Consider the following 144179-nt stretch of genomic DNA (forward strand, 5'->3'; position numbering starts at 1 on the left):
TGGTGAGAGGTGTAAGATATTTTCTGATCATAAGAGCTTAAAATACATCTTTACACAGAAAGAGTTGAATATGTGGTAGAAGAGGTGGTTGGAACTCATTAAAGATTACGACTGCACCATCAGTTACCACCTAGGTAAAACAAATTTGGTGGCTGATGCTTTAAGCCGTAAATCAGGAGACACAGCATAGTTAGCAGCGATAGTTCAGCATCCGATTCAAATGGACTTAGAAAGACTCGGTGTAGAATTAGTGAAGGATGAACCTAAGGCGCTTATTGCCAGTTTGGTTATACAGCCCACATTGTATGAAAAGATTAAAGCTGTTTAGAGAGATGATCTAGAGTTAGTGGAGGTGATAGCCAGAGTTCAGGACGGTCAGGGGGAAGAGTTCAGTATTTCTGATGATGGAGCTCTGAGATTTCACACCAGATTGTGTGTGCCTGCAGATGATAGTATCAGGAGGACGATTCTAGAGGAGGCACACAAGTCTCTATACACTGTTCATCTTGGCAGTATGAAAATGTATAGGGATCTACGAGATTATTTCTGGTGGAGTGACATGAAGAGGGAGATAGCAGAATTTGTGCAGCAGTGTTTGACGTGCCAGCAAGTTAAGGCTAAGCACCAGAAGCCGGCTGGTCAGTTGCAGCCACTTTTCATTCCCGAGTGGAAATGGGACCATGTATCCATGGATTTTGTTACTGGGCTGCACCAGCGACGCATGGTCAGAATGCCATCTAGGTGATAGTTGATAGATTGACGAAGACAACGCATTTTCTGCCTATTAAAATCAGCTACCCTATGAACAGGTTAGTAGAGATTTACATACAAGAGATTGTTCGATCCCATGGAGTGCCGGTATCCATAGTCTCGGACCGTGATCCACGTTTTACATCACGGTTCTGGAGGAGTTTACAGGAGGCACTAGGGACTCAACTAGCATTCAGCACAGCTTTCCACCCTCAGACCGATGGTCAGAATGAGAGAACCATCCAGGTAATGGAAGATATGCTTCGTGCTTGTGTGCTAGACTTTGGAGGTAGTTAGATTCAGTTTTTGCCACAAGTTAAATTTGCTTATAATAACAGTTATCAAGCTAGCATCGACATGGCATCCTATGAGGCATTATAGAGTAGGAGATGTAGATCTCCTCTTTTCTGGGATGAAGTAGGAGAAAGGCGAGTTTTGGGTCCAGAGATAATTCAGCAAGCATGTGATAAAGTCCGACTTATTCAAGATAGGGTCAGTACAGCACAAAGTAGGCAGAAAAGCTATGCGGATACTCGCCGCCGAGAACCTGCATTTGAAGTGGGTGATCATGTTTTTCTGAAGATAACTCCACTAAAGGGGATTTGGAGATTCGGGAAGAAGGGTAAGTTGAGCCCTAGGTTTATTGGCCTCTTTGAGATACTTGAGAAGATTGGGTCAGTAGCCTATCGACTGGCTTTACCACCATCTCTATTTCGAGTTCATGACGTATTTCATGTTTCTATGTTAAGGAAATACGTTCCAAATCGCTCCCATATCATCAGCCACGTGGAATTGGAAGTCAGTGAGACTTTAGCATATGAAGAAACTCCAGTACATATCTTAGATAGGAAAGAACAAGAATTGCGCAACAAGAAGATACCACTAGTGAAAGTTTTATAGAGAAACCACGCAATTGAAGAAGCCTCATGGGAGCTTGAAGATGAAATTAGACAGAAATATCTCTATTTGTTTGATGAATTATTGTGATGCCCTGACCCGCCAAGTGGGGTCCAAGTGTCACGTGTTCCAATCACCTGTATCTGATACCATAATTAACATACACGCAACGGCACATGAATAAATAACCTCAAATAAATACCAAAGTTCTATATAACAACCAAAAACCAACACTACAACATCCAAATATCTGTATCCACAAGCAGCATTTAAAACGTAATTCCGTACAAATATATCTATACATATATCAGTATCTCACAATACCCTAAAAAGAAACTATCACAAACAGTCCCAACCTAGGCCTTCAAACCCGGTCTCCAAAAGAACCTGAAAAATTGTTAATCCACTAGGGTGAGACAGTTCTCAGTAAGGGTGGAATAAATTATAACAGTGTGTGACAAATGAGTTTTAATATTTATATCTCAAAATAAACTGCTTCTCATATAACATCAATAACAACTGAGAAAATGTACCATTAATAACATTCCCGACATCCAATATCACACACACATTCAATATGCACAAGTACATAATTTTTATGCAAGCAAAAGTTCCCAAGGATAGGGAAGATTACCCGCCCATACAAGTAGCTTCCCTCTGCTCTAGTACTAAAAACTACCTACCAAAGCACTCACCTTACTCAGTAAGCCCTTAGGTGAAGTATTACTTTGCCGCCAGTACACACATCTTTATTATTTTAAAGGTAAAGATTTCCGAGGATCGAGATGTCTACCCGCCCATACAAATAGCATCATTTTGCACTGATACCAAGAAACTACCTAACAGAGCACTCGCCTTTCTCAGCAAGCCCTCGGTGGTATGTTTACCTCGCCGCATGCACACACATGCATTCACAATATGCTATACCATTATTTTTATGCTATAATTAAATTCACATGCACACAACACATCCACATAGGAATCATGCATCTCATACTTCATCTTCCAATATCCTCAGTACGTGGCCCACACAGAGCAACTGCGTACATGTCAGTACGTGGCCCACACAGGCACCTACGTACTTCTTATCTACACGTGACCCACACAGGTACCACTAACCACACAGGGTACATAACATGGCCCACACAGGCGCCATTATCCACATAGGATATAACGTGGCCCACACAGGCACCACTACCCACACAGGGTATATAACATGGCTCGCACAGACGCCATTATCTACACAGGATATAACGTGGTCCACACAGGCACCACTACCCACACAGGGTATATAACATGCCCCACACAGGCACCATTATTCACTAGTACCCAATCCCCATGACCTACCCGTCATACATCAGTAGAACAAACTCCTCGACCTGCCAGTGTCCTACCCTATATAAATAACAATACGACGAGCTCCTCGACCTGCCAACGTCGCATCATCATTTATATATAGGCAATATAACAACCTCCTCATGCCAACATTATATTGAGATGCATACAAATAACCACACCAGTTAGTTCACACAGATGCATCAAATCATATCCACACAGGAATCCAACTGATTAGTACATTCTCACACAGTAATCCAACAGATCAATACATTTCCACATAGGAGTCAAACATAACAACTCATTCATCATGCCATAATCATTTCAAACACCCCCACATGCAAACCCAAATACCACAGTAATTCATATTCAATTTATTAGGAAAAATTACTCCCATGTCACACGAATTTCATATCATAAACAATTATCCCAAATATAACCTTAAACCAAATAATTATTTTTTTTTCCAGTAATCAGACTATTCTGAAAATCATATAGATAAATAATAAATTTCGTATGCTCGTAAATAATTTGTTCACTTTAATAAAATACTGATATAATTTTATTCCCCCTTACCTGATTTCCTGAATTACGCTTGCAGGGCTCCCAAACTTATACCCGCGACGCTCACCCGAACCTTGATTCAATCAAATCAACCCCAATAAAATATTATTTTAACATTTCCTAATTTATAATAATTAAATAATAATTAATTTCTAAATAACACATTTATCCTAATTTTGGACTATTTCTACAATAACCCCACGAGAATTTCACTCCGCTAAACTTGTAGAGAATCATCCCTAGATTCTCGTGGTGGTGTCCGATCTCCTATTTGGCTTAAAATTTAGGAAAAATTGAGATAAGAAGAGAATTTGACTTACCCCACGAGATATGCCCACGTTACTCCTACAACAAATCCACTTCGGTAGATATGTCGGTGGCGAAGAATGGAGTTCGGTGGTATCTTCGTATTTTCAATTGGACGAGAATCGACCGCGAAATCGTAAAAAGAAGAGGAGTGGAGAGTGAGAGAATATATTTAATTTTTTCTTTCTCTTTCTTTCTTTCCTTTCTTATCTGTGCGTGAGAAGGAACTTTTATTTTTCTTCTTTCTTACTATTTTGTTACAGCAGGAAAACTTACGCACTAAGTTTTTTTTTTTTCTTTCCTTTATCCTTTCTTTAACCTTATCATATACTTATATATATATATATCCACAATTCTCATATTCTTAATTTAATTAATTTTCTTAATAATAATAAATTAATTAATAATAATTTTTTGAATAAATAATTTATTATTATTTTTTTTTTTTTTGGGTTGTTACAATTATAGTATTGATGTATATGCTTAGATGGTAATTTTATTTTGTTGAGTCCAATGTAATTGTAATGTTAGGTTAGGTAGTATTTTGGTTTTGGGGGAAATTTTCTTTTAAGTTAGTAATCTCCCAGAACTACCCATGTAACCACGGTATTCCTCCACCATAAGTGAGGGCAGGTAATAAAATGAGTATACCCTTTTCTTTTACTAAATGATGGAGAGTATGGGTAAAGATACATAGAGTAAATTTCGAGGACGGAATTTTATAAGGAGGGGAGAATGTAGTGACCTGAAGAATAATAGCATTTAAAAAATAAAGAGGGAGAGAAAATGGAAATAGGAACAGAAGGACGCCGTGAACTTTGTCAACGAATGCTCCGCGTTCGTCGATGATATCGCATTTTGGAGATAATAAAAATTTCAAGAAATTTCCAGATTTTGTTGACAAACACAAGGTTTCGTCGACGAAGGTCTTAAGCATTTCGTCGACAAACACAGGGTTTCGTCGATGAAAAAAAACCGAGAGACGGTTCAGGTTGCTCTGAATTTCGTCGACGAATACAGGATTTTGTCGACGAATTTACTAAAGGATTCGTCGACGAATCTGACCCTATATATAGCTAAAAATCCGATTTTTATTCACTTTCAGCGCACCTCTCTCTCTCTCTCTCTCTCTCTCTCTCTCTACGTCACTCTCTCCCTTCTATCTTCGATTTCGGCCCCTCCAGTCGCCTGATCAAAGATTGAGGCTACCACGACGCTCCTGGCGAAGTTCTCTACAAGTCTGCCAGAGCGGATCGTTGGGGAAACGAAGTTAGAAATCATCCCTAAGTTGAGGTAAGACTTTTTAAGCCAAATTTGATCTAATGGTAGTTATAAGAAATGATGTATACGTAGAAATACTGAAGTTTAGTACTATGAGTTTTTAGTTTCAGGGTATTGATCAGGAAATCTTACGGGGGTTAGGCCAGAATATTTTAGGGGTTTTTCAGTAGTTAGGTAAGGGAAATATGCTATGCTAAGTATTTTTTAAAAATATTATATAGTTTATTACATGACTAAAATTATGTATTAAATCGTGTGGCTTGTGAATATGATTATAGTACGAAGATATATTTTACGATATTTCAGTATCTTGATTTTACGATATTTCAGTACCATGATTTTATGAATCTCAGTACCATGATTATACGAATATCAGTATTATGATTATGCAGCTTCAGTGTTATGATTATACAGTTTTCAGTATTACGATGTATGAATTACAATACAGTTATGCAGTAACATGGTTATTACAGTTATTTCAGAATCATGGTAAATCAGATACTTGTATATAGAAATACATTATATGGTATCAGACCCTGTTGGATTATGCAGTTATAGAGCACGATACCGTTGCTACAGATATTATGTTACGTTATGAGTGTAACCACCTATTTAGATAATATGTGGTAGTAGGTCGATCACCTAGGCCCTTGACGAGGACAGACTCCCCATCAGATATGGGTTAAGGTGGGCAGATTGACCGATGGAGTATAGTGATTTATTCCTGGTTGGCCAGCCAGGGTAAATCCTGCCTACGGGCCGCACAACCATGTCATGAGGGGGTAAGTCATGACACACAAATATCCACAGGGAACATTTTCAGCTACTATTACGTACGTACAGATTTACAGAAACAGGGATTATACTTACGTATAATAAAAGTATTTTGAATAGTAACCTACGATACTGTTATGTTAAGTAACATGGAAAGTGGGGGGGGGGGGAGGGATTTTATTACTTATACTGTGCTTACATATTCAGCTATGCATGTTTATATGAATACGAATTTTCTTTATATTGTAGCTCATTTGCCACACATTAGTAATAACATATTTCGTTTTACTCAGCGTTGGCTCATCCCAGTAGTGAATCGTTTTTTAGGTGATCTAGGTAGGCGAGCAGACTAAGCTTGTATATAGAAGGGCCGCAGTACTGCCCTGTCAGTAGAGAGTGAGTACATTTTGGGAGTTTTTTTGTATATCCCAGCATAGTTGAGGGAAATTTTGGGGAAACAGATATATGTGTATATTTTGGGAAACATGTAGTACTCTAGTATTGGTTTTGTATTGTGTATATATTTTCATATGGTTATGTCTATGTGATTTATGCTTCTCGCTGCTTAGGTTTATGGTTAGGTTTACCCCAGTATGGTATCAGAGCATGTAGATTATCATAGTAATAAAAAAAAAAAAAAAAACCCATTTATTAAGCAGGTCGTAACTTATCATACGAGAACCAAGTATATAGATGTAAGATTTGACAGGATATGGGAGTTGGTTTTTTCAGGTGAACTTATGCTTGAGAAAGTTCACACTTATGAGAATGCGGCAGATGTATTGACGAAGCCAGTTATCCTAAAAATACCATACGTACCCTAATTTTGGAGTGGTGCCTAGAAAGCCCAGATTAAAAATTCGCTCCGTTAGACTTGTAGATAAACACCCCTAGATCCTTGTGGCGGCTTCCAATCGTATATTTAGGCGACGAACGACGAGAAATCGAAGAGAGAGGAAGTGGGGGCACGGGTTAGAGAGAGAGAGAGAGAGAGAGAGAGAGAGAGAGAGAGAGAGAGAGAGAGAGAAATTAAGTTTACTTAATGAAGAAGAAACAAAAATTCTATTTATAAACCCTTTGACCCGACATAATTCGTCGATGAAATGGAGCCTTCGTTGATGAACTGCAGAAGGACGTTCGTCGATGAAAGAAGGGGTTCGTCGCCGAACTGTATGCTTTAAATTCCTCTTAGTATCTCTTTGTCGACGACACCTTAATTTCGTCGACGAACTACAGAAGGACATTCGTCAACGAATCTCCTTATTTTTCGGGTTCGAGTTTCTACACATTTCTTACCCCACACATTATATTTTTTATCTTGAGTTCGTCACTCTTTGAGTTAAGGTAGTTTAGACCCCCTTCTGTGGTACCATGTATGTTTACATTGACTATTATTATTAAAAAAAAAAGAATTTAAAACATGTGAAAACGACGTCATTTTATTATATTATAGGAAGAATAAACATAAATGAGAAGAAAAACCTAAATAAATAGGGAGGAGGACATCTTGACTTCCTGCAATGACAAGAACTCCTTAAGCTGTTTTGGCCTACAAAAAATTGGTAAAAAAGGGTAAAAGTATCACAAAAATAACAAAGCAAAAATAGGGTAAAAGATAAAACATGATTTTAGATCAGTGTACTTTTGGCATCATGTTTACTAATTCAAACAAAATTCAATGTTGACACTATGAATTTTTGCAAATAATAGACAAATAATATTTTTGATCAATTGAAAGTCTAGATATGAACTACATAATTAGCATTGCCCTTTTTCTATATCATATTTTTATTTACTCCTTATAGGATTTGAGTTTGACCTCTAAAATAAAAGTAGGATAAGCATATTTTTTTGCAAAGAAGGGTATGATTTCTAGTTTTCACAAACAGTTCAATCCATCAATTAGATAATCAAAGATGATGATTTTAAGTATAAAGAAAGATCTAAGGTAATTTTTTCTAGAAAAATAAATAAATAATAGGGATCAAAAGTGATGCGTTGAAACTTTTTTATATTAATATTTTTCTGGTAAATTGAGGAAGATTCGGTGTTCCATAGGAGCAAATTTTAATAAAGTAACGGGTTGTAGTAGTTGGGTTGGTAGGGATGAGTTATCTGTAATAGTGAGGCCTTTTTCCCCTTCATATAATACTGTCTTTAAATCAATTATATATATTATATATATATATATATATATATACATATATGCATTCAATTTTCAAAACATTCACAAGATTAAAGATTACTTTATTCAGGGTTGCTTTATTATAGGCAGCACGTCTTATTTATTTAGACAGCGGAACATTGAATTAAATGGCGACATGACGTCTGCCGGCCAGCCGCAACCTGTAGAAATTATGAAAGAAGTAATTGACATGATAAGCATAGCAAAGGTAATGTTGCATCGTCTACGAAGAAATTATGTCACCTAGCCTACGAATATCTCAGCTTGCCCGTTCAAATCTCATTTCGCTGTCCTGTCCTTTCGGTGGCACTGGTACGTAAATCATTCACTCTGATCTCGTCCTTCTTCTTCCTCCCCGCCTTGTGCCTCCTGCCCTGTCGACTGATCTGATGACACCCCGGAATAAGAATCCACCATTGAAGCTCACGAAACTTTCAAAGGCGCTACCGACATCCGAGTCCCTCCCTTGAACAAAACAAAGGGATCTTTTGTTTTTTATTTTTTTAAAAATATTTAAATTTAATCCCCTTACCCACTCGTCAAGCAATCTGACAAGACTGTAATTTCATTTCCAAACAGGGTTCCCGTGACAGCCCACACGGCCACCACCGAAATCATGTGAGAGAGAGAGAGAGAGAGGGAGAGGATTTTCTTCGTTTTTCATGTTTATGGAATTCAACCCAGTTCATCGTATAGAGCGAAAACTGGGGAGGAGGGAGTAGAGAGTAGAGAGAGAAGCAGAGTTGTAAGCATTAGAATAGAGGGAAACGCGCAGAACAGAGTGAGCGATAAAGTGAACCCCCAATTAACCAACAACAATGCAGAACCAGTCCCAATCCCCAGTTGCCACCATTCCCAAAGACAACAAAACCCTCTACATCCTGCTAGCCACCTCTCTCTGCTCTCTCCTCTTCATTTTCTCTCTCTCCACCACGACTTCGCAGCCTTCCTCTGCAACTTCTGCGCCCGACCCATTTCTCTTCCCGAACCGCCAGGCCCATCGGACCCTCTTCCTCAACCCCAACCCCTCTCCAGATCCACATGCTCCATCAATTGCCTACCTCATCTCCGGCTCCAATGGCGACTCGGATCGGATCCTCCGGATTCTCCTCGCCGCCTACCATCCCAGAAACTTCTACCTCCTCCACCTCGACCTCTCCGCCTCTCAATCAGAACGCGACACTCTCGCGTTTGCAGTTCAATCGGTACCCATATTTCGAGCTGCCAAGAACGTCAATGTCATTGGCAAGGCCGATTACGCGTACCCGAAAGGGTCGTCTCCGATTTCTTCAATGCTGCACGGCGCTTCGATACTTCTTCGGTTGTCTTCTGCTTGGGATTGGTTCATCAACCTCTCTTCTAGAGATTATCCACTTGTCACTCAAGATGGTATTGTGTCCCCTTTGGTGTGTCATATTGTTTGGTGGCCTTGTTGTGAGATGATATGTGAAAATTCCGCTATGAATTTAAAAAGAAACAAATCCCGCGGTGTGTGTGTGTGTGTGTGTTATTTTATTTATTTATTTCTGGATTTACATTGATTTCTTGGTCTGGGGTTCTTGTGGGATTTCAGATCTTCTTCACATATTATCATTTCTACCCAAGGATGTCAACTTCTTGAATCACACAAGTAATATTGGCTGGAAAGAGTACGATAATTTACTTCGTGAAGTAAATGTTTGTCGTAGCACTGTTATTTGTGCTATTTACCAGAGCTAACAACCTTGCGGTGTTTGTTGGTTTAGATCTCGGAAATTGAGACCAATAATTGTTGATCCTGGGTTATATCTCTTGGAGGAGAGTGAAATGTTTTTTGCCACTCAAAAGCGGGAACTGCCAAACGCTTATAGATTGTACACAGGTGAGTTTTTTTGTAACATTATTTCCCGGAATCCTATTGTAAATGTCAAATGTTGCTCATTAGTTTCAACATAAATTCTGAGTATGTATATGCTATGATGCTGGTTATAATAGTATAACTTGAATAGTGTTTTAGGAACTTGCTGTGGGCATGGAAAAAAAATATTTGAATTGTTTTGCATGGATTTCTTAGAAATGCTGTCATTTAGTATGCTCCTTTTTTATTTTTGGTCAGATAGAGACATAGGTCTTTCCAGTGGCATCAGATTTTCCTAGAAAAAGTCCCCAAGTTAAATTAGTTCTGCACGCAGAGTTGACGTGACAAAATTTGTCTTTGGAGAGGATATTAGTTATTTCTTTTGTTCAGAAGTTGTTCATTGGAGTATTAATTATGAATGGCCTATATAAGGATGTCTGTAGTTTGCCTAAGCATCTATTGTTGTAATCTTCTCTTTTATGAATAAATTAGTGACCGTTGCTCCTATTTCCTTCTCGTTCTCCTTTTCTTTGTTGTGTCCTTGAATTTTCTATTACTATCTTCTTCTACTTATTCTGTCGCACATTATTTGGTATCAGCATTAGCGCTGTGCTCATGGCTAGTTTTCTCCATCTTCTTCCACGGTGACAGTAAGAGCTAGTGTTTGGTGGCAATTTAATTATGGGTGATGTAAGAGGTCTCTAGATGAATAAATTCAAGGGCTTCGATGACAAGTCGAGCAATTTGAGAATTTCCATGCTTGTCCAAAATGCATGGCGGCGATATGAGGTATTCCATTGCCACTATTTTTTTGTGTAAGCACACCAAGTCTCTGTGAAGAGCATTGCACAAATCGCTGCCTTCTATTGGGCCTATGACAGCTTTGACAGGGTTTGTAAGGTGACAGTGATGCCAGGTTAAAGGCAATAAGAACTTCAAGTTGTGAAACCTAATGCATATTTGAGGGAAAATGGGTATTTCTGGGATGAAAATGAAACTGATTACTGTGGCAATCATGCTTCCCGTAATGATTAAAGGACTTAATTTGTAGTTGGATTCATTTAGATGGAGTTATTTCTACCGCCAGCAACCTCCTGACTTCAGTGCTATTGCTAGATTTGGTTGCATAACTTGATTTTTGCTGCCAAGTGCCTAGGTACCTAACTCTATTATTTTAGAAAGGGAAAAGAGATAGGATTGGGTAGTGAGATGTCTTTTTTTTCAGCAGGAATGGAGTTTTAATGACTGCAATTATTATCTGTTAGGTTTTGTTCAACTGTTCCGTAATTTGCATTTGACAAAGCTGAGGGTCTTTAGTTTCTTTCTTTTGCACTATCTGGAAGTGGAACAGTTGGGTATGTGCTATAGCAAGGTACCTGTCATGGAATTGGTTGGTAGAGAGGAGAGAGGAAAAGAGTAAAGTATCAAAGTCATGAACTGGTTCTAGGAGAAAGGTCAATTTTTTGAGTGCCTAATGCCTATTACAAATGATAGAGAAAGCAAGTTTTACTGGCATTGATAAGATGACTGTAGTTGTAATTTTTTCTGGCCCCATGTGGCAAGTTTTGAAGTTCTATGGCAAGAATTTCTGGGTCATTGTTGGTTCATTTTGCAGCCTGAGAGGTGAATGAATTGGATTGATGTTTAATTTTAATTCAAAAAATTAAATTTAACCAGTACACACAAATTTAATTACATAGTCACAGAGATAATGCAAAAATTTAAAGATAGGGATGAGAGAGAGGCAACTGGTTCCTAGTGGTTAGCCCAAACGTGGCACCTATTTACTTATGAAGGTACCCTCATCAAGAATTCCGGTAGCACTGAAAACATGTTGAAGATCGGATGAAAAGAATACTAGTTCTCCATGAACCTTTGAGGAATCACTCCTCACACATAGAAGCTATCCTTGCGTAGCACAAGGACCATCTGTCCTCACCTCTTCCCTCGCCCGTGAACAGTGTTCATTTACGTCGCACAAGAAATTGTTAGCTCAAAAAGGTCCCTGTTACGAGAATTAACTTTTCAATAAGGTTTTGTTTGCAACTGGAAGCACGAAACTGAAAACTGAGCAAACTTCAAATTGAAAGTCTTCAGGTGTGAACAGCTTTCTGTTGTAACTCTTCAATTTGAACATGTCTTCTTTTATTAATTCTGAGCTGCAAAAAATATTTAGCAATGAATACAAGATTCAAGAAATTAAAAATATTTCCAGAATTAAAAAATAACATTACAATGAATAATCAACTTTGGCCACAAGGATTGACATGTTTATCTCATCAAGATAAAATCTCCATTCTAGTTGGCAAAAATAATAATATGACGAGTAAAGCGGAAAATGCCATATCTTTTAGACAATCATCCAGGAGATAAAATACCTAATCAATATAACTGGCCAATTTAAATAAATCTATGGAATTCAATGTTAGAAGGAGTTCAATTTTGGGGAGAGTCCAAGGCCATCATAATTTGAATTTGAGCTTGGGCAGAATTTGAAAATGGAGTTGCTCAAGAAATATTCTTTCTCCAATATATATAATAAAGAGTTTTTTCAACAAACCAAAGTCAATCTTATTCTTTAATAAATTTAACCAACTAAAATGTCTAATATAATACTTTCAAAAATTGTGACTAAGGTAATCAAGTTAAAAAATCCAACAAGCTTCCGTAATAGAGTCACATGAAATTAAATTCTTTACAGGATTATAATTATGTCCATATTACCCTAATTTTTTGATAATGAAATTTCTAACAAGCGATAACTAAAATAATAATGCCTAGACCATTCCAATTTAATTTTCAAGAACAACAAAAAATCATGCCTTGACTTTTAATAGATGTATAGATCCTGTAGTTGATCTCCTAGACATAAAATCAAACTAATTTTTTTATTTATTTATAAAAAACCCTAGTTTTAAGCTTAGATCTTTGCTCAACTACTCTTTTCCAAAGTCTCATTGTGTGACTCGTAAGTTTAATTCCACGATAGTTACTACAATTTTAAGCATTTTTTTATTTTTGTATGTAGGTATTAAAGTGCTTTTCCTTCATTCATATGACATTTTCATAATTTTTATAATTGTGTCAAATAAATTGGTTAGCCAAATAATTTTGTTATCACTTAGGCATTTCCAAACTTCAATTGGGATGTTATCTAGTCTAATAGCTTTTCCATTCATTTTTTTTGATGCAAACTTAACTTCATTAACTTTAATTTTGTGACTAAATCTCAAATTTTTAGCCTTTTCCTTATTTTTCAATTCTAAGTATATAGCCTTATACTTGGTTTTCATTTAATAGCATAATAAAGTAACTTCACCATTTTCTTTTATGTCTTCTTCTTTAATCAAAACACTACAATCCTCATTTTTTTTTTTTATTTTTATACATTTGATAAAAATAAATCTATGGAATTCAATGTTAGAAAGAGTTCAATTTTAGGGAGAGTCCAAGGCCATCATAATTTGAATTTGAGCTTGGGCAGAATTTGAAAATAGAGTTGCTCAAGAAATATTCTTTCTCCAATCTATATAATATAAAATTTTTTCAACAAACCAAATTCTATATTATTTGTTATTAAATGTAACCAACTAAAATTTCTAATATAACACTTTCAATAAATGTGACTAAGGTAATCAAGTTAAAAAATCGAATCAAGCTTCACATAATCACATGAAATTAATTTAATTATAGAATTATAATTATGTCCATATTACCCTAATTTTCTAATAATGAAATTTCTAACCCATGATAACTAAAATAATAATACTTAGGCCATACCAATTTAATTTTCAAGAACAACAACAAACCAAGCCTTAATTTTTAACAGATATATAGATTCTGTAGTTGATCTTCTAGACATAAAATCAAACTAGTTTTTTCAAAAAACCCTAGTTTTAAGCTTAGATCTTTGCTCAACTACTCTTTTCCAAAGTCTCATTGTATGACTCATAAGTTTAATTCCATGATAGTTACTATAGTTTTAAACATCCTTTTTACTTTTGTATGTAGGTGTTAAAGTGCTTTTCCGTCATTCATCTAACATTTTCTTTATTTTTATAATTGTGTTAAATAAATTAGTGAGCCAAATAATTTTGTTATCACCTAGGCATTTCCAAACTTCTATTGGGATGTCCTAGCCTGATAGCTTTTCCATTCATCTTTTCTAATGCAAACTTAACTTCATTCATTTAATTTTGCGACTAAATCTCAAAATTTTAGCCTTTTCCTCATTTGTCAATTCTAAGTATATAGCCTTATACTTGGTTTTCATTTAATAGCGTAAAGTACTTCAACATCTTTCTTTTATGGCTTCTTCTTTAACCAAAACACTACTATCCTCATTTTTTTTTAATACATTTGATGTTGCATAAGTATTTGCTCTTTCTTTCTTTAGATCTAGCAAGTTTAAAAATGTCTCTTTCCCCTTCTTCTATATCTTGTTTGGTTTATAAATTATTATTTGCAGTATGCTCTGTGTTTAGCTTCACTAACAACTTTTTTTCTTTTTTTTTCACCTTTTCTTACCTTTTTATGTTTTTCAAAGTTTTTCATGTTTCTATATTTTTGTCATGTCTTAAACCATTTTTGCCCCCTTCACAGCTTGTTGGACATCTTGATCCCACCACCAACTCTCATTACTATTAGAGAATCTTACTAGACTCAACTAGATCTCTTTTGCTATCGTTTTAATAGAGCTAGCTATCCTACTCAAAGGAATGTTTGTGTCTATGCTATCCCATTTTTTCCAATCATCTTTGATCATTTTATCCTTAATTTTTATATATATATATATATATATATATATATATATATATATATATATGTCAACGAAACAGCAAATAGCAAAGCAAAAGATTTCTTTCCTTACTTCAGCCCACAATTATTTCCTTATTTCTCAATTCATTATTTTGTATAGTTAGCATATATTTAGTTTACATGTATAGGGCTTGACAAATTATAGTTTACATGCATAGGGGCTAGAATCATGCTAGAACTTATTTACTTTCCATGTATAGCATTCTTGTAAAGTCTATATATAATATACAAAACTCAAGGCCAAACCATTCGGCCATTCACACAATACTTTGACATGGTATCAAAGCCAGCCGACTGCTAAGTTTTTTTTCCCCTTCGAATTTTTTTATCTTCTCGGTTTCAGAGGTGTCTCTCGTTTCTATGGTTGTTGTGGTTTTTTTTTTTTTTTCTCTTCTAGAATTTTTTTCTCTGTTCTTTCTGTATTTCTGTGGTTGAGTGGCTGTTGGCAAAGCAGGTTTTCTGGTTTGCCATTTATTTTAGTGTAGGCAACAACTTTTTGTTGCAATTTCTGTCCTTGTGATTCTCTGCATAGTAGGTTTCTTGGTTCAAGATTTACTTTTTAGCGGCTTGTCCTTTATGGGCTGTGCTTGATGCTCATATTATGTCTTGGCTCGGTTGAGCCACGTATTGTCCCTAACTTGCGACCTTGTCGCACCGTCAATCCATGTGGACTTATTTAAAAACAGTATATCATCAAGATAACGATGCCCGTCATTTTTTAGTTTGAGCATGTGATTGCCATGTTTCAACATGACAATCGTTCCATCCTAGACTATTATTCGGGGTTTCTGACTCTTTGGAACGAATATTCTGATCTGGTTACTGCGGATGTTCCTGTTGCCTCTCTTCCCATTATTCAACGTCTTCATGAGACTAGTCGTCATGATCAGTTTCTTATAAACTCCACCTCGTGTATGAATTTGTTCGCTCGTCTCTGTTGAATCGCTCTCCTGTTCCTTCTTTTGATGTTTGTTTTGGTGAGTTACGTGAAGAACAACAACTTAGTACTCAAGTTACTCTGGCCCAATCTCATGGTAGTTAAGGGTTTGTCCCCGTGGCTTATGCTGCTCAACGACGAGGACAGTCTGCGCATTCTAGCACCTTGCAGTGTTTTTGTTGCAAAGAATTTGGGCATATCACTGCTAATTGTTCCAAGAAATTCTGTTCTTATTGCAAGAAGAAGGGTCACATTATCAAAGATTGTTGTATCCACCCGTAGAATCGTTAGGCCCAGGCATTATAGACTTTTGTTATTGTACCCTCCACTAGGACTTTCGTGGCCCTTGGCTCTTCTTTAGGTGACTTTTCTGTTCTTGCACCTCCTACAGCGAATTACTGCACACCCGAAATGGCACAACAGATGCTAATTTTGGCATTATCAGCAATGAGGCTCCAAGGTAACAATTCTACTAAACTTTGGTATGTGGACTTGGGTGTCTCTAATCACATGACAAATAATCATACCACCCTGTGTCATGTTCAGCCCTACGCTGGTCAATTTGCTATTCAGACTGCCAATGACAGTTCTTTGCCAATAGCTGCTGTCGGAGATGCCTCTTCTAAGTTACTGATGTGTTTCTTGCTCCTCAGCTTTCGATGAATCTTATATCTGTTGGTCAATTAGTTGATAACAATTGTGCTGCTAATTTTTCTAGTAATGGTTGTGTTGTGCAGGACCAGGTAACGAGGGAGCCGATCGCGAAGAGACCTAAAGTGGGGCGCTTGTTTCCATTACTTTTGCTTGTTCCAGCACATTCTCCAACTTCCTCTATTAAGTCTTTTGCTTGTAATAATGTTTCAAATCTTAGCATGGTGTGGCATCGTTGTTTAAGTCATCCCAATACTCAAATCTTATCTCATGTATTGAACTCTGGTTTACTTGGTAATAAAGAACGTTCTTCTTTATCTCTTGAGTGTGCCTCTTGAAAACTTGGTAAAAGCAAAACTCTTCCTTTCCCTTTGCATGCTAGTAGAGCTTTTCAGTGCTTTAATTTTATCCATGGTGATGTTTGGGGACCTTCCTCGGTTAGTTCACATGAAAAATTTAAATACTTTCATTGATGATCATAGCAGATTTACTTGGGTCTACTTTCTTCACTCTAAATCCAAGGTTTTTCGTATTTTCACTGAGTTTTTAGCGTATGTTGACAATCAATTTTCCGTTTCTTTTAAGACATTACACAAATTCTGGTGGTGAATATGTGTCTATTGAGTTTTAGGCATTTTTGGTTTCTAAAGGTATTATGCATCAACGTTCATGTCCCGCTACTCCCCAATAGAATGGAGTAGCCAAACGGAAAAATCGTCATCTCCTAGATGTGCTGCGTATTCTCTTGTTGGAATCCTCTGTTCCATCCTTGTTCTGGGTTGAGGCTCTGAAAACTGCTACTTACATTAATCATTTACCTTCTCAAGTCCTACTCATGGAGTCTCCCTATTCCCGCTTATTTGCTAAGCAACCTAGTTACGATAACCTCTGTACCTTTGGTTGTGTATGTTTTGTTCATTTACCTCCTCATGAGCGACATAAATTATCTGCTCAATCTGTTCGATGTGCATTAGGATATAGTGTGTGTCAAAAGGGGTTTGTTTGCTATGATCCTACATTACATAGTACACGCATTTCTAGGAATTTTATTTTCTTTGAAAATCAACATTCTTTCCTCTGTCCTCTGTATCCTCCTCTTCTACTATGATTCTCCCCTCCTTTGAGGAGCAGTTCTTGGATCCTCATCAAGTCAGTTCTCATTTTAAACTAGGTATTGTGTATATGTGATGCTCCTCTCCCCCCCCCCCCCACACACAGTCTTTTTTGGTAGCTCATCCAATATCTGATCCTACCATGCTCTAGATTCAAACAGTTGCAGCACCTCCAGAGCCTTTGGTACGTCGCTCTTCTCGAGTGTATGTACCCCCAGATAGGTATGGGCTTCCCTCTTCAAGTTTTGGAAATTTTGTTTCAGCTCATACTGCTCCATTGTCCAATTTAGATATTCCCACATCCTACTTACACGTTGCCAAGCATAATTGTTGGTGACAGGCTATGCAGGAAGAAATTACCGCTCTAAAGGCCAATTGCATTTGGGACATTTAGCCTTGGCCTCCCACCATTGTTCGTTTGGGTTGTAAATGGGTTTACTCAGTCAAGGTCCGATCTGATGGAAGTCTGGATCGTTACAAAGTTCGCCTTGTTGCACTTGGGAATAATCAGGAATATGGTGTCAATTATGAAGAGACCTTTGTTCTTGTGGCTAAGATGACTATTGTTCATACAATTTTGGCTATTGTTGCTTCCAGTGATTGGCCACTACATCAAATGGATGTCAAGAATGCTTTTCTTCACAAGGATCTTAAAGAGTGCATTTATATGAAGCCACCCTCGGGCTTGTTTCCCTCTCCGACTTCACATGTGTGTAAGCTTCAACGCTCTTTATGGTCTCAAACAAGCTCCAAAGGCTTGGTTTGATAAATTCCGCACCACTTTATTACAATTTTCATTCAAGCAGAACAAGTATGACACTTCATTGTATCTTTGGAAATCAGACATGAGTATTGTTGTTCTTTTGGTTTATATTGATGATATTGTGATTACTGGTTCCGATTCCGCTTTACTTGCTCAGCTCAAGACTCATCTCTTAGAGTCCTTTCATATGAAAGATCTTGGGTCTCACATATTTTCTTGGTCTTGAGGTGAATTGTAGTCCCTTTAGTATTTCACTCAATCAACATAAGTATGCTAGTGACTTGGTGGCCACAACTGGCCTTTAGCAGGGTACTTCTGTTGATAGTCCCATGGAATTAAATGTCAAGTTTCGCAAAGCGGAGGGTGACTTACTTGTTGATCCCAGTTTATACCGGAAGTTGGTGGGTAGTCTTGTCTATCTCACCAACCATTACTAGACTAGACATTTCTTTTGATGTACAGCAAGTCAGCCAATTTCTTGTTGATCCCAAATTATATCGGAAGTTGGTGGGTAGTCTTGTCTATCACACCATTACTAGACCAGACATTTTTTTTTATGTACAACAAGTCAGCCAATTTCTTTAGACGCCTCGTCATCTTCATTGGGCTGTTGTTAGTAGGATCATACGCTATGTTTAGGACACTTCTGTCTGTGGTTTATTCTTCCTTGCAGGCAATTCTACTTGCCTTGTTGCTTATAGCGATGCTGATTGGGTCAGTTGTGCGGATACACGTCGCTCCATCACTGGTTGGTGTGTGTTCTTAGGTGATGCATTGATCTCTTAGAAGAGTAAGAAGCAAGACTAGAGTTTCTAAGTCATCGGCAGAATCTGAATACCGGGCATTGTCTCTTGCTTGTTTTGAAATTATTTGGCTTCGAGGTTTGCTTGCTAAGCTAGATTTTTTTGAGATTGATCCTACACCTTTACATGCTGATAATACGAGTGCTATATAGATCACGACCAATCTTGTCTATCATGAGCACACGAAGCATATTGTAGTCGATTGTTACTTTATTCGTGAAGCATTTAAAGCTCGTGTTATCACTCTTCCACATATTTCTACTGAATTACAAATTGCGGATATCTTCACCAAAACTTTCACTCGTCATCGACATTGCTTCCTAAGTAGCAAATTGATGCTTGTTGATCAACCCACATCAATTTGAGGGGGGCTCTCAACGAAACAGCAAAGCAAAAGATTTCTTTCCTTACTTCAGCCCATAATTATTTCCTTATTTCTCAATTCATTATTTTGTACAATTAGCATATATTTAGTTTACATGTATAAGGCTTGACAGATTATAGTTTACATGTATAGGGCTAGAATCATGCTAGAACTTATTTACTTTCCATGTGTAGCATTCTTGTAAAGTCAATATATAATATACATAACTCAAGGCCAAACCATTCGGCCATTCACACAATACTTTGACAATATATATATATATTCTCCCTTTAGGTCCCACCGTCTATTTCTCTTGCATTGATTTATATTACCGTTTCCCTCCCACTTTTTGATGCATATATTTGACACTAAACTTTTATGTTGTGTGGTTAAACTTTCATTTGGGATAACTTTACAAACCTTACATGATAAATGATCTATACTCCTAGTTGAGAAAAGATATTTCACTTTTATTTTGTCTATTTTTGAAGGTTATTAAGTGTTCTCTTTTCTTAGACCATCTATTCATTGTAACAAGATCACATGACATAGCAAAGTCTATGATCATATCACCAAATTCATTTTTATCTCTATATCCACATCCTCCATGTATCCTCTTATAGCATTTATTGTCTTTTCCAATGTTTTTATTCAATATGCGCCTATGAATATTTTTTGAGTCCTTGGTATCCTTTGTATAATATTATTTGTATCTTCTCAAAATTGTATTTCAAAGTTTTCTGTTGGCCTATTTGAGGAGCATAAGAACTGATGGCATTTATTATCTTATGTCTTAAGATTGTTTTAATTTTTATGATTCTCTCTCCTACTATTTTAACGTCTACAACACCATCTATTAGGTTTCTTCTATAGTAATTCCTAACCCATTCTTATGTTTTTCTTATCTAGTGCCAAAGTTTAAATCTTAATTTTTCAATTTCTTTAGCTTTTTTTCCTTACCCTCTTGGTTTCATGAAGGCATTTTATGTTAATGTTTCTCTTGGCTACGCTGGCCTGAAGACTCGCAGGCGAACTCAAGTTCTTGCCTCCATGGCGCCTATGAACCCAGAAGACCAACAGTTCCCTTAAGATCTAGAACTGCCACCCAACTCTCTTGAAGCATGGAGAAGCCGATCGTCTACACTGACTGACATCGAGCTTGGGGGCAACTACTTGCCTCTAATTTCCCCTCGACAGCAAAGCCTAAACCACTCCACTGCGTCAAGCAAGGATGGTGCAACGGAACCATCCACCCCAATCTTCCACAGAGGATCATCTGTCGACGCCAACCTCGCAGTAATGACCACAAACGCGGCAAACACAGATAAAAGGATTTGCGAATTGGAGAACATGCTAGTGATGCTATCTAAAGCCCTCGAAGACAAGGATCAATAGATCACTTTCTTAAAAGGGAAAGCTTAAATTGATCCTGAATCCGGCAAAGAACAACCGTATCCTCCTGGTTTTGTTCCACATGCCATACCAGCCAACACTTTTACGGCAGAAAGGCCTCAAGTTGAACTAGTGTATGTCGCTCCATCTACCTTCGTCCCTTCGCTATCAGTCCAATAGCTGCAAGATATGATAGCTAACACCATCAAACTACAACAAGGTGGGCTCAACCAAGGCTCTCAAACTTATGCAAAGTCTTATTCACAAAGGATTAAGCGGATAAGGATGCCATTGGGCTATCAACCGCTCAAATTCCATCAATTTGACGGAAGAAGTAATCCAAAGCAGCACATAGCTCATTTTGTCGAAACTTGCAACAATGTGGGAAAAGTAAAAAGGGTAAAAGAAGTCAAGCCTTGCTGCACCCCGCTGAAGTCCACCCTTTGAGGCCGAACACCAATGCCAGACTTGACGAACAAGACTCGCCAAAAGACTTAGCCATCCACAAGGAACCCAAGGAGGGATGGACCATGGTGATGGCTAGAAGACCACGCCAAGCAAAGAGGATTTTAGCAACGCCATCACTACGAAGAAGGAAGCAACACAAAAGGTCTCACCCACCTCAACCATAAAAGAAGTCTCGCAAGACGACAATCGTGCTAAACATTGACACCAAGGACGAGGATGAAATGGTGCAAGGAAGGCCCTCTCCCATCACCCTGATGGATTTCTTTCTTGAAGACTTCTTCGCACAAACCCAAAGTGTCACGGTCCATATGGTGTCCATAAACGTTACCGAGGAGGAGCCTAAGTGTCAACAACATGAAAAAAGCAACCTAGTGGAAGATGAGGTATCAAAAACTCTCCAAGATCTCCTCGCCAACTTCCAATTGTATTCCTTAATGTAATCCTCTGAGATGGTACGAAATTAAGCCATCTTGACTCTTCACGAGTTGGCAAGGCTTTTGACCCAGAATGTTGCGACGGTGCACAACAATCAGGCACAATAGGTCTGTGCAGCGTGTTACTCAACAATCGCATTTTCAGACGAAGATCTTTTGTTGGGATCAAAGCCCCACAATCGGCCCTTGTATGTCTCAAGGTATGCCAAGAACAAAGGATCGGCCGCATCCTCATTGATGAAGGACCCGCAGTCAACATCATTTGAAAAACCACCATGAAAGAGCTTGGCATCAAGATCGAAGAACTTTCCAAAAGTCGATTGATGATTCAAGACTTCAATCAAGGGGGCCAACGAGCGATTGGCATGGTCCGCCTAAACCTTACCATCGTCGACCTCACATCCAACACCTTATTCCATGTGATCAACGCGCGAACAACATACAAGATGATGTTAGGCCGCCCCTGGATCCATGAAAATGTGATCATTTTGTCAAGTCTACAGTGTTTCTAGTACTACAAGAACGGGGTCCAAAAGGTCAACGCTGACTTGAAACCATTCGATGAAAACTGAGGCCCACCTAGCCGATGCGGTATTCTACAAAGACGCGGACAATTGCGAGGTCTTTGCATCATAGGTTCTGACAATCGGAAGCAGCTTAAAGAAAGATGAGCCATGCAACAAGGAGGAATCCTATTGTTGCCAAATTGATTCCCGGCCAAAGGAAAGATGTGGCAGTCTAAAACCTGAAGACATTCAAATTCTGAGGGATGCATTATCCCTACCAGTGCCAAAGATAGATCCAATGGTGACCACCAAACCATTAAAGGGATTCGTCCAGCCAACAAAGGGGGCAATCGAACATGGTGCACTCCCAAATAGGAGAACCGATGAAGGGTTTGACCCTAATGCCTACAAAATTTTAGCCAAGGTTGGACATGATCTCAAGAATCCAAAACCAGTATGCCCACTATCGGCAAAATGCACAGAAGTTGTTGTCGCTCAACCTTCCAAGACTTGGGCTGGTTTGGGTTATGAACAAAAGCCTTCCGTGTGATATGATTAGTGGCAGCAGAATCTGTGACCCAAGGACTAGGACGAGATGTATTGAATGACAGGTATATCGTAGGATTACCTATTTGGGCAAGAGATGCAATGGGAAGAGAAGCTTGTTGTGATGCTTGATACCATTGGAACTTGGAACTCTTCCTCTGACATGGATACAATACGTTGCTCCCCACTTAGCCCCAAAGGTGTGGAGTTGGTGGTGGCTGCATTGGCTGCCCCTAAACATGTGAAGTTGGTGGTGGCTGCATTGGCAACACGTGAAGGTCCACCGTGGAGATCCCAACACTACTCAGTAGGATTACTTCGTCCACAATGAGTGCACTTGTGAGGAGTGTCTTTACCTTGCCCATCATTATCTCTACGACCACGTGAACCACCTTAGTAACTTTTGTGGTTGTTTGATAGAGAACTAGAATCAACTTGTGTAGCAAAGACTGTCCTCTTAGAGCCAAAGGCAAGAGTAGGAGAATATGTACTAAAGGAAGCATGAAGGATGCAATAATAAAGATCGGTAAATGATGGCAACTCTGCACTACTAAGTATCTGGGACTAGATTGCCTCAAACTCGGGTCTCAAGCCCTCTAGAATCCGAAGAACTGTCATAAGCTCCCTTTGCTTCTGCATCTCACGAATGTCGACGGTTATAGGTTGTACGACATTAAGCTTATCATGAATACACTTCATCTGTCCAAAACAATCTGCAATGCTCCTATCTCCTCGTTGTAACTAAGTACTCCTGGGATAAATCACACATACATGTAATGTTACTAGAGTATAGAAGCTTTGCATAATCCCTAATCTCCTTGCACTTATCTAAATGCATACACATCCGTGCAATTTGTGGCTCCATCGGATTCCACAAGAGGGAAACAATCAAGGCATCTTCTTGAACCCACACTTATTCTCTCTTCTTATCAAAAGGATCTGATCGGAGTAAGTGGTCAGATTTGGTAATCTTGCTAAATAAACCTGAACAGCTTTAGACCATTGAACATAATTCTTTCCATCCAACTTTTGAGTCATTATCTATGGAAGCAATGAAGGAAATATATTTTTTGGATTCATATACTCCATCCCAACACACACAAGCAGCCACATCAATGTCAAACAAGAAGAACAATCAAAACTAATCGGGACAGTCACAAACTATGTGAAGCACCGACAGAACCATGGAGGAGGTGAACGACTTACCAATTAAGATAGCACTGCCACAGCCTCACAATCTTAACTTGCAAACGCTGCCACAGCTCCAAGAAACCACAAGAAGCCTTTACAAGCATTGAACAAAAACTAATGGAATACGACGAGTGCGTGGTAAAAAAAGGTTGGATCTTTGGACAAAAAACATGTCCAACAGCTTGATAAAATTGTCTAGAGTGGGAAAGAACATGACAGAGGAAAGAAAAAGAAAAAGGTGGCCAGAAACTCTCTCCTGTTCCGGCGCATGGGGGCACATGTGGCTGTTTCCGGCAATGGGGTTTTGTGGCGGTAGGCTTTGAAGGGTTCTGTTTTTGGCTATATGGTTGGTTTTGTGAAATAATGAAGGATGGAGGTGGATTTAAGAAGGGCAGTGATGGGAATGTGTTTTTCCGGCAATGGCTGAATATGATAGGGTTTAGGTTGGATCATGCTCTAATACCATGTTGATATTTTGATTAAAATGAATGACCTAACTTGAAAATAGGTCTCTCCCTCTATTTATAATGCAAATTAAATACATTCTAATGACAATAATACCCTTACTAACTCTCACTAATTAACATACGAACACACTTAATACTAATAATACTAAATAACCTCTAACAATATCAAAGGTCTGAAAGCAATTTTATATTGTTCTTGTAATAATCTTTAGTTCAACAAGAATAGAATAAAATTAAGAGAGAAATTTCAATTTAGGTCTTGAATCTTAAATTTGAATTCCAAGGAAATTTCATTCTATAGTTAAACTTTCTACAAAGTTCGCTGAAATTTAGAGATTTCAATAAATTATGGGTGATTTGTGGAAATTTTGTAAGATGGAAATTGACTGCCATTTTGATTTTGAGGGTACTGGAAATTGGAACCTTTTAGTGAAATACAATTTTGTGGAAATTGAAGACCATGACTGCTAATCCTTTGCTCTTATGTTCTTTTATGTGGAATGCTAGAGTTCCCTAAAAAGAAAATGCATTGTTTTGGGTTCTGATCTTGAATAAAATCAATACTTGTGACTTCCTTTAGAGGAAAAGGCCAAATAAAGCACTGTTGCAAAGGAGATCTGTTCACATTTGGTCCTATATTATCATTTTTGATGGAGTATGTTGAATAATTTGTTTGGAGTTATTGGAATATTATCAACATTGGGTTTGACAAATAATTTTAGATGCTTTGGAATGTAGGGGAGGAAAGATCTGTGGAAGTTTATGGTTCTTGCCATTATTTAGTGCATTTGGTTGGACAACAATGCTTGAATCACTGTTTCTTATACTTTGGTTGGAGCAGATGTTTTTTCTTGCATTGCTTTAATTTTCCTTGAACGGTTTGTTTAGAGGTGTTGAATTTGGATTGTGTTTGCATCACTGGCGCTGTTTTGTGGATATTGTTCTTTTTCTCCCTTCTCTCCTATTTTTTCCTCTTTTGTTGGAGGATGCCTTTTCTGAAGAGGCATTTTGTCAACTCTAAATTGTCTTTCAAAGTTTTGCCACTTTCAAAGAACCTGAATGATGTAATGGCTCTTTTATTCCTTTTATTTTTTGTGTTTGTTTGCTTGTTTGGTTAGTGTTTTGTTTTGTTTGTTTGTTTGTTTTTTTTTTCGTTTTGTTTTTTTTTGTTTTTTGTTTTTTTGGTCTTTTTTTTTTGTTGTTTTGTTTTGTTTTATGTTTTTTTTTTTCTAGTCAGTCTGGTGGTGATAAACTCATTTGGCCATTTTATGGGCAATCTTTTGTGGTCGGTTGAGGTTGCATAACCTTTTCTTGAACATTCTTAAAGGCACTTTTTTTTTTGTAATTTAATTGATTAAACTTCAATGGCTGAAACCATCTGACAAATACTTATTTGTATAATGACCTGATGTACCAAATGACAACATTTTATGATAGAATTCCATCTTTTATTTTGTAATAGATGCACAACTGTAAATTAACTGGCAACCCTGTTCACAACTTACCCCATGGTGGTGTTGTAGATTTTCATCTTTTTTGTCATGTTGGTATAAGAATAGAGTAATGAAATCTTCGGGTCTGGTTGATGGCTAATGGATTCATGCTGGTTGGGCTCATCAGGGTGCCAAAAACCCAGTTCAAACTTGACCTTAGGCTTAAGAATCAAATTTAGTTAGTTGATTCACAAAAGTAATCCTTCTAGATGTCTGTCAATTTTTTTCTTACGAATTTTCTTCTTTAAAAATTTCAATTATGCTTGCAAACTGAGGCAAATGAGATGTAACTTGAAGCAGCCTATGAAAGCTAGGAAGAGGCCAATGAAATTCTGATAGATGTTACCTAATATTTTTTAACAGGACTGATGACATAATATGAGAAGTCATTGAAATAAAGTAGGATCATGGACCATAATACCTTTGTGTTTTGCACATACATGCATAACTCAAGCTTGCTTTTCGTTGGGATATTTTGGTCACATCCAATCCTGCCAATTTGCAGCTGTTTTGGTATGACTAGAGTAATTCCATTTTATTGATGCACTCTCACACTGTTCATCTGTTCCATGGAACTTGATGAATTGTGACTTTTGTTAATTTGGTGGGAGCAGGATCATATTGGTTTGTGTATGGTTGTTGAGATGACGGCTGCATTTGCGTGTGCTCAGACACAGAAATGGGACCACCCAGAAATAATCTTAGTTGAGTAAAATATGTTGGAACCACATAATGTTGTTTCTTTTAATTTTTTTTTTTTTGGTTTTAATCTGAAATTGTAAAAGCACAATGTGCCCATATTTATATTTACATGTTTTAGATATATGAGAACGCCAAAACATTAGGATTGGTGATATAGGTGGAAGAATGCCTGCCTAGCCTAAGTCCCTAAATCTTTGAAGATATTAAAGGTGTGATGAGCTTATCCCATATTAAATATTCCGCAGTTTTGGATAATTCTGATTTCCATATAGCAATGCTACAATGAGGATAGAGTTATATGTTTACCATGAGATCTCCTTATAAACATTCGGATATGGCTTTTAGTGAATAAGTTTACAGCTAAGTGCTGCTTGAAAAGCATTTGACTCCATATTCTAGTAGAGCTTAGGAGATGAGGGGATGAAAAAGTGAGGCATATTCTTTCTTATTTGCAAGAAGATAAATAACATTTTGTAATAGATTGATTATTGAATTGTTTCTATATCAAGTATTTGATGCATGTATAGGCTTTAGTAGTGGAAGATGATGCTTACTATATGAAATTTCTGATTCCTCCCTCGTATGAGACATGGCGCTTGTTCAAAACCTATATCAAAAGCATATTCATTGTTGTTATTATTTTCTTCCTGCTTCTGCAGTTGTGACTGAAAATCTTGTAATATCAATTCATCATCTGCCCCTATTTCACAGGGAAAAAGTTCAAGTAGTTTACTCACAATAGAATACAATTTTTTATGCAGGTTCATCTTCTGCCATCTTAACTCGTAAATTCGTTGAGTTCTGCATTTTGGGTTCAGACAACTTACCAAGGACTTTACTGATGTACTTGTCAAACATGCCTTCATCCCTACCAAATTATTTCCCGACTCTGTTATGTAATTCTCCACAGTTCAACAGGACAATTATAAATCATAATTTACGGTACACTGCCTTCGACATGAGGCAGGAAACCCGTGTGCTGAACGCCAGTGATTTGGATGACATGATCAAGAGTGGAGCAGCTTTTGCCACACCTTTTCTCCCTGATGATCCCCTTCTTGACCGCATTGACCAAGATTTTTTGAATCGCAGTCCTGGCAATGTTGTACCTGGAGGCTGGTGTTTAGGTGAGCATGGAAATGACAGTTGTGCTGTTTGGGGGGATGCCAGTGTTCTGAGGCCTAGCTCTGGGGCGAGAAGGCTTGAAAAACGTATCATTGAACTGCTCTCAAATAGGACATTTCAGGCCCATCAATGTAAAGATGAGTGATCTTGATATATATATTTTTATCATTTTTTAAGGAAAAAGGGGTAGCATGCCAAAACATGAAAAGGAAAAGAATCAGTGCAAGCTGCCCTTTTGTTTGAAAATTTTGTAATAAACTCACCTTAATGCCAATTCTTTCACCACTGCTAAATTTTTTGCCCAGAGGTTGAGGTTCTGATGTGAACTGTGAATTAGGAAGACAGATTCTATTTTCAATGTATATTTCTACACTAGTGAGAGGACTATGTGTGACGCGTTGCAACTCCACCGTAGTTGAGTATTTGGTTGTGTGGTGGTTGTCTTGAATCTAACAGAATAGTGAAGGTTACAGAGAGCATGCCAGTATGAGGTTGGTCTTTGGTCGTCTCTCTAAAGAACAGATGAATACCAGGATATTGTACGTGATTTTACTCCGCTATTACCTTGATTATTATTGAAACGAGTGCCAAAGTATATAAATGGATCTATGATTGCAAGTTGAATTAAAAGGATTACTTCAAATAAAAAGGAATAAAAGAAAAAAAAAATGAAAAATACAAAGTTGTCATGGTTGTGGAATCTTAGGTGTAGAGCAAGTAGGTGAGATCAATAAGAAAGATGATCTTTAATGCATAAAAAATTGAAAAAGGGCAAAGACACCTACTTCCCCTCGAGGTATGGCGTGCGCACATGAAAAGAAGAAAGAAAAAAAAAAAAAAAAAGCATTTCTTAAGTTTTATAAATTTCAAAGATCCCCTTGAGATTTTGGAAATCCCATTGATCTCTTGAAACATTTAATTTTTGTGACACTTGTATCTTTCAAAAAGCTTATCTTTTTATTAAATATAAGGGGAAGTCTATGTATTTCCGATAAACTTTAGGAGAGGTTTGAAATTTTTTTTAATCTTTAGGGAGGTCTTGCAATTTTTAAAATCTTAGGAGAGGTTCATGTCTATTTGCAAAATCTCATATGGTTGGTATCTTTTTAACCCATTGAAAATTTAAGATTATGTAGTGGATACTCCATCAAGAATCTGGCTCGACGTTTGTTCATGGAGATGTCATATTGGCACATATGCTTTAACCCTCCTTGAATTATTTTCCTAACCAAAACTCAAAATTTCTAATTGTTTACTTATGAGCAAGAATTTTAGACTTTGGATTTGAATTTAAGTGGATTTAGATAGATTTCAATATAATTTTATATTACATCTCATTTTAATCCAATACAACTCTATATTTAAGGTCTCTCCAAACAAAACAACAACAACAAATCAAGCCTTAAGTCCCACAAGGTGGGTTTGGCTACATGAATCATTTTCTGCTAATTTATGCTATCATAGATAATTTCCTTAAACAAATTCAGGGCTATTAAATCCTTACTCACAATCTCATTCTTAGTTATTTTTAGTTTACCCTTATCCCTTCTACTAGCACTCATAGTAACTAAATCACTCTTCCTCATTAGCACACTTTGTGGTCTATGTTGCAAGTGTTCAAACCATTTGAGTAGTCCCTCCCTTATCTTATCTTTCAATGAATATATTCATTTCTTAATTTATCTTTTAGTATTATACTACTCATCCACGTAAACATTTTCATTTCGACAAATTTTACTTTTTGAATATGTTGTTTCTTAGTCACCCAACATTATGATCTATATAGTATAGTTGGTCTTACAATCATTCTATAAAACTTCCCTTTTAATTCTAAGGGTATTCTACGACCACAAAGTACACTCGAAACACTTCTCTATTTTACCTAACTTGCTCTAATTCTATGTATTACATCTTCAATTTCTTCTTCTTGTATAATAGATTCAAAGTATCAAAATTTATTAGTACTATTGATTTCTTTATCATCTAATTTAGCTTTGCCTCTAATATTCCTCCTACTATGACCGAAATTACATTTTATATATTCTGTTTTATCTTATCCTAAACCTCTAGATTCTAAAGCCTCTATCCATAATTCTAACTTAGATTCTACTCCACCCCTAATTTCATCAATCAAAACAATATTATCTGCAAACAATAGACACCATAGAACCTCATTTGGGATACTCCTAGTCAATTCATCCATCAATAAAGCGAATACACAAGTGTTCAAAGTAGATACTTATGTACATCTATTGTGATTGTAAATTCTCTAGTCTCTTTTCACCTATAGTTTTAACACTAGTCATTACTCCATCATATATACCCTTAATGACATCAGTATCCCTACAACATACACCCTTTTCTCCCACCACAAAACTTCCTTAAGTATCCTATCATATACTTTCTCTAAGTTAATAAATACCATATACAAGTCCCTCTTCTTTACCTTAAATTTTTTTTATCAGTCTTCTTAAAAGATATATAACTTTTGTAGTAGATCTCCTAGGCATAAAAACCAAGTTGATTCTTTGGCACCTTCATTTCTAACCTTAATTTTTGTTTAACTACCCTTTCCCAAAATTTCATTACATGACTCATAAGTTTAATTCCACGATAGTATTCTAATTTTGAATATCTTTATTTTTGTATAAAAGTATTAAAGTTTTTTTCCTCCATTCATCTCAATTTTTTTCTAGTTTTTATAATTATGCTAAATTTAACCATATAATTTTGTTATCACCGTAACATTGCCAAACTTCAATTGGGATGTTATCCGGTTGTATAGTTTTTCCATTTTTCATTTTTTAGTACAAACTTAACTTTGTTAACTCCGATCTTACGAACAAATATCATATTTTTGGTCTTTTTCTCATTCGTCAATTCTAAATTTAAGGCTTTTACTTAGTTTTCATTAAATAGCTTATTAAAGTAACTTCACCATATTCCTTTTATGTTTTCTTCCTTAACAAAAACAATATCATCCTCACTTTTTATACAGTTTACATTACCTCTCCAAACATAAAGTGAGTCTTCTTTTTCGCACGATCTCCTTTTTTGAAAATTGCTAAATCGAACCCCTTTCGTTAAAAAAGAAAAAGAATAAAATGAGTGCTTTCTGGAAACTAATAGAAGGAACAGACATTTTACTTGCTGCCTCCACAAGAGCTAATGCATGTTGATGTTTTAACTTGGGAATAATGCTACTCATCAAGGCCTGTAACTATCACAAGCTCCTGATGCTTCTTCCCACTCAACCTCTGCACATTTAGGTTCCCCACTCTCTCCACCATTAGAAACAAATTGAATGAAAGAAAGGTCCAACTTTGCAAAATTTGGTAGTCGCTCCTTGGTGGCTTTTAGAGTTTCTATGAACATTCCAAGCTGTATCAAACGCATGAATGGTGGAACCTTCCTCATCAGTGACATGATTATAACTTACAACATTAACTTTTGATATGATGTCTTTGCTCTCAACACGCCCAGGTATATATTGTTTGGGGAAAGGACCGATCATAATTGATATGTTTAGTAGTATTAATTGTATAATTAATTGAATATGACATCCTTGAAAAATTGATTAATTATTGCTTAAATATTACATATGTTGAAAATGACACATTTCCATTAAAAAAAAAAAAAGATATATTTTATGTCATAATAGACTAGAAAAAACATAAAATTCAACTGAAGACAACTCTAAAACTTATTTTTTTTTTTTATAAAAATGAACGTGGTTAAAATAAGTTTATCCCAATTATTTACTTAACTACTTATACGGCTAAGGCGATGTTTAAATTGGTGTAATGAATACTGCTTTTAAATATTTAATTACTCAAAAACAATCTAAATATACAAGTGGCTACCCCCACTAATTGAAGATCCTAGGTCTACCACATTGCTCCTAGATGCATTTAGCTTCCGAAGAGGTTGCTTTGGTTGGTTCATAGGGATTTGTAATAGCATGTGTATTTACTTGAAAGCAAGCATAGATTTTCCAGTTGTGATTAATAATGAATAAATGAGCCTTCAACTCGGAAGTAGCACTTCTCTAGTCCACCTATGGAAAAATATTATATACGAATAATTTCCACAAGTAAATCAATGGCGTAATGTAAAATAATAAATAAAAATGAAACATGCAAAATTTAACGTGATTCTCTCAAATGTTGAGGTACGTCCACGGGGCACGGCGGTCTAAATGCACTATCACCAAATTCATACAAAAGTGGATACAAAAGGCATAAGACTTACAAACACACAAGAGTGTATAAGCAAGTGTAGAAAGATGGAAAGGTCTCACCAATATTATGAACAAAGCTCTCAAAAGAACCAACCAAAAAAATACAACTAGAAGCTCCAAAAAATATTGAAAAATAATACGCAACCAAGCAGCAGGTTGCTGCAGCAGAAGATGACGATCGGCGCTGGTGAGGTGCGCTGGTGAGGTGTTGCTGTAGGCAGAGGTTCTATGTGAGTGGAAAACCCAAATGGAGAAAGAATTCGGAGAGCTACATCTGTTGTGAGTGGAATAAAAAATCAAGAAAAAATAAAGGAAAAACAAAGGGGCTACTAGCTACTACTGTTGCGTGTGGCTTGGTGCTGCAGGCATGATGGTAGCTCCCTTGAGAAGCCAACAAGCATTTAAAAAAGAACACTTTTCAATTGTTGGGCCCTATAAGGAGGGAAACCCAACAAATCTCCCCCTCCCAACTTATGGGGACAATCCCGCCAATCCGACCAAAACTTGACACTTCACATGCTTATCTATAGATAATGCTTTAATGTGAATATGTAACAATCATTGGTGTGAATTTGTCAAACTGTAATAATTTCTTATCCAACACATCCTGAATCTAATGATATCTAACATCAATATGTTTTGACTTTGAATGGAAGATAGAATTCTTGCTCAAATGAATAGCACTTTGGCTATCACAATAAAAAACATACATTTCCTGTTCCATCCCCAACTCTTTCAAGAATCTCTTGAACCAAAGCAATTCTTTGCAAGCTTCTGTAATGGCAATAAAATCGGCTTCCATAGTAGATAGAGCAACACATTTATGTAATTTTGTTTGCCATGCCACAACTCCCCTCGCAAAAGTCATCAAATAACTCGAAGTTGATTTTCTAGAGTCAACATTGCCGGTCATGTCGGCGTTCGTGAATCCATAGAACATAGGTTACCATTTTCAAAGCACAAACACACCTTTGAAGTGCCTCTAAGGAATCAAAGAATCCATTTTACCGTTAGCCAATGCTCCTTTCCCAGATTAGAGGGAAACTGACTAACAACTCCAACGACATGAGTTAAATCTGATCTTGTGCAACCATTGCATACATTAAAGAACCAACGGCCGAAGCATAAGGAATTTTCTTCATCTCTTCCTTGCCTTTATTACTTGTAGGACTTTGTTTTGAACTAAGCTTGAACTAATTGGCAAGAGGGCAACCAACGGGTTTTGCTTTATCCATATCGAACCTCTTAAACACTTTTTCAATGTACCTTTCTTGAGACAACTAAATTTGCCCTTTTTCATAATCACGAATAATTCTCATGCCAAGAATTTGCTTTGTCGGTCCAAAGTCTTTCATAGAAAAAGGCTTGCTCAACTTCAACTTATCAATCTTGGAGGAGTCTTGTCCTACAACAAACATATCATCAACATAGAATAAGAGAATAATATAAGTATCATCCGAAAACTTTTTCACAAGCACGCAATCATTCGAAGAGGTTTTTGAGTAACCATGATCAATCATGAAAGAATCAAATTTCTTGTACCATCTCCGTGGTGCTTGCTTCAATCCATACAAACTTTTCTTTAATATGCACACTAAATTCTCTTTCCCTTTTTGTTTGAAGCCTTCCGGTTATTCCATGTAAATTTCCTTTTCCAAGTCACCATGTAAGAAAGTGATTTTCACATCTAGTTTCTCAACTTCTAAATTCAAATTTTATGTTTTGTCAAGAACAACCCGAATAGATGACATTTTCACAACCGGTGAGAATATCTCATCAAAATCAATTCCCTTTTTCTGACCAAAACCTTTTACCACAAGTCTAGCCTTATATTGAAGATTCTTTCCATCATTTTTTAACCTAAACACCCATTTGTTTTTCAAAGCTTTCTTTCCAGGAGGAAGTTTAACCAAATCATAAGTATGATTGTCAACTATGGACTTCATTTCCTCTTGCATAACCTCCATCCATTTAGCTTTATTTTCATGGTTCATGACTTGTTGATAGCTTTCGGGCTCTCCTTGATCCGTTAGAGTAACATAATTACTCGATGGATATTTAGTTGAAGGTTTTGGCTCTACTGAAGATCTTCTCAATGGTGCTTGCTCTTGAACTTGTTGCTCCCCCTTATTTTCATCTTCAACATCACTAGGAATTTCATCATTTCCAACATTTTCAATAGGTAGAAGAACATCTTTCATATTTTCATCATGTGCCAAAGGTGGAAAAGGTAACTCTAAGTCAACAAAATCATTCTCACTAGAATGTGATTGCTCAACCATACCAAAATCTTTAATTGTTTGATCTTCAAAAAATACAACATCTCGACTTCTAATAACTTTCTTATCAATTGGATCCCGCAATCTATATCCAAATTTATCATGCCCATAGCCAAGAAAAATACATTGCATTGTCTTGTCATCAAGTTTGGATCTTTCATCTTTTGGAATATGAACAAATGCACGACAACTAAACACATTCAAATGATCATGAGTGACATCCTTACCTTTCCATATTTTTTTTGAGAACTTCACCAAGTAAAGAAGTTGAAGGAGACAAATTAATCAAGTCCACCGCCGTCCTTATTGCTTCACCCCAAAATGATTTTGGCAACTTCGCATGAGAAAGCATACATCTCATTCTCTCCGTATGGTACGGTTCATCCTTTCGACAACTCCATTTTGTTGAGGGGTTTTCTTGACGATCATTTGATGTTTAATGCCTTGACGGTAACAATATGCATCAAATGGGCCAATGTACTCTACACCATTATTTGAGTGCACACATTTCACCTTCTTTCCAGTCTCCCTTTCAACTTTAACCTGAAAATGCTTAAACACATCTAAAACTTGATCTTTAGTCTTCAAAGTGTAAGCCCAAACTTTTTTTGAACAATCATTAATAAAAGTAACAAAATAAAGTGCACCACCATGAGATTTAAGTTTCAAAGGACCACATATATCGGAATGCATCAAATCTAGAACATTAGATTTTTTATTAATAAACTTTGTACGAAAAGGAGCTCTATGTTGCTTAGCGGCCAAACAATTAACACAAGCTTTAAGAGGAGTACTTTTCATCTCGGGTAGGAGCTTCTTTTTGATAAAAAACTGCATTCCTTTTTCACTCATGTGCCCAAGCCACTTATGCCACAAATCGATTGAAGAGTGACTCTCAATTGCATTCACAACACCATTACGAATTTTACCTTGCATCATGTAAAGTGTACTAGTCTTCTTGCCTTTAGCCACCACCAAATTACCCTTTGTGAGCTTCCATTTTCCATTACCAAAATGGTTGTCAAACCTTTCATCATCAAGCTTTCTAGTAGATATCAAATTGAGCTGAATGTCGGGTACATGTCTCATATCTTTGAGCACCAACTTGCATCCAAGATTCGTTTCCAAGCAAACATTTCCCATGCCAATAATTTTTGACAAACCTTCATTTCCCATCCGAACAACTCCATAACTTCCTTTGGAATAGGAAGTGAAGAAATCTTCCCGAGAAGTGACATGCAATGATGCACCAGAATCAATAACCCAATTAGTCTCTTGACTTGTCAAATTAATGTAACTTTCATTAGAAACAACCATAAGATCACCATCAGATGCGACTGAAGCTATGTCTTCATGCTTTTTCTCAAGCTTTTTCTCTTTATTTTGCTCTTTGAATTTCAATTTTTTTACACTCCTGCTTCATATGCCTCTTTTTATGACAATAGTGACGCTCAATATCCTTTTTCGAAACTGAGCTAGATCGGCCTTTAGATTTATCATTATAGTGAGAAGATCTACTTTTGCTTCTACCTCTCTCCTAGTTTTCTGTCACAAGTGCCTTTGAATGAAAAGAGTCGACTGATTTTATTCTAATTTCTTCATTCAACAAGCTACTAGTTACTTGGTTCATAGTAACAATTCTATCGGGAGCAGAATTACTAATTGTCCCAACCAAAGTCTCCCAACTTTTCGGCAAAGAGTTAAGAAGCGTTAGGGCCTGCAACTCATCATCAAAAACTATTTTCATAGTAGCAAGCTAATTGATAATATTTTTCATCTTATTCAAATGTTCAGTAATAAGACTGACATCTTTATATTTCAAATTCACCAATTTTCGAAAAAAAAAGTGAATTACAGTGTTATCCCAAGAGGGGGGTGAATTGGGTATATTAAAAGATTTATGACCTTCAAGATCTAATTTTGAAAAACCTTCAATTACAAACTTTCAAGTTAATATCTCCGAAAAAATAACTTCTTATAAATAAATGCTTTGGAGATTTTAGGGTTTTAAAAACAATCCCACTTGATGCAAGAATATCAAGATATGATCCTTGTAAAAATAATCTTTAATAACACTCAGATTTAGGTTCTAGCTATCAAGTAATATGTAAGATTAAATCTTTGAATAAAAATATGACTTCAAATATTGCAAAGATTTAAGCAATATTTTTCAAAACAATATTTCTCACAAATATATATTGAAACACTCTCAAAGTTTGCAATCAAATAGTTATTGTAGTAGTAAATATTTGAACGAAAATATATTCAAAAATATCTCAAAGATTTTAGTTTAAATGAATTTTTCTCAAGTATGTATATTCAATCAGTGAATAAAAATATTTAGATTATTATTTTTGTTCCCAAGAAATATATATAAAATTTAATGAGTATGTGAAAACAAAAAAAAATTTAAATGCGTAAAATAATTTTACCAAACCTCAAGATGAATGATAAGTTGCAATAAGATATGATTGAATGCTTTTGAATCTTGAAGATTTAGAATGAGAATGCCCAAAACTTGATGTGTATAAGTTAGAGTGCAGGCAAGAAGTGTATTTTCATTTAATGCTCTCAAGATCAATCAAAAAGTGAGGCTCTAGGGTTTAGGACTTTTGTTTATAAAGTTTTCTTTCCTTGTTGCCCTAGATACTTGGAATATCCCTCATTTTTATAACATTTAAATTTGAAAAATTTAAAATCTCTGTAAGGTCAGCCGACTGAGCTATCGAGTTCAATCTTCTGATGTTCCTTAAAGAAATGAAAATTATAGTCTGGACACAGGGTTAGACGACTGAATTGTAGGTTCAGTATTCTGAAGTTCCAGTGATTACGCGCTTAAATTGCGTAATTAGGTGCTTTAATTCATGCATTGCAAATGATATTTTGTATTTAAATGCCTAATTACTCTCAATATTCTAACATTGTGTTCTATTTATAAAATTTGGGTTTTATTGAGTAATGTATGAAATTTTGGTGTTTTTTATTGCAGAGCAACTATTGGAAGCTAAAAAAAACCGACAGTACTTTGCAATCTGTGCGTAACTCTCTCATCCAACCTTTGATTCAGATGATTCAAGATGCCGTAGAAAGATAAGAAAACAATCTACAATTTTCGTGTTTTGTGTTTTGCAAAATACTGGCAGCATCAAGGCCAAAATCAGAGGTGAAGTTAGCATATGCCGTTTTATGGATTTTTTTCGACAATTCTTCGTAATCTTGGCGTAACTTTCTCATACAAGCTCCGATTGAGATGATTCAAAATTCTGGGAAAATCTGAAAAATATTTCTACATCTTTTATGTTTTAAGCTTTGAGAGTTACGAGCTGTAAGAGGGTCGAAAGTGGGCTTGAAAGAGGAGGGCAGTTCATGTACCTTTGAAAAAAAAAAAAAAATCAAAAAATCAAAAAATGAGATGTGACCCAGCCATGCAGCCAGGTCATCTCATAAGGGCAGTGTGTGCTGGGTACATACAAAGGAAAGACAAAAGAATGGAAAGAAAAAAAGAAAGGAAAGAAAAGCAAAGAAAGAAAGGATAAAAGGAAACGATGGAAAAGTCAACAAGGGAGGGTTTCCTTGGGAGAGTGCCGTGTGCAAGAAGAGGGGGGGAGAGAGCAGCGTGCGCTGGGGGGCTAGAGTGAGAGAGGCCGCACCATATAAAAAAAAAAGGATTTTTCTTGGGGGAGAGGACACGAAGAAGAAACACACAAAAAGTTTCTGGGAAAAATTATTTTTGGAGAGCTTTCTTGTGGTTTTCTTTTGGTGGTGCTGCGGAGATACACACACAGCCAGCAAAGGAGAGTTGGAAGCAAGCAAAAATACTATCTTTTCAGAATCGGAAGGCGGCGAACAACGGCGGTGTTCAGGGTGTTCGTGACGCGCGACGGCGGTGCAGCGAGTGTTGATCTTTCATGTACGCTCCAAATTGAAGAAAATATGGTGAAATCTGTTATGTTGGATTTTATTTTCGGAATGAACTAAATTTTTGAATTCTAGGAAAACGATGTAGTCAGTTTCGAACTATGCTTGCTCTTTGATGCTAATCTGAAATAGTTTTCATTAATGTTTGTTTGAGTTATTCTGTGCCTAATGCTTTTAATTAACTGGCCATTAATTAAATGATTTTAGTCTTGTGATTTGCTACCGAAAGGGGGGATTATAGGATAGATCTTGGATAATTCAGCGTAGGTAAATATAGAGATCGAAAGACTTGTATGAACCTACGTAGCATAAAAAATCAAGGGTCTTACTGCGTTCTTGCATTATTAATTTGCATACTCTTATGTTAAATAATAAACAAGAATAGGTTTTGATTGACTATCAAAAGAGGCTTTTGGAAAAATTGGCGATTTCCTAACAAACAGAGAAAACGAAGTTAAATTAGCTAAATGAGTAAAGCATAGTGAGAAACTAGGTGAAATCGGTTTCCTAGAAGTTTTCACCATCATCAATTTGACACGCGGTATTCAGTTTTAAATTCTCCTGAATAGTTTATTTAAAGTAGCTTTGTTTAAATTTTGCAGTCTAAAATTGTTAATTTTTCTAAATAAAATCAAGGTTAGTAATTTCGGTACTTGGTAAAATTAAGACATCAATCCCTGAGGACGATACTCTACACATCATTATATTATAAAATTACGATACTGTGCACTTGCAGTTTGCACCGGTCACCCAGCTTAGACAACTGAATAGAAGGTTTAGTCTTTTGAGGGTATTCTTCTTGTTCTGTGTTTCAACAAATAAATCTTCAGTTGATTGAACTAATTCTTTAGTCTTCTGAAGAAATTCTTCAGACGTCTGAGTGTGCATCTTCAGACTTCTAAGGGTACACCTTAGTTGTTTAAGCAGACCAACTTCATAATTTTTATTTTGGTTTTCAAAATCCTTTTTGCTCTCTTACTTTGATGTCTTATAAAATATTTTTTGGGTTTTGAAATAAGGTCTCTAAGTCCATGTTTAACCCTAGAAGATTTTCATGATATGCATATGTCTTAAGGTCAGTCTAGGGCATATTTTGAGCTTCTAGTTATATCATACAAAATATGTAAATACAATCAATTCTAAATACCCATTCCCATGATGATCTTGAACTTGACGCTTGCATCTTCATTCTTCTACTCTTTTAGTTCCATGGATTGTGTGAGGTTGTATGTGCTTTAATACTCGTGGCTTCCATGACTTCCTCTCCTTCCGTGCATACTAAATAATGTTCCTATCACGATCTCACTGCACAGGTCAAATATCAAGTGATTTGTCATTATCAAAACAGGATTGGAATCATAGAGTCAACAATCTTCCCCTTTTTAATGATGACAAATACATGAGGAAAAATAGAAAATAGGTTACGCCTAACAAGGATCCCCCTCAAATAATGCACAATCTAAAATTCAGCAATATGAAATATGCTCATACACAATGTAAAATAGGCAATAGTTTTGCACGTATAACTCATGTACTTATGTACTTTTCTCCCCTTGCATTCAAAGACTTTTGCAAACTATTTTTGCTATAAACTTATATTCTTCTCTCCCTTTTGACATCAACAAAAAGGTGTAGATATAATAATATCATTCTATCATAACTTTTTGCATCTTTTAACATACATATATATATATATATATATATATATATATATATATCTGTTGATTAAGGTGTAATCCCAAGAGGGGGGGGGGGGTGAATTGGGTGTTTTGAAATTCCTTGAACTTATTTACCACTTAATCCCTATTTTTATATTTACCAAATCAATTGCAGGGATTTATAACTAACTTAAATTGATTTTGTCAATAACTTCTTTTTTTTTTTTCAATTAATTGTGTGCAAAGTAATTCAACATTCACATGCAATGCAAATAATATAATGAAATGCGGAAAGTAAAGAGTTAAGGGAAGAGAGAAGACAAACGCAGTTTTTACGAGGTTCAGCCAACTCGGCCTAAGTTCTCGCCTTGAGCAACCCACTTAAGGATTTCACTAAAATCCCTATTTCTTAAATTGGGATGGAGCTTCCCTTACAATCCACTGCTTACAAGAGGTACAACTCCCTCCTACTCCATTGCTTACACGAGATACAACTCTCTTCTCACACCTGGTTCACACACCAAACCGTGAATACAATAAAATCTGTAAAACACTCAAAATTGCTTTCAAACAAAGCTGGTGATTACAATTCAAATTCCTAATACATTAACATATGATTAAACTTGAAGTTCAGAATGTATGAAATGATACAATCATTTATGTATGATATGCTTCCACACACAAAATTCTTTTTATCAAATCTCCCAAAAATATTTATATAAATCACTACTTTGGAGAACTTAGTTTAAATCTTTGAATACAAAAATAATTTTGAAGATTGCAAAGATTTGACACACTTTGTCAAAAACAATATTTCTCTAAAGATTTCAATCTTAATGTGATCTTGGTAGTATTTTCCGTAATATATATGTATCTATATGATGAGAATACCAAGGATCAAAAACTTAATATATGATTTTTAGAAACTATTCTTCAATATGCATAGATATAGTTATGCACTTCTTAGGATATCTAATCAACTAGTTTAGAAGTAACCAAAATATCACGTCTTTAACTTTGAACACACTTGAATGATTACTCTTTAAAAAGTGGCCAAATAAAAACTTTCTCAAGTATTCAACTTGTCACAAACAATCCTTACATGAATATGAAAAACTCAATATCAAACTTCTCTAAAGATATTCAATAACAAATATTGATATGAGAATCTCTTGGAAAAGCTAAATGAATCAACCAAAGCTCAATACCAAGAGGAACGAAAGATGTATGAGTGAGATCCGGTTTTCTGAGTTGATTAGCACAAAGAAGATGAATATAGGTTGGAATGCAGGCAATCGTATCGCAATCAGCTCAAGTTTCTCAATAAGATGTGTTCTTCTCTTCTTGTGTGTCTTAACTTTTCACGTTTCTCTTTTCGCTTTTTCGTACTAGGGTTTAGATATGCAACATAAATAAGGGTTTAACCCCTAGAACCAATTTTGACCGTTGGATTATAAGATAGCTCGCGTGTTTGCTCAATAAAAATTAGATTTTTAATCTTTCCCGTAAGTTTAGACGACTGAGGTCAAGTGCCCAGACGACTAAAGTCCTTTTTATCCTTCGAAAAAATAACCTAAACATAGGGTCAGACGACTGAGGTCAAGGGTCAGATGATCGAAGCGTCGAGTTCAGACGATCGAAGTCAAAGTTCAGTCATCTGAGGTGGTTATGCTAGTTTCTGTTTTTCACCAATAAATCTTTAGATGACTGAGCTTATTCTTTAGATGTCTTAGGTAATTCTTCAGCAAACCAAAGTTAAAGTTCGGTTATATGAAGTTCCCAATTTCTGCATATTTTCTTTCCAGTTCAAAAATCTGTTTGGCTTTCTTTCTTGGATTTTTTATAAAAACATTTTCCAGAGTTTTGACATTATTTTTAAGTCCATGAATGTCCCTTAATGATGTTCATGAAATGCATGAGTCCTAAAGTCATTCTAAGGTATATGTTGAGCCTCAAATTAAATCATACGAAAATGTAAATACATGAGTTCTAAGTATCCATTCCCATAACATTCTTGAACTTTGCCACTTGCATCTTGATTCTCATACTCTTTGAGTTCCATGGATCTTGCCAAGATATGTCAGCTTTACTTTATGTCTTCCATGACTCGTTATCCTTCCGTGCATGCTTAATATAGTTCTTGTTTACAAACTCAATGCACATATCAAATACCAAGTGATTTGTCACTATCAAAACTGGATTGGACTCGTAGCGTCAACAATCTCCCTATGTCACTCACCTTACTACTCTCCTATTATTAAGAAACAAGCAAACTCTTACCCTTTCTAAGATATATCTGTGTTGTTAAATTAAATTTCAATGAGAACATACACAACATTTTAATTTTTCATAAATATGGATAAGCAAATCAGTCCATTAAAATCCAAAATTTATGTGAGCATGTATCCATAAAAATTTAACATGCAATAACCATTCTTTAGTTTTAATACCAAATGTGAACAAATGAGCCAAATTTGAAAATTCTAACTAATTTTGAATATTAAATGTGAATTATTAATTGATGTTGCTCCCCCTGTGTTATGTAATCTAATATAATTCTAGACAACTTCTCGACTACACATTAGGCCTAATTCATGTCTAATTTGGATAAACCTATCCTCAGGGTTTCGTAAATATATCTGCCCATTATTCATTTGTGCATACAAAGTCGAGTGTCACATCTCCTTTTTGCACATGGTCACGAAGAAAATGATGTCTAATTTCTATGTGTTTAGTTCGTGAATGTGATATAGGATTCTTTGAGATGTTTATTGCACTTGTATTGTCGCATCTTATAGGAATTGTCATAGCTTAATCCAAAATCCATAAGTTGTTGCTTCATGTATAGCGTTTGAGTACAACAACTTCTAGCTGCTATATATTCAACCTCGGTTGTGGACAGAGTAACTGAATTTTGCTTCTTTGAAAACCAAGATACTAAAGAATGTTGTAAGAAATGACATGTGCCATTCGTTCTCTTTCTATCCATTTTACTACCGGCAAAATCAGTATCTGAATAGTTAACAATCTCAAAGGATGTATACTTAGGATACCACAATCCAAGTTCAACGGTTCCTATCAGGTATCTAAGTATTTGTTTGATAGCTAATAAATGTGACTCTTTAGGTACAACCAGAAATCTTGCGCATAAACATACACTAAGCATTATATCAGGCCTGTTGGCAATCAGATATAGTAAGCTACCAATCATCCCACGATAGAGCTTAATATCTACAGGTATACCTTATTTATCTTTGTTTAATTTCAAGGAAGAGCTCATAGGTGTCCCTAATATTTTTCCATCTTCCATATTAAACCTTTTGAGTAAGTCTCTAATGTACTTCGATTGATTTATAAAAATTCCATATTTTGCTTGTTTGATTTGAAGTCCTAGGAAGAAATTGAGTTCACCCATCATGCTCATCTCAAATTCATTTTACATAGTACTTGCAAACTCATTACACAATTCTTCATTTGTTGCTCCAAATATGATATCATCTACATATACTTGAACTAGGAGCATGTTATCATTCTTAGATTTTATAAATAGTGTTGTGCCTATCTTTCCTCTGATAAATTAATTATCCACTATAAAACCACTTAACCTTTCATACCAAACTCTACGAGCTTACTTTAAACCATACAAGACTTTAGTTAGTCTATGAACATGTTTTGGATACTTATGGTTTTCAAAACCTAGGGGTTGTTCTACATATACCTCTTCCCTTATGTAGCCATTTAAAAATGTGCTTTTGACATCCATTTAATATAATTTGAAATCCTTAAAAGTAGTATAAGCTAACAACATACGAATAACTTCCATTCTAGTTACAGGTGCAAAGGTTTCCTCAAAGTCTATTCCTTCTTCCTAGTTATATCCCTAAGCTACTAGTCTTGCCTCATTTCTAACAACTATCCCATGTTCATCTTTCTTGTTCTTATATATCCATTTTGTTCCAATAACTGTCTTATCCTCAGGACTAGGAATTAATGTCCATACTTTATTTCTTTCAAACCAGTTTAACTCTTCTTGCATGGACATCACTCAAGATTCATCCTCAATTGCTTCATTCACATTCTTAGGTTCTTCTCGAGATAGGAATGCACAATGACTAATCATATTTCTAAGTGAGGATCGTGTGGCTACTCCACATGATGGTTCACCTATTATTTGATCAATAGGGCGATTCTTTATGTACTTCCATTCTCTAAGTAGTTCATTAACCTCATTTTCGATTTGATTATTTTCAGCAAATGGTTCATTATGTTCATTTCTCTTATTTGAATAATTTTCAATAGACAGTTTTTTCAAACTCCTTATTTATCTTAATTTCATCCTCATTAGTCTTTTCAGAGAAAAGATTTGACTCATCAAATACTACATTGATAGATTCTACAATAGTTAATGATCATTTATTGTATACCCTGTAGGCTTTACTATCTAAGGCATACCCTAGAAAAATACCTTCATCTGATTTCACATCAAACTTTCCTAAGTGTTCATTATCTCTAAGCACAAAACATTTACATCCAAAGACATGAAAATACGAGATGTTTGGTCTATGACCACTCCACAATTCGTAAGGAGTCTTATTTAGAGATGGTCTAATCGAAACTCTATTTAGAACGTAGCAAGTGGTATTCACTACCTCAGCCTAGAAATACTTAGGTAACTTATGTTTATTAAGCATAGTTCTGGCCATTTCTTGTATAGACCTATTCTTTCTTTCAACTACACCATTCTATTGAGGTGTTCTAGGAGCTAAAATTTATGAGATATTCCTAATGAATCACAATATTCTTCCATATCTTGATTTTTAAATTCTCTACCCTTATGACTTCGGATGTTTTTGATTGTATATCTTTTTGCATTTTGAATTTTCTTGCATAGTTTAATGTATTGTTCACACGCTTCATCTTTGTGACCTAAATATAGCACCCATGTATATTGAGAATAATCATCAACTATAATGAATGCGAACGATTTTCCTCCTAAAATCTGAATTGGGTTTGGACCAAATAAATCTAAGTGTAGCATTTGAAGTGACCTAGTAGTAGAGATTACTTTCTTCTTCTTAAAACTAGATCTTACTTGTTTTCCTAGTTGACATGCATCACGGATTTTATCTTTCATGAATTTGGCCTTAGGCAGTCCCTTAACTAAGTCTCCATTAACTAGTTTAGACATTAAGTCCATGTTTGCATGTCCTAGTCTCCTATGCCAAATCCAACTAATCTCATTCATAGTAGAAAAAAAAGTTACGTGTTGAGAAACAAGATTGTCAAAGCTAATGGTGTAAACATTTTCATGACGATCAACAGTAAACAATATTTTGTTTTCAGATTTGTTCTCTACAGTGCATTTGTAATGTTCAAATGAGACTTTATAACCTTTATCACACAGTTGACTTATACTCAATAGATTATGCTTTAATCCATCAACTAATAACACGTTATCAATGACAAGGGTAGGTTCCTTACCAAACTTACCAATTCCAATGATTTTACCTTTTGAGTTATCCCCAAATGTAACGAATCCTCCATCTTTGGATATGATAGATGCGAATTTAGCTTTATCTCCTATCATATGGTGCGATCCGCTATCCATATATCACTTGTCGTTTGAAGTGGACAATCTCAAACACATCTGCAAAGCATAATTAGATAACCACTTTTGGTACCTAGATTTTCTTGGGTCCATGGGGGTTAGTGCTAGACTCTCCTTTGACTTTTTAGACCTTTTTAATTTTAACATCTTTGTTCTTAAAAGGATAGTCAAATTTTATGTGACCTGACCTCTTACATTTAAAACATGTAATATATTTATAAGAATCTTTTGTTGGAACATAAGATTTTGATTCTCTTACAAAATATTCCATGTAAAGATGTCTCTGTTTTAGGTTATCCTTTCAATTAAAACCAAGACCTTCCTTTTCTAGGGAGTTTCTTTGAGCTCCAAGAAGTTTTTCAAAATTACTTTGACCTTCTGTAAATTTACAAATAATTTTAGATTTATCTTTCAAATTCTTTTCTAACTCCTCAATTTTCGAATCCTTGTCTCTCATCAAGGATGCATGAGATTCATTTTGACTTTCTACTAACTTTGAAAGTTCCTTCAATTTTAACTTCAAATCATAATTTTTCTTATTCATTTTCTCAAGCATTTTAAGTGTATACAAATATTCTTGTTGCAGTTCATCATAAGAGAGCATGCTATTTTCTTTTTCTAAATCACTGGAATAATAAGATGAAGCAGAACAAAAAGATTGCACCTTGTGGTCTTCGTGAGTCATTAGACACAGATTTGCAATCTCATCATCACTGGATTCAAATTTTGGACTACTGGTACTATGAGTATCCCAACCAACCTTTAGTGCCTTCTTTTTCTTCTTCTTAGACGTTTTCTTCAATTGGGGACAATCTGGCTTGATATGCCCAACTTCTCTATAGTTATAGCACGTAGGAAGATCATCCTTTTGCTTGACTCTCCCTTTTCTATTTTTGAGCCCTTGAATTTTCTGGTGTATTTCTTGTTCTTTCTCATGAACTTTCCAAATTTCTTAGTGAAAAGAGTCATGTTATCATCCGATTCCGAATCACTTCCTTCACTGGAGCTGTTAGATGATGCCTTAAGTGCTGTAACTTTTTTTGCTTTATTATGCTCATTCTTCCTTTCATTTATTGCTAGTTCATAAGTAATGAGTGATTCAATCAGTTCATCAACCGACAGCTCCTTCAGATTCTTTCCTTCTGCCATTGCAATAGCCTTAGCTTCCCAAACTAGCGGTAGTCCCCTAAGTATTTTCCTAATCAACTCATAAGAAGGGTAAGATTTATCAAGAGCATTTAAAGAATTCGTGATGTGTGTGAATCTAGTATACATGGATTGAATAGATTCATCAGTAGTCATTTTAAATGGCTCATATTCACTAGTAAGCATGTCTATCCTACTATCTTTTACTTCCTTAGTACCTTCATATATGACTTCTAATTTTTCCCAAATCTCTTTAACAGTGTTACAGGTAATCACCCTATTAAACTCATTTACATCTAGTGCATAGAATAGCAAGTTCATTGCAGTAGCATTTATTTACACAGATTTTCAGTCTTCCTCTGTATACTCATCTTCAGTCTTAGGAACACTGACCTTGTCAACTACTTTCATAGGAACATGATTTCCTTTAGATACAATTTTCCACACTTTCCAATCAACATTTAAAAGATATATACTCATTCTTATTTTCCAGTAGGTGTAATTTATACTGCAAAAAATAGGTGGTCTAGTGGACGAGTGTCCCTCACTGAATGAGGTTACACTGATGTGAGCCATGTGATCTTTTTACAAAAATAACAGTTAAGTCTATGTAAACTAGCTCTGATACCAAATGTGAATTACGGTGTTATCCCAAGAGGGGAGTGAATTGGGTACTTTAAAAGATTATGACCTTTAAGATCTAATTTCGAAAAACCTTAAATTACAAACTTTCAAGTTAATGTCTCTGAAAAAATAATTTCTTATAAATAAACGCTTTGGAGATTTTACGGTTTTAAAAACAATCCACTTGATGCAAGAATATCAAGTTATGATCCTTGTAAAAATAATCTTTAATGACACTTAGATCTAGGTTCTAACTATCAAGTAATTTGTAAGATTAAATCTTTGAGTAAAAATATGACTTGAAATATTGCAAAGATTTAAGCAATATTTTTCAAAACAATATTTCTCACAAATATATATTGAAACACTTTTAAAGTTTGCAATCAAATAGTTATTGTAGTAGTAAATATTTGAACGAAAATATATTCAAAAAATATCTCAAATATTTTAGTTTAAACGAATTTTTCTCAAGTATGTATATTCAATCAGTGAATAAAAATATCTAGATTATTATTTTTGTTCCCAAGAAATATATATATATATATATATATATATATATATATAAAATCTAATGAGTATGGGAAAAAAAAAAAGATTTAAATGCGTAAAATAATTTTATCAAACCTCAAACCTCAAGATGAATGATACGTTGCAATAAGATATGATTAAATGTTCTTAAATCTTGAAGATCTAGAATGAGAATGCCCAAAACTTGATGTGTATAAGTTCGAGAAGAAGTGTGTAACACCCCGATCCCGAGGGGCCGGGGATATTAATTTTTTACTACAAATTTACAGCAGAAGCAAAATAGACTTAATTTTTATTAAACCAGAGCGCTAATTATTTATATTACAATCATTTATTTCAAAAGAAGAAAAATTACACAAACATAAATATCTGAAACCATACTAATATTTCTAATCAATCTTTAATTTTCTATCCATACCCATTTGCTTGCTAAGCCAGATTTCCAACATGCTCTTCAAAGTTATCTGAAATAAAAATATGACTGGAGTGAGACGACGCTCAGTAAGTAAATAAGATTATTATTAGTGTGTGGCAAAAATGAGCTTTTTAAAAATTTCATAAAACAATATTTAATATTATAATTTCAAAACTGTCTCTAGAATAAATATAAATTTAAAAATTTTTACATAAAACTTTTACCATCAACTATAATAGTAAAATTTTATAATCATATACTATAACTGTTAAATTAAACTTTTAACTTTAAAACTGTATAAATATTTAATGATAAATATACATATACTTTTTCTTATACGTTTTCTTTAGATCGTCATTTAAGCACTAGAATGATTATTTTCATGTAAATTTATACTTTTCCTTTAAATCATCAGTAACTTTGTACGCGTAATTAAATATGTATAAACATATATTGTAAAAAAACCACCCTTAGGCCTCTTTGCCGTAAGTCATGTTTACCCCCATGACTGGGTTGTGCGGTCCGAAGACTAGACTTAGTTAGCTGGCCGACCAAACTAAATCAACGTACGTAAACTTTAAGTGAGATTTTCCTTATTAAGTTCTGGTCCGGAATCAGGTGTGCACTCAGGAAAAATCCACTAACATAAATAACCACTTTGTAAACAGTATGGGTGCACTCTGATCCGTATAAACTTTAAGCTACGGTATCGAGCATCTGTAACTTTGAACTTTCGTTGCCATGAGGGGTTTTAAAATCATCTTATTATAATTTATGCAATTTAATAATATCGTAAAAATCTCATCTTTACTCATATTTTCATAAAAAAATGCAACATAGAAATAAACTCATGCCACACAATTTTTGTATTAAAAATATATATAATTTTATTTTTGAATAGAAAGAAATGTTGAAAATTCACCCGAGGGAATTAGAACATTTTTTAACCCAAAAATAGATGCAAGTATATTAAAGATAGAACTGGTATAATTAAACATGCGTAAAAATAAACTCATGGTAATTTTGTGGAACTAATTAACATAATTGAAATTTACTTATAAAATAAACTCGAGTATAAATTTTAAATAAAAAAAAACTAACATAATCAAAATTTACTTACCTTCTTTCTTAAGAACATTGTAACTATCTCTAAGAAATGAGATCGGAAAAAGTGGGTGATTGAGAACTTATTCAAAAATTCTCTATCCACCACAAATTCTTTCACTCACTAATCCTTCTCTTCTTTGGAAAATTGTTGTGAAAAATGAAGGTTGAGAGCTCCCTATTTATAAGAAAATTTTGGGGAAGAAATAAAATTTATAAAAGTATGGGGGGATGGGTAAAATTATAATTTTTTTTAAAAATTAAAGAATGGGCAAGGGATGGGCAAGGTATGTGTTGAGTATGGGATGGGGATGGAGGCCATGTGGGAGTGCTTGCCACCATTCCCATTAAATAAATTTTTAATTAATCACTTACCTAATTAATTAGTCAATTAGTTAATTAATTATTTTATTATTTTATTATTTTTCTTAATCATTATTATCATTGTTTTTACTTTTAAACTATTTTTAGTATTATTTATTTTTAAACAAGAATTAAATTTAAATTTTGAAAACTCATGTGGGCCCCACATGGTCTTGTAGGCCCCACACAACTTCGAGACCCGAATGGATCCTACGTAACTCAAATAACACTTATACGATTTTATGCATCCTACATAGCTTTGAGACTCGTGTAAACCTCCATACGATTTCGGGACTCATGTGGGCCCCACACAGTCTTGTGGGCCCCGTATAAGATACCTATATTATTATTATTTAATCATCTATTTTTACAAATTATATTAGTCAAAACATTATTTTATGTACTTATTTACGTATATAAACAGTGTCTTGTGGCTCCGGGATTCATGTGGACCCCACATAGTCTTGTGGGCTCCACATATGATACCTATATTAATATCATCTTATTATATATTTCTACAAATTATGTCTATCAAAACACTATTTTATGTATATATACTTGTTTACGTGTACAAACAGTGTCTATCCTATTTATCCTATGAAATTTCATTTTGACTAGGCCGACCTCCAAGGAGTGACTGAGTCGCAATGGTCTCTGAGCACTCGCTTAGACAAGGTCTTTCTTAGGCATCAAACATGGAATTAAGGATCCTACAGAAAAACACCTCTGTATTGATATTAACTCAATGACCATTTTTATTATTTTATTATTATTGTGCTTTAATCATATATATATTTTTGGGTAATCACAAAGTGTATTTTCGTTTAACGCTCTCAAGATCAATCAAAAAGTGAGGCTCTAGGGTTTAGGGATTTTGTTTATAAAGTTTTCTTTCCTTGTTGCCCTAGATACTTGGAATATCCCTCACTTTTATAACATTTAAATTTGAAAAATTTAAAATCTCCGCAAGGTTTGTCTACTGAGCTATCTGGTGCAGTCTTCTGATGTTCCTTAAAGTACTGAAAATTATAGTCTGGACATAGGGTCAAACAACTGAACTGTAAGTTTAGTCTTCTGAAGTCCCAGCTCAGATGACTGAACTGAAGGTTCAATCTTCTGAGGGTGTTCTACCTATTTTGTGTTTCAACAAATAAATCTTCAATTGAATGAACTAATTCTTTAGTCTTCTAAAAAAATTCTTTAGACGTATGAAGTAAAACTTCAGTTGTTTGAGCGTGCATCTTCAGACTTCTGAGGGTACACCTTAGTTGTCTGGGTAGACCAATTTCGGAATTTTAATTTTGGTTTTTAAAATCCTTTTTGCTCTTTTGCTTTGATGTCTTATAAAACATTTTTCAGGTTTTGAAATAAGGTCTCTAAGTCCATGTTTAACCCTAGAATATTTTCATGAGATGCATGTGTCCTAAGATCAGTTTAGGGTATATTTTGAGCTTCTAGCTATGTCATATAAAATATGCAAATACAATCAATTCAAAATACCCATTTCCATGACAATCTTGAACTTGACGCTTGCATCTTCATTTTTCTACTCTTTTAGTTCTATGGATTGTGCCAAATTGTATATGTTTTAATCCTCGTGGCTTCCATGAGTTCCTCTCCTTTCATTTATCCTAAATAATGTTCCCATCACAATCTCAATGCACATATCAAATACCAAGTGATTTTTCATTATCAAGATAGGATTGGACTCATAGAGTCAATAGAAAAACTTTATTTGTAGCCAACTTTCTATCATAAAGACCCTATAATTTTTTTCACAATTTATGTGCCAAAGTTTCGGTAGAAACATGATGAAAAACACTATCATCACTCCATTGCCGGATGATACCAACGATTTTTCTATTAAACCTATTCCACTCATCATTACTCATGTCTTTAAGCTTTCAACTATCACCCTCAATAGGTTCATCCAAATCTTTGCAAAATAAAAAGTCTTACTTTTTTGTTTTCCAAGTTACCTAATTGCTTCCATTAAAGCTAATCATATGACCAACATTACCATCCATGATTAACACAAACCTAATGAGTCAAAATAACACGACTCTGATACCACTTGTTGGGACAAATATTATATACGAATAATTCTCATAAGTAAATCAATGATGTAATGCAAAATAATAAATAAAATGAGACACACGAAATTTCACGTGGTTCTCTCAAATGTTGAGGTACGTCTACGGGGCACAGCAGTCCAAATTCATTATCACTAAATTCGTACAAAGTGGATATAAAAGGCATTAGCCTTACAAATACACAAGAGTGTATTAACAAGTGTAGCAAGATGGAAAGGCCTCACTAATATTATAAATAAAGCTCCCAAAAAAACCAACCAAAAAAACACAACCAGAAGCTTCAAAAATACTGAAAAATAATATGCAGCCAAGCAGCAGGTTGCTGCTGCAGAAGATGACGACCGGCATTGGTGAGGTGCTGCTGTAGGTGGAGGTTCTGTGTGAGTGGAAAACCCAAATGGAGAAAGAACTAGGAGAGCCGCAACTGCTATGAGTGGAATAAAAAATCAGGAAAAAATGAAAGAAAAACGAAGGGGCTGCTCACTGCTGCTGCTGCGCGTGGCTTGGTGCTGCAAGCGTGAGGGCAGCTTCCTTGGGAAGCCAACGAGAATTTAAAAAAGAACACCTTTCCAATTATTGGGCCCCACAAGGAGGGAAACCCAACACCTAGCACAGTGCTAATGTAGTAGACTGACTTTTGTGTTTTCCATCCTTGTTATAATTGTACCAAGCTTACTCTTCATTCAGACATGAAGTCTAAATGAAGTGGTGTACATATGTTGAGCCCATGCACTTATTATATATATATATATATATATATATATATATATAGATTTTAATAGTATTATCTAAATTCTCTATTGTCATTCTCTATCTAGGTTGACGATCCTCCCAAGTATTTAAGTTATATATTAAAAAAGGCCTTGACCTTCCTTTTTAAGTGTGGGCGTTATGTGTCACTATTGAGTTTGTAAATTGGTCGCATATACTTATCCTACTCTATTGTTGGTTGGGAAATTTCATCATGAGATCATGATGATATATTGAGGTCACAATCCTCATCAAAATCAATTTTGAACTTCTATGATCATGTTGTCAGCTAAATTTCTCATTACAACCAATAAGTACACTATCACTATAGTTGATCTTAGCTTTGTCTCAATGGTGATTGGTAGAGCAATGAGTCCCTAAAGTTGGACTTCTCCATTAAACTCAACCATGTCTTGACTTCTCTTCGTTTGCTAAAGATATGGTAGGAAGTATGTTAATGATGTACTTACCTATTCTTTCTCTAGACATATTTTTGCTCAGTCCACCAACTTAGGATGTCGCTATATGATATGTACAACTAGCCTTACCGATCAGTCAACTATAAATGACATGGATGATCCCTTTTGTGGGTGGGTTGTCATTGGGGGCTTTTCCCTTAGTACAATTATCCACTTCTACAATTAATTACATATTTACACATATAGCCATCTCTTCAAATGAAAGACTCAATCTCATCATTTAAATTTTGTCTATTTGGTGTGTGACAATCTTGATCTTAACAAAATTGCATTATCTATCAATATCTTGCCTTTTTGTAGTAGCATTCATCTTGGCTGGTCAATGTGCCTAGTTATCATTTTATATTTACATCAAAATGTTGACATGGACATGGTTAAGGCTATGTAGTCATTGGATTAAGGTTTTTATTTGGCTTTCTCCTTCTCGAGGCCCTTGGTCTTTTGGCATCATCTTCCTCTTTTCTATTTTCTTGCTACCTAGACTTGATGTAAGCCTTCCATTTTTCCTCAAACATATCTATTAATTTGATCAAGTAGGCTAGTGAAATCCTTTACTACTAATCAAATGAGCTTCAAATTGCTTACATAACTGGCCAAAGTATGAAGTTTAGGTACCATGATAGAATTGCTCCCACTAAGGTCGCAATAAATAATGGCATTTAAGACCCCATAAAGCGTCATAATGCGTTGAAATTTTCCATTGGATCTTTGGTGGTATTCCACCTTTCCACTTATAGTTGTCTAGAGTGTTATGGGAAGCAGCTTGTCCAAAATATCTTAGGTGAATAGGAGTTATCATCAGCGACTAGTCTTGTTAGGCTAACTAGACTTCCCATTACCCATATCCTCCTCCTACTTGGTTTCTTCCTTTCTAGAAACTCATTGTTTCTAATATGATAAATCAACTCAACTGATCTCTACTTGAGTACATCGATCTATACATACAATCGTTATCTTCATCAGATAAAAAACGATAGGAGCAACATTGCATTTTAGGCACTCTTTTTATTGGTTTCTTTAACCTTGGTGAGATCGGTCATTGTTATGTCAGTCATTATCATGTGCATAAGAGTCTGACTACAACAAGATATGCAATTGGGGCATTTTCTTTTTGTGTTGCACAAACTAGATGGTTGCACTCTCTTAGCATACAAGATTTTGAGACTTCAATCAAGTTGAATGCAGTTGTATTGACTATTCTTTCTGCATGGTCTCAACATCTTTCGTGAGCAAGTTTACTTGTGCTTGTAGTGTTGCCCCACGAAGACATGATAATTAAGTATGAAACCAATAGAAAAACTACTTGTATTATTTGCGAAAATGATTCCTAGAGCCTTTGTGTGATTATTTCACGTCATAAAGTCATTATGACTTCTATTTAGGTTTCTTACAAATACTACTAATTGTTATTGTAATAAAATTTTCTATAGTTCAACTAGCTTGGCATGCCAAAACTCGGACCACAAAGGGTTGGAATGCAAAAAACTTGCAAAAGTTAGGAAATCAACTAGACAGAGATCTAGTAACAACTCTTCAATGCTTAAGTCAATAAAAGAGCAATGGAAGAGTAAGCGATGGTTACTTAGTCTTTCACTCCTTGATCAGTATGAAACTTTCATATTTTGAACTATGTTTTTGAGGTTCTAGATTAAAAAATTATCATATTTATACTTATGATTTTGAGGTTTTAGATTAAGAAAGGGACGACTAACATAAACTAGATTCCAATGATCAAGCTATTTGAGCGACATAACAATCTCTTGTTGTGTAAAATCAAATTGCACAGTGCAATAAACATGATCTTATAAATGTAGCACTCAACGGTGAAAATATAGAACAATACAATCACACATATTATACGAAAGCAATAACAACAGACAAAAATGATTACATGGTTAGGAAATGCCTACATCCACAGGAGCAATTGGCAGTATTTCTTACTATCTTATTTCAAAGACACCAACTCTATTACAGATACATCATATACAACGTTTATATAAAGTTCCCGAAAGCTTTCCCTCCAAACCCCAACCAACTTAATGTCCTTATTCAGAATTTAAAAATATGGGTTGAGTTCTCGAGCCAAACCGTCGGCAGTTTGTAGACATACCATCGATGGTTTCAGACAGAGAGCAAAATTTCTCAGAAACTAGGTCAAAACGTCAACAACTAAAGGGCTACCATCGACAGTTTCCCTTACTAACACCAGCATCTTGATTTCCATCATGTTTCTTTTTGTGCATGCCTTCCGCTTAGTATATGAGCCATATATCACAACAACTCCACCTTGGAAATTTACGCCCCTTAGGAGAAACTAAAAACATAAACCCGCTGCTCCACCTTGACCTTGGGACATTAGGTTGCGACTGTCTCCCGTTTAGAAATTAGAGACAAAAACTAAGTCCAAGCAATGCTTGAACTTGTTCGTGGCAGCTCAGGCTTATGCCAAAAACCCTAATTCAATTGTAGATGTTACAACCAGAGACTATACTCTAGACTTCCAACAAGGTCTTCCCACAACAGTAAACACATATCCTGTTACAGACCTCCTGTCATCAAAGCTCCCTGTATAGTCTGCATCAACAAATCTCACAAATGACGGACCACTCTGTTGCTTGCCTAATTACCCCATTGAACCAGCATAGGGGACCTTTGACACATCTCGAACATCACCTTCCATCCTTGGGTACCGAGCAGCAGACAAATTACATTGATTCTCCACAAAACCACCTTGTGATGACAAAAAAAATCTTCCTGCAGTTCTGTTCACAAAGCCACCTTGAGATAACCCCAATCTGTAGTAATTAGGAAAAATAAAATTTAAAAAAAGTAATATAATAATAATAATAAAATAATAAAATAAATAAAATAATTAAATTAACAAGTAAAATGAATAGTATGATAAGGAATATCTATATATATATATATATATATATATATATATATATATAAAGTTGCATAAGCTTCTCCAGGAAGCTTTGCTTCAACTAGTAAGTAATTGCGATAATAATATATATATATATATATATTATTGTACAAGGAAGCCCCATTGTTTTCTCTCTCTCTCTCTCTCTCTCTCTCTTCGATTCCGGGCCAGTTTTACGCCGGATCGACAAACCGAAGCCACCACGACGCTCCTGGCGAAGTTCTCTACAAATATGCCGGAGCGGATCGTTGGAGAAAGCAATTTGGAAGTCATCCCTAAGTTGAGGTAAGACTTTTTAAGCCAAATTTGAAGTTGTGACAGTTGAGAAAAATGTTATACGCGTTGAAATATTAAAGTTTAATACTGAGAGTTTTCGTTTCCAAGGGTGTTGATTGGGAAGTTGGGAATCATCCCTAAGTTGAGTTAAGACTTTTTAAGCCGAATTTGACTTAGTGGTAGTTATAGAAAATGTTGTACGTACGAAAATACTGAACTTTAATTTGCGAGTTTTCATTTTCTGGGTGTTGAGTTGAGAACCCTGCAAGTGCAGGAGAAATTTTTTTAGGGACATTTCAGGAATCAGGTAAGGAGATAAACTAAACTAGTTGTTTTTTTTAGAAAATGTATGTATATATATATATATATATATATATATTTATATATAAGTTTTATATTTGCAAAATACTGTGAAAATGATCGTATGATTGAATATGTGAAAATCCGTTTGTGTGGCATGAGTATAAAATGTATGAAAAACTGTTTTCTGGGAATGTGATTATGGCACAGGTTTTTATGATGGGAAATTCGGCGTATGGGCCGAGATATTTTTATATGTATATGTGATTTGCCGGCGTACAGACTGTGCTATGTGGATGAGATTTGCTAGCGTACGGGCTGTGCTATGTGATTTGCCGGCATACGGGCCGAGCTATGTGATTTGCCGGCTTACGGGATGAGCTATGTGATTTTCCAGTGTACGGGCCGAGTTATGTGTTTTGCCAGCGTACAGGTTGTGCTATGTGGGTGTACGAGCCGAGCTATGATAAAATGTGTAATTCCAGCGTATAGGCCAATGATTTTCATGAAATATGTATATGTGAAAGATGATATGATTGATTTGATAATTATTGATATGAGATATCCATGTATCACGATTTTTAGTATATGTATATGATATCAGAACCTGGTTGGCTTGGTCTAGACTAGCATTTGCACGGTACCGTTGCTATGTGTCCATGGTCTTCGTGATCATGATATTTGTGTTAACGTTGCTGTACGAAGTGGTGTGAGATTGGATGGTCGATGTGGTTATTTTCAAGAAGTGTGCTGTTATCGCCCCTGGTGCATGGACTAGTCTGGGTAGACCCATCGGACCTACAGACTACTGTTTGACTTGGCAGTGGTCGGCCAACCATTGTCAGGTCTCGTCTTCGGGCCACACAACCTAGTCATGTGGGGGTAATACATGACAACAGCCAGCTAACCTACCAAGATTGTTTTATGTTATTATTATTATTATGAGATGAGATATATTATGAAAATGCAGTATGTTCTGCCATGTTTTAATTTATATATAAGTTTTCCCAAATTTGATAAACAGTACTGAACATGTTATGTATGATATATGTTGAACACAGAATACTCATGTTACCACACACTAATATTAGTTTATTTCCCTTACTGAGATGTGTCTCACCCCTAAATTTTACATACTTTTCAAGAGCCCCTGATAGGCGAGCGGGAAAAGCCCCGCTGACCTAGTGCTGGATATTTGCCCTCTTTGAAGGGTAAGATTCGTTTTGTAGGGACAGTTAGATTTTGTAGAAAATGTCCCTAGATATGATTTTTGGGATGTATATACTAGGATACAGTGATTACAGTAACTCTGGTGTTGTAATACACATTGTGATGTATGATATGATGGTATGTATATGATTATACATTTTTTGTTGCGTAGGCTTCTGCTGTATGTTCTGATGTATCCCTGGTAACCACGAGTCCAGGTGGATTATGACCTGCTGAGCTGGAATGTGAGATGTGCGGTATTGATTTTATGATGATATTATTATAAAAAAAAATATGTGGAAAATGAGCAGGTCGTGACACAATCTCCCTCTAGCTTTGTCGACAAAGCCACCCTGAGATAACCCCAATTTCCCTACAGCTCTGTCCTTGTGAATCTCCAAACCAAGAATTTGCTTGGCCGTACCAAAAACCTTCATGTCAAAACCTTTCAACAGAGTTCCCAACTAAATAGCCTCAGTCAAAGCCTTCCCAGCAAATAATATGTCATCCACAAATAATAGAAACATTGACCCCTTGCATCCTATCACCCTCTTCCATTCTATAAGCTCCACCAACTCCCACATCTGATTCTTATGTAGTAACTCCATTTCCTCCACCATAACACTCATCCATATATTTTTTCCTTTACTATGCACTGCATCTTGAAAAATAGTAGGAACCTTACTATTAGTAATGAATGCATAAAATACCAGAACATTAAATTTATACCTAAGTGGTGGTCTGATAGTACATCTGGACGTGTTGTTTTCTTGCTGGTCTCTCATGTTAAAACTCCCTACAATATGAATCATGACATCTTTGTCCTGAGTTTGTAACTCCACCTGCATTACATGTTCATTGCTGTTGTGGTTTTCTGACACTTTTTTCTCTTCCTTTACCCGAGTACGCTGCACCATGGCTTTTACACCAAAAACCATGTCTCCACTAACACCACCTTGTTTGTCCTCAGATCACCCAACTTGAGCCCATCTTTCTTATACTCTAGAAAGATGTACCGTTCGGACATTACACCAAGCCTAGATCTCACCTCACTAGAAACGTGCACTTGTGGACATCCAAACACTCTCACATCAGAGTGTTCGTCTACCGCACAACCTATCCACATCTCTCCTGCAACTTTCCCATCTAGTGATACCCTTGGCGATCGGTTAAATGAGAAACTTGCCATACTCATTGTTTTCACCAAGAAGTTCCTTGCAAACCCTGCATACAACCTGTCATGCTCACAAAACTCCTTGAATTGAATTAGCGTACTCAATACAAATGTATGACCTGAGGATCTCTCTCCCGGTCTGGTTTTCCACATTAGCCACAAGTTAAACCTGGCAAACACCTCTGACTTGTGTCGCATGAGATATACCAAGACCTTTTGTGATAAACCCATGAAATACATATGTCCACCCCATGATCCTATCCTCACCAGTCCCTAACCATTTGAATACATGTAGTCAACCACGTGCCCTAACCGCATTTGTTACAAAGCATCTGACTCAGATTCTACAGCTGTAGCTCCACCTACAACTGTGATACTCTGCAGTGCATAGATATTTCTCACTAATTTTTTTCCTTTCAACACCATTAAATCGCCTTCACACACTTTTATTATCCCACTTTTAGACTTGTAACCCATTACAATCTAAAGTGCCTAATGAAATCACATTCCTTAGATCCGATACATGCCTTACATCACATAAATTTCTCATAACACCATCATACATCTTAATTCTGATATTTCTTATTCCATTTATTTTGAATACAACATCATTTCCCATTAGAACATAACCATAATTAATTGACTTGTAAGTGTTGAACCAATTTCTATCTGGTGTCATGTGATAAGAATATCCGAAATCTAGGATCTAAGAATCCGTGAGGCGTTTTGAACTTGATGAAACAAATAGCATATCACCATCATTGCTCTCTGAGTCTCCTTCCACTACATTGGCAGATTTTGACGAACCCTTTTGATTTCCAGCATTCCTTTTCTTCCACTCCGAACACTTCGATTTTATGTGCCCATTTTTACCGCACTTAAAACACCTTATGTCCTTCTTCTTACCAAACTGCGACCAAGATCTCGCTCCGGAATTCTCCCATGTTCAAGGTTACCCTTCACCACAAGCCATTCACCTAGTGAAATCTCATCGCCGGCCCTCTTTCTTTGATGAAAACTCAACAATGCGCTTGTTACCTCTTCCAAATTCAGGGTTTCTTTGCTCCATGTTGGTGTCGTAACCAAGTTTTCATACGTGTGAGATGCAAGTAAGGACTTCAATAGCATCTGCGCCTTGTCATCTTCCTCGAATATCATATCAATCTGGATTAAATCACTTCTAATTTGATTTAATGTTGGTTCGAATCCTAACCTTCCACCATCTTAAGCTAATATAACCTTTACTTAAGAAATAATTTATTCCAAAGAGACTTAGACATATACTGACTTTTTAGTTTCTGCCAAACTGCTGCCAGAGAATCCTCTTCCATTACGTGATACAACACATCATCGACCAAACATAATCTGATAGTAGCCACAACCTTTGCTTCCAATTCTTTCCAACTTGTATCATCCATGCTTTCCTGTTGAACTCCGTATAAGGCATTCACCATACCTTGTTGCACTATTAGATCTTTCACCCTTTTCTACAATAAACCGAAGTTTCTAGTTCCATCGAACTTGACAACATCGAACTTTACAAAAGAAGTTTCAGATGCCATTACAACAATGCTCTAATACCAATTTGTTGTGTAAAATTGAATTGCATGGAGGAATAAACACGATCTTACAAACACAACACTCAACGGTAAAAATACAAAACAACACAATCACATAGATTATGTAAAAGCAATAACAAAAGACACAGAATTACGTGGTTCAGCAATGCCTACATCCACCGGAGCAATCGACAGTATTTTTTACTATCTTCTATCAAAGACAACATATATATAAAATTCCCGGAGGCTTTCTCCTGCTGACACCGGCATCTTAATTTCCATTATTTTTTCTTTTTGTGCATGCCTTCCACTCAATATGTGAGCTACATATCGCAACACCGCTCAATTAACATTTTAAGTTTGTCAGACTAAAAAATGTACCAGCTAGATCCAACTGGGGTTAATTTATTGCTTAAGCTGTCTCCAGTTTGTATTGGGTGCCAAGCTGTTTCCACTTTGTATTGGGTGCCAAGCTGTTTCCAGTTTGCATTGGGTGCCACTGCGGGGCTAATCTAAAGCATTGCCAGGCAATAGGAAATGCCATCCTGCTCATGAGTGTTTCAATTATAAGTTTTTTTTTTTTTAACATGAAAGCCATGTTTAGTTAATTGTGGCAGAATGCTACAACTCCACCTAAATGAACAAATTTGATGTGGAACACGAATCAAACAGAAGCATTGATGAGGATGGAAAGCCTTAATTCTGCATGAAGCTTTAAATTTGCATTTGGCACCATGAAGCTCTGATTTGAACTCGTCAATTTGAATAACGCATTTAAGAGCATGGAGTTCCAACCAAAATTGAAATTGTGCAAAGTTGGACAAAATATAATAAGAAATTGTATTGTATTCTAAATTCCATACAATTACAAAACTACGACTCAAAACTCTTTAATCTCAAATGCTATGTAATTAAAATTAAACTTCACACTGAACAGTCAGACAGAATACTGAAAAATGAAAAAAAGGCCCTGGCCTTTGCTGAGTTGTTTCAGAATCAGAATATGTAAATATATTGTCATGAGTCATTCTGTCTAGTTTATGATATTGTTTCAGAATCAGAATATGTGAATATATTGTCGTAAGCCATTCGGTCAAGTTTATAGGGATTACTTGTGAAAACCAGATTCAAAACAATCACAACAGCTTAAATTTAGAATTTGATAAAGATGTACACATTCATCTCATAACTTCAGCCGTACTTTTCTAATGTAAATAGTCCTCTACATGGCCGTGTCACTACAAGAAGCATAACTTGGAAACACCTGCAGGCCAAGAGAATGAATAAACCTTCCATGAGTGCACCTTTTACCAAGAGCTCTCTCTCTAGCAATCAATTCATAACTTGGAAACGCCTGCAGGCCAAAAGAATGTATAAACCTTCCATGAATGCACCTTTTACCAAGAGCTCTCTCTCTAGCAATCAATTCTTGCATGGTCTCTGGGCACAGAATCATGTAATGAATCCCCTATCTTTCGGTTTTAGGTGTTATCAGAAAACCCCGAAAAATGTTGCAACAGCAAACACTAGAAACAGTCCACCACCCAAGTAGCCAACCTAATCCCATCAACAATGAAGAGGTGAGTTTGGTTGAAGTAACTTGCAAAATTTCAAAAGCAATGAAAGAAATTAAGCTCTTACGATTTTTTCAGAAATGTAGTTTGCAAGAAACGCTCCTCCCAGAATTGCAATAGATGTTGCAAGAAGGTGTCCAGCAATGGCTCCGCTGGCTACACCCCATGGTGACTGAAGAAATAAAAGATGAAATTGCTGCTATGAACTATGGAAGGGTGACATTTTATGTTATGCATGAAACTTTATAGAACTGTACCTGTGCAGCACCAAGAGCAATTGTAGCAAGCATTGAGCGGTCTCCCCATTCCTACAAGCAATCACAAAACAGTAAAATTGTCAAGTAGGTTTCAGGATGCTAAACATTGTAACACTTCAAATACCCAAAAGAAAGTTTTCTGCCTCCCTTTTCCCAGGATTGTCAGGCACATCAGAGTACAAAGGACTCCAGTCTTGCCAACAAAATCCAAAACAGGTTTCTAGAACAAACCTTTTGTATGGCATGAAGAAAGGAACCTCCACACTGTTATGTGGGGCTGTATACTGGAAACATGGCAACAATTTTGGAAAAATGGGTATCGATGAAATACTTGTTCTTTGTCTTCATACTTGATAAAATGAGTGCAAAAAAGCAGACACCATCTAATCCCAATGAAGTAATGATACAAACAAGGAAAGGAAGATGCTTACAGCAAAGAATACAAGGCTGAATGACTTCCATACAATTTCAAGTGGGTTTGAGAGCTGTTTTGACACCTGAGGATGGTAGAATGAGTTATTTTAAAGAGATCTCTAAGGCACAATCATCCATAACATGCCCGCATGCAAGCATGCATGAACTTGTGAATACAAGAAATTAGGAAATTTATTTGGAAAGGACTACATAGAAGGCTTGCTTCTAAATTAGAAGATTACCTTTTCCTTCACAAGTTCCTCAGCTTCAACAAATTCATCAAGTTCTGAGCTTGTGTTGTTGCCACTCTTTACTACATTTGATGGAAGGTCCCATGCATCCTTTATTGATTTGAGGCCGAAGAACATTAACAGAATTACTGCGGCATATTCTCCAATTGGCAAGGCTGCTCAAGTGACCACCAATTTACCAAAATATTAGAGAGTACAGATGCTCATCAGGCCAAAAAATATAATATGTCGAAGATATGATGATGGTTGAAGGATCTACTAACTGATATCTCACCTTGTAGCATGTAAAATAAGTGCAAATAGAAACATGTTCTACTTCAGTTATGAGTGCAAACAGATACATGTTATACTTCAGTTGTCATTATTTAGCTGACGAAAAAAAGAGTATATAACCTAACGCTGACTCAACGAAAAAAGAATAGCTACTCTAGCCACATGAAATGACTGCAATATCCTTGAAAATCATTTTCATATTATAAGTTCCAAAACAGGTAGAAGTTAGAAGAAAAGTCAGGCTAAATGTTCGCTTCTTGCTGGGCACTTCAGCTGGGCTAATAATTTTCAGATTCAACCTAGTCAGATAAGTGGACAATCATTTTTATATCAATGCATTTATATATCAAGGCTGGTGGATGAATAAATATATTTTTATGTCAAGATTGGTTATGGAACTATGTTTGGGTTTTGGACCTAGAAGAGGCCATATAGGAGGAATTCCCAAAATATCATTCATCTAATGTGGTGCTTTCCATGTTCAGCATCAAAAGATATATATATGGGATTCTGGAAAGTTCCATGTTGTCAGTAATAACATTTTTAAATGAGATCTTCATTGGCAATACTAATTCAAAGACATATTCAGAAATAAATGCAGTGCAGCATTTGTGATAAGGTTACATCTACTGAGGACAATATGAATTAAAGGCAGTCAAGATGTAAGTCGTACCTAATGAAGGGCAAGGACTGGTAAAAAAAAATGTATGTTTTAGGGGGATGCACTACAATGACAATGGACAAGGGGAAAACAAGGGAAAAAAAGAACAGTTGAGTTTATGACAAAGAAATGACAAGCTATAACATATAACAAAGTAAAGCCCAAAAGGATAATAAAGAAAGAGTCATGCAGCATGCTATACTCATTTTCTTGAAAGAAAAAAAATGACATAATTAGTAGGTCTACAGGCATACGTTGTTACTAAAGTTTATATTAGCCACAGAAGAAAATATGGTGAGAAATAAAATGAGAATTTTAGGCTTACTTGTCTGAAATTGTGCAGGAACTGAATGAAATATCCGCCCTATGACAACTGACAGGACTGTCATTAGGGAGAGAGCACCCATTGACCCCAACAGAACCTAATCATCAATTTAATTGTAATAACACAATCATTCCCGAAAGTAACCATATTTTTTTCAACATAATGTATTCAAATCCGGAGTACAAATAAATGTTTGCAATGTAACTCACATCAACTCAAACCAAGAAGATGTCCTCCAAGTTTAGTATATTCACATGAAAGGTGTACAATCAACCTCAATGAAGACATTTCACAGAAGCAGCCATATTGAAGGACACACAAAAAGCTGAAATTTGGTTATGATTTAAGACTAAATTCAAACTCACAAAGAATCCTTTCGTAAGAATCAATGCGAAAATTCTTTAAGAAGATGACTAAGAGACGAGAGGGGCAACTGGGACCCACAAAGAGTGTTGGATAAAATAGGTTGCAAGTTAGCTAATCCTTTTGAAGGTTGTTGTGTACCCTATAAATTATGATCGAAAAACAAAATGGAGTGGAGAAGGAATTACTTAAATTTGCCTCCTCAGTCAATAATGAAGGCAGGAACAGTCAGAGAGATGGGGGGTTAGTAACGTGTCTAGATGAAGCTGTCGAGTTGGAAAGTTGGGAGGTGGGGAGAGTGCAATGTGTGTTTTTTTTTTGGGGGGGGGGGGGGGGGGGGGGGATTAAAACGATTTTGTTTTATGAGGCAACTGAAGCTTTTGAAAGATAAACTCAGAACTTGGAATTTGGAGGTTTTTGGAAACTTTTGAGAGAAGCGGCTAGCTGGCAGCAGAAGTTTAGAACTTTAGATTGAATTGTGTTAAGTAGTGGGATTTTAATATGAGACTCTTTCATTGAGTGGCAAGTGGGAGAAGAAGAGGGAATTTCATAAAAGGATTGGAGGATGATAGGGCGTGGTTACGAGGGACCCTGTTTGCATTGCAAGTATGACTACTGATTTTTTTTGGAATCTTCTTTCTAAGGAGGGAGGCAAGGCTATGTGATTGAGGGGTTGGATTGGTGCCCTATTCCCACAAAGAAAGCTATACGGGTTCAGAGGCCTTTTGAGGAGGAGGAAATTAGAAGTTCAATATTTGATTTGGATTGAGAGAAAGGCTTCTGAGCCAGATGAATTCACAATGGGGCCTTGTTTCAGGATGGCTGAAATATTGTTCAGGAATTGTTTTAACAAGGATATTGTCAAAGTTTTTATTTATTTATTCATTTATGATTTTCTCCATAATTGGATTGTGGTTAGGAGCACTACTCCCACATTCATTACCCTGGGCCTTAAAAAAAATTTACTAATAGAGTCAAGGATTTCAGGCCAATTAGTCTACTACTGTGGTAACTGGTGTATGTATAAAGTCTTAAATTTCAATTTCAACTAAAATTTTGAGGCTTCAAAAGTACGGAAATATCAATGGAAATTTTGATTTCAATGTCAATGTCAATTTCAATTTGAAAAAACAACAGAAATTAGAAGTAAAGTATAGAATTCTTTTATGAAACTTTAGAAATGGTTAATAGATAGAATAACACAAGTTCTAGGACTAATACGTTGTAAATTAAATACATATATGTTGTGAATGAGGTGCAATCAACAACATCACAAGAAAACCAAGCCTTAAGTCCTTTTCCGCCAATTTATGCAATCATGGACCATTTCTTTTGATAGATTCAGGGATGTTAAATCCTTACTCACTATCTCTTTCCAAGTTATTTTAGGTCTACCCCTACCCCTTCTACCGCCCCTCCACAGTAACTAACTCACTCTTCCTTACTGGCGCACTATGTGGCCTACGTTGCAAGTGTCCATACCATTTGAGTTGTCTCTCCCTTATTAGGAGTTATACCCAACGTACCGCGAATATGTTCATTTCTTAATTTATCTTTCAATGCTATACCACTCATCCATATAAGCATTCTCATCTTGGCAACATTTACTTTTTGGATATTCTGTTTCTTTGATGCTCAACATTTTGATCCATATAGCATAGCTGGTCTTATAGCTGTCCTATAAAACTTACTTTTCTAATTTTAAGGGTATTCTACGATCACAAAGCACACTTGAAACACTTCTCCATTTTACCCAACCTGTTTTAACTCTATGCATTTCATCATCTTCAATTTCTCCTTCAGCTTGCATAATAGATCAAAGGTATCAAAATATAGAAGTGCTATTTATTTCTTCATCATCAAGTTTAACATTGTCTCCAATATTCCTCCTACCATTACTGAAATTGCATTTCATATATTTTGTCTTATTTCTACTTATCCTAAAGCCTCTAGATTCCAAAGCTTCTCTCCATAATTCTAACTCAGCCTCTATTCCATCCCTAGTTTCATCAATTAATATAAAATCATTTGCAAAAAATATACACCATGGAACCTCCTTTTGAAAACTCTTAGTCAGTTGGTCCATCAATAAAGCAAAAAGATAAGGGCTCAAAGCAGATCCTTGATGTACACCTATAGTAATTTGAAATTCTCTAGTTCCTCTATCTATAGTCCTTACACTAGTCATTGCTCCATTGTACATATCCTTAATGACATCAGTATACCTACTATATACACCTTTTTTTGCTAAAACCCACCATAGAACTTCTCCCGGTATCCTATCATATGCTTTCTCTAAGTCAATAAATATCATATGTAAGTCCTTCTTCTTTTCCCTAAACTTTTCCATTAAACTTCTTAAAAGATATATAACTTCTGTGGTAAATCTCCCAGGCATAAAACCAAATTGATTTTCTGAGACTTTCGTTTCTAACCTCAATCTTTGTTCAACTACCATTTCCCATACTTTCATCGTATGATTCATAAGTTTAATTCCACGATAGTAATAACAATTTTGAATATCTCTTTTATTTTTTTATATATGTATTAAAGTGTTTTTCCTTCATTCATTAGGCATTTTCTTAGTTTTTATAATTGTATTAAATAAATTAGTTAATCACATAATTCTGTTATCACCTAAGCATTTCCAAACTTCAATTGGGAACCAGTTAATAATTGTAATATAATATGTATAATAAACATATTTGTAATATCATATATGTATTAAACATATTCGGTTAATATAAATGAAATTTAGAAAATTAAATGAAATTTAGAAAATTAAATGAATCCATAAATCAATTAAATAATATTTATTATAAAAATAAAGATAATTTACAAATGAATGTTTAAATAAAATGTTGTCTTCAGTTATTTATTTATTTATGATTTCAAATGACCTTGTAAGAGAGAAATTTCACTTAGTGTTCGAATCTCACATTTGAATTCTAAGGAAATATCATTCTAAAGTTAAAATTTCAAGATTTTGATAAATTTCGAATGATTTCTAGAAATTTTGATGGAAATTATGTTAGGCGGAAATTGACTACCGTTTCAATTTTCAGGATGATAGAAAGTAGAAGTTTCGACAGAAATTTTGATAATTTTGTGGAAATTGAAGACTTTGTATAAGATCCTCGCAATGTTATTGAAGAGACTGTTTAGCGTCTTGGTGGATACTATTTCCCAGAGTCAGGTTGCATTCAATGGTGGTAGACAGATTTTAGATGCAACTCTAGTAGCTAATGAAGTTTTTAAAGACACTGTCAAAAAAAAAAAAAAAAAAAAAAAGAGGGGCCTGGTTTTGAAATTGGATTTTGAAAAAGGTTAAGGCCATGGTAGTTGCGATTTCTTGGATAGAGTGCTGGAAAATATAGGTCGTGGAACGACTTAGGAGGAATTGGATTAAGGGGTGCCTTTTTCCCATGGTATATTCTATTCTAGTGAATTGGGAGGCTAAACTCTAGTTTAGTGCCTCTAGGGCTCTACATCTCTTTTCCCTTTCCTTTTCACTATTATGGCTGATGCTCGAGTAAAATGATCAATGGAGGGACTAATAGAGGGTAGGTGGAAGGGATCAAAGTGGGCTAGGAGAACTCCATATTGCATTTGCAATTGCAAATGACAATTCTCTTTCTTTTGGAGGATATGGACAGTTTTTCCAATATTTTAACTATTTTGCAGGTGTTTGAAAAAAGTGTTAGGTCTTAGGATTAATTTCTCTAAGAGTGTCACTGACAGTTTAGGAATCAACCTGAGTGCTTTTGCTAGGTTAGATGGTTGTGGTGTTTTGAGTTGGCGTATCCCTTATTTATGTGCCCCATTGGGTGGTAAACCCACTGCTGATTTTTTTTTAGGACTTGGTTTTTGGATGGTTGCTTGGAAGTTGGATGAATGGAAAGGAAGCTTTTTCACTTTTTTTGGGGCCCGGGGGCTGCATCACTCTTATTCATGCATGCCTTTCTTCTATCCCTTTGTACTAGTCATTTTTCAAAATTATTGTGAGAGTGGCTTGTAGATTAGCGAAATTGATGAGGGATTTCTTGTGCTTCAGTCGGAGAGCATGATTGTGATAATCTTTATGTCTGGGCAACTTTAGAACCTGACTCTGTTTGGCACAAAGTAAATTGCACAAAATTTGGACTAGTTCAAAATGATGGGATGCTAAAGTTGGGGTTAATATTACCTATGTGGGCCCTTGGAAATTTATGTCACTGTTTTATCACTCTTCTTTTTCCCCTTATGTTCACTACAGTGTTGGTAATTTGGGGTTTTTGGGGGAGGGGAATGGAGGATCCTTGGGTAGGGGAGGCTCTTTTGGCTATTGTTGTAGGGAATTAACACAAAATTCCCAGATCCTGTGAGAAACAAAAATAGAGAAACAATCCACGCCAAAGAAAAATAATCACATGTACAAGACAATATTTATGTGGTTCGGCAATTTTGCCTACATCCACGGAGTTGCAGGGATTTCACTATAATCAGGAAGAAAAACAGAGTGTGGCTATACAATGTTTTCTATTTAGCTCTCAAAATGACAGCCAAACCTAATCACCAAAAAATAATAGTATTATATGCTGTGCACAGGGCTTCGAGTGGGCTACAAAAAGGGCCCAAAAACCATAGACTAACCCTTAGGATAGAAATCTCTCATTAAAAAAAAACCACGCAGCATTAATTCGAGTCGGGTCATCATCCAGAAAAAATGCAACTAGGCTCCACAAAGCCCAACAATTATGTATCCCCATCCCTTTCAATTATCTTCTCTTCACGAATCCCTTTGCAAGAGACTGGGCACTTCTGAGATTTTTATGTTATGAGGAACCTTAATGAGAGAGAGAATTATGAACTTGCCCCTTCGCTTAATGCGCTTATTCTTTTGAGTTCCAATTGGAGAGCAACAAAAGAGTTTGGGGTTGAGATTCATATAGGGATTTTTCTTGTAAATCATTCTCTAATTTGATTTCATGCCCCTCACTCTTTTCACTTGGAAAACCAAAGCCCCTGTTGACGCGCAGCGATTTTAATCTTCCGATCAACAAAAATAAATCACACAAAGAACATTCACAAAAAAATGGAGACGAGAGATTTTACGTGGTTCGGCAAGATTGCCTACGTCCACGAAGCGTGCACCTGGAGAAAAATCCACTATGAAACGATGGTAGTACAAGATCTGATCAGTCTCTCCCCGATCCCAAATCCCCTGTACACCCCTTCACCTTCAACCCATTGAAGAAAAGTTCTTCCTAGAGGGAACTGTTAGATTACCACTTTACTTGAAAGCTTAAGCTGTTAGGTTGTGGGCCAACAATGTATATCAAGCTTTAACACTCCTCCGCACGTGCAACCTGACAACACGTGGAGAGATAAACACATGATAAATAGCACCCATAATAAGGAATGCAATATTTTTTTTTAAAATTGCGGGCAACAAGACTAGAACCCAGGACCTCCTGGTAACCAGCTCTGATACCATGCTAGAGAGCTCATCCTTAAAACCTAAGTATTAAAGAGAAAGGGCTAAGAAGATCTTATACTAACTTTGTAATTGCTCACAGAGACGATGTGGGACTGGACGTACATTAATAAATTGTTAAAGCTTGATATACATTGTTGGCCCACAACCTAACATCTTAAGCTTTTAGGTAAAGTGGCAATTTAACATGGTATCAGAGCTGGGCCTTGGGCTACTTGGCTCCTCCGTGGGTTGGACTTCCTCGCCTCATTTCCCCCTATGGGCTCTCCTAGCCTCATTTCCCCCTTGGGCTCGAGGGGGAGTATTAATGTACGTCCAGTCCCACATTGTCTCTGTGAGCAGTTACAAAGTTAGTATAACATCCTTTTAGCCCTCTCTCCTTAATACCTAGGTTTTGAGGATGAGCTCTCTAACAAGAACGCCTCTCTAGCTCTCCTTGCACAAAATGACAAGCAATCCCTATATTTTCCCATGGCTTACAAATATATATATGACACCACACAACCGTTTGATTTAGAGACGATCCAACAACTGTGATAAAAGCTATAATAAATAAATAAAAATAAACATATTTTTTAACAATCTCCACCTTGGCTTTTAATCATAGCCAAGCACAACATTCCATCCCCAAGCTCTGGGATGCTCTGTCAATAATCAACAAGAGACTACATTAACTAAGTCCAGACAACGCTTGAACTTAGCTAATGTAATAGGCTTTGTGAGCATATTTGCAGCATTTCCATTTGTGTGGATCTTCAATAACTGAAACTTACCACTTTCAACCTAACCTCTAACTGCATGGTATCGCACGTCAATATGCTTCGTGCGAGAGTGGTAGACCTGATTCTTTGCCAAGTGGATCGCACTCTTACTATCACAGAATATGTGTAACCTATCCTGCATAACACCAAGTTCCTGAACTAGTCCAGTTAACCACAAAGCCTCCTTACCTGCCTTTGCCAAAGCTATGTATTCAGCTTTTGTAGTAGACAAAACTGTAGTAGGTTGCAACATAGCCTTCCAATTAATGGAACCACCAGCCATGGTAAAAATGAAGCTAGTAGTATACCTCCTCTTATCCAAATCACCTGCATAATCAGAGTCCACATAACCTTGAACATTACAATCATCAGTACTTTCAAACAGGAGGGTGCTCAGGGGCTATCCAGTAGGTATTCAGGGGAGAGTGTTACCAGCTGACCTAATTGTGCTAAACATGCATGAATTCGATGTAATACTGGGTATGGATTGGCTGGTAGCTAACTATGCTAATATTGACTGTCATCTGAAAGAGGTGATATTCAGACCACCGAGAAAGCAAAAATTTAGATTTGTGGGGTCACAGGTGCATTTCCCGCCTCAGTTAGTGTCAGCCATACAGATGAGGAGATTACTCCTGGATGGATGTCAGGGGTTTATGACCTATGTAAAGGAGGCAACAGAAAATGAAATGAAGTTTATCGGTACACCAGTGGTAAAGGAGTTTCAAGATGTTTTTCCAGAGGAACTATCTGGGTTGCCTCCCGACCGCGAGGTAGATTTTGCTATTGACTTATTTCCAGGGATGGAGCCGATTTCTAAAGCTCCTTACCGAATGGTTCCAACAGAATTAGGAAAATTAAAGGATCATTTGCAGGATTTATTGAATAAAGGTTTTATTAGACCTAGTGTATTGCCCTGGGGAGTTCCAGTGCTATTTGTGAAAAAAAAAAACGGGACTATGAGGATGTGCATAGATTACAAAGAAATAAACAAAGTAACAATTAAGAACAGGTATCATCTACCTCGTATAGATGACTTATTTGATCAGCTTTAGGGTACATGAGTCTATTCCAAGACCGACCTCTGGTCAAGTTATCACCAGGTGAAAGTTAAAGTAGAAGACGTTTCGAAGATAGCTTTCAGGACTAGGTATGGGCATTATGAATTTCTAGTTATGCCATTTGATCTGACGAATGCTCTTGCTGTATTCATGGATGTGATGAATAGAATCTTTCACCAGTATTTAGATTAGTTCGTTGTGGTTTTCATTGATGATATATTGGTCTACTCGAGGAGTTTTGAGGAGCATGAGAAGCACTTAAGGCTGGTACTTTAGATGCTCGGGGAAAAGAAATTTTATGCCAAGTTTAGCAAATGTGAATTTTGGTTAGAGAAAGTTGCGTTTTTGGGGTATGTTATATCAAAAGATGGAATCTCAGTAGATCCCAGCAAGATAGAAGCAGTGGCGAATTGGACCAAGCCGAGGAACGTTAAGAAAATCAGGAGTTTCTTGGGACTAGCGGCATATTACCACCGGTTTGTAGAAGGATTCTTAGTTTTATCAAGGCCTCTGACGCGTCTAACTAGGAAGAATGTCAGGTTTGAATGGAATGACAATTGTGAGCAGAGCTTCCAGGAATTAAAGCAGAGGCTCGTCACTGCACCGGTATTGACTATTCCACCGGGAGGTGCTGATTACGTGACTTATTGTGACGCATATTTGAGAGGGCTCGAGTGTGTATTGATGCAGCAAGGCAGAGTGGTAACATATGCCTCTATACAATTGAAAGAATATAAAAAGAATTATCCTACCCATGATCTAGAATTGACTATGGTGGTTCACGCATTGAAAATTTGGAGGCATTATCTGTACGGAGAGATATGTGAAATATTTTCAAATCATAAAAGTTTAAAGTACTTTTTCACGTAGAATGAGTTGAATATGCGGCAAAGAAGATGGTTAGAGCACATCAAAGATTATGATTGTACCATCAGCTACCACCCAAGAAAGGCTAATATGGTGGCTGATGCACTGAGTCGGAAATCAAGGGAAATAGCATAGTTAGTAGCAGTCATTCAGCACCCGATTCTGATGGACTTAGAGAGGCTCGGCGTGGAATTAGTGGAGAGTGATCACCAGGCATTTATTGCCAACCTGGTGATGCAGACTACGCTATATGAAAAGATTAAAGCAGTCCAGAAGAATGACGCAGAGTTGATGGAATTGATAGAGAAGGTATAAGACAAACAGGGGGAGGAGTTCATTATATCGGATAATGGAGCTTTGTGATTTCATACCAGATTATGCGTGCCTGTAGATGAGGATATCAGAAGGGCGATCCTTGAGAAGGCTCAAAGGTCCCTGTACACGGTACATTCAGGTAGCACTAAAATGTATAGGGATCTACAAGAGTATTTCTGGTGGAGCAGCATGAAGAGAGAGATTGCCGAAATTGTGCAGCAGTGCTTGACGTGCTAGTAGGCTGAACACTAGAGACCGGCGAGACAGTTGCATCCACTTCACATCCCTAAGTCGAAGTGAGATCATATTTCTATGGATTTTGTGACGGGTTTATCGCCGGTGTGGCAGGGATAGAATGCTATTTGGGTGGTTGTAGATCGACTAACAAAGACCGCTCACTTTATTTCTATTAAAGTCAACTACTCCATGGACAGACTGGCAGAATTGTATATTCCGGAAATAGTACAATCACATGGTGTGCCAGTATCTATAATATCAGACCGAGACTCACGTTTTACGTCACGATTTTGGAAGAGCTTGCAGGAGACTTTGGGGTCTCAGTTATCATTCAGCACGACATTTCATCCTCAGATGGACGGGCAAATAGAGAGGACGATTCAGATATTAGAAAATATGTTCTGGGCTTGTGTGTTGGATTTCAGGGGTAGTTGGACCCAGTATTTGCCGCTGGTTAAGTTTGCATATAATAACAGCTATCACGCCAGCATCGGCATGGGACCTTATGAGGTGCTATATGGTAGGAGGTGTCGTTCTCCTCTATACTGGAATTAGTTAGGTGAGAAGCGAGTTTTGGGACCAGAGTTAGTGTAGCAGGCGTATGATAAAGTCCGACTTATCAAAGACAGAATCAGTGCAACTCAGAGTTGGCAGAAAAGTTATGTAGATAGTCGCCGCCGGAAATTGGAATTTGATACAGAAGATCATGTTTTCCTTAAAATAGCGCCACTGAAAGAAGTTATGAGGTTTGGGAGGAAGGGTAAGCTAAGCCCTAGATTTATTTACCCATTCGAGATACTTGAGAGAGTGGGGTCAGTTGCCTATCGGCTAGCTTTACCATTAGTTTTATTTAGAATACATGACATATTTCATGTTTCCATGCTGTGAAAATATGTTCCAGATCCCTCTCATGTGGTCAATTATGTAGAGATAGAGCTCGGAGATTCACTATCTTATGAGGAGATACTAGTGCAAATCTTAGACAAGAAAGAGCAGGAATTGCGTAGTAAGAAAATTCCATTAGTAAAAGTCCTATGGAGGAATCACGCAGTGGAAGAAGCTTCTTGGGAGCTTGAAAAAGAAATACAACAGAAATACCCATACCTTTTCAGTGGGGATCAGCAGTAATAAGAAAAGATCAGGTAAGTAACGTTTCTTTTCCAGGTTAATTAGTACATGTATTAGTTTTATTTTGGTTGGTTATGGGAGAATTTTGTCTAGTTATTGTTATCTCCCAAAACTGTATATGTAACCACGGTATTTCTCCGCCATAAGTAAGGGTAAGTAATAAAATAAGTAGTCCATTTTTCTTTAAGAGATGATGTATAGTATGGATAGTAAATTTTGAGGACGAAATTTTTATAAGGAGGGTAGAATGTAGGGACTCGGAGAATTATAGCAATTAAATAATAATGGAAAAGAGAGAAAAATGATTTTTCCAAAGGGGCTCAGCAAGGACTCGTTGACGAGCACAGAATATTCATCGACGAGTGGCTTCTTGGGAACGTCGACGAGGACACGTGTCTTGTCGATGAGGACTTGTGTCTCGTCGACAAAGAGAAACCGAAAGGGGTTATATCAGAGCCTAAAGTTCGCTGACGAAGGTTACGAGCTCGTCGACGAACTCCCTTCTTGGACTCGTCAACGAGGTGACATGTCTCGTAGACGAAGCCGCACTTTTTAAATAAGCTCAAATCGAGAATCAGCGAGAAATTTGCATGCAAATTTTCCTTCTCTCTCTAAAATTTGCCCCTCTGACTTCTCTCTAAGTTTCTGGCTTCGATTCTCGCCCATTCGACGATCGGAAGCCGCCACATTACTCTTGAGAAGATTTTCTACAATACTGCCGGATCCGAATTTTGATTTGGAGTATTTGGGCACCATCCCAAAATTTGGGTAAGTTGGTTATTTTAAGTTTTATAAATTATTGGGTATTTCTGGACTGAGGAAAATGTTTTAGATGGAAATATACTGAAGTTTTGTTGGGAAAAATATAATTTTAGGGTATTGAGCTGGGAACACCACAAGAGTAGATTTGGTTAATTTTGTGGGCTTCTCAGTAAGTCATGTAAGGGGATAAATTAAGTCAGCATTTTCATGAAATTATTTATTATTATACAACATTTATTTTCAAAAATTACGTATGATATAATACAATGTTTGGGAATACTATTATTGAACAGGGAAATGGAGTTTATACATTTTAGCAGAAAACATGGTTTTAGTTTAGATTTTATATTTAGAATAATATTCGCATTTGTGTCGCATGAGTATGATTTTCTATGAAAATTATATTATACCAGAATATTATGATTTTTCCAGATTAAGCATGTTATAGCAGTTTTTCAGAAAAACCATAAAAATAGTACAGGAACTATGGTTTTTAAATAATACATTAACAGTGCAGAAATATTATGATTCAGTATGTTATGTTTTATGTTGGCGCAAATGCCGTGATTTATACTATATGATATGCCGGTGCAGATGCCGTGATTTATATATTATGATATGCCGGCGCAAATGCCGTGATTTATGTCGGCGTAGATGCCGTAAATATGCATGTTATGTGAAGATTTAAGAAAATATGATCATGTCAGATACTTCTATGAAATATGAAACAGTTATGTATCAGTATTATGAAATGTATTATATGTTATCAGAACCCGGATGGCTTAATTTAGTTTCACGAAGCACGGTACCGTAGCTATATGTTCAAGATTATGTTTATGTTAGTGCTACCACACATCTCAGATAGAGTGTGGGAGATGGCAGTTGATGTGGCTTTATGGTAGTGTAGGTGTCCTTCTGACAGTCCGAACCAGGAGGGGCAAGCCCATCGTACTTACAGACTTCTGTTGACATAGCGTGGTTGGCCAACTATTGCTAGGTCCCGCCTGCAGGCGGCACAACCTAGTCATGTGGGGGTAAGACATGACATCAGCTAACTATCCATCCTGAGTATTATTTCAGTATTGTACAGTTATATAAGATGATTTACATGTACAAAAATTTAGTATGTTATAATATGTTATGTCAAATCATGTTTTATTCAAAAACTATACATATAGTTTTACATGTTATACAAATAAGTACAGTTCATGTTTATGTCACGATAATACTCATGTTGCTACACACTGATGTTAGTTTATTTCCCATACTGAGAGGTGTCTCACCCCAACATTACAAACATATCAGGAAATCCAAGTAAAAGGGCGGATAAAGTTCCGCAACAGTAGAGGTTGACCGAGCTACCCTGTTAGAAAGGCAAGTAGTTGAGTTAGGGCCAGATTGGTTTTTGGGATATGACCCTATGATACTTTTTGGGTCTTTTTGGAGGATGTTTGTATATATATGACAGATTCAATAGGTTTCTGGTATTGTGCCCGTTGTTGCATGACATGTATGTAATTTATGTTTTTTCGCTGCTTAGGTATCAAAGATGTAAGGTATATCCTCGGTACCCATGGGTTCGAGTTGATCATGACTTTAGCAAGATATTAGAATCATTTTGTTGTGGTTATGTAAAATATATATATATATATATATATATATATATATATATATATATATATGGTAAAACAGGCAAGTCGTTACACATTGTATTTAATTTCGAGAGCTAAACTTAAGCGAATGGTACTTACCGCTTTCATTTTCAGCTCCTCCCACTAATCATCTGACATGGTCTCTAGCTTCTTGTCTTTCCCATACAGTGCCTTAATTAGTCCCTGCTGGATCAACACATCCTTCACAGTGCTCTGCCACAGATTGAAATTATTTTTCCCATTAAAGGGCTCCACCTCGAACTTGGCCGTCGAAGTACTCACCATTGAATTTTTTTTTCCTTCTCTCCTCTGACGTCAGCAGTGACGTCACCACCTATTAGGATGACGTCAGCAATGGTGCCTACATCAACGCTTCACGGGGAGGATCCGTGCCTCGACTCGCGCTCCAACCTGATTCTAAATCTGGGTTTGTCACCCAATTCTGGTACTATTCATCATGTTCTTCATCTGTGAAAATTTTTTTTTCTTCTGAATTATTTTTTTTCACACCTTCAATTGAAAAATGATCCTCCTTCAATTGAAAAATTTCGGAATAATTTTCCGACACCTAATCTGAATCTTCACGTACCTCAATTCGATCTGAACGAACCACTCTGATCTTGAGCATTCTCACGAAAAAACTTCAGATCCAAAAAAAAAAATTCTTTCGATCTGATCTGATCTATCAGATCTGCACCCAATTGAAACTGTGCTCTAATACCACTTGTTGACGCACAGCGATTTTAGTCTTCCAATCAACAAAAATATCATATAAAGAACATTCACAGAAAAATGGAGACGAGAGATTTTACGTGGTTCGGCGAGGTTGTCTGCGTCCACGGAGCGTGCACTTGGAGAAAAATCCACTATGAAACGATGACAGTACAAGATCTAATCAGTCTCTCGCCGATCTTAGATCCCCAGTACACCCCTTCACCTTCAACCCACTGAAGAAAAGTTCTTCCTAGAGAGAACCCCCCTCTAGCTCTTCTTGCACAAAATGACAAGCAATCCCTATTTTTCCCCATGGGCTACAAATATATATATGACACCACACAACCGTTGGATTTAGAGACGATCCAACAGCTATGATAAAAGCCACAATAAATAAATAGAAATAAACATATCTTTTAACAGCCCCTTCTAAGGTTAAGGCCTTTTTGTGGACAGTAATCTTGGGAAAAAAAAAAATGAATACCAATGACTTGCTTTAGAAGTGCAGACTACAAGTTTTATCACCTGATTTGTGTGTTCTCTGTTTTGAGAGTGTGTGTAGAGACCTGTTCACATTTGTTCTTACATTGTTTTTTTTTTTTTTTTTGGAAAATAAAAAAAGGAATATTAGATAGAGAAAGAGAAATTACAAAGGTGGAGGACAGGAAGTCCACCCTATAAAAATACAATAGAATAAAATAAAATGGAATGAACAAAATAAAAAAAAAATTAATAATTAAACAAGGAACCCCGTCATCAATCATTTTCCTTCATAATTCACCACACACTTCAAGTTAGCAAACTACTTTTGACCCATTTTAGCTCTAGTTTTACACCCATCAAAACATACTTCATTTAAAAATTTTAATTCCAATTTATCCATGAGATCTTGAACTTGTAATTTCTTCCTTGAAATATCCTCCACTGGTGTTGGTAAAAATACCGTCTCGCACTGCATCTCATTAGCCAAATCATCATTTTCAAAAATAGAGACCCCCTCCAATCCTTCCAAAGGGGATGGATGTATATGTGATAAGTCCCCTAAAACGTCACTAGAATCAGAGACACACCCACATTGTTCTATAATTTCATCCAACAGTAAACCCCCACTGCAATCAAACTCACTAAGACCATCACTTTCATTATCTGATAAATCCCCCCATTTCGTTACTTCCTTTCCTTTGCTAACCCTATCACAATAATTTCCCGTCTTTTTCTTAGCATTTATGTCTTCTACAATACCTAACTCTCCTTCTAAAATCCTCTTTAAAATCTTTGGCACAACTTCACTAGAGTGCTTTCTCTTATCTTTGAATAATTTTTTCATTTCCACACCCATCTGCGCAAACTTCCAACAAATATAAACCTTGGGACCCTTAGATCCCTTTGCCTTAATATCTGAGGCATTTGATAACCTACCCAAAACACCATCACCTTTATAAACCTTTGCTGCAGCATCCTCTTGCCCCTCTGCAAAACCAGAATCTTCAACCACTAACACTTCTATCTATTTCCTTGTTGTCGTCAAGAAACTTCTCCAAAATCGAGTTGCTGGTTTCCTATAATTGCTACATGATATGACTTGTTTCACTTTAACCTTGTAATTCTTCTTACATTTTCATTTCTCATGGACCCTGTGGAGTAAATTTTTTCTTATTTTTGGAGAGAGTTCCTCCTTGGAGGCATTTTGTGCTTTGATGTTTATGGGATTTGGAAAGGGGAAGGTAAGAAAGGCTCTGTGGCAATGCTCAATTTTGGCTATCTTTTGGTGTATTTGGATGGAGAGAAATGCTAAATCTTTAAGAACTTGGATAATCCTCTTAACTTGCTTTGAAATATAGCGGTGTGCTCGTATTTTGATTATAAATAGGTTCATCCCATCTCATTTCAATCATCCCCAAAAACTTAAGAGATCCTTGTATTTTGAATGCTTGTTAGCTAATTTTGTATTTGAATGTGGAGAGAGAATTTGAGAGTTCTTTTGTATTGTTGCATCCTCCTCATTTGAATAAGTGAATTTCTTCTAGTTGCTCTGTGGTTTTTCTCTCCAAATTGGAGAGATTTATATGGCTTGTTCTTCATTGCCTTTCTCTATATCATTTCAATCTTGAATTGGGTATAAAATAAGTGGGGTATCAGATAAAGCTGAATTTGTTACTGTTTACATATATGTTACTATTCACGTATACGGATATTGTTCAACCAAGCTCCCAACAATAGGTATCAGAGCCACATATACTTGATTTAGAGAGAGACAGCAAGCGAAGACAAAAGTAAAAGTGGTTACAAAGCTACAACCGTTGCAGTTTCAAACACAAATTTTGAAGTTGAAAAATTTGATGGAAGTAATAGCTTTGGAATGTGGCAATGTGAAGTTATGGATGTCCTTAATCAACAAGGACTAGACATAATGTTGGAAGATAAACCCGATGACATGAAGGAGGTAGGCTGGAAGCAACTAAATCGAACAACCTGCGAGACGACCGGTTGTTCCTCGCGAAAGATGTCAAGTGTGCCATCATGAGAGAAAACATAGCCAAGACGCTATGGCAGAAGCTGAAAGGCAGATACATAATGAAGAGCATAAAAAATAGGTTGCATTTGAAAAAGAAGCTCTTTCGATTCCAATACAAGGAAGGTGCGTCTATGATCGATCATTTGAATGTTATGAACAAATTGCTGGCTGATTTGTTAAATTTAGATGAAGAAATTAAAGATGAAGATAAAACTATTATTTTGTTAAACTCCTTGCCTGATCCTTATGAGCATTTTGTAACCACTATAATGCATAAGAAAGATACTGTTTCTTTTAAAAGTAATGCATCGGAAGCTATGGTGGTACGAGGGAGGTTCAAAAGCTGCAAAACATCCAAAAGGAACAACTCTCGCTCCAAATCGAGAGTAGTTTCTTCGAATGGAAGACGATCCCTTGCTAAAGATGAATGCGTATTTTGTCACGACAAAGGCCATTGGAAGAAGGACTGCCCTAAATTGAAGCACAAGGAGAAGCAGAAAGCGAGCTCCAGCACAAGTGCTAATGTAGGTGATGAATCTAATGAGGATATAGACATAGCACTTATCTCCACAACAGAATGTCAGCCTGATGAATGGATGCTAAATTTGGGATGCAACCACCATATGACGTACAATAAAAGCTATTTCACTGGTCTTGAAATAGTAAGATGGTGGAAAAGTACTCATGGGAGACGATTGTCCATGCCAAATGAAAGGAGTTGGTACTGTCCGATTGGAGCTGCATAATGGAACAACTTTAAAGCTGAAAAATGTCTGGTATGTACATGATTATTTGATTTCACTAGGTTATTTAGATTCCAAAGGATTCAAAATCACCATTGAAAATGGATTTATGAAGGTGACCAAAGGTGCTATTGTTGTTCTAAATGGCACAAAGAGAAATAACCTATATTTTTTTGCAAGAACATATAGTTGTAGGTGGAGCCAACACCGCCATGGATAAATTAGAAGGAGACACTTTTGATACTACAAGGCTTTGGGACATGCAACTTGGACATGCCCGTGAAAAAGCTATGCAAGGGGCAAAACAAGGCTTGTTGAAAGGTGCCAAAACTTGTAAATTAGAATTTTGTGAACATTGTGTACTTGGAAAACAAAAATGAGTGAAGTTTGGTACTGCTGTCCACAAAACAAAAGGCATTCTTGACTATGTACATACTGATGTGTGGGGTCCCACTAAGACTCCTTCATTAGGTGGCAAACATCGGTTTGTCACTTTTGTAGATGACTTCTCTAGAAGGCTTTGGGTGTATACCATGAAGCACAAAGATGAAGTCCTGAACGTGTTCTTAGCTTGGAAGAAGATGATTGAAAACCATACAGGAATAAATATCAAGTGCCTACAATCAGACAATGGTGGAGAATACAAGTTTGATCTGTTTCAAAGGTTTTGCAAAGATGAAGGAATCAAAAGGCACTTCACCATGAAGGGAACTCCATAACATAATGGCATAGTAGAATGAATGAATTGCACTTTGCTAGAAAAGGTGAGATGCATGCTATCCAATGCTGGTTTGGGTAAGGTGTTTTGGGCGGAAGCTGTTACATACGCCAGCTATATCATCAGCAGACTGCCATCCACATTACTTGAAGGAAAAACACCCATTGAGGTATGGAATGGAAACCTGCTACTGATTATGATTCCTTACGTATTTTTGGTTGCCCAGCTTATTACCATTTAACTGGTGGTAAGCTTGATCCCCGAGCAAAAGAAGCCATTTTTCTTGGCTTTAGCAGTGGTGTGAACGTTTACATGTTGTGCAGTAAAGAAGCTAAAAAGGTGATATTTAGAAGGGATGTAATTTTTGACGAAAGTCGAATGCTCGGGAAAAGAAAAGAAGATGCACCTATGGAAAAGACTAACAAAGGTAATTTGCAAGATGTAGAAATAAGAAAGGCCATTATAAGACCTCAATCTGAATATACTCCTCTAGTCACAAAAGACAATGATGAAGGAGACGATGAAGAGGAGGAACCAGCAGAAGAGCCACAACAACAAGTAGAGTCTATTGCAACCAGGCGACCTAGAAAAGAGATTAAAAAGCCAGCGCGACATACAAACATGGTTGTGTATGCACTGCTTGTAGTTGAAGATGATATTCCTTCTACATATAAATAGGCTATTGCATGTTCTAAAAATGTGGAATGGAATAAATCCATGAATGAAGAAATGCAATCTCTTCAAAAATGATACCTAGGAGCTTGTAAAGTTTTCCAAAGGAAAGAAAGCAATTGGTTGCAAATGGGTCTTTGCCAAGAAGGAAGATCCAAGTAAGAAAGAGAAAGTCGCTCAATTGGTGGCAAAAGGGTATGCTCAAAAGGAGGGAATTGATTATAATGAAGTTCTCTCCAATAGTGAAGCATTCCTCTATTCGAATTTTGCCATTGACTGTAGCTCAATTGGATTTGAATTTGGTTCCACTTGATGTGAAGACGGCTTTCTTACATGGAGATCTTGAAGAAGAAATTTATATGACGCAACCAGATGACTTCAAGACAAAAGGCAAAGAAGACTGGGTGTGCAAGTTGAAAAGGTCTTTGTATGGTTTGAAACAATCTCCAAGGCAATGATACAAGAAGTTTGATCATTTTATGAAAGACCATGGCTAATAAGAAGCCAATATGATCATTGTGTTTATCTTCAGAAATTGAATAATGGTTCTTTCATATATTTGCTCTTGTATGTTGATTGCAACCAAAAGTACAAGGGAGATTGAAGAATTGATGACCAAATTGAAGATGAAATTTGAGATGAAAAATCTCTATAAAGCCAAGAAAATTATTGGAATGGAAATCACTCCTGACAAGGAAAAGGGTGCTGTGTGCCTAACCCATAAGCACTATTTGAAGAAGGTAATACAACAATTTGGCATGAAAGAAATACAGAAGCAGTAAGTACTCCTCTAGCTCTCCATTTTAAACTCAGTGCCAAATTGTCTTCAAGCACTGATAAAAAAAAAAAAAAAAAGAGATGGAATGAATACCATATGCTAGTTTGGTGGGAAGTCTCATGTATTTGATGGTATGTACTAGACCTGATATTTCTCAAGATGTTGGTCTAATTAGTAGATATATGCAAAATCCAGGTGAAAAGCATTGAGAAGCAATTAAGTGGGCTTTGAGGTATCTTAAAGGTACCATGAATATTGGTTTGAAATTTGAAAAAGATCCTAGTAGTTTAGATAAATTTTTTGTGAGATATGTAGATTCGGATTATGCAGGTGATCTGGATAATAGAAGATCTACTATAGGATATTTGTTTGCTTTGGCAAAGGGACTAGTTAGCTGGAGGTCTACTTTGCAACCCATAGTTACATTATCAACTACAGAAGTAGAATATATGGCAGCTGGAGATGCTATAAAAGAAGCCATTTGAATTCATAGTTTGATTGCAGAATTGGGAATTCACCAAGAAAAGGCGACGGTGTATTGTGATAATCAAAGTGCTATCTAGTCAGCAAAGAATCAGGTCTATCATGCTAGAACTAAGCACATTGGTGTTAGGTATCACTTTCTTCGTGATATAATGAATAATGGACAGTTTCGACTCTAGAAAATAGACACAAAGGAGAATCTTGCCGATATGTTAACCAAGGTAGTAAATGGAACCAAGTTCAACCATTGCTTGAACTTAGCCAATATTGTAAATGTCTGAAAAAGAATGAAGAGCAGTGAGAGGCTTGAGTTGGAGGGAGAGAAACACAGAAATTAGAATTTTTAAAAGAAAATATGAAAGATTAAAAACATCCCCAAATTGGTAGTGAGGGGGAGATTTGTGAGGTAAGTAGAGTCCATCACCAATTTGTGGACCCCATGACAAAAGAATAATAAGGAAAAGAGAAGAGAAGATTGAAGAAGGTGGTAGATGGTGTAAATTTGGTCAGAAAGGGGTGCCAGTTGTTATTACTACAGTACTGTACAACACTACTACAATACTCGTATTTTGATTATAAATAGGTTCATCCCATCTCATTTCAATCATCCCCCAAAACTTAGAATTCCTTGTATTTTGAAGGCTTATTAGCCAATTTTGTATTTGAGTGTGGAGAGAGAATTTGAGAGTTCTTTTGTATTGTTGTATTCTCCTCATTTGAATTAGTGAATTACTTCTAGCTGCTTCGTGGTTTTCCTCTCCAAATTGGAGAGTTATCCACTTAAAATTCTCGGTGTTGCATTTGTATGACTTGTTCTTCATTGCCTTTCTCTATATCAATTCAATCTTGAATTGGGTATAAGATAAGTGGTATCAGATAAAGATGAATTTGCTACTGTTTACGTATATGTTACTATTCAAGTATACTGATACTGTTCAACCACGCTCCCAACACAAAGGTCATCTGCTTAGGTGTTGATGCACGGTACATTTCATCAACATGTCATACCATTACTATATTTTAAAATATGAATATTTTCTTTTATCAGAAAAATAAAAAAACAAATGAAAAAATAGTGTAAAGCATTGTTTGGACAAGATATCCTTGAATTTTAAGAAATATGAGTTGTCTTGTAAGCGGGCATTACAATCTAATGTGAAGTAAAAGGGTTATTATTACTTCCTTTTTGTAAATAGTAAACAGCAAATACCCTCAACTTGGTCTTCTTTTCAAACACTTGTACTAGGCATTTAGAGGGAGAAGGATAGGGCTTGCTTTATGAAAGGAATACATTACACTCTTTGGATTTTATGAGATTAGGAGTTCAAATTTCACAGAATTTAAATTTTATTTATGTTCCAGTTATGAATCTAGTTTGAAGAATATTGTTCATGATGAATTTAGAGTAGGGTTCTTAAATATGAGCTTCTGTTATTACTATTTGATAAAATACATTGACCTATGAAAGGAACTAATGTAGATATGTATAATCTATTTTCACTAAAAAATACTCACATGCAATCCATGCCAAAGAAAGTTCTAGTTGAACCCTTGAAATGGTTTTGATGAAACTCTTGAAAGTGATCTGCTACCCATATACTAAAAAGCTTAAGCTGTTAGATGGTGTGTTGCTGTGATAAAGTACCTCTATTTGTTCTTGTTTTTGATGTTTGTATTTTAAGGGGCAACTATTCCACTAACTTCTGCAGAGTTCAGGCTCATGGCTAGTTGACTCTTTTCCTCTTTATATTAAGCTCTATTTACAAGTTTGCCTTCAAATTTTTTTACATAAAAATCACAGGACAAAAAAAGGTGAGTGAAAGTAAAAGCACGACTATTAAGCATCTGCTGGTAGAGAAATCATACATTCATAAAATTAAATGTTGAAAATTAGAACTATATTTAAGAGAATAAAATGAAAACAAAAAATACAAGAGAAACAAAAGTTTAGAGAATAAAATTGCAAATCCAACAATAAACAGAAACTATGTCATCATCAAGCTTGTGCAAAATGCACACATGCACACGAGCACTCAGAGGGGGAGGGAAGGAGAGAGAAAGAGAGCTATACCAGTCCTTTCTTATATTGCATGGCCAAGAGTGCAGCAATGAAAAATGTCTGCTCAAAACCAAAAAAAAAAACACATAAGTTGAGCAACAAAAGCATAACTTGAGCAACAACTATAAATTTTAGAGACAATTAACAAGAAAGATAGGGGCAAGGGAGACAGCCCCATTTTCAGTCTGAATAATAATTTTGATATAGAACTCTCAGATTCTTTTAGTTAATTAATGCAGTTGACAAGAAATGTTTAATTCCATCATGAAATTATTGACTAAAATTATCAACATGTGTTGAAAGGAGAAATTAGCACATGTATAAACACAAACACATAAACACATGATACTCAAGTAAATAGATACATCTTTCAATTTTCTTCAGCCAAGTAATTAGATACAACTCAAACCAGGGGTATAGGCGTATAGCCAAGCAAAATCTCATCCCAGCTATTGGGGGCGATAAACAAGAATCAGCCAGCAACAAGAACCTATATCACCATGATGTCACCTCTGTCCGCCCATATCTTCTTTGTAAAATTAGGAGTAGATGATTTCTCTAATTTTTAATTGTTTTAAGTATCGGCTGTAAATATGATTACTTAAAAGGGTATTTTTGTACTTTGGGTAGTTTTTAGTTTCTGTAGGAATGTAGGATATACAGAGTGTAGTTTTTGTATTGCAATTTTTATAGAATTCAAATTGAAGCTGGAAGCTTTTCTGCATTGTCACATCATGTCAAAGTATCAAGGTCCTTGAAGAACCCACTGGTTGCTGTCCTTCTCTTGTGTTCTTTGTATGTCTCCATACAGTCATAATTATCTTGAACTTTCCTGTTTTGTCTCTCTTCCATTCTCCCAGTTTCTGCGAGTTCTCTATATTGCACTTTTCTGCCAGTTTCTTCTCTCTTCTGCAAGTCCTCTGATCTGTCTGTTGTGTGTTGCATTTTTCTGCTGATTTGCTCTGTTCCATAATTTCATCTCCTCTTTTCTGTTCTAGACTGGCAAATTCTGGATATGTTATTCATATTCTGAATCTTCTCATGAGTGTTTCAGCTTTGTTTTTTGATCTATTGATATCTCAGCTGCATTTCTGTAAGTGAATAATAAAGAGAGATGCTAGAAAATAGACACAAGATTTACGTAGTTCGGCTTATAGCCCACATCCACAGGTGGAGATGTCAAAAGAACTTCACTATTGGAAGAGATAGAATACAAGAGCATCTAAGATGTCATGCTCTATGACACACTTTCCAAAGACCCACAAAGGCACCTATATATACACCTAGTCAAGAATAACTCCCTCTCAAATTAAATTAACTCTCTCTCAAATCAAGGATGCAAATTAACTCTCCTTGAGGTGAACTCTTTGATTTTCTTTCATCCATTACAAAAAAAAAAAAAACTTCTCTCTTTAAAGAGAGAATGAACTCCTAATTTATTACAAATAACTCCTATCTTGAATAAGAGATTTATAGCGAAGCATGAATGCATTGACCAAGGCATGGAAATAACTCCTCTCTTGAATGAGAACTTAAATGAGAGATTTATTGTGAAGCATTCATATGGGGTTGGTCCATCATTAACAGTTACAGATTTTGACAAATCCGATATCAATTGGGAAATGGAGAAAGCTAATACTTAAAAAAAAAAAAAATAGCAAAAGAAAATTTCATTAATAAGAAAATAATTTACAAGAGGGAGAATGAGATCTCCCAAAAAAGATCTAGGACAAACCAGAAATAAACAACTAAGAACAACATAGAGAAAAGATCAACAAGCCAGAATGTTCCACCAATCTCTTTGAACCTCCTGAAAACTACTCCCTCTGAAAAGTCAAAAAATGATGCACAAATATTGAATTTTATCTGTAACCAGCACCCAATTTAACTTTTTCCCAAAATAAAATCTGTGCATTACGCTCCAGCCATATTCCCCATAAAACTGCATATATCCCACACTTCCATAGTTCTGCCCTGTCCTTCCTTCTCCTAAAGCCCATGAAGGAAATGGCTAACAAATCTTCCACCTAATAAGGACATACCCAACTCTCACCCGTAGTACCAAAAAGCTCATTCCAGATCCTCCACGCAAATTGTCTTTGCAAAAGAAGATGAGAAGCAGTCTTGGAGTTCTTGTAACAAAGCACCCATACATCAAGAGAGAGTGCCTTCAAAAGTCTCCTAATTTTCAGCAAGTTATTAGTATTTATTTTATTAAGCACAACCAATCAAGTGAAAACCTTAATTTTTGGGGGAGCGTTGGCTTCCAAAACATTGGATAGAGTGGAAATGAAGAAGGAGAATGCTCATATTATCACCTGGTTCAAAATTATGTATAACCTGGCACAGGTATGAATTTCTCCAAGTGTGCAACAGCAAAAGAGGTATGGACTCGTTTAAGAGGGATGCATCTTGAATCAAACTTTGCAAAATTTGGGGATGGAAATTCAAAAAGCAAGGGAATAAGACAATCAAGGAATTCTGGAATCAAATGACAACATATTGGATCAAATAGCCCATATGGAACCACAACGTTTGCAGCTATTGGATGGTTATGAGAATTATAGGAAGAGACAGAGATGGTAAAATTGGTCATGCACTGAGGAGTAATTTGAACATCTTCGTGGTGCTGTTCTCCATCGTAGTCCATTAAACATTGTCGATGTAACGTTAAAGTATAGGGTAAATTGAAGACCTAATTACACAGGTAGATCTCTCCCTCTATTTATAAAGTATGCAAAGTACATGACAATGACCATAATACCCCTAGCAACTCGTGCACTAACTCACACTTGCTAGGGGGTGCGTTGATTGATCTTTTGTAGACACCTTAAAGGGAGTATGTTGATTAATCGTTTGCGGAAACCTTGATTAAAGGAAGTGCATTGATTGATCAATACCAAAGTTCATAAACAAATTAATTTCCAACACTTAAATAAACATCCACGCAATTTATACATGCAGAAAATTAAAGAGTAGGGAAGAGAGTGAGACGCGAGTTTTACAAGGTTCGGCTATACCCGCCTATGTCCTCGCCTTAGGCAAACACTCCCAAAAATTCCACTATACCACTCCTTTACGAATAGAAGCAACCTTACACACTCCTTTGACCGGCAAGAGCAGCCTTTTACAATCCCTTCTTCAACTAGGGTGGAGCCCCCTCTCCAAGCGATACCCCACGCTCGGTACAACGATTCAACAATCCTGAACCATCTACAAAAACAAGAAACAAATTTGGTGTACAAAGACACTCTCTTCAAGAGCAGATTGGTACAATTGAAAACAATATACATCAATCAAGTAACAATATAGAAAGATGAAGCTCAAGATAAATATCACCGGGTTCTTTCTTAGATTGAAAGATTTAGAATTTGTGCGCAAAGATCGGTGAGAAATTCTTAGCAAGACTTGGTAGAAACTTCAGCAAGTATGTGAGCAAGAGAGCTTTGATTGCTGTGTATTGCTTGGTGTATTGAATCCTTTGTCTTGGGGGGTATTTATAAATGTTTATAAAAGAGTATTTCGTGTTCCCCAAGTGACTTGGAGTGTTTCCCAAATTTTCATAACGTTTAGAATTCAAAAACTCAATTTTGAAAACTTTCCGTTAAGTTTAAAATTTGAATTTTCGAAGAGTCAGTCGATTGGGTATGAAGAGTCAGTCGCTTGGGTCATTAAAAACACTGAAAATTCAAAGGCAGCAAAGTGTCAGTCGACTAGGTTGACAAAAGTCAATTGCCTGGAAGCTTCTATCTGCTGTTCAGTAGCCTGAACAGATAAAGTCAGTCGCCTGACAGCTTCGACCATCCTTTAGTATTTTGGTCATAACTTTTTCTATACAACTCCAAATAAGACGTTCTTGGTATCAACAGAAAGCTAAGAAAAATCCTACAACTTTCATGTTGATCATTTTTTAAGATAAAAATCCGTTGATAGAGAAAATTGCACATCAATGCAGATATAGAAAAAATAACAGAATTTGGAAAATCCTGTTTTAGTGCTTTTAATTCCAAAAATGATTTTAACCTTTTTGAAATAACTTTCGACCTTATAAAAGTATTTTCCAAGTATTTAAAAAGATATCTAGGTCTAAGAAATTAACCTAAGAGCTTCATGCATCCATATTGAAATTGTTTGAAGAACTTACATGAGACTTTTTAAGACTTATACATTCTAAGCACTTAAGTCTTCATGCTTTTCCATCTTTTGAGTCTATCTTGACTTCCAACTTCAATTCACTTTAAGCTTCATCAAATCATCTTTGAATCCTTGCTTTAATAGTATAAGCTTTATGAGATCTTCTTTCTTTGGAGTATAATCTTTCAATAATCCTTGTGTGCACTTGACCTTGTATTCACATACTTGAGTCCTAAAATATCATCACTTAACCAATATGTTAAGTTCCTCTGATTTGTTATCATCAAAACAAGATTTTAAGCCTTGTAAGGCGAACACATAGGTTTATTATGAGGAAGATGTATTATCCTATAATGCACACATTTTTTCAACCATTAGAGTTCTCCACTCAAAATGGGATAAGGCTTTAGAAACAAATTCAGGAAAAGCAACAAAAGATAAAGTGCTAACAAAATAGTAATATATAAGGGTGAGAAGAAATCATAGCAAACGAAATTACAAATTGGATATTCTGTATAATTGTGTTATCATTCAGGATAGCAATGGGAAGATCAACATCTTGGGAAATGGGATCATGAGATGAGGAAGGCACAGTAGTAGTAAACATAGGAGGCTCTCCACCCTTAATTTTCCATCATGCATACGTGATGGGGATCAACATCTTGAGTATCTTTTGCGGATATTGTGACACTTGGACGGCCACCCGAAGTCCACCATTGGATGCGAACTTTTGTAGCAATTGCAGCTTCTCTTGGAAGCTAGCTTGGAAAGAGGATGACAACTTGCAAGTCAAAGAGCATTGGATTTTCAAGAAGCATTTATTTCATTTTAAGTTCCTAGACTCCACTATTATTATTCTAGTTCATAGGCAACTATTTCCTATGACAAACTATTTCCTAGGAACCTCATTGCCCATGTTTTAAACGTTTTATTTTATTTTTGTATTTTCTTTAATCTTTTAAGAAGCCATGTGCAAGTCATGTGCATGCTCATGTAAGGCTCTATAAATATGCCATCACTTGTATTGTAAAAAGTATCATTGCATTATCAATTAAAAGAAAAGAAACCTTTGCTTGAGCTTGTGAAGCTTGTTCCTCTCCTTGTGAGTGAGTAGTGTAAGGCTACGTTCCGTCTCCCCGGAGATTGGGTGGTGAAATACCATGACAAAATCAACGTCATCATCAACACTACATACCCACTCCTCTTTCATGGTTCACAGCCACAACCTTCCTCAAGCTTCATTCTTGTCTTAAGATTCCTGAGGATCAACAAGCTTGTTCATGGTGCGATTGAGTACTCATGTGTCTTGGTGTTGGTCATTTCGAAGCTTTTGGTAAGCTCGTTTCAATACCTTATTTGTGACCATATAAAACAGCCCCTAAAGGTGCCTTGTAAGCCTTAAAACTCTGCCCGAATCCTTGATTGAAAAACCTTGTTCATTCTCTTTGAATCTTCCTAGATTTTCAACATGAACATGCTTGCTAGTATCTTGCTTAGGGATATTTGATTTGTACGCTAGGACTTGTGATCTAAGACTTCTAATATAACATCTTTTAAGGTGAACTTGATTACTTGAATGAAATGATCAACTAAGGGCTTTTAAACCAAAACATATATGTTTTCAAAATCTCAACAACTTGTGATCATTAGAATATGTTAGTGATGTTCATGCTTGGTTAATTCAATTCTTCCCATAGATTGTGATATTATGCGTGTGCTAAAAAGAGGGTCAACCTTAGGACTAGGGTTACTTAGAACCGTCCTACATCATATTGGTATTAGAACCTAAGTTAGGTTCACTTTTGACCCTCTTTGTGTGACCAAATACCATTCCAAAGGGCTGCCCTAGTGTTGGCCGAATCCTTCCCCAACCTCTAGGATGTCTACTCGAGCTGGGAATACTTACCGAGGTCGTAGGACTGATTTTGAGAAAGGTGCTTCAATAGATGACTTCAAGATCAAGTCCATGACTTTAATCAAAAGCTAGTTGAGACCTGCCAAAGACTAGATAGGTTGGAAGTCCAACTAGTCCACCATAACCCACCCCAAGACAATTTAGAGCCGCCCCTTGAGCAAGGCAATGATGATGAATAGCCTAAAGAGCTACCTATGCCTCCTCGAGAAAGACCTCTTCCTCCACAAAGGCGAGTGAATCGCCAAGATGACTTTGTTAAGAGACCCCCACGTCATGAGACCTATGCCTAACATTGGGGTGATAAGGACTATGACGTTGATGACTTTCAAGGTAGGAGACCTTACCGTAGGGACCATTATGATCCTTACGAGGATGTGATGAGGCAAGTGAAAATAGAGGCCCCCACCTATAATGGACAGATGGACCCAAAAATCTTCCAAGATTGGTTGACTAAGATGGATTCCTATTTTGACTGGTATAGGATGACTGACCCTTATCGAGTTAAGTTTGCAAAAATGAGGTTGACGGGGCAAGCCAAGCTCCTTTGGTTGAATGTCAAGAGGCAAAAGGCAAGATTAGATCATAGGCCCATTGAGCATTGGTACCTAATGAAGGATAGGTCGAGGGAGAAGTATGTACCCCTTAGCTATAGAGAGCGCCTTATGGATTAGCTTTACAGTTTGCGTTAGGGTAGCATGACTGTGTCAGAGTACATGAGTTAGTTTGATGAGTTGTCTATAAGATGTGGTGTCTATGAGACTGTTAGTCAGCAGATCTCTCGATTTCTCATAGGATTAAAGCTTGAACGAAGGAGAGTACTATTTCCCCGTCACATTAAATCCCTTAAACAAGCCTATAATTTAGCTCATGACTTTGAGCAAATGAATAAAGGGCCCATGGGAAAAAAATTTAGTACCTCTTCAAAGGAGCCATACTCTCGAAAGGTACAGAGCTATGACAAGTCCCGACTAGTGCAATTAGGTCAAGTCACCTCCCAAGGGAGCAATCCCATAGTCCAGCAGCCTATGGACAAGGGAAAAGCACCCATGATTGGATCCTCTCACCAGAGTTTTGGCAATGCAGTGTGTTTCAGGTGCCATAAACAAGGACACTTTTCCAAACAATGTCCCACTAGGAACTTGGCACTTGATAGGGAAGATGGTGAGGACAAGCTTGAGGAGGACCAAGTAAATATTCCTGAAGTTGTACCTAGTGAGGATGAGTCGTCAAGTGAGCCAGATGAGAGTGCCCAGTTGAGTGTGATGAGATGCATTATGATCATTCCCAAGGATCAGGAGGACTAACGTCGCACTTCTATTTTCCATACTTACATCAAGTGTGGGAGTAAAAGTTGCAAGATGATCATAGATGGTGGTAGTTGTATGAATGTTGCGTCTAAATCTATAGCTGAGAAGTTGGGATTGAAAGTTGAGCCACACCCACAACCATATAAGGTAGCTTGGGTTGATGCCACTACCACGCCTGTGAGCCATAGATGTCTAGTCCCCATTAAGATTGGTGAATATGAGGACGGGATTTGGTGTGATGTCCTTCCCATGGACGTTGCCCATATTTTGTTAGGACGACCTTGGTTGTATGATTTGGATGTCTCACATAATGGGCGTGCCAACACTTATTCCTTCAGGTGTAATGACAAGAGAATTGTTTTGAGTCCACTAGAGCCGAAAGGTGAGAAAAAGAAGAAGGAAAAGACAAAAACTAGTGGAAAATCATTGAAGATCATGAGTAAAAAGAAAATTGAGCAAGAGTTAAATTACACAGGTAGTGTATGTGGTTGTTACTAGGGAGACCGAGGGGCCCTTCCTAAGAATGAAACACCACTGGAAGTATCACTCATACTTTCCAAGTTTGAGGATGTCATCTCTAAGCCACCTAGTGAGTTACCTCCCATGAGAGACATTCAACATGTCATTGACCTTGTTCCTGGTTCATCTATGCCTAATTTACCACATTATAGAATGAACCCAAGAAAACATAAAGAGTTGATGAAACAAATGAATGAACTGAGAGAAAAGGGCTTTACTCAGGAGAGCATGAGTCCATGTGTCAGCCTTGCTCTCCTCACTCCCAAGAAGGATGGCATTGGAGGAGTACTTAGTTAGGAGGGACACCCTATAGCCTTCTTAAGTGAGAAGTTGAATGAGGCAAAACAGTGGTATTCTACCTATGACAAGGAATTTTATGCTGTAGTACAATCACTGCGACACTGGAGACACTACCTCCTTCCTTAGGAGTTTGTCTTGTACTCAAACTTTATGATTCATGATGGATTCCTTTTTAGAGGAGCTAGACTGGTATCCCATTCACATCCCTACGTGACCAACTGATTTGGGAATTACATGTTGGAGGTGCTGCGAGTCACTCTGGTAGAGATAAGACCATGGCTATGATTGAGGATAGGTTCTATTGGCCTAGTCTAAAGAGATATGTTGCTAGGATTGTTTCACAATGTCGTACTTGTCAGACAGCGAAGGGTAGGAAACAGAATTCAGGATTGTATACCCCTTTGCCCGTGCCACACATCCCATGGCAAGATATCGGTATGGACTTTGTGTTAGGTCTCCCCAAGACTGCTAGGGGAAATGATTTAGTGGTTGTTGTTGTGGACAGGTTTTCATAAATGTCACATTTTATTCCATGCAATAAAACGTATGATGCCTACAGGATTGCCACTATATTTTTCAAGGAAGTAGTGAGACTTCATGGTCTTCCCAAAACCATTTTTTCGGATAGGGATGTGAAGTTTGTGAGCTTCTTCTGGAAAACCTTATGGGCATTACTAGGTACCAAGCTCAAATTTTCTAGTGCATACCACCCATAGACCAATGGGCAAACTAAAGTGGTAAATAGGAGCCTTGGGGATCTATTGAGATGTTTGGTAGGTGAGAACATCACAACTTGGGATTTATGCCTTCCTATGGCCAAGTTTGCATTCAATAGTTTAGTGAATAGGACCACAGGACTTGCCCATTTCAGGTTGTTACAGGATATGGTCCTAGGAAGCCTGTAGATCTCATTCCATTACCACCTGAGTCTAGAGTAAGTGAGTAGGCTGATACATTTGCAAAGCACATACATGACTTACACTCTAAGATAAGAATGAAAATTAATATAAGCAATGAGCATTATAAATCTATTGCTGATGTACATCGCAGGTTGCAGGAATTTTCAAAAGGTGATATGGTTATGGTTTGAATTCGCGCAGAACGGATCCCTTCAGGAAAGGTAAGAAAGCTTCATGCCAAAAAGATGGGACCATTCAAAGTTCTCAGGAAAATAAGTTCTAATGCTTACATGTTAGATGATTTTGGCATAAGCAATGTATTTAGTATTGAAGATCTAACGCCTTTTCTGGAAGCTAATTCTTTTGCAGAACCTAGCCCTACTAACCTTGTGGATGAACCTACTCCATTCATAACTCTAGTTGCACCAGAAAAAGCCAAATTTACCTTTACCGCCATCATTAGTCCCACCAAAGAAACTCGAGCAAATTGAAGACATTCTAGATGTTAAAACAACAAACACACGAGCTAGAACGTACCAAAAGTTTTTGGTCAAATGGAAAGGGAAGCCATTATCAGAATGCAGTTGGATTCTTAAAGATGATGTCCTTCGTCTCAATCCGGAGCTGTATACCGAGTACTTTGGACATAATTTTCTGGAGGAGAATTCTTTTCGATCGGGGAGAGATGATGGGGATCAATGTGCACCTCGAGTATCTTTTGCGGATATTGTGACACATGGACGGCCACCTGAAGTCCACCATTGGATGTGAACTTTATTTGCAGCAATTGAAGCTTCTCTTGGAAGCTAGCTTGGAAAGAAGATGACAACTTGCAAGTCAAAGAGTCTTGGTTTTTCAAAAAGCATGACAACTTGCAAGTAAAAGAGTCTTGGGTTTTCAAGAAGTATTTATTTCATTTTAAGTTCCTAGACTCCACTATTATAATTATTCTAGTTCCTACGCACCTATTTCTATGACAAACTATTTCCAAGGACCTCATTGCCAATGTTTTATTTTACTTTTGTATTTTCTTTAATCTTTTAAAAAGCCATGTGCAAGTCATGTGCATGCTCATGTATACATATGCCATCACTTGTATTGTAAAAGGTATCATTGCATTATCAATTAAAAGAAAAGAAGCCTTTGCTTGAGCTTGTAAAGGTTGTTCCTCTCCTTGAGAGTGAGTAGTGTGAGGCTACGTTCCGTCTCCCCCAAGATTGAGTGGTGAGAGACCACGACAAAATCAACGTCATCATCAACACTACACGCCCACTCCTCTTTCATAGTTCACAGCCACAACCTTCCTCAAGCTTCATTCTTGTCTCAAGATTTCTAAGGATCAACAAGCTTGTTCGTGGTGCGATCAAGTACTCATGTGTCTTGGTGTTTGTCATTCCGAACCTTTTGGTAAGTTCATTTCAATTCCTTGTTTGTGACCATATAAAACAGCCCCTAAAGGTACCTTGTTAGCCTTGAAACTCTACCCGAATCCTTGATTGAAAAACCTTGTTCATTCTCTTCGAATCTTTCTAGATTTTCAACATGAACATGCTTGCTAGTACCATGCTTAGGAATATTTGATTTGTACGCTAGGACTTTGTGATCTAAGACTTCTAATATAACATCTTTTAAAGTGTACTTGATTACTTGAATGAAATGATCAACTAAGGGCTTTTAAATCAAAACATAAATGTTTTCAAAATCTCAACAACTTGTGATCAGTAGAATATGTTTGTGATTTTCATGCTTGATTAATTCAATTCTTCCCATAGATTGTGATATTGTGTGTGTGCTACAAAGAGGGTCAACCGTAGGACTAGGGTTACTTAGAACTGTCCTACATCAATACGCCTACAAATTAGGATGATCAGGTGACGGGAAGGAGAAAAACTAGATGAAGATGTTAGTGTATGAGAAGGAGAGATAATAAGCTAGAATTTGGGTTGGCTAGGTAGAGGGAAGGATTCATCAAGTTCAAAAGTGCTTAAGGAATTAGAATAGTATGGTGTAGACTCAAAGAAGGTAACATAAAAAAAAACAAAAAAAACAAAAAATGATGTATGGTAGGACTATAACATTGATATCCTTTTTGAGTACAAGAGTAGCTCTGAAAAATACATTTTTTAGCATGAGGATCTAACTTATCCACCTTGGGGTCTAATGAAGAAAGGAAACACACTTGAATATGAGAGGACGTAAAGAGAATAAAGAAGCATTCAAGACGATAACAGAGTAGGGAATTTTGCCACCAAGAACAGAGGATGGCATCTTGATAAGAAAGCAAGTAGTGAGAATGGAACACTTGAAAAAACTTTTGGGACATTCATTTGATAAAGTAGAATATGAGTGACTTTAAGGATATGTCTTTTTTTACTCTTTGCAACTCCATTTCATTTTGGAGTGTGGGCATAAGATGACCAATAAATAATACCAGAGTTAGTCATATAGGTAGTAAACGGGGTACAAGAGTACTCTTCAACATTGTCAAGTAATGGAGCAAGCAACTCAAATTTCCTTCTTTTAGAACAAAAGGCACAAAAAATATGAAATAAATTAGAATGACACTTTATTAAAATAAATCCAAGTCATCCTTAATAGTCATCTACAAAAGGTACAAAATTTTAGAAACCCAACTTTGACACAACCCAACCAAGACCACAACAACATAATTGGCTAACATGAAAGGGCTTACTACTTGTTTATTGACTTGGGAAGAAAATGGGATACAATACAAGACTGAGACTCAAGATTGGACACATAACTTAAAGTAGGAACTATCTTTTTCAACTTGTCTAATGACGGATGACCAAGGCAACAATGGATTTGAAGTTGTGTAGTGGCAATAGTGTGGACAATAGAATGAGATAACAACTCAAATTAGTAAAGTCCACCAACCTTATGTCCTCCACAAATAGTCTTCCTCATCTTCAAATTCTAAATGACAACAAAACAAGGAAAGAAATTGAACAATTCATAGATTTTGTAATCTTGCAAACTTATATAAGATTGCAAGGAAACTTAGGAATATATAAAACAAGAGAAACAGAGGTAGAAGAAGTGAGATTTGTCGTCCTTACCCCCTAAAATGGTAATATCGAACCATCAGTAAGGTTAACATGAGGTAAGTTTAGGATACTAGATGGTGGAAAAGAAATTGGTTATACATGTGATATGATCAATAGTGGCTGAAATTATAATATAAGGACTAGGGCAAGAAATATTGGACAGGAGGTTAGTTGTAGGGTTACCTATTTGAGCTAGAGATGCAAAAGAAATGGAAGTTTGTCGAGACATTTGATACTGGAACTTGGAATACTCTTCCTTTGACATAGAGATGGTACATTGCTCATCACTTGAGCTTGAAAGAGTGGAACTTGGGGTGGTTGCATTGGAGATGTGCGGCCGTTTGCAGTGAAGATCTCAACATTGCTCAAGTATGACTTTCTTGTCTATAATGAGTGCAATTGTGAGGGGGGCCTCTACCACATACATCCCTTCCACCATGACCACTTGAACCACCTTGAGAACTTCTGTGACTACTTGGCAAGGTTAAAAAAAATCTTGTGTAAGATAAGTAGTCTTCTAAGAGTCAAAGGATGAAACACGAGAAATATAGGTTGAGGAATGTGTGCACAATGAACACGAGAATAACATCAGCAAAGGACAACTTTGCATTTGGGTCTGGAGAGCCTCAAACTTGAGTTTCAAACCCGCTAGGACCCTAAGGACTCTTATATGCTCCCTCTTCTTTTGCATATCACTAACATCGGCAATTACAAGTTGCACGATGTTAAATTCCTCATGGATACAATTCATCTATGCTTGTCTCCCTATTGTGATTGAAAGTTCTCCAAGATAAATCATACATACGTGCAATGTCATTGAAATATAAGAGCTTGACATCATCCCAAATTTCCTTGAATGCATCAGGATGCATGCACATCTATGCGATCTAAGGTTCCATCAACCTCCACAATAGGGAGAAAATCAATGCATCTTCTTACAACAACAATCCTTAAGTCCCACTAGGTGGCGTTAGCTACACAAATCCTTTTCTGTTAATTCACCCGATCCAAAATGTTTTCCTCTATTAGATTAAAGGCTAATGAATCCTTCCTCACTACCTCATTTCAAGTCATTTTAGGCCTACCCCTACCACTTTTCATGCCAGAAATAATAACTCACTCCTCCTCGTAGGTGCTCTACTAGGCCTATGTTTCAAATGCCCAAACCATCTAAGCCGCCCCTCCTTTATCTTGTTTTCAACTGGTGCTATGCCTAAGTTATTGCATATATGTTCATTCTTACTTTATCTTTTAATGTTAAACCATACGCATCTTAGCAACTTTCATTTTTTGAACATGTTGTTTCTTAGTTACCCAACATTCTGAACCATAAAGAATAGCTGACTTTATAGCCATCTTATAAAACTTTCCTTTTAATTATAAGGGTATTCTATGATCACACAACACACTTGATGTACTCCTCCATTTTACCCAACCTATCTTAATTCTACATACTACATCTTCTTCAATTTCCCTTCACCTTCCATAATATATCCAAGATATCTAAATCTATCAGTGCTATTAATCTCTTGATTATCCAGTTTAATCTTCTCTATATTGCTACTCCTTATATTACTAAAATTACATTTCATATATACTGCCTTATTCCTACTTACCCTGAACCCTTTAGACTCTAATGTGGCTTTCCAAAGTTCTACCTTAGATTCCAATCCACTCCTACTATCACCAATCAACACAATATCATTTGCAAACAACATACACCAAGGGATCGCATTTTTGATATTCCTAGTTAGTTCATCAATTACTAAAGTAAAAAAATAAGGACTAAAGTAGAACCATGATGTACACCTATTGTGATTGGAAATTCTCTAGAATCTCCTCCTATAGTCCTAATGCTAGTCACTACTCTATCATACATATCCTTAATCACCTTTGTATAACTACTGCAAACTCCCTTCTTTTTTAATTCCCACCAGAGAACTTCCCTAGGTACTCTATCATAAGCTTTCTCTAGGTCAAGAAACCATATGCAAGTCCTTCTTCTTTTCCCTAAACTTTTCCATTAACTTTTTAAAAGACAAATAACTTTTTTTGTTGATCTCCCAGGCATAAAATCAAATTGATTTTCTGAAATCTTCGTTTCTAATCTTATTCTATGTTCAATTGCCCTTTCCCACAATTTCATCATATGACTCATAATCTTAATTCCACGATATTTATTACAGTTTTAAAAATCGCCTTTGTTTTTGTACAAAGGTACTAACGTATTTTTCCTCCATTCTTCTAGCATTTTCTTGGTTTTTATAATAGTGTTAAATAGATTAGTTAACCAAAAAATTCCTTTATCCCCTGAACATTTCCAAACTTCAATTGGTATTTTATCTAGTCCTATAGATTTCCAAACATCTTCCTGAATCTAGTTTTCTTTTCTTTGGTTATCACTAGGCTTGGATTGAAACAAGTGTTTGAATTTACCTAAGCTTGTCAAATAGATCTTGACAACCTTCGATCACATATAATTCTTTCCATAGGTCTCTCCCTTTATTTATAATTAGGCAAAATGGAAGACCTGATCACAACAATAGATTTCTCCCTCTGTTTATAATATATGTCAAGTACATACCAATGACTATAATACCCTTACTAACTCATGAACCAATATAACATTAGCACATACTTACAATACTAAATGACCAAAATAACCATTAAGACTCCTCCTCAAGATGGAGGATGGATATCATTTTCTCCTACCTTGTTACAAATGAATTTGACATGAGCACCCCCTAAGGCTTTAGTGAATAAATCAACAAGCTGCAAATCGGATTTCACATAAATGGTTGTACTCAGCTATACCCTTACTAATTCATGTGCCAATATAACACCAGCACATGCTAACAATGCTAAATGACCAAAATAACCATTAGCACTCCTCAAATTGGATCATATGTATCACATGCTCCAAACTTTTATTTATTTATTTTTTTATAGCAAAAGAATATTTCATTAATAAGAAGAGAATTTACACAGGGGAGAATGAGACATCTCCCAAGAAAAAGCCTGGACCAATCCAGAGAAGAAACAACTAAAAAATTACCAAAACATAAAAGATCAACATGCCAATAGGTTCTTCCAATCTCTACGTAACTCGTGGAAACTAATTCCTCTGAAAAAAACCAAAACAGCAAATTACAGTGAGGCCAAATACTGAATTTTATCCCATACCAGCACCCGATTTAATTTCTTCCCATTGAATATCCTCGCATACGCTCCAACCATAACCCCCACAAAACTGCAAGTATTCCAGACTTCCATTGGACGGCCTTATCCTTTCTCCTACCAAAACCTGTGAAAGAAATAGCTAAAAATTAACCAACTGAAGAAGGGCAAACCCAGCCCTCTCCAGGAATATCAAAAAGCATATTCCAAATCCTCCAAGAAAATTCACAGCACAAAAGAAGATGAGAAGCTATCTCAGAATTTTTGTAACAGAGCACACATACATTGGGAGAGAGAGCCTTCAAAGGTCTTCTAATTTGCAGCAAGTTATTAACATTACTTTTATTGAGCAACACCAACCAAGTGAGCCTTAATTTTCATATGCTCCTAGCTTGTGACAAATGAATTTAACATGAGCACCCCCGAACAGTTTAGCGAATAAATCAGAAAACTGCAAATCAGATTTCACATGAGTGGTTGTACAGAGCTTCTGCACAAGTTTCTCACAAAGAAAGTGGCAATCAACTTCAATGTGTTTTTTGTCCGCTCATGGAAGACCAGGTTGGATGCAATATGAATAGCAGCTTGGTTTTCACACATCAACTCCATAGAATGAGAATGTAGAAAACCCATTTCTCCCATTTTCCCCTCTCTTCCATTAGTTTATTCATGCAGGCAACATCAGCCATCTCCATCATTACCTTTTTGTTCTCCTATGTCTAGTTCTGATTGTTATCCTGCAACTCTGTATTCCAAACAACCTAAATGATTATATGGAATTCATACTTGCAATCAACCTAACTGGTCTGGTACATCGTACATGTAATTTTTCTAATTCTTGCTTTTCTCTTTCTTATTGCACTTTCTTGGATCAGTTCATTCTTACTTTGAACCTCCCTTTATGAGGAAACTTCTGCTGATCCTAATTGGCCAAACAAAACGCAAGATGAATTAGCTGCTCTTCAGAAGACTAATACATGAGTAAAGGGAAAATTGTTGTTTGCTGCAAATGGATGTATAAGGTCAAAGCTAAGCCTAAAAATTCTATTGTGTAATAAGCATGTTCAAAGGCTAAAGGGTTTTCTCAAGAGTGCAGTGTAGACTAGGAAGAAACTTTTGCACCTGTTGCCAACACAAGATGACTGTTTGTACTTGGATTCTCTTCAAGCTAGATGATAAAACTGCCTTTCTAAATGGGCATCTTCATGAGGAAGTTTATATATGCTCTTGCCTGGCGTCTTTCATTCTGCTAACTATGTTTGTCACTTATGCTCTCTCTTTATTATTTTAAGCAACCTCCTTGAGCCTGGTATGATCATTTTCAGTCTATTCATTACACAGACTGGTTTCCTCCCTTGCGCTGAGGACTCTTCTCTCTTCATCCAACATTTCACCAGGGGTCTAATTATTCTTTTATTGTATGTGGATGATATACTCATAGCCGTCATTTAAGCATTGGGGTTGTCAATCAGCATATTTTGCTTGAGTTTGATGTGAATTTCTTGGGTCCTCTTTGTTATTGTTTGAGGAATGAGGCAGCTTCTTCTCCTGAAATTTTGATTCTATCCCAGTCCAAATATGGTATTGAGATTTTCTTCATGCTCACTAACAGTCACTAAGATGATTGAGACTCCTATTGAGGCACATGCAGAATTATATCCCTCCAACTGTGTTCCACTAAATGATCCTACTGTTTATTGTAAGTTGGTTGTTTGAATTATCTTTATTATTACTCACCCCAACATTGTTTATGCTGTGCACGTTGTCAATCAGTTTGTATCTGGTCCTTGAAATACTCATTGGGCAGTTCTAGTTCACACCTTGCATGTAAGAGGCATGGTTTTCGCAGCTATTTCTCATCTTCAACTTCTTCCTTGGAATTTGGGCATATGCTGATGCTGATTGGGCTGGTGATATTTCTGAGCATAAATCTACTACTAGCTTTATTTTTATTTTTATTTATTTTTCTGGGTGACCTCTTGTGTCATGGAAGAGTAAAAAGCAACCTGTTTTCGTTCAAACTGTTAGTCAGATACGGTGCCATAATTAGTCTCTCTAATTATGGCATGATTTTATATTATTGTTGTAGATATTCTGTGATTAGTAGGCTGATTGTAGTTGATATTCTATAATTAATAGGCTGATTGTAATTGCCTTAATTAGTCTCCTAGATGGCTGTAATTCCTTTAGCCTTGTAATGAATGTTTTTATTTGCTATATAATACAAGAACCCTCACAGAGAGAGGCATTCAATCCAATTAACATGGTATCAGAGCGTTATCTCAATTAGGGTTGTTCTAATTTTTTTTTATTTTTTGGTTCTTTTCTGTGGGTAGCGGCAATTTCTGGGTCATCGGCAGTTTCTGACTGCCAGAAGTTTTTGTTGGGTTTCTGGTGGGTGTTAAACTGCTATTCGGCAGTTTCTGCTGGGTTGGGATTGGGTGGTTGATTCTGTTTGCTTCAGAATCTTTGGTGGTTGTCGATCAGTGGTGTTCGGTTATCCTTTCTGATGGCTGTTGGTGTTCTGTTTTGCCACAAATCTTTGATGGTATTGATCCGTGGAGAGTTTCCGGTGCATATCTTTGTCGATTCAAGTTTCTGGAGAGGTCCCACTGAAGGCTGTTCATACGTGAATCAGGTTTTTTTTTTTTATTCAACTTTTTGTTGGGTTTCATCATGTCTTCTAGTGATTCCTTTGGGGTGCGTTTTACTGGAAAAAATTACTCTGCTTGGGAATTCCAGTTTCGTTTATTTGTTACACGGAAAGAATTGTGGGGCTAGATTGGTGGTAGTGATCCAGCTCCTACGGAGCCTAAGGAGTTGGCCAAGTGGAAGGTCAAAGATGCACGTGTGATGTCTTGGATTTTAGGGTCCGTTGATCCTCTTATTGTGCTCAATTTGAGGGTCTATAGGACTGCAAAGACAATGTGGAAGTACTTGCTGAAGGTTTATCACCGGGATAATACTACACGTCGATTTTAGTTGGAAAAATGAGATAGCTAGTTACACTCAAGGCAATCTTTCCATTCAGAAGTATTTTTCTGGTTTTCAGAATTTATGGGGAGATTTTTCTGATGTGGTTTATGGGAAGATACCTACTGCATCTATCTTTGCTGTTCAAGATGTTCATGAGTAGAGCAAGAGAGATCAATTTCTGATGAAATTGTGCCCTGAATTTGAGGCTACTTGCTCAAATTTAATGAACCGAGATCCTTCACCATCTTTGGATGTTTATTTTGGAGAATTACTTCACGAGGAGCAGCGCCTTCTCACACAGGTCGAGTTCTAGCAGGATGCTAACCTGAATCTCATTGCCTATGTAGCCTACGGGAGAGGGAAGGGTTAGGACATACTCAAGGTCCAGTGTTTCAGCTGCAAGGAGTATGGTCATATTGCCGCCAACTGTGCAAAGAAAGTGTGCAACTATTGCAAGAAACAAGGCCACTTTATCAGAGAATGTCCCACTCAACCTCCAAATCGTCACGCCACTGCTTATCAGGCTACAGTGAACACTTCTTCTGCTCTAGGGATGTCCTCAGCTTCTTTGTTTGTCGCTGGATCCTCTAGTCTTACCCCTGAAATGGTCTAGAAAATGATTATGTCAGCTTTTTCCACCATGGGGCTTCAAGGTAATACTTCGCATAAGTCTTGGCTTATTGATTCTTCTGCATCCAATCATATGACCTAGTCATCTAATGCATTGTGCAATGTTTGTCCATATCATGGTTTCTTGCAAATTCAAGTAGCTAATGGGAGTCATTTAGCTATTAATGAAATAGGAGATATCAATCCTTCATTCAAAGATGTTTATGTATCTCCTACACTGTCTAATAATCTTATTTCGGTTGGCCAGTTAGTTGGGAAAAACTGTGATGTCCATTTTTCTTGTGATGGTTGTCTTGTGTAGGATCAGGCGTCGGGGAAGATACTCACGAAGGGGCCTAAAGTTGGTAGACTCTTTCCACTGCAGCTTTCTATTCCTAGTAGTTTATCTTTGGCTTGTATGAAAGTTAATACTCCAAGTGAAGTATGGCATAAATGTTTGGGCCATCCAAACTCTGTTGTGTTGTCTCGTATGTTAAATTCTGGTTTGTTAGGCAATAAAGAACATGTTTCTAAACACTTGTCATTTCATTGTTCTGTATGCAAACTTGGTAAGAGTAAGACTCCATCGTTTCCTTCTCATGGTAGTCGTGCTGCAAAATGCTTTGATATTGTGCATAGTGATGTGTGGGGCATTTCTCCTATAATTTCTCATGCTCGATATAAATATTTTGTGACATTCATAGATGATTTCAGTCAGTATACTTTGGTCTATTTTCTTCGGGCCAAATTTGAGATCCTATATGTTTTTCAGAACTTTGTCGCATATATTGAGAACCAATTTTCTACATGTATTAAGATGTTGAGGTCTGATTCTGGTGGAGAGTACATGTCCCATGAGTTTCATGATTTCTTGCATCACAAAGGAATTGTCTCTCAACGTTCTTGTCCTCATACTCAGCAAAATGGGGTGGTGGAACGAAAGAACCAACACCTCTTGGATGTTGTTCGCACCTTATTGCTTGAATCATCCATCCTGTCTAAATTCTAGGTTGAGGCATTATGTACTGCAATTTACTTAAGTAATAGACTGCTCTCTTAGTTCTTGAATTTTGATTCTCCTTATTACCATTTGTACTATCAGCATCCTAGCTATCTCAATCTGCATACTTTTGGATGTGTTTGCTTTGTTCATTTACCTCATGATGAACGTTACAAACGCTCTGCTCAGTCTGTTAAATGTGCCTTTATGGGTTATAGTATTTCCCACAAAGGTTGCGTTTGTTATGATTCTAGTGCTAACAAATTTCATATATCTCGTAATGTTGTTTTCTTTGAGAATCATTGTTTCTTTCCTACACATGTTAAGCCATTGCCTGAGATTAGTATTCTACCTTGTTTTGATGAATTGTCATCTCTTGGGACTTGTGTATACTAGACATCGACCAACTTAGCCTTTTTCCCAAGATTGACCCTTCATCTGAAACTGTCTCGACGACTTCTCCTAATATTGACATGACAACTGAGACAAGTCTGATTAGTTCTCCCACGCCTCCTGAGCCTAGTCCTTGATGATCTACTTGGGTATCACGTCCTCCTTATCGGTATGATGATTACCACACTTCTTTTAACACTACTTTGTCGTCTATTTCCATTCCTACATGCTTTTCAGAGGTTGTTAAACATGAATGTTGGTGAAAAACAATGGATGAGGAACTTCAAGCTCTCTAGGACAATTATACCTGGGATATTGTTCCTTGCCCCTCTACTGTTAAAGACATTGGTTGTAAATGGGTTTTATGGGACTCTATACTAGTACAAGGCACGCCTAGTTGCACTTGGGAACAAGCAAGAATATGGGGTGGATTATGAGGAGAAATTTGCTCCTGTGGCGAAGATGACTACAGTGCGTACGATTCTTTTGATTTCCTTCGTGGTGATCTCAAAGAGGATATTTACATGAGTCCTCCTCCGGGTTTGTTTTCTTCTCCGTCTTCCGTGGTATGTAAGTTAAAGCAATCTCTCTATGGCTTAAAACAGGCTCCCCGAGCGTTTGCTTTGTCTCTCCTTTGTTCAAAGCCAATATGACTCTTCTTTGTTTCTGTGCAAGACTCCGACTGGTCTCGTTCTCTTACTAGTATATGTGGATGATATTGTCATTACTGGCACCGACTCCAACTTGATTGATCATCTTAAGCAGAATCTTCAGGCTTCTTTTCATATGAAATATCTTGGTCCTCTTACGTACTTTTTGAGTTTGGAAGTGCACACAGATTTTTCTGGTATAGTCTTGAATCAATGCAAATATACCTAGGATTTGATTGGGCTAGCAGGTCTTCAGGATTCGCCTTTGGTGGATACTCCTATGGAGGTCAATGTGAAATATCGAAGTGAGGAGGTTGATCTTCTTTCTAATCCCACTGTGTTCCGAAAGTTGATAAGGAGCTTGAACTATTCCTATTACTCAGCCTGATATTTCCTTCTCCGTCCAGCAGATTAGTCAGTTTATGCAAACTCCCCGCTACCTTCATTTAGCTGCTGTTCGCTATATTATTTGATATCTTCAGGGGTCACCTGGCCGTGGGTTGTTCTTTCCAACTAGCTCTCCACTTCGCCTTGTCGCTTATAGTGATGCGGATTGGGCTCAATGTCCTAATACTCGGCGGTCTGTCATGGGTTGGTGCATGTTTCTTGGTGATTCCTTGATCTCTTGGAAAAGTAAGAAACAAGCTCATGTTTCTAAATCCTCTACTAAATCCATATACCAGGCAATGTCTACAGCATGTTCTGAGATTGTCTAACTTCATGGGCTTCTGGCTGAGCTTGTTTTTCTCAATTTGATTCTACTCCTCTTCATGCTGATAATACTAGTGCCATTCAAATAGCTACTAATCCAGCTTATTATGAGCGTACAAAGCACATTGAAGTAGACTATCATTCTATTCAAGAAGCCTTGGACACTCAGATTATATCTCTGCCTCATGTTTCTACTCACCTCCAAATAGCTGACATCTTCACGAAGGCTATGACATGACAGCACCATCAGTTCCTTGTGGGCAAATTGATGCTTCTTGATCGACTAGCATCAATTTGAAGGGGGATGTTAGTCAGATACAGTGCCATAATTAGTCTCTCTAATTATGGCATGATTTTATATTATTGCTGTAGATATTTTGTGATTAGTAGGCTGATTATAGTTGATATTTTGTAATTAATAGGCTAATTATAGTTGCCTTAATTTGTCTCCTAGATGGCTGTAACTGCTGATTTTTAGCCTTGTAACTGACGTTTCTATTTGCTATATAATATGAGAACCCTCACAGAGAGAGGCATTCAATCCAATAAACACAAACTACTGGCAATATTGTCTATGTCCATTGGCTACTTTCTAATATAAGTGTTTCTTCTTTGTCTCTTCCTTTGCTTTGTGATATCAAGTGTCATACAAGTTGCGTGCAACTCTGGTCTCTGTGAGAGTGACAAAACATATTGAGATAAATTGCCATTCTGTTCATCATCTTCATTTGGGCAATATTAACTTACCTTTTTATCTCCTCTCTCCATCTTGCTGATTTCTCTACCAAATCTCGTACAGCTGCTCATTCTCAGTTCTGACTTGGCAGAGAACCTCCATGCTATCTATGCTCACATCACAGGATTGCAAGGGAGGGCGAACATGAGCTACAAATATTATTTCTTATAAGGATATTATTGTACCTTGAGTAGCTTGTAGATTTTCTGACCCCGAAAGTTTAGTGTTTGTAGGTTATACAGAACTGTACATTTGTATATTGTAATTTTTTCTAGAATGCAAGTTGAAACTGGAAGCTTTTCTGCTTCGCCACATTTTAAGAAATTTCCTTCTGAAGTGTTTTAACTAAAGGTCTTAAGATATAAGCCAACCTTATGCAACTCTCCTTTCTTTAGTCTGGGAGTAAACACGTCAAGAGATCAGGCTGCCAGGCTCTAAATAAAGGATGGCTAAAGAAACACAATGCCAATTTCCAAGAGAAACAAAAGGCCAATGACTATTACTTAATTCTATTATAGTTGTATTGATGCTATGCTTACAGGGGTGCAACACAAAGCCCCATGGGATCACACTCAACCTGAGTTTGGAGAAAAATAAACCATAATAGGGACCATTTTAAATGTGTGCAACTTGTGATAAAAGAGTCTTCCTAAGTAATGGGCTGGGAGGAATTTGATTTACATGCTTCCATTCAGACCCAAATGCATTAAATTGTTAAATTTCCTAGCCACAGAGATTTGTATTACAAAACATAGAAGGCATCCATTGAGCTCTAAACAACTGCGGTGATTTACATTTGACAGTAGCTAGATCTCTCTTTAAGGCTATTTATTATTTATCTCCTTAACTAGGATATATATACACACACACACATATATAAATATATATATATATATATTTAAAATTTCTTTTGGATACTAAACAGGAGAAATAACTTCATCAACATAAGAATGAACAAAACAGACTAAGGAAATATAAGGACTCCTTCAAGAAAGAGCCAGAAGGAGAAAAATCTTAGTCTACAAGGATTTGTAATTGAGTTGTTGATGCAGGATCAGTTGTAACATTAGCAAGAAAATAATAGGAAGCAATAGAAACAAAGGTAAGTTAAAAGTAAAGAGAAAGGAAATATTAGTGCAAAGCACAATTAGGATTCTCAATTTTAATAATGCAAGCCAACCCCAACGTCACACAACTGAGACTTTATATACGCTTTTCTCTTAAAAACAACAACACCAAACCCTTAAAAACTGAAAATTACATTTAAAATCCAAAAATATATCAAATCTTTTTTTTTTTTTTTGGGATAAACAAAGAAGTGTATTAAAAGAAAAAAGAGAACGGAAAAGAAAAAAAAAATCCAAAATTACACAAAAAGATCCCATTGAGTGCCTATCAGTTTTACATTAACTGCTAACTCACACTGTGAGAACATTCATGTGAGATGGTCTGTTGCATCCCAAAGGGTGGTCACTGTGAACTTGCCAGCATCAAAGAGGGGTGAAATCTGTCCTAAAGGACAGTGCTCTACATGCTTCAAACATCTCCCTGATAAGTTTCTCCTACACCTGCTATGTTATTTATGCTATTTTGTGTCCATATTCTGCCAGTATCTCCATCAGTATAACTACATTGACACCCACAAGAAGAAACGCAATATCTAACATTTTGTTATTTTAGCAATGAATTTGTAAGAATTTGAGATTTCTATTTAGATTAAGGACACAATGGGAATAGGAAGTGTGGAGATGTGGATGCATTTGTTTGGCTTTGAACCAAATTCCAATGAAGGTCAAAATGAATCATTTTTGCCCTAAAATTTCTCAATCATGGTTAGTAGTGCCTACAGCAAATCAGGTACTATAAAAATGGGCTAGCTTCAAATTAAGGACTATTCAACTTATATGCTAATGGAAAAACATTCAAAAGTAAATAATTTGAGAATTAACCACAGCTTTGCTTTGTGGCTGATAGGAATTCAACAATGTCCAATATTGTCTGGTAGCCTTCTAAACTCTCCATTGTCATTTCTCCCTCATTTGAAGTTATCTCTATGACCCAGAGTTTCAAGGAAATAGAATTGTATTCTTATCATTTTTTTTCTTGAATTTTTAACTCACTTATATAAAAAACAAATCTAGTGAATTCAATGCTTACAAAAATCAAGAACAGTAAAGTAAACAGAAAAACAAGCTTGCCACATTTAAATGACAAATCCCCTGTTCTGCTTCTCTTCATATCAAACATGAATAATCAAGCTTTCAGTTGTACTTGTACATGGTAGAAGAACCACAACTGTATGTTTTGAAAGAATAGAGAAGGATGTCTTATTTTTCATACTTCCTAAGATAAATTCATATGCTCTATTTCCTGCTCCCTCACTCCCTTTTTTTCACTAGAGGACACCGTAAAAATCATATGAAATTCCATAACACCTATTGACTATTTTTTTTGAATAGGATCAACATGCTATAGTCTGCATGTAAACAAAGCAGAGAATTTTAAAAAGATCAAGAAGCATAACCTCTTCCAATGATATATGGTTACCTTGTCCCCAATTTCAGAAACAAATATCAGCGTGAATGCAGCAGTAAAGCCTGACTTTGCAATAGCTGCTAAGAGCAATGAAGGTCTTCCTTTCCCAAAAGCAATCAATGAATATACTAAAGCACATCCAAATAGAACAGTGGCTACAGACAGAGGATAAGGAATCTGATTGGGAGGCTTCTCACTGCTAAATCATAAAAGGCAAATGTATGAGTTTGGGCTGATTAAGGCAATCATTCGCAACAGACATATGATATTTTCAAAGTCATTGAATTAACTAAAAGGCAACATAACCTCATGTGAATACACTAACAAATATGTAATGGTATCTGTGAATTGAACAAACTGCTATGGTAATTACTCTCTGCTCTATTCATTGTCGATTTACATGAATTTCACATAAATAGGATCACCATTATCGTGCTTATATTTACCACATCCTTATTCATCCGTTGTGATATGTAAAAAGCGAGCAAAATTAGGTAATTATATAGGAAAAATTATGTTTTGAATTCATACAAAATAATCTTGCACCATTTATTTCAAATGGATAGGCTAGACAATCACTGAAATGGATCAATTTAGGGTGAATTCTGAACACTGGAAACTCTGGCTAAAATGAGAAAATTTTCAAATCCTTAGATCTATTCATGCATGCATATACTAATTTTCATTAGCAAAAGATTCCTTACAATTGATTGACATCTATAAAAGGTAACAACTGCACGTCATAAAATCTGTTTTCCAATCCAAGTTCATATATTGCAAATATCTGGTAATGGCACCTGAAAGGTTTATTACACACAGAAAGTATAAAGTCTAGCAACAGCAAAATCAATCTGATATAACTCACAGATGAAATGAACTTTTACTGGTTGGACCATTGATGTAGACCTCTTTGTTCTCATTTTCATTCCTCTCTTCATAATTCCCAGATCCAATACTGAAGTTTGACTCTTGGGCTCTGATTGTGCCACAAAGAGAACTCAGCCTAGTAATTTCTCTACATCTCCCTACAAAGAAGTCAGACAAAATGTCACTCAATTCGCTATACGACGATAATATGCCACCGGATGCAATGTTAACTAATCAAACAAGAAAAGTTAATCAAGTTGGAATACAGCCCATTACAGTTACAACATGTAAATAAAGCTATTTTTCAATAAACCCATACCATATTAGAAGCAAGAATCAACTCAACCAATCAACAAATCCTTGTTCAACATATATGCATCAGATGAACAAATTGAAAGCTTCCACTTAATAGAAGAAAGCATGAAGTTTTCCAAAATACTAATCATTATAGCACAATTTTTTCAGCCTTTTAATCTTTTTCTTCTTCTTCTTCTTCTTTTTAAAAAAAAAAAAAATAAGTGCCTTCCAATGTAGTTTGTGTTTCACATTCATTTTATGCCTTCTCCAATAGTAAAATGAAAAATTAGTCCAAATATGAAATATGAATGGGATGATCCCCTTTACATGGGCACTGAAAATAAAAGCCAATTTGCATTATTCAGTGCAAAATAAGTAGGCTTAAGTGAAAGCCTTACATCATATATCCTACCATATGCATTTAATAATGAGTTTGATTCCATTTAATAGCATTCTATTGGTTAGATTTGCAACTAATGCAATTTTAGACCATTCCAATGAGTATGTATTCTGGCTTAAAAATTGTGGCCTTCTTTTTCTTTGGCTTAGATTCCCAATTATTCCACAGCAAGCTTTTCACATATTTAAGCTTAGGGTTGTAAGTATAACTGTCAAAAGAACACATAATTGCAAAGTTTTCATAAAAAACATCCCCAAAATACTGTGCATCACTTCTTGGTTTATAACTTTGCCACTGATTACAACCCATCAACACATAAAATAGCCTCTCATGTCTACATTAATCTATTTGTTGATTTGCATTAACCGAATTGGGCCATGCTCAATAAACTTAAAAACCTTCTTCAAATCGCATAGCTCAGACTCAACAAAAGTTAATCCAACTTGAATTTAGAAAAAAAAAAAAATTTAAAGAAAATTTTAGTACTTTCAATTTGTACTTGGGAGTATAGATTTCAAGTCTCCAATTTGGATGCATGGATATGGAAAAGAAAATTCAATGCGATTTTGTTTTGCAAGCTATCTGAGTGTAATCAAATCCAAATCCAAGATCTGAATTTCAATCTCCCAAATATAGGGTCAATTCATCTCATCAAACCAAAACTGACAAAACCTACCAACACAAAGACCAGGTTGTCCACTCTGCTGTAATAAAACAATTGATTTACTTTGAAACATTGCATTATCCTCCAACTGAATTGAGAAGCTCTCAGCACAAACTGCCCCAATTTCAATACGAATTCATCAAAATTCAATAAAAAAAGAGCCATCCATTTAACTTCTTAAACAATATAAATGTAAGTCCCTTTAGAAGTTCAATTCAACCAGCAGCAATATATGTGTTAATACATACCGAGAGTTCACAAGATAGTCATCCCTCTCTTAACTTCTGTTTATGCCCATCTCAACAAATAATCAACAAAAAACAATAAAGGACAAGAATATCTCTAGGAACTTACATGAGGATGAGATTGGTCTGCAGGAAATAGTAGGGCAGCATGGTACCGAATCCGCCAAGGCCAACAAGGGTGGCTTCCCTCTTGAAATAGTTGGTGCACAATAAACCTGCGCCTGCATACTCTTAATTTATTATCTATGATTTCAAAAAATTTCCTTATAGATTCATCTCCATGCACTTCGAAAACAAAACCCTAGTCTAGCTCCTCTTTCTTCTGCTCCCAAACCTTGCAGGAAGCAGGCAGAACAAGCTCTGAACTGAAAATTGCAGACTCAGTTGAGAAGCGGAGCAGGGGCAGGAGCAGGAGCAGAGGGGCCTCTATCTTGCTTTATTGCAAGTTTCTTGTGGGAGTTTGCCACGTGTACAATAAAAGTAAGGTAATCATAAAACAGGCCGCTGCGTGGCGGGAGAAATAGTTAATACGTGCCCCTTGCTCATCCTTTAAAACATGTTTATTTTTTACATTTTCTAAAATTTTTATTATTTCTATTTGACTTCAAGAATTAAATTGGCTTTTGTTTCCAAATATAAATATTTTTAGTACTTATGGAAAAATGAAAACAAAGCGCTTTCGTTTTTTTTTTTTAAGTTTTTTCATTTTTGTTAGTGTATTATGAAAAAATTATGATGACGTGCTTGCTTACGTTGTTAATTTTGTATTTTGTCATCTAAAGGTCAAAGCTAAAAGCTTTGACTTTATCATTTTTTTTAAAAAAGATTGAGAAATGTTATTGCATTATTTTAATATTCAAAATTAAATATTATAAATTAAACCATCCATTCTACACAATTTTTAAAATTAATATAAAATTATCACATGAATGTTAAATATAACTGTAATAAAAAATATTCATAAGTTTTCTTAAAAATTGAAAATGATAAGAGTTGTTTAAAAAGATCTTTTACATTTTTTATTCGTCATGTTTAACAAAATTATTCTTGGGGCAATAAGGAATATTTGAAATCACTTATGGAAATACCTTTTTAAAAGAGTGTTAAATCAGAAAAGTATTGATAATAAGTGTTGAATTAGAAAATTACTAAAAGTTATGTAATTGCATCAAAAAATTCCTGCTAATTTTTGTATGTAGGAGAAGTGCAACCTCCCTTCCCTTGTTCAGGGAAGCCAAGGGTTTTTTTATTTTTATTTTTATTTTAAGAATAGGTCAAATTGGTGAGGTTTAGAGTCTTTTTTTTTTTTTTCTTCTCCTATACATTGAACCCTATAATTTCTTTTTGTTTTTCTCTATTTTGGTCTTTTTCTTTGATTTTAGGTTGTTTGGTCTATTGGGCAGCCAAAAAAAAAGGCAGTGCTTTTTAAGCGTTAACTAAATGAGTAGTGTTTAGGTGCTCACTTTATAATAAAAACGTTGTATAAATTTATAGATGTTATATTACATCACTGTCAACAGTACCAAATAAAATATAGAGACTGAGCTGAATATGTGAAAAAATTAACTCAAAAACACAAAGAAATATAATGCAGCATAAGGCAGTCGACTGACCACTTTTGGGCAATCAATCGACCCCTTTTCTTCTTTTACCATTTGATGCCACTTGTAAGCGGTCAATTGACCTAAAGAAAGTTTGAATTTTTGAGTTGCTTGCTTGTAATTGGTTGAGAGATTTGGGCATGCCTCATGTCTTAGACTCGCTACATATTAGGCAAAAAATATGACAGTTGATAGTTGATGGTTGGTGGTTTGAATTTCAAATTCAAAGTGCCTAATGTCTTTTCCTTCCAGTCCATTTTGATAGGAATGGTGTGGTCCCAAGAGGGGAGAGGGGTGAATTGGATATTTAAAAAATTTCTTCTTAGGTTAATTATGTCCTAATTCCGGACCACAAACAGTATTGCACAACCTAAAGTCTTTCTAAGTAATCTCAGTTCCCACAAATATTAATGTATGCAGATATTTAAAATAAGTGAGTCATTCAAAAAAATTTAAGCATAAGCATACAAGTGTAGAAAGTAAAGAGAATAGGGAAAGAGAATGACAGTTATTTTTATCGATGTTCGGTCAATTTTGCCTACGTCCCCACCTTAGGCCAACAACCCAAGGATTCCACTAAGTGCTCATTTAACCGGGTAGAGCGACACCATTTACAATACTCCTTACGAGGTGGAGTCTCCTCGGCTCACTTACGGGCGAAGCCAAACCAGTTCTCCTTATGAATTAGAGTCTCCTAAGCTTAATTCACCAGATTGAGTCAAACTGGTTTCTCCTAACAAGGCAAAGTCTCCTCAGTTCACTTACGGGGCAGAACCAAACCAATTCTCCTTACAAGGTGGAGTTTCCTCAACTCACCTAATCGGGCTAGAGCCAAACCGGTACACCTTATAGGACAGTGTATTCCTCTTTAGGCCATGCCTGGAATACAAAGATAATAAATTTTGTGTATAAATATGAATGCTACTACAAAAGAAGAGATGTATAAATTGAAGCTCTAAAATGCACTTTCAGATGATAGGACATTAAGCTTAGCAGAGTATGGTGATTTTTCTCAATTAAAATTTTCCCAATCTTTGAATAAAATATATATAATAAGTTCTTCAAAGATTTAAACCCAAACAAATATTTCTCCAAAAATAGTTTTTCAATAAAAATGCAGGAGAACCTAGGGTTTGCTTTCAAAGGGATTTTTGCACAAATGAAAATATATGATCTTTGATTTAAAATGGAGTCTGCAATAGATACTTCAAAGATCTTAAACCCTCAAGAAGTTTCCCAAATAATGATATTTAAAAAATATAGTTCAAGGGAAGCTAAGGTTTTGGCTCAAAATTTTTTTTGCAAACAAACACAAATGAGTTTTTGAATCTTGCAATAGATATGCACAAAGATCCACAAGCTATATGAAATTTTCCCAAAAATATTTATCAAGAAAAATATATGGGAGAAACTATATGTCTACTCTCAAAAAATGATTTTCAAAATAAAGTATGAGTGAGAGTAAATGCTTTGGAATGATGGAATAAGAGCCCTAACAAAAGTTCCTTTCAACAATCCCTTAAGAGCAATTAATTTGCAAATAAGGGAGTGAAAGAGAAATCAAATGCTCTCTTACAAAGGATTTTTCAAAGAAATGAGAGTAAGAGAGTATAATAAAGAACAAATTATTTTGAAAGGATTTTCAATCTAAGCATTAGTTAAGAAATGAGTTATAAAGGGATATTTATAGATTTTCTAAAAATATGACCATTTGGGGACATAGAGGGAATTTTAAATTTGTTTAATTAATAATTAAACATGTTTTAGCACTGAAAAAATAGCCTGACCCAAGAGGGTCGGTCGACTGACGACTTCATCTGTCGACTGACCTAAGCCAAAATTCAAATTTTCTATGTTGGTCGGTTGACCATGGAAGGCACCAGTCAGCTGGCTAAAGGCGAATCTGAACCCTTCATTAGTTTGTTTAGTTGATCACAAGAGTTGGTCGGTCGAGTGAATAGTACTGGTCGACTGGGCATTTTTAAAGCATATGGCTCTGTTGAGGCTAACACATACCAAAAAACTATGGTCGGTCGGCTAGGCTATTCATGAGTAAAAGTGGTTGGTTGGCTGAGGCTTTAAAAGACAGACTAAGATGAAGGGTTGGTTGACTGAGGTGTTTTATACACGAGGAGGTCGGTCGATCGAGTTCAGTTAAAATCAAAGGTTATAGCCTTATTTTGACTAAAAAGTGTTTTAAAAACCTTTGTGAGATTTTACCCTTTTAGAAAAGGTTTTTCCAGGAAAGGTCGGGTTCCCTATGGTTAGTCTATGGTCATCTGAGCTTTCAATCACATCATATGGAGCATGCATTATTACAGACCAAATTTAAACTAAATGCAATTACAAATAAGAATCATGTCTTCATTTCTTTGCTCTTGTGTCTTTCATGAAATACACCAGATGATGTATTCATCAAGTCCCTTCTGGCTTCTATTTCTTATTTATCTTATGTGTATGTTGAAATATAAACCTGTTCACATTCTGAATGCACACATAAGATACTTATGTCTTGTCAGCATCAAAACAGGAATCAAACTCAAAAAGTCAACAATCTCCCTCTTTTTGATGATGACAAACACATAGAAGCAAAATGAGTGTACTCTGAAAAGTCTTCCCCTTACAATATGCATAACTTAAAAATAAAACAATGAAGCTAAGCATATCTAAAGAAAGAAGACATTTCAAAAAACTATGTATTTATTTTTAGTATTAAAGCACATTAAAGCTTAGATATTTACCCCATTATAAAAAAAATTTGCCCTTTCAAAATTTTTCCCCTTTTGGCAAAAAATCAATTATCATTTTGCTCATAAAATTCTCCCCCTTTTGCCATCAACAAAAGGGCTAAGTTAAGTATAAAACAATTTGAGCATTAAAAAAATAGGTTACGAGAACTTCCTTTTTTAACTCAATAGTTGGGCATAAAAATTTATAGCTTGTTAAAAAAATTCACAATTTTATATATAAAAATGGTATAGCTAGCCATTTAAAATTTAAAAAGACATGTTAAACATGGTTGGATAAGAAATATTCACAAACCATTTCAATTCACACATATCATAAGACCTGTAAAAGATTTGATTTTAAAACATATGATAACAAGTGTAAGTTTGATCATAACACCGGTGGTCTAACTAGTTAGCATGCACTTTTATATATATGATCAATGACCCAGTCATGCAATGCCCTTTTTAAAGAAAATTAAATAAACAATAAAAACCAAAGAAAATAAATTTCATGACAATAATATGAATTTTATAACATTAAAAACATATGTCATGAATGTCATTAATCTTGCGAGCAAGAGATAAGATATGTGCATTAAGAAACATTTCTTGCCCAAAAACATTTCATTTGAAAATAATTTCCCCCTTTAAAAAAATATTGCGGGTGATGCTTGTTGGAAAAGAAACTCTAAAGATTATGCAAACACAATTTTTCTGATAGTCATTTAAGCACAGAACAAAATATGACTAGAAAAACACAATCATATAGATCCTAAGGATATGGCAATTTAAATCAAGATCATATGGCAACACAAATGATTGTGGCTAATCAACATATTTTCATTTAAAATATTTAATAAAAACCTTATAATTAAGCACATGCCACGGTGAGTTCAAACAAGAACTAAACTAAAAATGTTGATGAGCATAAAAAAATGGAAATTTATTTTTAGATGCTCTTCCTTTCAATTTGAATAGTAGTTTAGATGTAATGAACTGCTTATACTTATCAAAGATTCATTTCACTAATAGTTTCAAGTTATATAAGCAATCATTTTAAATCTCTTAAAATGAAAATATTGGATCAAGATTAATGCATTCCATTATGCAACTAGTATAATTATCCCTATATTTCACACATGCATCAAAAAAGAAATATTAAGGCATACATTAATGCTCATTACCCTGAGAACAATCCGTATCTATTCATAAAGTTTTAAGAGCAGGATATGATGTTCAGGATTCTCAGAAGATCCTTAATATTCAAAAATCTAAAACATGATGTGTAACAACCTAATATTTCATGCATTTTTTCCCACATATATACATTGTAAAATTTCACTGCTCTGATACTTTCTAATTTAAATCAAACCATCATCATGGACCAGGTAAGGACCGTGGAACCTGTATAACGATAAACTACCTATGCAGCGGGAAGCAAAATACATATAACCACGTCAATATATACAATACCAAAGTGTTAGAATTTCTGGAATATGCATACATAACCATTCCCAGAATATCCTCACCTGGACTTAGGGACTACTCAAAAAGCAATTTCCTAAAATACTCACCCTATTGATAGGGCAGTACTGTAGTCCCCTTTATCTGTAAGTCTGATTTTCTTGCCTAGTTGGATCACCTGAAAAATGTTAAATCAGTAGGATGAGACAACACTCAGTAAGACGAAATATGCTATTGCTAGTGTGTGGTAAATGAGTTTACATAATTGTAAAATCTGATTTAGAAGTACTGTAAATAACTGAGTCTTAGAAAACTTGTAATATTAATACACAGTATAACTCATACCTATGTTGCTTAACATAAACTATTTTTCTGAATATTCTAATCATAATACTTCTAATATTCATAGGTATGTCTACGGTTTCTGTAAATTTGGATATATAATAATAATAATAATAATAATAATAATAATAATAATAATAATAATAACTGAGAAAATTTCCTTGGAAGGATAACTGAAAGTCATGATTTAACCCTTCATGATAGGGTTGTGCGGCCTGCAAACAGGACCTATCTTTGGCTGGCCGACCAAGATAAGTCAATTGAACTCCGAAAGTCAAATCAATCTTCTCAACCCTAACTGACGGGGAGCCTGTCCATAATATAGGCACGATCAACTATTGAAAATCCACATACTATCTGAGTTATATGGTTGCACTATAAATTGAAATTAGCTATGGTACCATACTCTATTGACTGAATCTGGTCCATCAAGGTCTGATACTATATATATATAAAACTGATATTTCTATATTACTGTTTTATTATGATTTTGAAATAACCATAACACTGTAAAACAAATCTGAATAATCTGAAAATCTGAATAATTGACTGAATATTTAATATCGATATATCTAAATATCTGTCTAAATATTTGAGTATTTGGGTGTTATGGTTTTGAAATCATGGTATTTTGAAAATGCTAAAAATATAGATTTCTGTAAGTATACTATAAATCATGGTATCTTGGAAATACTATAAATCATGTTTCTGAATATTCTGTAAAAATTTCTATCTGTATATATACTGAAAATCCATCATTCTATAGAACATGTATATTCCATGATATTTTATGCTAATATACTGTAAAACATGGTATTTTTAAACTATATAAATACTGTACTAATATGTTACAAGCTCATGCCACACAATTTAATAAATAGATTCACATGCTCTGAAATCTGTATTTTCTTTTATACTAATATTTTATGATATGAATAATAATATAGTAAAACATATAATTTATACTAATAACCATACTAAAATTTCCTAGCATAGCATATTTCTCTTACCTAACTATTTGAGCACTAGATGCTATTTACAACCTCACGCATGCGACGTTCATAGTTTCAATATCCTAAGATAACACACGTATAATTTCCCAATCAACAACTGAATTCACCTAGACAATTATCACATACATATTCCCTAAATCCACATATGCACAATTTTTAGATTGTAAACCATGTATTATTTTACCTGGGTTCCTAAAATATCACCCACTGGGTTCCCTAAAACACCCTATTCCTGAAAATCTAATACCCTAATTTTACTTCACAAAACTCTAGTATATTCTCATATAATACAAAATCTAGGTTCAAATAAACTTGGTAATGCTGACAATACCCAAATAATTGACTTACCCTGGTTTTGGGATGGTTCCCAAACTTCTTAAATCACATTTTGCTCCTGCTATGTTGTAGATAATCTCCCCAGTATTACCGTGGTAGCTTCCGATTGTTAAACCGGGTAGAGACAGAGCTAGAAACCTAGAGAGAAGTGAGAGAATTTATTTTCTAAAGAGAGAGAGAGAGAGAGAGAGAAGAGTTGTGCCTGAAATTCCCGCAGAAAAACGATTTTCAGTCTTTTATAGAAAACTTGTCCACGTGGACTCGTCAACGAGACACGTCGCCTCGTCGACAAGTCAATGAAGGGAGCTTGTCGACAAACACCTTCTCCTCTTCGATGAGTTTCAAGTTCTGGAACAAGCCTCTCAGTAAGTTCTCATTGATGAGACATGCATTCCCGTTGACAAGGCCAAAAGCCCTGCTCGTCGACGAGCACTTCTACACTCATTGACGAGACCCTGCTGAAATCTCTTTTAAAATTTTCTTCTCTCATTTCTTTATTATTTAAATTACTATAATTCTTCGAGTCTCTACATGATGCATATGGGTCTTTTATGCTCTTTCTCTAAGAATGGAGCTTAGCTCCCCTAAATGTTCTCATGCATGCAATTTCTAATCAAGGGTGAAGTTCAGTTATCTATTCTTTTATCATTCACTCATCCTTTCAAAAATATTTTAGCATGTATTTTATTATAATCATCTTAGAGCATGTTTTATGGATTTTGATTATTTTGGGAAAATTCTAATGAAATTTTGGTAGCATACCGTTTGTAAATAAAACATTTTCCCATCAAAACCTGATTTTTTTTCAGCAAGTAATTCACATAAAACATGCAACAACCTAGATCCACTACTAGCATGCAATTCACAATACTGCATCAGCCATGCAGTTGGCATTCTAGTTTAAGCATGCAATACAATAGTCAAAAGCATTTAAACAAAATTGACTATCCATAAAAAAAGTATAAGCATTAAGCAAGAATGGATAGTAAGAGTTCAGTGCATTGATTAAAAAACTAACTACCCATAGTTTAATCAATCAACAATATATGGATAGTATGCACAGTGTTGTTCTTATGAAGGCATATGGGCATAAAAAAAGATTAAGAGAACATTTAATTTAGAACCATGAAAAAACAAAGAGAAATGCTCCCCCTTAGTTATGTACTCTACCATCTTATGCCTTTTTCATCTTTTCAAATTCTTAGCCAAGTGCTTTAGATTTTCAATGGTTTAAACTTGGCGTTACATGCTTTGGCTTAGAGGACCGAAAAGTCACAATGAATATTTATTTAAGTGTACTAAGACAATTTTGCCTTTTATCTTATGAATTTTAATGTGTGAGAGGCTCAAGTTCGAATGGCCTTGAATTTTATCTGCATGTGCATAAGTTTCCTTGAAATTTGTTTCTTCATTTAGATTGAAACCTAGCAATCATCTTAACCATTCAACTTCATTATAAAGATACAAAGCTCTAAAAGGATATGATTTAAAATTTGAGAGCTTATGAGAGAAGAATGGATAAATACTCTTAAATGTTAAATCACTATTAAGCTCAGAAGAGTATTCAGGAGACGCATGACATTATTTAAGATATTTTTGTGCTAGTTTTCATGTCCAAGCTTGGGCAAAGAGCATTTAGGAGAATGTGAACTTATTAGAATATTGCTCTTTGGTGACTTTAAATCTATCACAGTTGGAGGGTATCCTTTAGGTATGATCTTAAAGTAAAGCAAGGATATGAACCAATGAATGGATAAAACTTTATCGAATGTGATCGTGGTATGGTAAAGATTTTCCATGGAGGAGATGAACCAAAGTTAGGGAATTTTTATATTTTAAGCACAGAGGGAAAAATTTATTATAACTAGATGAAGACTTGATTCCCTTAATGAATGCCCCTAATTTGGTTGTGAAAGGATGTCCTTTTAATAAGCACTTAACAAATTAACAATTTTATTATCATTAGTGCTCAAGACTATAGTGATTTCGTAGTTTTGATTAATGATTTAAGGTTTCCATGATGAGTTTAGGATCAAAAGACGTAAGAATGATTTCCTAAAGCTCAAGCATGTGCAATGGACAAGATATGCTTAACCTAAGATGTTTATATTTAAGCATGAGTTAAGAATTTAAGAATTATTTACTAGGAAAAGGGGCTCTGTCCATTTGGAAGTGGACTTTACTTAAGCATGCCTCTGAGATTTTATACAAGACAATGATATATGACTAATATCTCATAAATACATGGTTCCAGATATTTTAGCTAGTTATTCTATCAACCTTTACTTTGAACTAATAAGAAGAATGGTGTGGATTATGCAGAGACTGATGTCTTACTCAAGCTTACCACATTCCTTTTTAGTTCAAAGCAAGCATGTTGTGGCCAATAATCTCATATTAACCAATCATTATATATATGCATTAAGTTTAGATTGGATATCTTACTTGAATTTTCATATTGGCTTGGTTTTTTGATGTTCTGAGTATTCAAAATAGTGTATAGTGCAAGCATATACTAAGATTTGCTATTTTAGGCACAAGTCACTTCCTAAACCTTTTAGTCATCACTATCCCTAATCCTAAGAACTGAGGAGGAATTAAGCAATTATGTTATTCCAATCGGAATCCATTCTTCCTTAGGTCTTGAGAGGCTTGCTTTTATGATTACCAATATCATCTTCTTATCTAAGCCTCGAGTATCTTTAAATGGATGATTATATCGGATATGCCCTTTCATTTTACAAAGTAAGCAAGTTTTGTATATACATGACAGACTATGCTTACTAATCCAATGTTTGCTTGATGAGGCATACAAATGACTATGGGTCATACCAGATGATCTTGAATCCTTTTCGAAAAGAATTTTCTTTTTAACTCCTAAGGATTTATCATGGTTATTCTTTTTAATTTCAGCTTTGACTGTCATTCTAGAATGATCTTTCATATCTCTCTCCAAGCAGATAATTTTCAAAATCTTCTTAATCTTTTTCTTCTCTAGGATAGCATAATAAACTTTTAATTCTTCTAATTGTTTTACTATCATTTTATTCTTATTTTTCAAAAATGTTCTCTTTTTAGACATCCCAACTAGAATCTTATGTATTTTGAACAAAAACATTTTTTAGTTGTTTGCAGGAAAGCATGCTTTTAACATTTAATTCATCACACGATTCACCATAAGATTTATTACAAAGATTATCACATGAATCAGTGTATGAATCGTTAAAAGTATTTTCACAAGCGATATTAGATGTTTTGTTACATGGTATAGTACAGGATTCAACACAAGATTCATCAAAATAAACTTTATATGAATCATTTAATAAAGGAGATTGAGATACGTATACCTCTTCCTTGCCTAAAGCACTTAGCCCATGATTCACCACTTCTATATCGTTTGAGCATGATTCTTCAGGAGTGGTGGTCTTCTTCTCTTTGGTTCCACCATATCTCTTTTTAGCTCCTCCCAAATTTCCCTCGCACATTTATATGCCATAATTTCATATAAAATATTAGAATGTAAAGCACAATATAATAAGTCCATGGCATATGAATTTGCATGCAATAAGCTAGTATCATTTTCATTCATTGGCATACAAATTCCTTTATCAATCGCCTGCTAGGCCCTCTAGTCCATTGATTTTCAAAATATGCTTATCCTTTGTTTCCAGGTGGTGTAATCGACACCACAAAAAAATGGAGGTCTGACATATGATTGTTCCTCACCAAATGGGGATACACCAGTATGTGCCATTGCGATCTTTAGCATAAGCGGTTAAACTTTTTACAATGAGGCTCTGATACCAACTGATAGGACTAATGTATTTCCAAGAGGGAGGGTGAATTGGATATTTGAAAAATTTCTTCCTAAGTTAATTATATCCTAATTTTGGACCACAAACAGTATTGCACAACCTAAGGTCTTTCTAAGCAATCTTAGTTCCCACAAATATTAATGTATGCAGATATTTAAAACAAGTAAATCATTCAAAACAATTTAATAATGAGCAAACAAGTGCGGAAAGTAAAGAGAATAGGGAAAGAGAATGACACAGTTATTTTTATTGAGGTTCGACCAATCCTGCCTACGTCCCCATCTTAGGCCAACAACCCAAGGATTTTACTAAGTGCTCACTTAACCGAACGGAGCGACATCGTTTACAATACTCCTTACGAGGCGGAGTCTCCTTGACTCACTTATGGGAGAAGCCAAACTAGTTCTCCTTATGAGGCATAGTCTCCATATCCCAATTCACCAGGATGAGCTAAACTGGTTTCTCTTTACAAGACGGAGTCTCCTAAGTTCACTTACGAGGCAAAACCAAACCAATTCTCCTTATGAGACAGAGTCTCTTCAGCTCATCTAATCAGGCTAGAGTCAAACCAGTACACCTTACAGGATAGTGTATTCCTCTTCAGGCCATGCCTAGAATACAAATATAATAAATTTTGTGTACAAATATGAATGCTTCTACAAAAGCTGAGATATACAAATTGAAGCTCTAAAATGCACTCTTAGATGATATGAGATTAAACTTAGTAGAGTATGGTGATCTTTATCAATAAAATTTTTCCCAATTTTTGAATAATGTATATATAATAAGCTCTTAGATGATATGAGATTAAACTTAGTAGAGTATGGTGATTTCTATCAATAAAATTTTTCCCAAATTTTGAATAATGTATATATAATAAGCTCTTAAAAGATTTAAACCCAAAGAAATATTTCTCCAAAAATATTTTTCAATAAAAGTGCAGGAGAACCTATTGTTTCCTTTCTAAGGGATTTTTGCACAAATGAAAATATATGATCTTTGATTTAAAATGGAGTATGCAATAGACACTTCAAAGATCGTAGACCCTTAAGAAGTTTCCCAAATAATGATATTTAAAAAATATAGTTCAAGGGAAGTTAGGGTTTTGGCTTAAAAAGATTTTTGCAAACAAACACAAATGAGCCTTTGGATCTTGCAATAGATGTGCACAAAGACCCACAAGCTATATGAAATTTTCCCAAAAATATTTATCAAGAAAAATATATGGGAAAAACTATATGTTTATTCTCAAAAAATGATTTCACTACAAAAAACCTAATTTGTAGTGACGAAACTATTAGTGACAAATTCAATTTCGTCACTAAAAGTGGGTATATAAGTAACGGTTTTGGCAACCATCACTAATAGTGAAGCATTAGTGATGGATTTTAAACCGTCACTAATACTTTTGTTACTAAAAACTGGAAAATGTCGCGAAAAAACATTTTTCGTGCAGAAATTATCCTGAGAAAATATTAGTGACGATTTCTGACATATTAGTGACGAATTCAATCTGTAACTAAAACAAATTTATTAGTGACGACTGCTAACCATTACTAATATTATTTAAAAAAAATAAAGAAATTTTTTTTTCACAATATTTGTGACGGATTTGTGAACTGTCACTAATATTTGTTTTAATTAAAAAAATTGAAATATTTTATTTCATAGTATTAGTGACAAATTTTGTGATTCGTCACTATTATCCTCATATTAGTGACGGATTTGAGAACCATCACTAATACTTCTATTATTTAAAAAAAATAAAAAAAAATTATTTCTTAGTATTAGTGACGAATGTGGATATTAGTTATTATTATCCCATTATTAGTGACGGATTTACGAACCATCATTAATACTTCTTTTATTTATAAAAGTTAAAAAAAAGTTTATTTCATAATATTAGTGATGGATTTGGTGATTCATCATCATTATCCCCTTATTAGTGATGGATGTACGAATCGTCACTATACTTCTTTTATTAAAAAAAAAAAAGATTTATTTCATAGTATTAGTGATGGATTTGGTGATTCGTCACCATTATCCCTTTATTAGTGATGAATTTGGGAACCGTCACTAATACTTCTATTAGTTAAAAAAAATAAAAAAGTTTATTTCATAGTATTAGTGACGGATTTGTTGATTTGTCACTATTAGCCCCTTATTAGTGATGGATGTGGGAACCATCACTAATACTTCTATTAGTTAAAAAAAATTAAAAAAAAAAGTTTATTTCATAGTATTAGCGACGAATTTATTGATTTGTTACTATTAGCCCCTTATTAGTGACGGATTTAAGAGCCGTCACTAATGTTTAAAAAAATTTATTTCATAGTATTAGTGACGGATTTGGTGATTCGTCACTATTAGCCAATTATTAGTGACACATTTGGAACCGTCACTAATACATCTTTTATTTAAAAAAAAAAAACAAAATTATTCATGGTATTAGTGACGCATTTTTGCAATTCGTCACTATTAGCCTGTTATTAGTGACGGTTCCTAAATTCGTCACTAGTACTTATGTTATTTTAAAAAATAAAAAAAAATTATTAAACACTATTAGTGACGAATTTGAGGATTCGTCACTAATAGTCTAATACTGAAAAGGCCGCACGCGGGTTCCCTGATCTCATTTCTTTCCCTCCAAGCCTCCCCATTTTCCCTCCATCTCTCAATCTCCTCTCTCTCTCTCTCTCTCTCTCTCTCACACACACACACACACACACACACACACACACATACTCTCTCTCTCTCTCTCTCTCTCTCTCTCTAAAATAGGGGTTGCCGCCGCCGCTAATGCTTCGGTCCATTCTCGTCGCCTTCGCCGAGGAGATCACCCGCCAAAGGCCTTCGAGGTATTCTCAATCTCTCTGGTCTGTCTCTCTTAGTCTCTCCATATCTCTCAAGCTCTCTAGTGTCTCTCTCTCTTAGTCTCACCATTTGATTAGGGATCGTCACCGCCGCTGATGCTCGGGTCTGTTCTCGTAGCCTTCGCAGAGGAGATCAACCACCAGAGCAAGGTATTTTGGTTTTTCCTTACTTTTAAGAGCTTAAGATCAGTTTGTTAGTTGATATTTTTTATTCTAAAAATTATAATTTGTATTAGCAAATATATACTTGAAATTTTTGTTTACAATATACAAGCAAATATTATATATATATATATATATATATACATTTGTAATGATGTATATATTTGATACAAAATAATGGTGATTCACATGTATGCACTTGGAAACATTTGTAGAAATCATTAGAAGCACTTCCAAAATTGTGAGAGAGATGCTAAAATGAAAAAAATAAAAATAAAAATAGCAAAACAATAAACATTAATTAATGTAGGACTCATTTTTCACATATTTAACATATAAAATACAGGCATATGGACATATGTAAGGACAAGTTACTTGTATAACTTTTTCATAATAAATTAACAATGGAGACGAAAGTGTGCTTAAGGCAGATGCTTGTAAAATTTTAAAATGTCAAGAGTGGTCTATCTTTTTGTCAATGTTCAATTTAATAAGGGAATTCACATTTGAAAAAGATGTTCATTATATTTTTGACATATGTATAAATAATATATAAAAAATAATTATATTTTCAAACTACAAAAAACTAATAAGAATTTGTAGTTAATTAAAATTCATATCCTAAAACTTTCAAGAATCATAAATTTAAAAAGAAAAAAAATTAGCATTTAATAATTCTATTAACCAAAATAATTTGGAGCAATATGGTCTCCAAATTATAAACACTATATTACATTATTATAAAAAAATAAAAATAATAGTACTTTTAATTTATTAATATTTTATTATTTAGATATAATAGTAAGGTGTAATAATGCCATATTTTGAAGGCATTGATGCCCAACCGACTAACACAATGAAGGTAATTTGGTTCCCAAAGTTAAATTTTCATTGCGCGTGCGTGTGTGTGCATACGGTTGTGTGTGTGTGTGTGTGTGTGACAGTGTGTGCGTGTGTGTGTGTCATGTGCGTGGCAGTGTGTGTGTGCATGTGTGTGTGTGTGTGCAAAAAAATATTTGGGTATATGATTCACATATATGCAATATCCATTCATCCATATGAATTCTTTGGTCTGTCAATTGAGGAGATGAAATGATTTTTGTCCTGAACTGAGGTGGGATATTAGAGTTGTAATAAAGTGTTCAGTGAGTATGGTTTGTGTCTCAATTCCTGTCATGATGTCCAGGATTAGTGTCCTTCAAATGATGTGTTTGCCCCTTTAATAATGATTTGAGGGTGGGTTTTACAAGCTTGTTCTAATCATTAGGGCTAAAACTAAAATCCCTTAGCGTACCGCTGCTTGCCTTTTTCGAATTGATGGAGACAACTTCTTTTTCTTTTTCTTGTTTAACGTAACAAAAAGTATGGCACAAGCACACACATACAAATTAGTACGCTACAAATAGGTATTGCAAAAGTGCTCCAGGTGTGATCATATTCATCACCAGAATTATTGTCACTGGATTCAAGATTTGTTTGTGATTCATTTTTTCAAACCATGCTTCATAATTAAATTATAGTCTTAAAATGTTTATTATTCATAATGGGACTCTATAATGGATAAGCTTAAAAGATGCAGTTATCAATTTGATGAAAATCTTCTAGAAAATTAGATTATAAACTCCAGTATGCGAGTTGTATTTCATACCTTAAGAATAGTAGTTATACCATCATGTTCAAACTTAAATTTCATACTAAAAGAACCCAAAAAGCCCATCCTCCATTTATCACTACAAAAAATGTTATTAAAGTATTAATAGCAAACTAAAAATCATCACTAATAATATACTTTTAGTGACGAAAATTACTTCCATCACTAATAATGCATTATTTGTGACGGTTAATCACTAAAACTTTCGTTGCTAAACGTACATTTTCCTGCTCTAATGATGACGTCAATATATTAGTAAAGATTTTTTAGTTATTAGTGACGAAATCTATTGGTCAGTAATAGTCTACTTTTATATAAATATAAATGTGTGTGACAATGTGTGTGTGTGTGTGCGTGCTCACGTTTGAATGTTGATAATTTAATAATATGCGTATGATGAAGTGTTATACATTATTTTTGTGATGTTGGAGTAGTGTTTGTATTTATTGAGAATATATCATCTTAACAAATACTTTTTTCCATTGAATAGGGTTGATTATTGTGATAAAGTATATGGATGATAGCTTTTAAACTTTTGAAATTTTAAGTAAAATTGAAATTTGAGATGTTAAACACAACATTTTATTGGACGGCTTATGTCTAAATTAATTGTAGTTGTATAATGACTAATGCTCAACTGATTTGTGAATTTCATTGATATTAATTGAATATGAATATTTAATATGACTAGTATATTATAGTAAAACCTTGGTTTTGTAAAAAATCATGAAGCCATATTAAATTGTCAACACTCAAACTTGAGCACACACCAAAGATTGTATAGACTCGAAGACAATATGAAACACTAGAGAAATTCTAGAGTAAATGGGTGAATATTTTCTCGTAATGTTATTGTTAAGTATACCCCTCTGAATTTTTTTTTTTTTTGTTTTCAACATAAATCTTAGGGTTTCGTCTTTCCTGGACAGTTTGAGAATACAAACTTATTTATATTGTGAATTGTCCCCAGAATTTACTTTCTTTAGAATGCCCAGTTTGAATGGGCATGATTCCAACCTCATGTTCCTACATCATAAAAAATGCCCAAAAATACACAATTAAGAAATAAAATCAGTACTAAACTTCAAATTTTGAACTTGAAATTCGGATATGTTGTTTTTGGTTAAATTATATTGAATTACGACATTTTCGACCCATCCATTTAATGAATAGGAAGCGAAGGTAAGTTTTATTTATAATTGTGTGAACTTGAAATTTTTTGAAAATTTAAATTGAAATGTTGAATGACAATCTTTTTTATGGATGGTATTATGTTATATGAATGGTAAATGGAACTACTGAAATACATGCTTGTATTGAACACCAATTGCATGGCTGATGCAGTACATTGTGAACTGTATGTTGGTAATGGATTTAGGTTCTCACATGCTCAAACTCACTGGTATCTGCATGATGCCTATTATTGTGATTTGTTTGCTTGAATCTATCAAGTTTTAGTGTAGGAATTTTTTGGGAAATGTCCAATTTACAGACGGCATGCTACCGAAATTTCATTAAAGTTTTTCCAAAATAAAACCATGTACCACTACAAAAGAACTAGTTTTTTTGGGCTAGGGGAGGGGGAGCCTAGGATTCTTTAACTTTATAGTTTAATTTCAACCATAATAAAATTTATGAACAAGCACTTAACAAAAATCAAAAGGTTAAACTTTGTTAATCTATCATAATTTAAATTTTAAGAAACAAAGTACAATTTAATAAAACTTCAGATCCGTTCAAGAATGGTTACTATACATTCATGCCTCATCATACATGTGAGAAAAAACAATTATTAACATTCAATTGATTATTAGTTATACTATGTTGACTAATAATCAATTGAACATGTTAATTATTTGTTTTACTTACGATTAGTAATGTTTGTATTTCAACCATTCTTGGATTGTCCAATGTGGACAGTTCAGGAAGTTGTATTTACATTGTTGTCATCGTTTACGCTTTGTCAATTGTCATTACATATTTCAAGCGCGTCTCTACTTGTGTTCTCTGGGTACATAGTGGGGTGTCGTGACAATTTGGTAGTGATGAAAAACTAGCAACATGTTCACTTGCCCCATCTCGTGTACTTGGAGAGCCATGGGGAGATACTGCCGAAATTTATAATAACTACGACAAAGGAATTTAAGCGATTGATCGCAACGTAAATGCAACATTCTTGAATGTGATAGGATCCGTACCCTTTAGATGAAAGGTGGTCGATTATAGGATTCATGATGCATGCGTCATAAACATTATGAGAATGTAATCAACACCATTTACTTCCACATGTTATAGGGTAATTAATGAACATGGATAAGAGTTGGATGAACGCTTGGGGTAGGTGTTTGTTGGAATACGTGAAAGGGGTACATGATTTCATAGAGTTTGCGCCTCCTTGTGCAGACAAAGCCAATAAAATAAGGTGTCTTTGCAAGAAATGAGTTAAGAAAGGGGTATTTATAGATTTTCTAAAAAATATAACCATTTGGGGACACGAAGGGAATTTTAAATTTGTTTAATTAATAATTAAACATGTTTTAGCGTTGAAAAATAGCTTGATCCGAGAGGGTCAGTTGACTGATGACTTTGTCAGTCGGCTGACGTAAGCCAAAATTCAAATTTTCTGTGTTGGTCGGTCGACCATGGAAGGCACCGGTCAGCTGGCCAAAGGCGATTTTGAACCCTTCATTAGTTTAGTTAGCTGATCATAAGAGCCGGTCGGCCGAGTGAACAGTGCCTGTCGGCTGGGCATTTTTAATGCATATGGCTTGGTCGGCTGAGGCTAACATAGGCCAAAAATACTATAGTCGGTCGACTGGGCTATTCATAAGTAAAAGTGGTCGGTTAGTTAAAATCAAAGGTTGTAGCCTTATTTTGACTAAAAAGTGTTTTAAAAACCTTTTTGAGATTTTAGATTTTTAGAAAAGGTTTTTCTAAGAAAGGTCAGGTCCCCTATGGTCAGTCTATGGTCATCTGAGCTTTCAATCACATCATATAGAGCATGCATTATTACAAACAAAATCTAAACTAAATGCAATTACAAATAAGAAACATGTATTCATTTCTTTGCTTTTGTGTCTTCCATGGAATACGCCAGATGATGTATTCTTCATGTCCTTTCTGGCTTCCATTTCTTCTTTATCTTAGGTGTGTGTTGAAATATAAACTTGTTCACATTCAAAATACACACATAAGATACTTGTATCTTGTCAGTATTAAAACAGTGAACAGACTCAAAAATTCAACACATTGGAGGTTTATAAATTGACCTCTTGGGAGAGAGATGAAGGTACATTCAAGTGGGGGTAAGGAGAGGAAAAACAAGAGTTTTTTGTAAACTTTTTTAGGGTAGAATAGAGTGGTTTTCTTGTTCGAAGATTGAAGAAAGAGACCTTACTTCTCTTATCCATTCTTAATTGTTTATTGGGTTGTGTACAATAGAGAGAGAACCCTTCACTTGATCCATAAAGGTTCTTGAAAAATAAGCTCAGTATGCTAACCCTTTATTTCATTCATTTTCAAGTGTTAATTTGATTTTTGCATTAAGAAGCATGTTTGCAAGTATGTAATTTTAAAGTTTGATTCATCATGTTTCTACATTTCTATATGTGGATCATGCATGCTAGAGACGATAAAATATGTTAGAATTCTAATTTCATAAATAAATGATTGAAAGGTCGAAAAGTATGTTTTCTTGAAAATGGCATGTAGATAGTAGATTGGTTTATAGGCGTCGTCAACTACCCCCTTTATATTTGAAAAAGTAACTATTGGGCTACCAAATGATCGACAACCCTTTTGTAGGCGGTCAACCCCCAGATCCTAAAAGTGCATATTTTTACATTTTTTCTTTATTTTATTTGAGATTTCATGTCTTTTTAAGTCTAGACACTTTAAAGTGTGTCTGGTTGAGTCCGAGTGTTGATTTATTGAAGGTTTCCATGGTTTTTCCATAAAGAACCAAGTTTTCATTTCAAAAATGATTTCAAATGGATTTCACTTGAGTTTTCAAGTTTCTGCAATGTTTTACACCAATTTTGGAGTCATACATCCATGATGTTGCTTTTGGATGTTCTCCTAACTTTTAAACCATTTTTAAGGCGAGTTTGTGGTCCTCTCACAAAAATAAAAAAATAAAAAAAATCCACATTTTTTCAACTTTAAACAAGCAAAACAACATTTTTCAAAACAAAATGAGTTTTCATAAAGTTAAACTTGATATTAATCTCTATTTTATAGAGTTTTTATTAAAAAATCAACGTTTTCTAATAAAAAATAAAGTTTTTTTTTAAACAAAAATGTCAATTTATTTTTAAAACACATCAAAATGTTTTCTAAAATTCATTTTTGAGATTGCTTTGATGAATTACGAGTGGTTTGATTCCTCTGTGGAAGATATGGAGTCAATCTACTTTGGTAGACTCAGCCACCACTTCTAAAAACTAAGTTTCTCCTTCTTTTTCTTCTGTCTTTATTTTATTGTATATGTTTGGGGTCTTTGAAAGGGTATTAAAGTAGAAAATTTTCCATGGGACAAAGGTCTATGTATAAACTCTATGAAAATCTTTTCAAAAGGGGTTAAGGGCTAGAAGTTTGAATTGTTAAAAACTAAATAAAAAGGAAAATTGTAGTAGGCAGTTGACTGGCCTTTGTAGGTGGTCAACCGATAGATGCTTCAAGTGGGTTTTTTTCACAAATTTTCAATTTTTTTTAAAAAAATTAAACTTCAAAATGGGAGATACATATACTCATATACGGTAAGTGCAGTAACCATTCTTAGAATGAGTGCTTGAGGATGTTAGGTCTTTTAAACTTCATTCAAACAAGGTTCACAAGTCTATCTTCCCTATTAGCAACACCAATCCCAAATTAAATCTCTTTAAAAAAAAAAAAAAAAGGTTTTACTTTGTTTTACCTTTTCAAAAACTAAAATAAAGTGGTGACTTTGGTTTATAAACAAAAACGTAAGTAAGGGAACCAATCGTTGGTTCATCTTGGTTTTCTTTAGTCACCAAAATGTTGGCGACCAAAACGAGCCACCTAAACCTAGTGTCAAAAGCTTTGGCAAATCTGTTGGGGAATTTGAGAGTTGAGACGCCTTTTGTGTAATGTGTGTGTTTTTTTATGTGGTTATTTGTGATTGCATGTGTTTTCTTGTGTTTATGGTATGTATTTATGTTGTAATGAAATTATGTGCTATGTTATCTATGCCTTGCCATGTTCATGCATCTTGTGCATTACATAATGTTGGCCTAACAAGGCTTAACATCTTGTTTTAATGCTAACAAACAAGTGAAACTTAACATATTTGTTGAGTAATGATATTTCAGGACTCACAAGGATCAAGCATGAAAATAAAGCTTAAAGAAAGGATTTCAAGATGATATTTTAAAGCTTGAAGTATATGAGAGAGAGCTTGAAAGTATATCAAACCTTGAAGAAAAACAAGAGAGGCAAAAGAAAGCAAAGCAAAAGAAAGATCAAAGAAAAGACAAGCATGAAGACTTAAGCACCAAGAATGTTCAAAATCTTAGAAGTCTTTATGTAAGTGCTTCATATTTTAAATATCTTTTGAAATATTGTTGAAACTCTTTAAGAGATATTTATGGACTTAGAGACCTATTTTAACAACTCAAAAAATGTTTAATGAAATATCAAAGAAAGAGAGCAAAACTAATTTTGAAAAACTAAAAATGAAAAATTAGAAAAATGACTAGTCAGCCGACTGACTAGATTACACTGGGTTTACTCAACTGACTGACAGAAAAACATCAGAATGAATAGCTGCCCAGCCAACTGACAGTTTGCACTGAGATCAGTTAGCTGATTGACACACCCAGTCGACTGACATTTTTGAACGTGATTTAGTCAGCCAATTAACAAATTAATTGAATTTATTTCTGGCAGACAGAAAGGTCCCAGCCACCTATCCAGCTGATTGGCCCTGTGAAAATTGCTTACCCAATCGCCTGTCCAGCTGATTGGCTCCACAGGAATTTGAATTTTTGAACTTAACGGGAAATTTCTAAATATCAGTTTTTTAAATATGAACATTATAAAAACTTGGTGGACACTCCAAGTAACTTAGAGAACAAGGAAACTAATCCTAAAAATTCTATAAATAATACCTTAATCCCAAAAAATTAATAATCAAGCAATTACACAGCAAACTTGCATTCAATCTCTTAATCGCTCTCAAAGTTCTCTATTGCTCATACTCTTGCTGGGGGAAATCATCTGAATTGTTGTTGAAACATCAACCTGCGGTTTTCATATTGAGTTTTCTCAATCACAAAACAACCCTTGGTGATCTCTATATTTAAGCTTCAATTCTATTTCATATTGGTAGTTAAATTGTTAAAGTACATAGTGCTAAATTTGTACTAATCTATACTATTTGAGAGTGTTCTTGTATGCAGCTACTCTTTTGTATTCTTGTAGTATTTTTGATGATTCCAAGGTGTTTGGATCATTGGCTAAGCGTGGTGTATCGCTTAAAAAGGCGGGCTTTAGCCTATTGAAGGAGTAACCGAGTGAGGGGATATTGCTTGGAGAGGCGAGCTCTAGCTTACTGAAGGAATGTGTAAACGGTGTTGTTCCACTCGGCAAAGGAACTAGTTTAGTGAATCCTTTGGTGGTTTGCCAAAGGCGAGGACATAAGCTGGGTATAAGCAGAATCTCATAAAAACTGTGGTCTCACTCTCTCTTTCCTTTGCTCTTTACTTTCAGCATATATAAATTGCGTGGATGTTTTAAGTTTCTAAATCATATATACTACGTGAATTATACATTAAATAAACTTAAGCTTAATTAGTTTTTAGGATTGCGGAACCCGAAAGGGAGTACGTAGGTTAATCCATACTTTGCGAAAACCGTAAGGTAGTACGTTGATTGGTGAAACACCCAAAGATTCTTTAACTGAAAGTTTATTTAACGTCTAAGCTTTTGGAAAGAGTATTGGATTTTATATTGCATTTAACCACAGGACTTGATTCAAAATTTCATTCACTACAGGGTTACAAACAAACTAACCGTATTGATTGAATATTTTGTGGATTTGATTGATTGGTTTTAAAGTTTGGTGAGATTGATTGTTTGTTTAATTGTGTTGTGGAATGTATAAAAAGAACTAAGTTCTTGTGAGATTGTTAAATCAAACAAAGAAATCAAGAATTGAATAAAAGAAGCAAAAGAGGTTAAGGAGTCTTAAAAGGAATTCAGAGAAAATTTTTAAATGCAATTCACCCCATCTTGGGACTACACCTTAGTTTTCACATAAGTGCTCTAGTTCACACATATACACTACCTTGCACGAGTCTTATACTCGTACTCTCGTCCTTGTAGGTTTTGGGAGAAGGAAGAAGTAGCGAGGTCTTCATGGGTCTCTATGCGTTGTATGTGACTTATGAAAATTCCTTCACTCGATTTGTTCTCTTTGAAGACAATCTAGGAGCCTATAAAGTTTGTGATATTTAGAGCCAAACCATGCATTAGGTAACTTTATCTTATATCCTAAGATAAAGCTTTATTCGGTGTTAGACATGATCCTTATGAGCACACTAACATGTCATTTTGCCTTACTTATGTTAGAATTGAATTGCATAGGTGTACAAAATGTTGGTGAGACCAATTAATGTTATAGAAGAGGTGTTTCTTTAGGAGGAACAACATTCAATTGAAAGAGATGTCATTCCATCAAATTTTCAAAGAACATTCCCAGATAGGATGAGTCTTTTGATAAAGAAGCAAGACATAATCGAAATCTTGTGATCTTGGAATTGCCTATTGAAGGATGACCAAAGGAAGTTCACATCAACATATGGATATATCAAGGATGTGCTTAGAATTGAGGTTGACTAGAAGGTCTTTGACTTCATAATCCAATATTAGGACCCAATCTACTAATGCTTTACTTTTGGACCAACCGACATGGTCCCACTCATTGAAGAGTATAGAGAGTTACTACTATCGACATCAGGTTGCCTATTTGAGTTGCCAACATTTGGTGTGTTTTGAAATAAAAAAAAAGTGTATATTATCAAACCATTGGTTCATCTAATTTTTCCTTTTTTATCTTTGAAAATGGAGTCACCACTTTATTTAAATTTTTGAAAAGGCAAAATAGAAGAAAATATTTTTTAAGAGATTAGGTTCAGTAGTATGTTTGTAAATAGAGGAGGTGACGCCTTAAAATCATTCTATATAGAATTCAAAGCATTAGCACCCTAAATCACACATTCCTTTGAGTAGTTACCATGCTTACCTTGTAATAACCCGAACCAAGAAAATAAAATAAATAAAAGAAAAAGGGGAAATAAATAAGGATAAAGAAAAGAAGGGGAAAAGAAATTTAAAAGGGGCATCAAGCAGGGACTCGTCGATAAACTTGTTTTCTTCATCGACGAATGTCCTTCTTGGTCTCGTCGAAGAGTACACATGTCTCATCGACGAGTATACATGTCTCATCGACGAGGAATTACTGAGAGAAGGTAAAATTCAGGTTTTTAAATGCTTTGTCGACGAATCCGATGTTCTCGTCGATGAATATCCTTCTTTGGTTCGTCGACGAACTTTTTAGACTTGTCGACGAACGCTAGCCTATAAATAGCCTTGGGATTCTTTTTTTCTGCGAAATTATTTTCCCTCTCACTCTCTCTTTCTCTCTCTAGGGTTAAACCTTACCACCTTCTCTCTTCAATTCTACCCCGAATTTAGCCTGATTCGATGATCAGAACCACCACGAGGTTCTTGGGGTGATTCTCTCGAAGTTAGCCGGAGCAGAAACTTGATTTGGAGTTCTTGGGCACCACTCCAAAATTAGGGTAAGTAGATAATTTTTTTTAATATTAAATTAATTATTGGGAGTGTGTGGGCCTAGGAAATGTTAAATGATAAATATTCTAGGGTTGAACTGATTAAGTTAGGATTTGCGGAATACAGGGTTCTGTTTCCCGTTCGTTTTTAGCAGGACTTCGAGGAACAGGTAAGGAGAATAAATTATACCAGGCTTTTTATTAAATTTGAACAAGTTATTTTTGAGTATAGGAATCGTATAATTATAGTATGATTTTCTGAACAGTTTAGGCAATTGAAAATAATGATTTTTATTATAAATCATAATTTGGAAAAACCGTGTGGCAGGAAAATAACCCTTTTTAATTATTTGGTTGTAAATACTGTATGATTGTGAATACCGTCTGCTTGTTAGTGTTGTTTGGATGTGAGTACTGTCTGGTTGTGAATACTGCTTGGCTGTGAACACTGTTTGCTGGTGAAAACTGTTCGGTTGTGAATACTTCCTATTTGGGTGAATACTGTCTGTTGTGAGTGTAAACGTGCAGTGAAATACGTAGCTGCCCTACGTGGGCTACGTACAGTGAAGTACGCAGCAGTCCTATGTGGGCCACGTACTCAGTAGTACATAGTAGTCCTATGTGGGCTACGTATTGAGATAGTACGCAGTAGTCCTATATGAGCCACGTACTGTGATAATACGCAGTAGTCCTATATGAGACACGTATTGGGTAGTATGTAGTAGTCTTATGTGGATCACGTATTGGGTTGTACGCAGAAGCCCTATGTGGGCCACATATTGTGAAGTATGTAGTTGCCCTGAGTGGGCCACGTACTGAGGTCAATGGAATGTATTGTAATTTTGTGTGGTTGTGTGGTGATGTGTGTGAACACGTGCATTTTTGGAATATGATTGATATTGGAATATGTGTGAAAACTAATTTTTGAACCTTGGTATGTGAATATTTATAGCAAAGTAAATCCCTCCGCTTGAGCGCTTATTGTGAAAGGTGAGTGCCCTGATCGGTATCAATTGTAGTCACACCTGAATCAAAGGGTACGGTTACAAACAGTATCAGCACAGAGGGAAGGTACATGTATGGGCGTGTAATCTTCCCAATCCTCGAGAACTTTCGTTATATATATTGGTTTTGTTTGTGTGATTGTAGTCTATATGTGCCTTACCATTTGTATATTGATTAACGGATGAGTTTATTATATATATATATATATATATATATATATATATATATAAACTCTTCTGCCACACACTGCTATAGTTTATTTTTTTCTTACTGAGAGGTGTCTCACCCTAGTGAATTATTATCTCTTCAGGTCCTTCAGGTAATCGAACTTAGAAACCTCTGGCGTAGGGCTGAGAATTTTGGGTAAATATTGGGTGATAGTTAGAACAGCTATTTGTAAAATTATGTTTAGAATTTCCGGTTATGTAATATATGTGGATGGATACTCATTTCCCGTTATGGTATTTTATTTGAGGTTGTTTATTATTTTTTGTTGCGTGAATGGTATTAGAGATGGTGAATGGTCTCATCACACATTGGGCCCTACCTGATTGGTTCAGGGCATGACAAAGTGGTATCAGAGCTTTAGGTTATAAATTCTGAAAACTTTAGGAGGATTAATACTAGAGTATAGGTTTGCATTAGGATGAGGGTAAAAATAGGTAGATTAAGGTATTGATAGGAATTTGAATTTTTTTCGTAGCCTAGAGGTAGAAATCCCTTGACGGACTTCTGTGATTTTCTGGATCAGTCGACGGTTTCAGAAAACCATGGTAAATCCATCAACGGTGATGTTTCTAAGCGGATAAATTGAAACTTGGAATTAGAACTTTAAGGTTAAGATGATTGTGGTTAATTGGGTGTTGGATGTTTAGTTGAGGATTTGAGTATTTATCTAGTTTCTTGTTTTATAACTGTGCCAGTTATGTTAAGATGTAGATATTTTAAACTTGCAGCTGTCCTATCTTTGGATGGATCCCAGAGGTAAAGGCGTGGATGCTAGAGGGGAGAATGAGTTGGGGGCTTCCAATGGAGATAAGATTGAAACCTCTCGACTGTTGCGAGGTATAGCTCGACAAGTTAGGGAAGAGATGAGGCGGGACCCCAAGGGATCGAGCTACCCACTTGTGAACTAGGGCTATTCGATCGATCAATTCACTCACCTGAAACCATCTTCTTTTGCGGGAGGTGCCGACTCAATCATAGCTTAGAATTGGGTGCAGGAGATGGAGAAGATACTGATAGTGCTGGATTGAACTAAGAAATAGAAGGTTCTCTTAACCACTTTCAAACTGACAGGAGAGGCCGAGCGGTGGTGGATGGCAGTGAAGTTGTTGGAAGAGTAGCAGACAGTACCTACTGTTATGACATGGAAGCATTTCAAGGAGGTCTTCTACGACCGGTATTTTTCCACCACCATCGGGAATGCGAAGGCGGAGGAATTCTTCAATTTGACATAGGGGCATCTCATTGTGCAGCAGTACGCTGCTAGATTCGTGGAACTTTCTTGCTTCACTCCTTTTATGGTCCCAGATGAATATCAAAAGGCAAGGTGGTTTGAGAGGGGCTTGAAATAAAGCATCCTCGATCATGTGGAATGTTTACAGATACAGAACTTTTCAGAACTAGTGGATAAAGCCACCGTTGCAGAGTTGAGCCTGTAGGGGGGTCAAAGCAGAGGAAGAGACCCATGTCTCCCAGCTCCCATGCTAATTTTAGATGGGGTCCATGGAGGGGAGACAAAGATATTGGGGGTCAGAGGCAAGTTAGGAGTGATCAAGGCCATTGGGGTAACTCAACACCCTCTTACCGTGCGAGGTGTAATCAGAGGCATTGGGGAGAATGCCGGGGTAGGGGTCCTATGTGCTATCGATGTGGAAATTACAACCATGTAGCTCAGGATAATCATGAGCCGTTGGGTTAAAACCAGGGACCACCGAACAACGCACCTGCTCCAGATCAAAATCGGGGGAATAATCTGGTGCCACGTGGTAGACCAGCGCGTGTCCACACACTTGCCCCAGTTGGGAGAGACACTACTAGAGGCATAGGTAACATGCTTATGTTTGAGATAAATAATAAGTTTTATTTAATTATGGGTGATGCAATGGTTCACATGCTAGAATAGATTGTAATGTGTGGAATGCGTGATAGAATATATGTTGATTAATGAATTTCAAGGATGAAATTTTGCAAGGAGGGGAATAATATAATAATCCGAACCAAGAAAATAAAATAAATAAAAGAAAAAGGGGGAAAAATAAGGAGAAATAAAAGAAGGGGAAAAGAAATTTAAAAGGGGCATCAAGTAGGGACTTGTCAATGAACTTGTTTTCTTCATCGACGAACATCCTTCTTGGTCTTGTCGACGAGTACACGTGTCTCGTCGATGAGGAATTACTGAGAGTAAGGAAAATTTAGGTTTTTAAATGCTTCATCGACGAACCCGATGTTCTCGTCGACGAATGTCCTTCTTTGGTTCGTCGATGAACCTTTTAGACTCGTCAATGAACGCCAACCTATAAGTAGCCCTAGGATTCTTTTCTTCCACAAAATTCTCTCTCCTCTTTGATTCTATCTCGAATTTAGCCCAATTCAATGATCGGAAACCACCACGAGGTTCCTGGGGTGATTTTCTCCAAGTTAGCAGGAGCAGAAACTTGATTTGGAGTTCTTGGGAACCACTCCAAAATTAGGGTAAGTAGGATAATTTTTTTTATATTAAATTAATTATTGGGAGTGTGTGGGCCTAGGAAATGTTAAATGATAAATATTCTGGGGTTGAATTGATTAATTTAGGATTTGTGGAATACAGGGTTCCGTTTCCTGTTCGTTTTAGGCAGGACTTTGAGGAACAGGTAAGGGGAATAAATTATACCAAGCTTTTTATTAGATTTGAATTAGTTATTTTTGAGTATAGGAACCATATAATTATAGTATGATTTTTTGAACAGTTTATGTGTAACGCCCTGATTTTTGAACCATTTTTTTTTTCATAAAATATTATTACTCTAATAATACTATGACACCATAATCTATAGTTAAAGTCAACCCGAACCTATAGGTACCGGGGATTTACATAAGCATCGAAACTATAACATGCTTAACATATATACAATAACCAGAGTTTCACTATCTCTACATATGAATATATAAACCCCAAAAATCCGTCATGTCCCTGACTCATTTACTTACCCTGCTACTAGGTAAAACCAACGAACTCCTAAGTTACGGTGCTCGCTCCACTTGTTTGTCGGGGTTTCCTGAAATATTTGTAATTCTAGGGTGAGACACCTCTCAGTAAAGGAAATAGAGTAATATCAGTGTGTGGCAACGTGATTTTTTCATATAATAAACATATACTGCAAATAATTTCATTGTAGTATTACTTAAGTTGTAGTTGATAATACATGGAAAATTTGTACTTATAATCATACTCATAATGAATTTACATAATATTGAAATCTTCTGTTAAATCTATATAATACTGAAATCATACCTTGGATGTCTGTGTATCATGACTCCATCCCTCATGATCTGGGTTGTGCAGCCCGAAGGCTGGATCTAACCTAGCTGGCCTACCAGGTTAAGTCAAACATAACATACTATCCATGATTACCCACCCAACTTGACCTGCCCATCTTACTACACCGCACTCACTTCTAGCAGATCAGTAACACAATGGGTATCCTACTACACCGACTCACTTCAGGGCTAGTTGGCCACTGACCCACACTTCCTTACTAGTATGGTTGCACTGTCAACTATACCCAATCTGGTCCACCTAACCTACTACACCGTCAAAACCATTGGGGTCGGCACTCAGTGGGTATACCTACTACACCGATCTGACTAGCTAGCTATGGTACCGTGCTCTTAATGTAAGTAACCAATCGGGTTCCTGCTATTATATAATACATTTCACATAATATATTTGTTCGTAAATAACATTTTTATATTTTTGTAATAAAACCTGGCTTTTACGTAACTCTAAATAAAACCGTTATTTCATAATTTCTGAATCATATCATCTTAATAAAACTGATCTCGGCATCTACGCCGGCTGTCATATCTTGGCATTTGCGCCAACTAACATATCGACATTTGCGCCGACTAACATATCTCGGCAACTGCGCCGGTTATTATATCATAATATGCTGGAACATATATTAATTTCTATACTGATAATTAACTTTAAAACTATTGTCACATTATGCTTATTCCGTAAAAATATAAAACATTTTGTCATATTACAAATCTGTAGTAAAATCATTTATACTCATGCCACACAAGTGAGTATTACTATATCGTATTATCTATCTTGAAAATAACATTTTACTGACAAAATAACATTAAATATGAAATCACGTTTTACTCAATTCAACGCCAGTATTTTCCCAAACTAATTAATTCATAAATAAATTCTTGAAATTAAATAATGTATATTCAATAAATAAATTTCTAAAAATAACCGACTTAATCTATTCCCTTACCTAGTTTCCTGAACTACGCCTACAAAGATCCTGAAACCATACCCGCAACGCTCACCTGAACCCTGAATTCAATAACCCTAGCTCAATCAATTTAACCTCAAATAAAATACTATTTTAAAATTTCTTAAGTCCATAAACTCCAAATAAACAAATAAACCCCCAAAAATAACCAATTTGCTCAATTCCCTAAATCCCACTCTCACTTTGGAGTGGTGCCTAAGATTGCCAAATTAAAAATTTGCTCTAGCCAAAATGTTGGCGATCAAGATTAGGACCCTATAGTGGTGTTCGATCGTCGATTTGGCTGGAGATTTAAGGAGAAATTAAGGAAAGAGATGGAGTATACTTTTCCCTAGGAGTGGTGCCTACATCGCTCCTATGACAAATCTACTCTGGTAGAAATGTAGGTGATAGAGAATGGAACTCAGCAGTATTTTCCGTTTTTCGATTGACCAAATATGTGCTGAGAAATTGAGAAGAGAGGGAGAGGTGGCGAAGGAGGGACTTGAGGAGAGAGAGCATGCAGAGAAGCTCTCTCTTTGCGAATCCAATTTGAAGTTTCCTGAATCATTAGGAAACTTTCCTTTAGTTATGTTTGGTGCTTGGATTGACCTTCAGCTTTCCAAGCCAGGGAATACCTTAGAAATAGTTCTCATCGAATTCACATCTAGATTTAATGGAACTTTAAGAGACTGGTTTCAAAGTTTTGGTGAATATAGACAGGTGACATTCATTAAATCCCAGACTCCCTTCTATGCTTTGGGAACGCTTTATTGAGAATTTATTGGAGATCCAGATACTCATGCTAATGAAGTTAGACAAGAGTATTTTGAAATGAGATGCTGCTCCTTAAAAAGAAAAGATCTTGATTTTCACTATCAAAGAATGTCCAGGCGATATTATCTTCTTGGTGGATTTAATGATGATAATCTCAGACAAGTTTACATTAATTCTTTACCATAAGACATCTAGCCAGATTTACAGAGAAAGATTGCATCTCTCTCACGACCACTCAGAGATATCTCAATAAGAGAAATTCATCAGTTGGCACTCTCTCCTCTTGAAAAATTATGT

The 144179-nt window shown here is 35.7% G+C and overlaps 2 protein-coding genes across 7 annotated transcripts; one reads left to right on the plus strand and one right to left on the minus strand.

The window, feature by feature from the left end:
- Positions 1 to 8132: 8132 nt before the first annotated feature.
- LOC131151915 (beta-glucuronosyltransferase GlcAT14A) lies at positions 8133 to 27994 on the plus strand. The gene is made up of 5 exons (XM_058103411.1): positions 8133 to 8404; positions 8672 to 9481; positions 9666 to 9741; positions 9838 to 9953; positions 27338 to 27994. The coding sequence occupies exons 2-5, from the start codon at positions 8911 to 8913 to the stop codon at positions 27844 to 27846; spliced, it is 1272 nt and encodes a 423-aa protein (XP_057959394.1). The 5' UTR covers positions 8133 to 8404; positions 8672 to 8910; the 3' UTR covers positions 27847 to 27994.
- A 33383-nt stretch (positions 27995 to 61377) lies between these two features.
- Positions 61378 to 113370, minus strand: LOC131151867 (protein PAM71-homolog, chloroplastic). 6 transcript variants are annotated; one of them, XR_009135782.1, is made up of 11 exons: positions 112918 to 113256; positions 111201 to 111360; positions 110348 to 110531; positions 85422 to 85469; positions 64106 to 64202; positions 62838 to 63001; positions 62613 to 62678; positions 62182 to 62232; positions 61992 to 62096; positions 61752 to 61907; positions 61378 to 61614 (listed from the first exon to the last, which is right to left on the minus strand). XR_009135782.1 is itself a non-coding variant. In XM_058103319.1 (10 exons), exons 1-10 carry the CDS (start codon positions 113033 to 113035, stop codon positions 61842 to 61844), a joined length of 1059 nt encoding a protein of 352 aa, XP_057959302.1. In that variant the 5' UTR covers positions 113036 to 113370; the 3' UTR covers positions 61378 to 61841. The 6 variants fall into 6 exon arrangements, 5 of the variants coding, with proteins under 5 accessions (XP_057959302.1, XP_057959301.1, XP_057959305.1 ...); XM_058103319.1 differs by having other exon boundaries at positions 61378 to 61907; positions 112918 to 113370; XM_058103318.1 differs by having other exon boundaries at positions 61378 to 61907; positions 110348 to 110534; positions 112918 to 113257.
- Positions 113371 to 144179: the final 30809 nt, after the last annotated feature.

The sequence above is a fragment of the Malania oleifera genome, chromosome 3 (assembly GCF_029873635.1).
Source record: "Malania oleifera isolate guangnan ecotype guangnan chromosome 3, ASM2987363v1, whole genome shotgun sequence".
Lineage (NCBI taxonomy): Eukaryota > Viridiplantae > Streptophyta > Magnoliopsida > Santalales > Ximeniaceae > Malania > Malania oleifera.

Excerpts from the sequence above, each read along its gene's own strand:
- LOC131151915 (XM_058103411.1), top strand. The coding sequence starts at position 8,911 with ATGCAGAACCAGTCCCAATCCCCAGTTGCCACCATTCCCAAAGACAAC. Across the intron at positions 9,742-9,837 it reads AGTAATATTGGCTGGAAAGA|ATCTCGGAAATTGAGACCAA; the intron begins GTACGATAATTT and ends TTGTTGGTTTAG. Across the intron at positions 9,954-27,337 it reads CGCTTATAGATTGTACACAG|GTTCATCTTCTGCCATCTTA; the intron begins GTGAGTTTTTTT and ends TTTTTTATGCAG.
- LOC131151867 (XM_058103318.1), bottom strand. The coding sequence starts at position 113,035 with ATGCAGGCGCAGGTTTATTGTGCACCAACTATTTCAAGAGGGAAGCCA. Across the intron at positions 111,361-112,917 it reads CAGACCAATCTCATCCTCAT|GGAGATGTAGAGAAATTACT; the intron begins GTAAGTTCCTAG and ends ACTTCTTTGTAG. Across the intron at positions 62,097-62,181 it reads TTGCTCTTGGTGCTGCACAG|TCACCATGGGGTGTAGCCAG; the intron begins GTACAGTTCTAT and ends TTATTTCTTCAG.